The sequence below is a fragment of the Ursus arctos genome, chromosome X (genome assembly GCF_023065955.2).
Source record: "Ursus arctos isolate Adak ecotype North America chromosome X, UrsArc2.0, whole genome shotgun sequence".
NCBI classification, from domain to species: domain Eukaryota; kingdom Metazoa; phylum Chordata; class Mammalia; order Carnivora; family Ursidae; genus Ursus; species Ursus arctos.
In genome coordinates, this window is record NC_079873.1 from 49,382,573 (window position 1) to 49,526,751 (window position 144,179).

At 41.7% G+C, this 144,179-nt stretch overlaps 2 protein-coding genes across 7 annotated transcripts; both read right to left on the reverse strand.

Annotated features, from left to right (window-relative positions):
* Positions 1–32,464: 32,464 nt before the first annotated feature.
* Positions 32,465–52,482, reverse strand: AMER1 (APC membrane recruitment protein 1). Its single transcript, XM_026490260.4, has 2 exons — positions 52,266–52,482; positions 32,465–40,627 (listed from the first exon to the last, which is right to left on the reverse strand). Exon 2 carries the CDS (start codon positions 40,526–40,528, stop codon positions 37,130–37,132), a length of 3,399 nt encoding a protein of 1,132 aa, XP_026346045.1. The 5' UTR covers positions 40,529–40,627; positions 52,266–52,482; the 3' UTR covers positions 32,465–37,129.
* Positions 52,483–60,155: 7,673 nt separating this feature from the next.
* ASB12 (ankyrin repeat and SOCS box containing 12) lies at positions 60,156–89,145 on the reverse strand. Of its 6 annotated transcripts, XM_044380713.3 has the most exons (5): positions 88,976–89,138; positions 74,792–74,843; positions 71,120–71,969; positions 68,929–68,960; positions 60,156–63,294 (listed from the first exon to the last, which is right to left on the reverse strand). In XM_044380713.3, exons 3-4 carry the CDS (start codon positions 71,943–71,945, stop codon positions 68,947–68,949), a joined length of 840 nt encoding a protein of 279 aa, XP_044236648.1. In that variant the 5' UTR covers positions 71,946–71,969; positions 74,792–74,843; positions 88,976–89,138; the 3' UTR covers positions 60,156–63,294; positions 68,929–68,946. The 6 variants fall into 6 exon arrangements, with proteins under 6 accessions (XP_044236648.1, XP_048069722.1, XP_044236649.1 ...); XM_048213765.2 differs by lacking the exon at positions 74,792–74,843 and having other exon boundaries at positions 88,976–89,145; XM_044380714.3 differs by lacking the exon at positions 68,929–68,960 and having other exon boundaries at positions 88,976–89,127.
* Between the last annotated feature and the right edge of the window lie 55,034 nt (positions 89,146–144,179).

A 144,179-nucleotide genomic window follows, 5' to 3' on the forward strand; every position in this document is an offset into this window, starting at 1 on the left:
GTCTGTTCATACCTTCTGCCCACTGCTTGATTTGATTATTTGTTTCTTGAGTATTGAGTTTGAGGAGTTCTTTCTAGAACTTGGATATGAGCCTTTTATCTGTAGTGTCTTCTCCAATTCCATGGGTTGCCTCTTTGTTTTGTTTTGTTTTGTTTTGAATGTTTCCTTGGCTGTGCAGAAGCTTTTTATCTAGCTGAAGTCCCAAAAGTTCATCTTTTCTTTAGTTTCCCTTGCCTTTGGAAACAGATCATGAAAGAAGTTGCTGTGGCCGATGTCAAAGAGGTTGCAGCCTATGTTCTCCTCTAGGATTTTGATGGATTCCCATCTCACATCGAGGTCTTTCATCCATTTGGAGTTTATTTTTGTGTATGGGGTGAGAGAGTGGTCAAATTTCAATCTTCTGTATATGCTGTCCAATTTTCCCAGCACCATTTATTGAAGAGACGTTCTGTTTGTAGAGATCCAGATGTATCTTCTTATGTCTCAGGCTGATTTCGTGGGTGTTCAGGATAGTCTGGTAGATATCCAGCTCAATGTAGGGGACTGGTTGAAATAGGGTACCCTAGTACTCCACCATCTTTCCCTGCCCCTTCACTAGCCCTGTTTCTGATAAGACATTTGAAAATATCTTCTCCCATTCCATAGGTTCCCTTTTAGTTTTATTGACTGTTTCCTTGGCCCTGAAAAAGCTTTTTTTTTTTTTTATTTTGAAGTCCCAATAGTTCATTTTTGCTTTTGTTTTCCTTGCCTTTGGAGATGTGTTTAGCAAGAAGTTGGTGTGTCCAAGGTCGAAGATGTTGCCTGTATCCTTTCGTCTCACATTTAGCTATTCCATCTATTGTGAGTTTATTTATTTTTATTTTTTATTTATTTTTTTAAAGATTTTATTTATTTTTTGTGTCAGAGAGAGAGAGAGAGAGAGAAAGAGCACAAGCAGGGGAGTGGCAGGCAGAGGGAGAAGCAGGCTCCTTGCTGAGTAGGGAGCCTGACACAGGGTTTGATCCCAGGACCCTGGGATCATGACCCGAACCAAAGGCAGATACTTAACTGGCTGAGCCACCCACGTGCCCCATATTGTGAGTTTATTTTTGTGTATGGTGTAAGAAAGTGGCCCGGTTTCATCCTTCTGCACATAGATGTCCAATTTTCCCAACACCATTTGTTGAAGAAGTGGTCTTTTTTCCATTGGATATTCTTTCTTACTTGTCAAGGATTAGTTTACCATACAGTTGAGGGTCCATTTCTGGTTTCTAAATTATGTTCTCTTGACCTATGTGTTTGTTTTTGTGCCAGTACCATGCTTCCTTGATGATAAAAGCTTTGTAATGCAACTTGAACTCTGGGATTGTGATGCTGTCAGCTTTGATTTTCTTTTTCAACATTCCTTTGGCTAATTGGGGTCTTCTGTTTTCATAGAAATTTTAGGATTGTTTGCTCCAGCTCTGTGAAAAATATCAATCGTTTTGATAAGGTTTGCATTAAATGTGTAGTTTGCTTTGGGTAGCATAGACATTTTCATAGTATATGTTCTTCCAATCCATGAGCATGGATTTTTTCCATTTCTTTGTGTCTTCCTCAATTTCTTTCATAAGTGTTCTATAGTATTCAGAGCACAGATCCTTTACCTTACAAGAGTCTCATTTTAGACCTAAAGACATCTGAAGATTGAAACTGAAGAAATGGAGAATTATCTCTCATGCTAATGGACCTCAGGGAAAAAAAAACTGAGTATCAATTTTTATATCAAACTATATTTTAAAGCAAGGACTATAACAAGAGATGGAAAAGGACATTATATCATAATTAAGAGGTCTGTCCACCAAGAAGATCTAACAATTGTAAATATCTATGCCCCCAACTTGGGACCATCCAAATATATAAATCAATTAACAAACTTAAGGAAACTCATTAACAATAATATTATAATACTAGGGGATTTTAACACCCCAGTTTTAACAACAGAAGGTCTTATGATCTCATGGTCTCAGCTGAAAACAACAAGGAAACAAGCTATTTGAATGACACCCTAGACAAGATGGACTTAACAGATATATTCAGAACACTTCATCCTAAAGCAGCAGAATACACACTCTTTTCAAAAGCACATGGAATATGCTCCAGAGTAGATCACATATTGGGTCACAAATAAGCCCTCAAAAGTACAGAATGATTAACATCATATCATGTATATGTTCAGGCCAAAACATTATGAAACATGAAATTAACCACAAGAAAAAATTTTAGAAATACTAAAAATACATGGATGTTAACAAACATCCTGTGAAGGAATGAATGGGTTAACAAGGAAATTAAAGAAGACATTTAAAAAAGTATACTGAAGCAAATGAAAATGAAAACATGACACTCCAATACTTTTGGATACAACAGAGGCAGTCGTAAGTGGGAAGTATGTTGTAACACAGGCCTATCTCAACAAGTAAGAAAATTCTCAAATATACAAGTTAACCTTAAGACTAAAAGAACTAGGAAAGTAACAGCAAATAAAGCCTAAAGCCAGAAGAAGAATAGAAATAGTAAAGATTAGAGCAGAAATAAACGACATAAAAATGAAACAAGCACTAGAATGAATTAATGAAACCCAAGAGCTGATTCTGCAAAAGAATTACTAAAATTGATAAACCCCTAGCCAAAGTTATGAAAAAGGAAAAAGAAGGAACCAAAATAGTTAAATCAGAAATAAAAGTGGATCATTCACAACCAACACCACAGAAAGACAAACAATTATAAGAGAACACTATAAACAATTCATACCAATAAATTGGGCAAACTGGAAGAAATGAGTAAATTCCTAAAACCTACAGAATACCAAAACAGAAACAGGTGGAAATAGTAAATTTGAACAGACCTATAATGAGCAAATAAATTGAATCAGTAATCTAAACTCTCTCAATAAACAAAAGTCTACTGTCAGATACCCAGGGGAACACTACCAAGCATTTAAAGAAGAGTTCATGATTATTATCCTCCAAATGTTCCAAAAAATAGAAATAGAAGGAAATTTTCTGAATTCATTTGATGAAGGCAGCATTACCATGATTCTAAAACCAGACAAAGACCCCACTAAAAAGGAGAATGACAGGCCAAAAACCGTGATGAACATGGATGCAAAAATTATGAATAAAATACTAGAAAATCCAACTCAACAGTACATTAAAAGAATTATTCAACACAGCCAAGTGGAAGTTCTTCCTGGGCTGCAGGACTGATTCAATATTTGCAAACAGATCAACATGATACACCACATTAATAAAAGAAATGTTAAAAAACTATATGTGTCCCTCAATGGATGCAGACAAAGCATTTGACAAAATACAGCATCATTTCCTGATGAAATCCCTCGACAATGTGGGGATAAATGGAATATTTTTCAACATCATAAAAGCCATGTACAAAAGACCCACAGATAATAACATTCTCAATGGGGAAAAACTGAGAGCTCCTATGGTCAGGAACAATACAAGGATTTCCACTCTAACCATTACTATTTTACATAATACTTGAAGTCTTAGTTTCAGAAATCAGACAATAAAAAGAAATAAGTCTTCCAAATTGGCAGGGAAGAAGTCAAACTTTCATTCTTCCCAGATGACATGGCACTCTAAGTATAAAACCCAAAAGTCTCCACCAATTAATTGCTAGATCTGATACATGAATTTAGCAATGTTGCAGGATATAAAATCAATGTGCAGAAATCTGTTGCATTTCTATACACCAATAATGAAACAGCAAAAAAAAAAAAAGACATTAAGGATACCATCCCACTTACAAGGGAACCAAAAACCATGATAACTAGGAGTATACCTAGGATAACAAAAGAGGTAAAAGATCTGTATTCTGAAAAAAGGAACATTTATGAATGAAAAATAGAACATTTATGAAAGAAATTGAAGAGGATACAATGAAATGGAAAAGGATTCCATGCTCATGAATTGGAAGAAAAAACATTGTGTAAAATGTCTATACTACCCAAAGCAATCTACACATTTAATACAATCCTTATTAAAATACCACCAGCATTTTTCACAGAACAAGAACAAACAATCTTAAAACTTGTATGGAACCACAAAAGACCCCAAATAACCAAAGCAATCCTGAAAAAGAAAAACAAAATTGGAGACATCAAAATTCGAGATTTCAAGCTATATTACAAAACTCTAGTCATAAAGACAGTATGGTACTGGCACAAAAACAGACACATAGATCAGTGGAACAGAATAAAGACTCCAGAAATGGAGCCTCAACTCTATGATCAACTAATCTTTGACAAAGCAGTAAAGAATATTCAATGGAAAAAAGACCATCTCTTCAACAAAAGATGTTACGAATACTCGACAGCCACATGCAGAAACATGAAACTGGACCACGTTCTTACACCCCCCCCACACACACACCTCAAAAAGGATGAAAGACCTAAATGTGAGACAGGATACCATCAAAATACTAGAGGAGAACACAGGGAGAACCTTCTTTGACCTCTGCCATAGCGACTACTTATTAGAAATGTTGTTGGAGGCAAGGGAAACAAAAGCAAATATAAATTATTGGGACTTCAAGATTAAAAGCTTCTGTACAGTGAAGGAAACAATAAATGAAACCAAAAGGCAAACTATGGAATGGGAGAAGATATTTGCAAATGACATATGATAAGGGATTAGTTAGTATCCATAATCTGTAATGAACTTATCTAGCTCAACTCTCAAAAAAACCCCAAAATAATCCAGTTAATAAATGAGCAGAAGACATGAATAGACATTTCTCCGAAGAAGACATCCAGATGGCTAACAGACACATGGAAGGATGCTCAACATCACTCATCATTAGGGAAATACAAATCAAAACCATGATGAGGTACCACCTCACACCTGTCAAATGGCTAAAATTAACTATACAATAATCAACAGGTGTTGGTGAGGATATGGAGAAAGGGGAACCCTCTTTCAATGTTGGTGGAAATGCAAACCAGTGCAGTCACTCTGGAGAACAGTTTGGAGGTTCCTCAACAGTTAAAAATAGAATCACCCTACAGTCCAGAAATTTCATTACTAGGTATTTACTGAAATAATACAAAAATATATATTCAATATATATGCACTCCGATATTTATGACAGCATGATCAACAATAGCCAAACCATGGAGAGAGCCCAAATGTCCATCGATTAATGAATGGATAAAGAAGAGCTGATATAGAGAGATAAGGCAAGATGGAGGAAGAGTAGGGGACCTCATTTTATCCTGTCTCTTGAATTCAGCTGGATACCTATCAAACCATTCTGAACACCCATGAATTCAGCCTGAGATGTAAGAAAATATATATGGAACTCTACCAGTAGAAAAGTGACCACTTTTTGCAAGCTAGGAAGTATGGAGTCATGAATCTGCAAGGAGATATTGGAAGATAAACAGAGGGGAGAGGAAGCCTCCATAAGCTGGCTACTGGAAAGTGACATACCACCAGAGTGCAAAATTGGAACGCTTGGAAAACTGCTCAAGTGAGAGACATCTCTTTCAGAAAGGGAATCAGGGGATGAAAAAGGCAGAATTCAAGGTGGGTCACTGGTCTCAAGATTCCAGGAGACACAGAAAGAATGGGGGGTACCTGAACCAATAGAGTCCCAAGCAGTGGAGTGGAAAAACTTGTGATGGTCAGTGAGCCCATGAAGGACTCTCAGCTCAGATAATCATAAAGTGCCAGCGAGGCTGGTTGGGTGACTGCTCTTTGCCTGAGCACCCTGAAAAACACTGGAACATGTGGGCCAATTACCGTCCCTTTGAAGGGGTGAAACAACTGCACCCATGAGGAGGCAACAACTCTCAGGGCTGTGGCAGCCCAGGAAAGGATAGTAGGGTGGCACCGGTCCATGAACAGAGAACACTGGAGCAGGGTGTGTGCATGACCACACAACAGCTCGCTGTCACAAGGATACAAAGGGCAGTGACACTAGCAGGTCCCTGGGACTCCGGCTAGGAGGATTGCAGATCGCACCCCCAAAATTGGGAGAGTTTGGAAAACACAAAAGTGAAAATGGTTTATTACAGAGGGTTTATGGAAGAGGGGCCAACTCGCTCTCTCACTCTAGGCAAGATCCAGGCTCAGCAATTTTTTAAAGTTTTTTTTTTATTATGTTATGTTAGTCACCATATAGTACAGTGTTACTTTTTGATGTAGTGTTCCATGATTCATTGTTCACATATAACACCCAGTGCTAAATGCAATACGTGCTCTCCTTAAGACCCATCACTGGCCTATCCCAATCTCCCACCCCCCTCCCCTCTGAAGCCCTCAGTTTGTTTCCCAGAGTCCATAGTCTCTCGAGGTTCATGCCCTATTCTGTTTATGCCCACTTCATTCTTCCCTTCCTTCTCCTATCGATCTCCATGATATTTCTAATGTTACATTAATGAGTGAAACCATATGATAATAGTCTTTCTCTGACTGACTTATTTCACTAGGCATAATCTCCTCAAGACCCGTCCATGTGGCTGCAAATGGTGGGTAATCGTTCGTTTTGATGGCTGAGTAATATTCCATTGTATATATGCACCACTTATTCTTAATCCATTCACCTGTTGAAGGGCATCTGGCTCCTTCCACAATTTCACTATTGGGAACAATGCTGCTATGAACATTGGGATGCATATGGCCCTTATCTTCACTACATCTGTATCGTTGGGGTAAACACCCAGTAGTGAAATTCTTGAATCATAGGGTAGCTGTATTTTTAAATTTTTGAGGGACTTCCAGACAGTTTTACAAAGTGGCTGTACAAACTTGAATTCAGACCAACGGTGCAAGAGGGTTCCCCTTTCTCTACATCCTCTCCAACATTTGTTGTTTCTTGCCTTATCAATGTTTGCCATTCTAACTGTTGTTAGGTGGGATCTAATTGTGGTTTTGATTTGAATTTCCATGATGGCTAATGATTTTGAACACTTTTTCATGTGTCTGTTAGCCATTCATATGTCTTCATTGGGAAAGTGCCTGTTCATATCTTCTGCCCATTTTTTTTATTTGATTATTTGTTTCTCATGTATTGAGATGAAGAAGTTCTTTGTAGATATCGCATACTAGTTTTTTATCTGTAGTATCATTTGCAAATATATTCTCCCATTCTGTGGGCTGCATCTTACTATTTTTTACTGTTTCCTTGGCTGTGCAGAAGCTTTTGATCTTGATGAAGTCCCACAAGTTCATTTTTTCTTTTGTTTCTCTTGCCTTTGGAGATGTGTCATGAAAAAAGTTGCTGTGGCCAATGTCAAAGAAGTTGCAGCCTATGTTCTCCTCTAGGATTTTGATGGATTCCTGTCTCACATCAAGGTCTTTCATCCATTTGGAGTTTATCTTTGTGTATGATGTGAGAGAGTGGTCAAGTTTCATTCTTTTATATAGCTGTCCAATTTTCCCAGCACCATTTATTGAAGAGACTGTCTTTTTCCACTGGATGTTTTTTCCTGCTCTGTCAAAGACTAGTTGCCCAAAGAGCCAAGAGTCCATTTCTGGGTTCTCTATTCTGTGCCATTGGTCTATGTGTCTGTTTCTGTGCCACTACCATGCTGTTTTGTGATCACAGCTTTGTAGTATACCTTGAATTCTGGCCACATGATGCCCCAAGCTTTGTTTTTCCTTTTCAACAATTCCTTGGTGATTCGGGGCCTTTTCTGGTTCCACACAAATTTGAGGGCTGTTTATTCCAGTTCTTTGAAAAATATCATTGGTATTTCGTGGGGTTTTTTGTTTCTTTTTTGAAATTTTTTAAATTAAATTATTTTTATTATATTATGTTAGTCACCATACAGTACATCCCTGGTTTGAGATGTAAGGTTCAATGATTCATTAGTTGCAAATAAAACCCAGTGCACCATGCAATATGTGCCCTCTTTAATACCCATCACCAGCTTATCCCATTCCACCACACCCCTCCCCTCTGAAGCCCTCAGTTTGTTTCTCAGAGTCCATAGTCTCTCATGCGTTATTCCCCCTTCTGATTACCCCCCTTTCTTTACCCCTTTCTTCCCCTACCGATATTCCTAGTTCTTATGTTCCATAGATGAGAGAAATCATATGATAATTGTCTTTCTCTGCTTGACTTATTTCACTTACCATTATTTCCTCCAGTGCTGTCCATGTTGCAGGAAATGTTGAGAACTTGTTCTTTCTGATAGCTGAGTAATATTCCATTGTGTAAATAGACCGCATCTTCTTAATCCAGTCATCTGTTGAATGGAATCTCGGTTCCTTCCACGATTTAGCTATTGTGCACAATGGTGCTATGAACATTGGTGTGCATATGTCCCTTCTCTTCACTACATCTGTATCTTTCGGGTAAATACCCAGTAGTGCAATGGCTGGGTCATGGGGAAGCTCAATTTTAACATTTTAAGGGACCTCCACGCTGTCTTCAAGAGTGACTGTAACAACTTGCATTCCCACCAACAATGTAGGAGGGATCCCCTTTCTCCAAGTCCTCTCCAGCAATTGTTGTTTCTTGCCTTGTCTATTTTTGCCATTCTAACTGGAATAAGGTGGTTTCTCAGTGTGGTTTTGATTTGAATTTCCTTGATGGCTAATGATTTTGAACACTTTTTCATGTGTCTGCTAGCCATTTGTATGTCATCATTGGAAAAGTGTCTGTTTATATCTTCTGCCCATTTTATGATTTGTTTATTTGTTTCTCACGTACTGAGTTTTAGAAGGGCTTTGTAGATCTTGGATACCAGTCTCTTATCTGTAGCATCATTTGCAAATATATTCACCCCTTCTGTGGGCTGCCTCTTAGTTTTTTTTTTGACGGTTTCCTTGGCTGTGCAGAAGATTTTGATCTCGATGAAGTCCCACAAGTTCATTTTTTCTTTTGCTACTTTTGCCTTTGGAGATGTGTCGTGAAAAAGGTTGCTTTGCCCGATGTCGTAGAGGTTGCTGCCTATGTTCTCCTCTAGGATTTTGATGGATTCATGTCTCACATAGCGGTTTTTCATCCATGTGGAGTTGATCTTTGTGTATGGTGTGAGAGAGTGGTCAAGTTTCATTCTTTTGCATGTAGCCGGCCAATTTTCCCAGCACCATTTATTGAAGAGACTCTTTTTTCCACTGGATGTTTTATCCTGCTTTATCAAAGATTAGTTGCCTAAAGAGCTGAAGGTCCATTTCTGGGTTCTCTATTCTGTTCCATTGGTCTATGTATCTGTTTTTGTGCCAGTACCATGCTGTCTTTGTGATCACAGCTTTGTAGTACAGCTCAAAATCCGGCATTATGATGCCCTCAGCTTTGTTTTTGCTTTTCAACAGTTCCTTGGCGTTTCAGGGCATTTTCTGGTTCCACACAAATTTAAGGACTATTTGTTCCAGTTCTTTGAAAAATGTCATTGGTATTTTGATCCGGACAGTATTGAAAGTGTAGATTGCCTGGGTGGCATGGACATTTTAACTATGTAAATTCTTCCCATCCATGAGCATGGAATATTTTCCATCTTTTTGTGTCTTCGTCAGTGTCTTTCAAGAGTGATTTATAGTTTCTAGAATATAGATCCTTTACATCTCTGGTTAAGTTAATTCTAAGGTAACGTATGGTTTTTGGTGCTATTGTAAATGGGATGGATTCCCTAATTTCTCTTTCTGCAGTCTCATTATTCGTGTATAGAAATGCAACTGATTTCTGAGCATTGATTTTTTTATCCCACCACATTAATGAATTGCTCTATAATTTCTAATAGCTTGGGAGTGGACTCTTTTGGGTTTTCCATATAGAGTATCAAGTCATCTGCGAAGAGAGACAGTTTGACTTCTTCTTTGCCAATTTGGATACCTTTTATCCCTTTTTGTTGTCTGATTGCTGTTGCAAGGACATCTAGTACTATGTTGAATAATAGTCATGAGATTGGGCATCCTTATCATTTTCCTGATCTTAAGGGAAAGGCTTCCAGCTTTTCCCCATTGAGAATGATATTTGCTGTAGGATTTTCATAGATGGCTTTTATTAGTTTGAGGAATGTACCCTCTATCCCTACACTCTGAAGGGTTTTAATCAGGAAAGGATGCTGTATTTTGTCAAATGATTTTTCTGCATCTATTGAGAGAATCATATGGTTTTTGAATTTTTCTTTCTGGATAAAACCTATGACACTGATTGTTTTCTGAATGTTGAACTACCTTGCATCCCAGGGATGAATCCCACCTGGTCAAATGGATAATCCTTTTAATGTACTGTTGGATTCTATTAGCCAGGATCTTGTTGAACATTTTGGCATCCATATTCATTAGGGAAATCGGTCTGTAATTCTCCTTAATCATGGGGTCTTTGCCTGGTTTGGGGATCAAGGTAACATTGGCCTCATAGAATGAGTTTGGTAGCTTTCTTTCTGTTTCTATTTTTTGTAACAGCTTTAAGAGAATAGGTATTATTTCTTCTTTGAAAGTTTGGTAGAATTCCCCAGGAAAACCATCCGAGCCTGTAGTTTTGTTTTTGGAAGGCTGTTTATCCGTGATTCAATATCTTCATAATTAATTGGTCTGTTTAAAAAATCAATTTCTTCCTGTTTCAGTGTTGGTAGTTTATAGGTTTCCAGGATGGCCTCCATCTCTTCCAGATTGCTTAATTTATTGGCATAAAGCTGTTGATAAAAGTTTCTAATAATCCTTACAATTTCTTTGGTGTTGGTTTTGACCTCCCTTTTTCATTCATAATTTTGTTACTTTGGGTCCTTTCTCTATTCTTTTGGATAAGTCTTCCAGTGGTCTCTCAATTTTATTGATTCTCTCAAAGAACCAGCTTCTAGTTCTGTTGATCTGCTCTACTGTACTCCTGGTTTCTAATTCATTGATTTCTGCTCTAATCTTGGTCAACTGCTGCCCCGTGCGTGGATTAGGCCTGTCCCTCTTTTGCTTTTCCAGCTTCTTGAGGTGAGAATATAAAAACTGCATTTTAGATTTTTCTATTCTTTTGAGTGACGCTTGGATGGCTATGCATTTTCCCCTTAGGACTGCCTTTGCAGTATCCCATAGGTTTTGGACCATTGTGTTTTCATTCTCGTTGGTCCCCATAAATTGTTTAAAGAATTTTTTGATTTCCTGGTTTATCAATTCATTCCTGAGCAGGATGGTTGTTAGTCTCCAAGTATTTGAGTTTCTTCCAAATTTTTCCTTGTGGTTGAGTTCCAATTCCAGAGTGTTGTGGTCTGAGAATATGCAGGGAATAATTTCAGTCTTTTGGTATCGGATGAGACCTGTTTTGTGACCCAGGACATGGTATATTCTTGAGAATATTCCATGGGCATTAGAATAGAATGAGTATTCTTTGGTTCTGGGTATAGTGTTCTATATATATCTATGAGGTCCAATTCATCGAGTATGGCATTCAAATTTCTTGTTTCTTTGTTGATTTTCCCCATAGGTGATCTATCTATTGCAGAGAGTGGAGTGTTGAGGTCCAATACTATTAACATATTTTTATCTATATGTCTCTTTATTCTGGTTAAGAGTTGGTTTGTGTATCTTGCTGCTCCCCTGTTGGGGGCATATATATTGATAATTGTCATATCCACTTGTTGGATACATCCTTAAGAATAATATAGTGCCCTTCTGTGTCTCTAACTGTAGTCTTTGGTTTAAAATCCAGTCTGTCTGATATGAGAATTTCTACCCCAGCTTTCTTTTGAGGTCCATTGGCATGAAACATGGGATTCCATCCCTTTATACTTTCAGTCTGAATGTATCTTTAGGTTCAAAATGAGTCTCTTGTAGACAGCAAATGGATGGGTCATGTCTTTTTATTCAATCTGCAAACCTGTGGCACTTTATGGGAGCATTTAGGCCATTTACATTGAGACTGATTATTGAGAGATATGATTTTACTTATGCCATGTTGCCAGTAAAATCTTTGTTTCTATAGATTGTGACTTTCTGTTCTGTATCACTCTTGGGGCCTTTTTACCTTTATAGAACCCTCCTTAACATCTCCTGTAGGGCTGGTTTCATGGTTACAAAATTAGTCAATGACTGGTGATTCTGGAAAGCCTTTATTTCTCCATCAATTGTGAATGACAGCCTTGCTGGATAAAGGATCCTTGGCTGCATGTTTTTCTCTGAAAGAGCTTTAAAAATGCCCCCCCAACTCTTTCTCTCATTCCAGGTCTGTGTAGACAGGTCTGACGTAATTCCGATACCTTTGCCTTGGTATGTGAGAAATTTCTTTGCCCTGGCTGCTTTCAATACTGTATCCTTGGATCTAATATTTGCGAAATGCACTATGACGTGACGTGGCATAGGTTTGTCATGGTTGAGCTTGGGAGGGGTCCTCTCTGCCTCTTGGACATGAATGTTTGTTTCCCGCGCTAGATTAGGGAAGTTTTCAGCTACAATTTGTTCAAATATCTCTTCTAGACCTCTGTTTTTCTCCACCCCCTCGGGGATGCCAATAATTCTGACATTCGAACGTTTCATTGAGTCAGTAATCTCCCATAACCTACATTCATGAGAATGGATTTTTTTGAGTCCAGATTCTATTTTAGCTTTCTCTACTACTAACCCATCCTAAAATTCACTGATACGTTCTTCTGCCTCATTCACCCTGGCAATCAGAGCCTGTAGTTTTGCCTGCATTTGGCTCATAGAATTTTTAATTCCTGTCAGATTTGCTCTCATTTCTGTCCTTAGGGATTCTATATTCTCAGTAACCTTTTCTTTAATACTTTTTTCCAGTCTACACATCATCTTGACCATTGTTACTCTGAATTCCATTTCTGATAATTTGGTTACATCCATATCCATTAGTTCCGTGGCAGAGGCCACAGACTCATTGTCTTTTCTTTCCTGGGGGTGGATTTCTACTTCTCATCATTCTGATGAGGAGAGGTTGCGGGGTTATCCAGAGCCCAAATTATTGACTGGGACCCAGGCCATGCGCCCCTGTTTTATAGGGATCTTAGGAATGTGGGCTTCTTGAGTTTTCAACCTGCCTTCTGGGGGAGGGGCCTGCCGCGCCAATACTCAGGCAACCCCATTTGTGTAGAGTGTCCATGTCCTCTGCGAGGGGGGATAGGGATGGGCACACTGTGAGTCGGTATTTCCAGGCTTTTGTTCTCTGGTGGCTTTCCCTGGCGGTTTGCTCTGCCTCTTCTGAGAGTCAGAGCATCAGTGGCCAATCTCAGCTTCTGTCTCAGAACAAAGGGACCGTGGACCGTTCTCCACTATTGTTCTGGCCACTTTAACTCTGTTTCTGTTGGTGCTGCTCAACCCTGCAGTGTCCTGGGTTGTGCGCCCCACACCCGCTCTCTCAGTGCTCACTTCCAGTGCCGGCATGTCTCTGTCCTTTGTTTTTCTAACACCACCAGCCGCCAGCCGCCCCGCGTGCTCTGGAGCTCCCGGTCTCAGTCTGGTTCCAGTGAGCACACCAGAGCTCCGTTTCACTCACGTCACGTGCATTCCCCGGTTCACAGTCTCAGTCTGCTGTCTCACGGGTGCCGGTCAGCAAGTCCACCTGCTCTTCCGTGCAGGTGGCTACTGCTTCCCAGAGTCCAAACACGGTGGCTCCCTCTGCCTTCAGTTTATCTTCCAATATCTGTGGGCAGTTTCACGGCTCCCTGCTTCGTACCTCAATACTCCGTGCTGGAGATGTTCATTTGTAGAGATCCAGATGTATCTTCCTGCGTCTCATGCTGATTCCGTGTATGTTCAGGCTGGTCTGGTACCTATCCAACTCGACTCAGGGGATTGGCTGAAAAAGCGGTCCCATACTCCTCCTCCATCTTAACTCGACTCTTAGTTTTTCTCAGTATTTATGCTCCTTAAGCACCGAGCCAAAATCTTCATCATTAGATATGATTAAATCATTATGGTGTCTTAATTCTGAAATAAAAATCCGGATGAGTCACTTTGCTTCTTATCCACAGAAAGGACAGCCAAGTTCTTCCTCCATGGACGGTGGATGGTGGATGTCCGAGTTAGTGCTGCCTAACTCACTGTCTGTCATTGGTATTTTCATTGGGATGGAATTGAAAGTGTAGATTGCTCTGGATAGCATAGACATTTTAACTATGTTTATTCTTCTGATCCATGAGCATGTAATATTTTTCCGTCTTGTGTCTTCTTCAATATCTTTCAAGAGTGATCTGTAGTTTCTAGAATATAGATAGATCCTTTACCTCCCTGGTTAAGTTAATTCAGAGATAACGTATGATTTTTTGTGCTATTGTAAATGGAATGGATTCCCTAAGTTCTCTTTCTTCAGTCTCATTATTCGTGTATAGAAATGCAACTGATTTCTGAGCATTGATTTTGTATCCCGCCACATTACTGAATTGCTCTATAACTTCTAATAGTTTGGGGGTGGATTCTTTTGGGTTTTCCATACAGAGTATCATGTCATCTGTGAAGAGAGACAGTTTGACTTCTTTTTTGCCAATTTGGATAACTTTTATCCCTTTTTGGTGTCTGATTGCTGTTGCAAGGATTTCAAACACTATGTTGAATAATAATGGTGACAGTGAGCATCCTTGTCATGTTCCTGATCTTAAGGGAAAGGCTTTCAGCTTTTCCCCATTGAGAAAGATATTTGCTGTAGGCTTTTCATAGATGTTTTTTATGAAATTGAGGATTGTACCCTCTATCCCTACATTCTTAAGGGTTTTAAACAGGAAAGAATGCTGTATTTTGTCAAATGGTCTTTCTGCATCTATTGAGAGGATCATATGTTTCTTGACTCTTTTCTTGTTGAAATGATCTATCACACTGATCGATTTGTGAATGTTGAACCACACTTGCATCCCAGGGATGAATCCCACTTGCTCAGGTTGGATAATCCTTTTAATATACTATTGGATCGTATTAGCTAGGATCTGGTTGAGAATTTTGGTGTCCATATTCATTAGGGAAATTGGTCTGTAATTTCCTTTTTGCTGGGGTCTTTGCCTGGTTTGGGGATCAAGGTAATACTGGCCTCATAGAATGAGTTTGGTAGTTTTCTTTCTGTTTCTATTTTTTTTTGAAACAGCTTCAGGAGAATAGGTATTATTTCTTCTTTCAATGTTTGGTAGAATTCCCCCACGGAATGTGTGAGGCCCTGGACTCTTGTTTTTGGCAAGACTTTTGATCACTGCTTCAATCCCTTCATAATTAATTGGTCTGTTTAAGTAATCAATTTCTGCCTGTGTCAGTCTTTGTAGTTTATAGGTTTCCAGGAAGGCATCCATTTCTTTCAGGTTATTTAATTTATTGGCATAAAGCTGTTAATAAAAGTTTCTAATGATCCTTCCTATTTCATTGGTGCTGGTTGTGATCTCTCCCCTTCCATTCATAATTTTATTAATTTGCGGACTTTCTCTATTTTTTTTCATAAGTCTGGCCAGTGCCTTATTGACCTTATTTATTCTTTCAAAGAACCAGCTTCTAGTTCTGTTGATCTGCTCTACTGTGCTCCTGGTTTCTAATTCATTGATCTCTGCTCTAATCTTGATCAACTGCCTTCTCGTGCATGGGTTAGGCCTGTTTTTCTGTTCCAGCTCCAGCTTCTTCAGGTGAGAATATAAAAACTGCATTTTAGATTTTTCTATTCTTCTGGGTGAGGCTTGGGTAGCTATGTATTTTCCCCTTAGGACTGCCTTTGCAGTGTCCCATAGGTTTTGGACCCATGTGTTTTCATTTCCGTTGGTCTTCAAAAATTGTTTAATCTCCTTTTTAATTCCCTGGTTTACCCAATCATTCTTGAGCAGGATGGTTCCTAGTTTCCAAGTGTTTGAGTTTCTTCCAAGTTTTTCCTTGTGATTCAGTTCTAGTTTCAAAGCATTGTGGTCTGAGAGTATGCAGGGAATAATCTCAGTTTTTTGGTCTCGGTTGAGACCTGTTTTGTGACCCAGTATATGATCTATTCTGCAGATAGTTACATGTGCATTTGAAAAGAATGAGTATTCTGTTCTTTGGGGTGTAGTGCTCTGTATATATCTATGAGATCCATCTTGTACAGTATGTCATTCAAAGTTCTTCTTTCTTTGTTGATTATCTGCTTAGGTGATCTGTCTGGTGCTGAGAGCAGAGTGTTGAGGTCCCCTACTACTAACATATTTTTATCTATATGTCTCTTTATTCTGGTTAAGAGTTGGCTTGTGTATCTATCTGCTCCCCTGTTGGGGGCATAGATATTTCTATTTGTCATATCCATTTGTTGGATACATCCTTTAGGAATCATATAGTGTCCTTCTGTATCTCTAACTACAGTCTTTAGCTTAAAATCTAATGTCTGATATGAGAATTGCTACCCCAGCTTTCTTTTGAGGTTCATTGGCATGAAAAATGGTTTTCCATCCTTAACTTTCAGTCTGGATGAATCTTTAGGTTCAAGATGAGTGTCTTGTAGACGGAAAATTGATGGGTCATGTCCTTTTATCCAATCTGCAACCCTGTGGTGTTTTATGGGAGCATTTAAGCCATTCACATTGAAAGTGATTATTGAGAGATATGATTTTAATGTCATCATGTTGCCTGTGAAGTCCTTGTTTATGTAGATTGTAAATTTCTGTTCTTTATTACCTTTGGGGCCTTTTTATTTTTATAGAACCCCCCCTTAATATCTCTTTTAGGGCTGGCTTGGTGGTGGACACAAATTCCTTCAGTTTCTGCCAGTCTTGGAAGGTCCTTTTTTCTCCATCAGTTCTTAATGACAGTCTTGCTGGATAAAGGATCCTTGGCTGCATGTTCTTCTCAGATAGAGCTTTGAAAATACCCTGCCAATCCTTCCTGGCCTCCCAGGTCTCTGTAGATAGGTCTGAAGTTATTTTTTATATTTTTCCCTTGTAAGTAAGGCTTTTCTTCATCCTGGGCACTTTCAGTACTGTATCCTTGCATCTAATATTTGTGAATTTCACTATGACTTGACGTGGTGTAGGTCTGTTCTCATTGATCTTGGAAGGTGTCCAAGATCGTGTCCTCTTGGACATGAATGCTTGCTTCCTTTGCCAGATTAGGGAAGTTCTCAGCTATAATTTGTTCAAATATCTCTTCTAGATCTCTCTTTCTCCACTCCCTCGGGGATGCCAATGATTCTGATATTGGAACATTTCATTGAGTCAGTAATCTCCGGTAATCTACATTCTTGAGATTGGATTTTTTTGCGCCAAGTTTCCGTTTTAACTTTCTCTTCTACCATGCCATCTTCTAATTCACTAATTCGTTCTTCTGACTCATTTACCTTGGCTGTCAGAGCATCAAGTTTAGACTGCATTTGTCTCATAGCATTTTTAATTTCTGCCAGATTTGCTCTCATTTCTGCCCTTAGAGATTCTATATTCCTGTTAATAATTTCGTTAATATTTTCTTTCAAGCCGACACATCATCTTGACCATTGTTACTCTGAACTCCATTTCTGACAATTTAGTTATATCCATATCCATCAGTTCTGTGGCAGAGGCCACAGACTCTGTATCTTTTATTTTTGGGGGGAGATTTCTCCTCCTCATCATTCTGATGAGGAGAGGTTGTGGGGATGCCCAGAGCCCAAATTATTGACCAGGACACAGGCAGTATTTCCTTCTTTTATAGGGACCTTAGGCATGTGAGCTTCTTGATCTTTCAGCCTGCCTTCTGGCGGAGGGGCCTACTGTGCTGATACTCAGGCAACCCTTTTGGGGTAAAGTTGCCCTGTCCCCTGCGAGGAGGGGATAGGGATGGGCATGATGTGAACCGGTATTTCCAGGCTTTTGTTCTCTGGTAGCTTTCCTTGGCGGTTTTCTGTGACTCTTCTGAGAGTCAGAGCAGCAGTGCCGTATCCTAGCCTCTGTCTCAGAACAGAGAGATTGCAGTCCGCTCTCCACTGAGCTCTCCTGGCCTCGTTAACTCTGTCTCTGTCAGTGCTGCTAAAAACCCTGTATCATCCCGGGTTGTGCACCCCACAGCCACTCTCCCAGCCCTTGTTTCCAGGGCCAGCACGTCTCTGTCCTTTGTTCTTCGAACACTACTAGCCACTCCTGTTTCCTGTGCATGCTCCTGAGCTCCCTATTTTCAGTGTGGTTTGCACTTGCTCCAGAGTACCAGTTTTTTTTTAATGTTTTTTTATTATATTATGTTAGTCACCATACAGTACATCCTGGTTTTTTATGTAAACTTCGATGATTCATTAGTTGCATATAACACCCAGTGCACCATGCAATACGTGCCCCCCTTACTACCCATCACCAGCCTATCCCATTCCCCCACCCCCCTCCCCTCTGAAGCCAGAGTACCAGTTTTCTGTCTGGTTGCGCACGCTCTCCCTAGCTCCCAGTATCAGTCCAGTTCCAGTGAGCACTCCAGAGCTTTGGTTTTCAGTCTGGTCATGCACGCACCTGACTCTTGGTTTCAGTCTATTTCGAGTGTGCACTCTGGAGCTCTGGTTTTCAGTTTGGACATTTGTGCACTTCTGAGCTCCTGGTTTCAGTCTGCTTTCTCATGGGTGCCTGTCCGTGAGTCTGGGCTGCTCCCCAGTGCAGGTGCCTACTACTTCTCAGCTCCCGAGCACGGTGCTCCCTCCCCCTTCCGTTTATCTTCTGATATCTGTGTGTGGATTCTTGGATCCCTGCTTTGTACCTCAATACTCAGTGCTGGAGATGTTCATTTGTAGAGATCCAGGTGTATCTTCCTGCGTCTCAGGCTGATTTCATGGGTTTTCAGGCTGGTCTGGTAGATATCCAGCTCGACTCAGGGAACCAGCTGAAAAAGGGGTCCCCTACTCCTCTGCCATCTTTTTCCCCCTCTCTATTTTTTTAATTTAAATTCAATTTAGTTAGGGGCTCCTGGGTGGCTCAGTCATTAAGCGTCTGCCTTCAGCTCAGGGCATGATCCCCGTGTTTTGGGATCGAGCCCCACATCAGGCTCCTCTGCTGGGAGCCTGCTTCTTCCTCTCCCACTCCCCCTGCTTGTGTTCCCTCTTTCACTGCCTGTCTCTCTCTCTCTGTGTCAAATAAATAAATAAATAAATAAAATCTTTTAAAAAAATTCAATTTAGTTAACATATAGTGCATTATAGTTTCAGGAATACCATTTAGTGATTCATCAGTTGCATGTAACAGCCAATGTGTAGGCTGTTATTTTTTAAGGTTACTGAGTAATGAGAGTAGAGGCAAAAACTAGGAAAAATTAAACTACTACAAAGCTCACTATTCTTAATGAGATTTAGTTGTATTGTTTGAATAAACACTACCTAGGTTGCTGAAAGTGTTTGATTAACTTCTTGTGTTCTGAAAAAAAGTTGATTCTGACAAATTTTAGCAGGCTTTACATTACCTTTATGGAGGGACAAATTTTTCTAGGTCCTTACTGCCCACCCTTTTAAATGACATTATCCTATACAATTACCCTTTAAATTAGTTAAATGAAGAAAAATAAATAAATATGTAATTTTGGTCTCTATTGTCATTACCAACATAATTACATATATTGGAGCTGTTAATTTTTTAATAATAATAGTTTTTATTATATTGTTAGTCACCATACAGTACAGCCTTAGTTTTTGATGTAAAGTTCCATGATTCATTAGTTGTGTATAACACCCAGCGCACCATGCAATACGTGCCCTCCTTACTACCCATCAGAGCTGTTAATTTTTTCATGTGGATTCTAATTGGTATCTGGTGTCACTTTTTTTTTTTTTCAGCCTGAAGAACTTCCTTTAGTATTTCTTGTAAGGGATGTCTTCAAGCAATAAATTATCTCGGTTTTTGTTTATCTGGGAATGTCTTAATTTCTCTTTCATTTTTGAAGGATAACTTTACCATATATACAATCTTATTTGACAGTTGATTTTCTTTATTTATTGAAGTCTAATTAACATACAGTGTTATATTGGTTCCAGGTTTATGACATATTAATTCAACAACTCTATTCACTATTTTCTTTCTGCATTTTTTTAAAAGATTTTATTTATTTATTTGACAGAGATAGAGAAAGCCAGTGAGAGAGGGAACACAAGCAGGGGGAGTGAGAGAGGAAGAAACAGGCTCATAGCCGAGGAGCCTGATGTGGGGCTCGATCCCGTAATGCCGGATCACGCCCTGAGCCGAAGGCAGACACTTTAACCACTGTGCCACCCAGGCGCCCCTCTTTCTGCATTTTGACTATGTTATCCCACTGCTTCTATTGTTTCTCAGGAGAAATTAGCTGTTAACCTTCTGATTTGCTTATACGTGATGAGTCATTTTTCTTTTGCTCTTTCAAGAGTCTTTCTTTGTCTTTATTTTTGGAAGTCTGATTATAGTATGTTTAGACTTTTTAAAAACTTAGTGTAGATGAAATTCATTGATCATCTTGGATGTACAGGTTAATGTTTTTATCAAAATTGGGACAATTTCAGCTATTGTTTTTTTCAAATATTCTTTCTTTTCCTTTTTTTTTTTCTCTTTGCTTTCTGGGACTCCAATTTTGTGTACCCTTGATGGTGTTCCACACGCCTCTTTATTCTTCATTCTTTTTTCTTCCTGTTCCTTAGACCAGACAATCCCAATTGACCTATCTTCAAGTTTATTCTCTATTCTGCCAGTTCTAATCTTCCACTGAGCACCACCAATCAATTTTTCATTTCAGTTATATAACTTTTCAACTCCAGAATTTTTATTTGATTCTTTATTAAACTTCCATTCTCTTTATCAATAGTCTCTATTTAGTGAGACATTTTTCTAATGCATTTCCTTAATTCTTTGAACATATTTAAAATAGCTTATTTTGACTCTTTGCCCAATAGGTCCGAAGTTCTTCCTCAGGGACAATTTCTATTGAACACTTTTTTTCCTGTGTATAGATGATACTTGATTTGTTTGTTGTTGATGTTGTTGTTGTTTTTGCATGTGTCATTTTTTTTGTTGAAAAAATGGACTTTAAATTAATACAATGTGGCAACTCTGGAAATCAGATTTTTTTTTCTTCTCCAGGGTTTGTTGTTGTTGTTGTTGTTGTAGTTGTTGCTGTTTTTAGTGGCTTTTCTCAACTAACTTCTTTGACATATGTGGCCATTGAAATCTCTGCATGAATAGCTTAATGGTCAGCTAATTGTTAAATAGAGATTTCCTTAAATGCCTGGGACTAATTTGTTTTCCGGCTGTTGCCAAGGGTCTCAGTGTATATGTTGGAGGGAGCCATCAACACTTAGGCGGGCAGTTTTCAATTGTGCCTTAGTTTTCATGTTCAGCTCGTGAAAATTTTCAAAGTCAGCCAGAAGTGAGAGATTAGGGCATTTTAATGTCTTTCTGTTCAAATAAAGAATACAGCATAAATAAATGAACACATAAAACAAACAAAATCAATAGATGAAATCAACAAAACAAAAAGGTTGTTCCTTGAAAAGTTCAAGAAAATTGGCAAACCTTTACCACAAGTGACTAAGAAAAAGAGAAAACTCAAATTACTAAAATTATGAATAAAAGATGAGACATTAATATCAACTTTACAGAAATAAAAATAATTATAAGGGATTACTATGAACAATTGTAAGCCAAAAAATTAGATAACCTAGATGAAAAAGACAAATTTCTATGAAGACACAAAGTACTGAAAATGACTCAAGAAAAAATAGAAAATAGACATGTAAAGAGATTGAATTAATAATCTAAAATCTTATTACAAAGAAAAGCCTAGAATGATATGACTTTCTTAATGAATTCTACAAAAGTTTAAAGAAGAATTAACATCAGTCCTTCAAAAGATCTTCCAAAAAATGGAAGGGGACACTCCCCAACTCATTTTATGAAGCCAATATTACTATGATACAAAATTTAGATAAAGACGTCTCAAGAAAATAAAAATATGAATGAATGTCTCTTATGAAAATAAACACAAAAATTCTCATCAAAATACAAACAATCAAAATTTAGAAGCTTATAAAAAGGTTTAGACATCTTGACAAAAGTGGAATTTATTCTAGAAATGAGAGGTTAGCTTAACATACAAAAATCCGTCAATGCAATACACTATATAATAAAGGACAAAAGCCATCAAATGATCATCTCAATAGACACAGAAAAGAATTTGACAAAATCCAATACTCTTTCATGACAAAAACATTCAACAAATTAAGAATAGAAAGAGACTTTCTCAACCTGATAAAGGGTATCTAGCAAAAACCCAGCTAGCATCATACTCAATGGTCTGCTGAGGAAACAGCTAAAACATCTAGTATATAGAGTGGCGAGAACTGGGACTAAGAAAAGGTTGGAACCATAAGATAGAAGGCTTTGAATGCCAGGTTGGGAAAGTTAGTCTTGATTTCATAGACAATAGTGACTTCACAAGAGGCATAGCCTGAGCAGTTGGGTAATTTCTAAAGAACATTCTGGTGGCTTCAGCTGAGAGTGGAGGCATGGAGTTCAGTGGAGGTTAGAGATAAAGGCCTGATCTAGGACCATGGCAGCTGAGATGGATAGGAGGAGATGGATTCAAGAGATATTAAAGAGATAGAATCAACAAAATTTGGTAACTGATTAGATATAGATTCTGAGCAGGAGTAAAGAGTCAATGACAACTCCATTTAGGAGTCTGGCTGGCTGGTAATGCGATTAACTAAAATGTTGAATTCTTCTGGCTTTACAAAATGGAAAAAAAGGCAGTACAGCATCCTCTGCATACAAATCTTTTTTTTTTTTTTAAGATTTTATTTATTTATTTGACAGAGATAGAGACAGCCAGCGAGAGAGGGAACACAATCAGGGGGAGTGGGAGAGGAAGAAGCAGGCTCACAGAGGAGGAGCCCGATGTGGGGCTCGATCCCATAACGCCGGGACCACGCCCTGAGCCGAAGGCAGACGCTTAACCGCTGTGCCACCCAGGCGCCCTGCATACAAATCTTTTGAGACATGAATACTATTATTCTTTTGAGAGGCAAATTTATTTTCTCAAGGCAAAATTCCTTCCACCTTTCCTCAGAGATTTTATTTCCAACTGTTATAATCATTTTCTTTTGCTCTCTTCTGGATATTTTCTAATTTCTCTCACTTTCAGAATGCAAAACACAAACAGAATGGTGAGGATGGAGTTGTTGGGTTTGCAAATGAAAAGATTACTCCAGACATATTAGTAGGAGAAAGGAGAGGATGTGGGGACCAGATGCTCTAGTGGTGAAAGGTCCAGAGCCAAGCTCTGCCTCCACGTTTATTGTGAACATTATCAATCCATCAAGGGAAGAAGAAAAACAAAAAGGAGTGCAAAGCTTTAATAATCAGGACAGTAACATAGTGAGTATCCTGTGATTAGAACAAGCTATGCCCATGACATATGTGCAGGCAGGAAGTACATGAGGACCAGAGATAAATGTTTCTCCTAAAGCATCTACTCTACTTGTGCATTAAGCCACAACAAGGATCCGGCTCTTTTCAGCCCAGAAACTGCAAAGGAGGCCCAGTTTTCTGGACACTCCTTTGCTTTTCAATTAGTCTCACCCAGGGAGGCATACATTTATTAAATCTTATCTAGCCAGGCATTATGAATTCCCACAAGAGTGGTGAGAAAGAGAGCCAGAGTGAAGGAAAGAGAAAGCGTATGTTCAGACGATGAGGCCACAGCATAAGGAAATGGCCTGAATTTTAACCTTTAACTCTGAGAAGACAATGAGATGGAAGACCTGTGGCTATCTTACCCCATCTGTACTATGGTTCTCATGTCAGAGTTTTCTCTATTTTGACAAGGAATCAGAGGCAATAAAGTGGTTTTGGAGCCTTTATGGTTAAGAAAAAGACCCAGTAGTTTTGGGGCCTAACTCTAGCTCAGTCTCAGATCATCTAGGGGGTCTTGGGAAATCCTTTTCCATTCCAGGTACTCTTTCCTGCCACAGATGACATTCCATTAGTTTGAACCATATGAAATTGTTAATACTTGGCTATTTTGACTGGTGCAAATGGCAATACCACATGGTTCAACTTAGTACTTTTATCTATTATAATCATGTGTTTGCTTACTTAACACATTTCCATAGTGTGTATGCATGTGCACACACACACACACACACACACACACACCTGTCAGATTGGCAGCTTCTTTATGGCTGAAACAGTTCTAGATATCTGAAAAAAAAAAAGGCCAAGATCTGTAGTGTTTGCTGATTTTCCATGGTGGGAATTACTCTCACCATTGCCAGTTTTGTCTACTAATATGATGTCACTGAATGTGGAGTTGAAAAGAGATGTGCACAATTGGCTCTTGAAAGCTGGCACAAGCTGGCGCTAGCAAGCCACTGCTTATCTCTACATCCCCTATAGCACTAAATGCAGAATCTCAGATTTAACATGAGGGCAGTAATTGTTTGTCAATTTGAAGGTACAACCTCCTTCTGAAGAATCCAAGGTGTACAGAGAATGGCAGTAATAATGACAACCATTTTGCCACCTTCTTTTACAGTTTTCCAAATATTTTTTATATCCATTTCACAGAAGTGATACAGGGCAGGAATTCATATTCTTACCCAATGGATGAAGAAGATGAGGCCCAGAGAATTGAGGGGAGTGCACAAGGTCACACAGTCAGCAGCAGGCCAAAATAAGAAAGGCAGGTTTCTGATATAACTCTCAGGAGGGCAGGCAGACACTCTGGACTGGACTACTGCTGGACTCTACTCACTGAACCTCAGGTCCACTTTGAGCTATAGAGAAGATACTCCCTGATTCTTGAGCCAGGGGATGGGAGACTATAGACCATTTTTATCAGCCGCCCACAATTACTCTGAATAATTGTTGCTGCCATGAACATAACCAGATAAGGAGGAAGCCACATGAAGCCATCTGTACCCTGTATGGTCCTCTGCCAAAGCCAAGAACATGCTCGCCTTGGTATTAAGAAAGAGAGAGAGAGACAAAGACAGAGAAAGAGAAGAAGAGAGAGAGAGAGGCCAACAGACAGAAAGAGATCAAAAGATTGATAGAGACTGAGAGAGAAACTGAGATTGATGAGTTGGGAGAATTAAGAGTGAATTCCTTTAAGTATGACAATTTTTAAAAATCCCAAAACACATACACACGTCAAAAATAAAACCAAAATCACTGTGTCTAATGACTGGGTTGTCACAGTGTAGAGTCTTGCTGCTGGCAAGTACAAATGGCTTTTCACAGGGCCCTGGCAGACAACCAGTACCAAAGCATTTGAATAATACTACCACCTTGCATTTCTATAGCTTTTACAACTTTTAAAAAGTACTCTCACATCTAGTATTTACTGAATTTTCTAGTAGGAAAAATGAAGATGGTCTCCATTGGAGCACAGGATTGGTGGGAGGGAGGATGAGTAGGTATTACTGGTCCCAATTAGCAGGTGAGAAAACATGCTCAGGGCTGGGGACATACCAATCCATGTTCTCAAAACTTGCCTGTTACACACTGGCTGCTCCCAGCACAGGCCAGCCCCAAGCATTTTTTCAACTTGCAGGTGAGCAGAGTCCCTCTTCAGCCAAGCCTACCACTAAGCCCAGCCCCAGAGGTAACATTTTAATATCCTAAAAATGCTTGGCTTTAAGGCTGGGCTATCCTGAAAGCATCCCTCAAGATGGGGACTCTGAGGAACGAATTTGATGAGTCCTCTTTTTGTAACTTGTATGCAGATAAATCTTACCAGCACAAAAAGATGCTGGAAACTCACAAAAGCCCAGCCAAGTGCCAAGGACCAGCCACTGTTTTCTCCTTTCCACTCATTTGTTTGATCCCACTGTTCCTCAGTTTCCTCCCCACTTTGTACTTGGGCTACTCATAGCACTTTAGGCTCCTTACTTGGATGATGGTTTTACTCCTGATTATGCATCTCAGACCTTAAGACGCTTGTCCAGGTACAGACTGATACAGGTATCCTGTTTCCAGGTGTTTCCAATTTCTGATAAAAGAAACACTTGCCACCCATTCTCTTTGAAGTCTCCTTTTCCACCTCTTCTTGAGGTGAAACATTGGACCATGAGCCTGGATGCTGACAACTTTGGCTGTCCTGGAATCCTTGTGTGCAACCACTAACAAGCAATCACATAGGTCAATGGGAAAAGCATGATGGGGCCTGTATTCTTACTTCCCCGGTTGCTGAGGTCTCTACCCAGGGAGACCAAGCTGACTGGATTCTCTCCCACTATAGTGTCCACACCTACTAAGAATCCAAAGTGAGGCTGCCTATATGCCAGGGATACAAGGCACAATGACAGCTAAGATTGTCCATCATCTGCATAGGCCGGACACTGGACAGAGAGGCATTATACATATCACTGCTAATTTCCACAAAGTACAAATTATTTCTCTCATTTTACAGATGAAGATACTGAGCCTTAGAGAACACCTCACTTATCCAAGGTCACATCACTGATAGGTCTGGAGCCAGGAATAGGGCCCAGACCTGGTTGACTTCAAAACTCATAATACCACTCAGCCTCTAACAGATTTCCAAGGGCAATGAATGACAAAGGGCCTGCTAATTTGCCCAAAGTGTTCACACTTGGCAAGTTAAAATGAATGGAATTACCTGCTCTATGGTGGTAACTTTTTAATCTCTGTTAAATATTTTATTCCTAAAATACTTTCAGTGTTAAGAGGTTATTAGAGGACATCAATGAAGGCAATGGCTCCACACCCCTCTGCCTAGGTTAGGCCACTCTTGAGAGATTGTGTTGTTCTGGGACCCACACTTGAAGAGGGCCACAAACACTGAAGTGTGTCCAGGAGGGAGTGAGAAGGCTGGGGAGGGGGCTGAGACCCAGGACACATGAGGAAAGTTGGAAGGACCTGGACCTGCTTAGCCTGGAATTGGTGGACTTTGGGTGACATAAGACAGGTCATGTCATTCTCTGCTTCCATCTAATTCAGGACAAGAGATAAAGTCTTTATGATAGTCTACAAGGCCCTTTCCTGTCTTCCCAACCCCAACATTACCTCTGTGACCTCATCTCCCATGATGTTCTCCTCACTAATTCCATTTTATCCACTCTGAACTCCTGGTTATTCCTGGTATACATTATCTGCTCTTGCCTCAGGACCTTATTTATCTCCTCTCTCAAATGTAACCTGCTCAGTGAGTCCTCTCTTGACCATTCTATTTTAAATTGCAACCTCCTGTCTTTCCCCCTCTGTTTCTCTCAGTTATACCTATCACCATCCGACATACTATATGTTTTGTTTATTTATTTTGTTTTTTGACTACCCACCCTCTTGCAAAATGAGTATGTCCCATAAGGACAGGGGTTTTATCTTTCTTGTTCACTGCTGCACACTCAGCACCTAGAACAGAACCTGGAATATAATAGATATTCAGTGTTTGTTGAACCAAAGAACACAATCTTTGCCTTTACATCTGGAAGTGTTGTTATAAGACAGAGTAGACAGCAGAAAGGATCCATGTGGTTCCAAGGAACTAAGCTAGGTCAACAGCAGCTTAAAGAACTTCTTAGTGGACGGTTACATACAAAAGAATGAAACTTGACCACTTTCTTACACCATACATAAAAATAAACTCAAAATGGATTAAATACGTAAATGTGAGACCTGAAACCACAAAAATCCTCAAAAAGAACATAGGCAGTAATTTCTCTAACATTGGCCATAGCAATATTTCTCTAGATATATCTCTTAAGGCAAGGGAAACAAAAAGTAAACTATCGGGACTGTCAAAATAAAAACCTTTGCACAGTGAAGGAAACCATCAACAAAACAAAAGGCAATCTACTGAATGGGAGAGGATATTTCCAAATGATACATCTGATAAGGGGTTAATACCCCCAAATATAAAGAACTTTCACAACTCAACACCAAAAATGAATGAATGAATGAATGAATGAATGAATCCAATTAAAAAATGGGCAGAGGACATGAATAGGCTTTTTTTTCCCCAAAGAAGACACACAGATGGCTAACAGATACATGAAAAGATGTTCAACATCACTCATCATCAGGGAAATGCAAACAAAACACAATGAGATATCACCTCACACCTGTCATAATGGCTTAAATCAACAACACAAGAAATAACAAGTGTTGACAAGGATATGGAGGGGAAAAAAACCTCTCATGCACTGTTGGTGGGAATATAAATTGGTACAGCCACTGTGGAAACAGTATAGAGGTTCCTGAAAAATTAAAAATAGAAAAACCATATGATCCAGTAATTGCACTGCTAAGTATTTACCAAAAGAAAATGAAAACACTAATTTGAAAAGTTTTATGCACCTCCATGTTTATTGCAGTTTTACAATAACCAAGATAAGGAAGTAACTTATGTGTCACTGATAGATAAATGGATAAAGATGTAGTGTATATATACAATGAGATATTATGCAACCACAAAAAGGGATGAGTTCTTGCCATTTGTGACAACATGGATGGACCTAGACGGTATAATGTTAAGTGAAATAAGTCAGACTGAGTAAGACAAATACCATATGATTTTACTTAAATGTAGAATCTAAAAAAAAAATTCAAAACAAATTAGTTAAGAAACAAAAAACAGAATCAGACATGTAAATATAGAGAAAAAACTGGTAGTTGCAAGAGGGAAAGGGGGTAGGAGAATGGGTAAAATGGGTGAAGAGGAGTGGGAGGATTCCAGTATGGAATAAATGAGGCATGGGAATAAAAGTACAGCATAGGGAATATAGTCAATGATATTGTGGTAGTGTGGTATGGCAACAGATGGTAGTTACACTTTTGGTGAGCATAGCATAACATATAAAGATGTTGGATTGCTATGTGTACTCCTGAAACCAATGTAACATTGTGGGTCAACTATAATCAAATAAAGAAAAATTAATTTTAAAAAGAAGGCACATCTTGGGCATTAAAACTGCCCCAGGAATCTATGCCTGTGGAGGTGAGCAGGAAAAGGACAGATGGTGTAGGAAGAATTTAAGCATCAAAAGGGGAAGGGTAAGAAAAGGACTGCAGCTTGAGATTCTATGTTCTCCAGGCTCCTCATCTACAGATGAATAAACTGAGGCTCTGAGACATCATCCAAATTTCCATCAGTTGTAGACAAAGCAGGGACTAATATGGTGTCCTGAATTTTAGGACAATGAATTTTTTTTCAATAAGGCAGTATTTTGTGATTTCTAGGAATATTCACATTTGTTTGTGTCTGTTGTCCTTCTATGTACTCACTTCCCATTCCCCCTCTCCTTGGAGGTAACCAGGCCCTTGACAGACCTCTTGCAAGAGCGACTTCACAGTGTAGAAAGCAGAAGCAGCCTGAATCAACCAAATCGATCATTCTCTTATGAAAGCTTGAAAATCCCATTGATTATATACTGTCATAAAGGAAGAGGCACTGGAAAGCCCAAAGAGAAAAAAAAATAAGAGAGATCCTTATCTCTCCCAGCCCCACCTAGAAAAGAAGAGTTCCTGATTCTGAGGCAGTAGGAACTCAAGCACTGCTTGAGTGCAGATCCTTAAAGATGGGGAGGAGATGGAAAATGAGGGTGTCAGTGGTGATTGGAATAGGTTAAAGATTAGTTGCCCTTGCCCTAATTTCTGAGAACCACAGTGTCCCCCGAATTCCTGTGCCACCCTTGAAGGGGCCCCCAGTCATGACTGACATGGAATTTTTTGCTTCCCTATTAGGATGGGGAGTTTGAAGTCATAATTTAGTTACAAAACAAAACAAAGGACTACCCACATCTGAGTTTGTGGACAGAGATAGATGCCCATTACATTTTTGTTTACTTGAAGAACATAACATTAATTTTAATCATGGCATTTGTGACCAGGCAGAGGATCCACTTCCTGTTAGCAGTGGGTGCTGCATAGGAGCCCTTAGGAAACCTCGTTAGATGCTCCATGTACTGGGAGAGCAACATGAAAAATGTGCTCAGGCATCCAGAGAGAGAAAGTGGAAAAGCAGGAACGAAACTGAAGGAGCAGAGGAGAGCAGCCTTCAAGAGCCCATCAGACAGCAGTTATTCTCAGAGAATAAGGCTTTTTCCCACTGTGGCTATTAAGTGATTTACAATTAAGTACCTCTTCATGAGGCAGTGCTCCAATTGATGGTCTGAGTGGTGGGAGGCCCGTTCTCCAGGCATCTAAGTGCTCATGTTTATTGACTCACTCTGCTATTCATCATGTTTCCCAGGCCACTTATTAGCAGGTTTAAGTGGGCCTACCTTTCTGGGAACAATTCCCAGAGATCCAAGGATGAGGGGTAGGAGTGGGGGAAGGGAGTCCCTCCCTGGGCTGGCAAGGGCCTCTTCTCTGGGCTTGGAGCTGGGAGACTGGGCTGGGCCCAGTGTAATAAGGAGGCAGCCAGAGTTCCCTTTTAGTTTGAGGATGCTCTCAATTAGGGCCTGCTGCTGGGGTCATTGCTCAATTCACCCTTAGCATCCCTAATGTGCAACTAACCAGAAGCTTCACTACAAGCCTGATAGAAAAATGCAGGAGATTTGGAGTCCACTTATTTGTTTGTGTGAACTTTGGCAAGGGTCTTAATTTTTCTGAGGCTCAGTTTTCTCATCTTAAAATGTACATAACAATAGTGTTAACCTCATAGAGTTAAGGTAAGGATTACACAAGATAATGTGGTTAAAGTGTCTAGTGCATGCACATATCAATGATATTATTCATTCAAGGATTGAGGAATTATTAGTAGTAATCTTTCTCTTATACCACATCTTCCACCCCTACCTGCCCACTCTCTTTCTCACCTTGACTTACAGTCAATGTTCTGAATTACCACAAGCAAGTCATTTCACTTTTATATGACTCCTTTCCCACCTCTGTAAAGTGGGGATGAGATCATCTGCTCTACCCACCTGCTTCAGGGGACTTTTAAAAGATAATGGAGATGGAAGGAGATTGCAGACTAGAAAGTGCTCCGTCGGGTCGCTTGCTTTTATTGGCCAGGTCTGGATCTCAGAAGCCATGCAGCCCAGCTAAAGTGTAGAAATTATCCAGAGAAAGAACATGGTCAGTAAGGCTCAGAGCCCAGTGAGGGTAGGGGCAGTGGGGAGCTAGTAACTTACCCACAGCATCCTTCAAAAGATTTGTACAAAGGTATCTTACCTGTTGTGTTCACATCTGTTCTAAACAGATACTGGGAACAAAGGCACAACCCCAGTCCTTAAGCAGACCAGAGAACAGCACTGGAGCTGACCAAGGTGGTTTCCTTGGTGATCTAAGGAAGGTCTTAGGATGTTTCCTCTTCCACCAACATCCCCTTCCAGTATTACAAAGGACTCCCCAGGGGGTCACAGTGAAAGCAGCCAGCCATCAGTCACAGCAGAACAGGAGGAGCTCTTACCATTCATCTTTCCAGCAGGTACAATGCACAAGTTATGTGGGATCCACACCACAGAAAAGAACTCCACCACAGGCCAACTGAGTCAGAAAGGGGTGGGGAGTGCTGGATTTAGGCAGTTGAAAAAGTTCCATGGGTTACTCTGTGGTAGCCCAGTCTTCTGACTTGCATATGGAAACTAGTCTAGTCAAATCTATGCCCAATGCACCCATATATTATTGATGGAGAAACTGAAACTTAGAAGAAGGGATTTTCCCAAGCCCAATTGATTAATGAGGGTTAAAAATTAGGGCAGAAATCTAGGCCTCCCATACCACACAACCCCTTGAATTTTCAATGGATGTAATAAGACCTTCCTAGAAGGTCTTGCTCCAAAGGCCTTCTGAGCAACCATGACTCTCTTCCTTCTATGAGCAGTACCGGGCAGACAATTCAACATCTATGAATTATTAACTCCCCTCCCAGGAGCTTCTCTCTTCTCTCTCTCTCGTTTTTTGTTTTTTTTGTTGTTGTTGTTGTTGTTTTGTTTTTTTTGTTTTTTGTTTTTTTTGCTTTGCTTGATTCATGAGGTACTGGGGGCCACCAAACTTCTTTGCTAATCTGGGAAGGGACCCCAGGGAGTTTTCCTATGTGTCTGTGGCAGCATTATCTACAGTCTATAGCTGTTTCAAACAGCTACAATTTCAGGCCTTCTGGCTTGGGCATGGCAACTGGGAAGAACTCAAGGGAACTCACTAGCAGGTGTTTTAAGTCCTTGCTGATTATCAGGAGCCAGGGGTAAAACACATGCTTCCCCCTCAACCCCACAGCTGAATAGGTGTAACAGACAGCTGCCCAGGAAACATCTCTGCCCGTAAACCTGGGTGAAGAATGTCATTCCTGCAGCTTGGCTGGAGAGTCCCACCATTAGTATTATCCTTTAGATGGAGCCATCAGTAGGAGGTCCATAACTCTGCCCCCTGGCTGGTGAGGATGCCAGCACACTTGCACGAACTGAGGCTAATTTTAGAAGGCTAACCAGCCCCTGGCAGTTCTCAAAATGTGAAAAGTGTGATGGAGAGTTTACCAACACAGCATCAGACAGATCCAGGGCAAGATTTGGATGAAGAACTGAAGTTTCCTCTACTTTACTTTCAGCTCTGGCTCTGTTTCCCCAATGAATGACCCCCACCCCCACCCCTGCCAATCTCCTTGCTTTCTCCATTTCCCTTCAAGGGCAAACCGTGGGTCACAGGCATGCTGCTGTGGAACAAACCACAAGAATGCACTTTTGTGACGGGGGGAGAGGTCCTTCTTGAACCCAGTTTATTAGCATTCAGCAAAAGAAATATATGTTGTAACAAATAGGCAGTGCATCAAGTTATCCAGGTGTCAGTGAGAGCTAGAATTGGAGAGGTCATAATCCAGACAATTATGTGATGACTCAGAGATAAGGAAGGGGAAGCTAGGGCACATCCCAGGACCATGCTCCCCATTTTACACTGGGAGAGAAAAAACTCTTACAGCTGGGGTGAGTATGTGCTGCAGTTACCAATTTCTTCCCTCTGTTCCTCCAGCCATTTTATTTAATATGATCTAAATATACATTCCTGGTTTCTTCTCCACCCGCCCCCATATACAGCAGGGAAAATAAGCACCAATAGTAATAAGAATAATAATTAAAGCCCTGCCTCTTAGTAGGCCCAACCCTCACACATATACATGCCATGTGGATTTTCTTCTTTGGAGTGACTGTAGGACAGAAAATTGGGAATCAGGCCAGCAAGCCATTACCGTGAGAGTCACTGGTCCCCCCATAATACCATTTGTATGTGAACGGGAGCAGAACAAGGAAGGGGAAATCGTGGTAGGGGGAGAGATACCCCCAAAGCAGCAAGAGGGGTCAAGGAGTTCTCCAACATCTCTTCTGGGCAAATGTCAACTGAGTTCTTGGAAAGGCCCATGCAAGGGTTTCCCCAATGAGATGGCCAATTAATTCATGGTGGTTGAAGCATCACTGCTATCTGTCTCCTCAGCGTCTTAGTAGAAAAGGGCATGATAGAAACTCCATGTCCTCCCCCACTGGGTGGAGAGTGTCCCCAAAATGCTCCCTTGGAGAAACTCAACATGACAAATAGCACAACATGGGGACTCATTTCAAAATGAAAGCACAAAACATAAAAAGGACAGAGAGAAAGAGGAGAGATGGGTACTTCCAGAAGGTCTACACGTAGGGAAGGGGCAAGGCCCAAAAGAAAAAGTAAAGCCATAAACAACATGCTATCTACCAGGTTCTCTATGCCTGAATCACCTGGCATTTGTCATAGTACCTGGGCATCTTTTGCTGTCCCTATCATGGAGGGAAGGGATGAACAGTGAGATACATTGGGATGAGGAGAGGGGAAAGAGGGAGGACCCTAGGCGGTTGAGATGGCAGCCCTCTGCACAAGCAGCAGCAATTTTTGTGTCAACTTTGTTTTGTTTAAAACTGTAAACAGCACCACTTAAAAATAAAATATATCAGAAAAGAACAATTGATAAACATTGTTTTCCATGAATATAAAATGCAAACAATACAAAAATAGAAAATTGACTTTTGATAGATATATATATATATGTATATATATATTAAAAACAACTTGGATGTAACATACACGTGGGTAAACTTGAAGTCTCCCTGCTAAATCCCCCATGCCTCCCTCTAGCAATTGGGCCCAGGGGCCGAGGGTGGGTGGGGTGGTGGCACTGGCAAGGGTGGGAAAGTTGCTGGCAACAGGATGAGAGGAACACACCCTGGGTGTAGAAAGCTACTTCCCTGCTTGGTACAGCATTGAGAAGGAAGAGACTAGTGTTGACCAAAGCCTTTGGCCCAGGAGGCTTATGGACATGTGCCCAAGCTGAGTGCCCCAAAGCAGGGCTTCCTTGAAGCTGCTAAAGCACTGAGAAACTGGCAGCCCTGAAAGAAGCCTGCTAGTTGGCCTTCTCTATCCACAGTCACTGGATCCCCAAAGACTGGTCTCATCTGAGAATTCCCAGGATCAGAGCTGTCTGGCACTATATAAGCCTGCTGGGTAGAAAGATGACAGCAGACATCTCTTCTCAAGTTGTATCTTCCTTTGAAATCACATCCAGAAGCATTATCCCAGGACCTCACAATGTAGACATGGTGTTCATCTTGTCACAGCCTAAGATATGTGGGCTTGACATCAACACCTTTAGTAGTCCAGGGAATATCTGGTGCCAGCCAAGCAAGCACTGGCTATCTTTGGGGAGAGGCCTGGAGGTTTGTTGGCTCTCCCAGTGTCAGCCTGTGCTACCATCAACCACATGTCCCCAGCTAGATCTTCCTTCCTCTTCTAGGCTGCAGCTGGGATTTGGCCATGAACTGCTTGGATATAGAGTGAGAGTCAAAGGAGCCTGCTTCTATAGCCATGCACCCTGACTGTCCCACTTCTGGTGGTAAGGATCCTGTCCTTGGGCTGGCAAGGATATTGAAAGAACTTGCAGGCAGCAATATTGTACAAACCATGAGATGTTGCTCAGTTCTAGGCCCTACTTTGTATTTGACCTTCCAAAGCCCAGCAAAGTGTGTCAGGATGATCGATGACTATTCCCCTCAGAGGCGTATTCCTCTCAGCACCTCTCTTACTGCCCTCTTCTCACTGACAGCAGGTTTCTGCCCTTGGCCAAAGTCTAACCATCTACTTTTTCTCTTCTTAGATAGGCTGGAGGCCCAGCAGGCTCTGGAAGCTGGTGATGGCTGTACTACCTGCTGTGGCTGGCACAGTTTACATACAGATAGGAGCTTGAACTGCCCTGAAGGACAAGCAGAGAGAGAGGAGGCAAGTAGTCGGGTTTCCCTTGTTGTAAAGGCATTCGGTGTTTACTTCCTGCCAAACAGCCAGGCCTATTTCAGCCCCACCCTCCTAGGGCAGCTTTGGTAAGAGGCCAGATGGTTGGAATTTGGGCATTTCTCTCCAGCAATACTGTGCTTGGGGTGAGGAGAGCCTTCCTCATGCTTTCTTTCTTCAACTCCATGACTTATGTATTTCTTCACAATGCAGACAGAGTTAGCCTGGAGAGTTTGTCTGGTTCCCTTGAACAGCGGTGTTAGTGCCACACAAAGTCATGTGGTACTTCCAGGGGTGAAGCTTTTATCAGACAGGTTTGCTCTTTGTGGGAAGAAGCACTACCAACCCCAATCTGAGAAATAGTGATGAAAACCAGCACAAATACATTCCCTGATCAAGGGGAAGTTTGCCATAAAGTTTGCCCCCTTGACTCAGGGGGCCAATAGCCTCTGTCCCCAAGAGCCCTGCTGACCTCTTCTCTTAATAGGCATGGAGATAAGTGGGGTAAGGGACAGGGGCAGGGAGGCAAGGATTATAATTTGGGTCAAAACATCCAGGCAAAAAATGTTCCATATTATATTTCCAATAAAGAAATTAAAAAGGAACCCTCTCTTATTGGTGATTGAGAGGTTGAGCCAGGTTAGATTAGCCTGTTGCAATGTCTTCCTCACAACAACTCTTCTTCACCAGTATTTCCAAGCTAGTTTAACATGAAAACTGTGGATGGAAAAGTGAGTGTACCATTCACTCCATAAAGGGCTGCAACTGCCATGCAAATCAGAATCCTGCAGCTTGGCAGAGTAAGGGCAGGTCACAGTCTTTCCTCTCAAGAAGGGTGGTCTTTTTGGATGCTAAGGACTTGGCTAATTAGATGAAAGCTCTTTAGAGAACCAGAACAGCAGCCTAGATGCCTTTGGTATTCTGTCTTTTGGGAGTGCTAGCCTGGTGCCTCTGGAGCCTCTTTATAGCACCCAAATGAAGGGGTGGGCAAGGATTAAGGGAATTTTTTGCTTTGGGGGGAGAAACAATTTTCTCTTCTAAGAAGCTGGGTTACCTTGAGCTCTGCAATGTCTAAAATTCTCTCCTGCCAGCAGGGACAAATGGACCTCCCTCTCCTATCCTTCCCCTGCAACCCGCAAAAACCCTGACCCCCTATAGCCAAGCCTAATTTAGGCCGCTTCTCTTCCTGTATCTCAATTAAAAGAATATGTTTCTTGTGATGAGATTATGAAATTCTTTTGGAGTAAAACAAAAATTCAAAAGTGTCTGTAACTCAGACATCACAAGATTAAGAGAGGAAGAAGGAAAAAAATCCTATCATTCCACAACTCCAGCCTTATGGCAGTATCTACAATAGAACACTATTTTGTCTTCTGTTTGCAACTGAATGAATCTGATCACTCCAGTAAGGGGACAGCATTTTTGTCTTTAACCCAAGCTATGGCAGACCAGGTTAAAAGGCCCCCATCTGGTTATAATGCCAAAGTCCACAGCAATAGGCAGTGAGACACATGCTACTCGATCCTCTCTAAGGACAGCTAGCTGGGGTGGATAGATTATAATCATCTGATGTAATGGTGACAGCTATGCCAAGAGTGAAGGGAGTGGGGGTGGGGAGAATCTGTACCATTATTTCACATTGTTAACAGCAAACAAGCCCCTGTCCTCAAGTGGGAAGCAGTGCAGACCTGGCTGTTCATCAGTGGTTCCTCATTCACTGTATGTAGGGGGGTGGCAGGGGTGTTAAGGGTTCAGCCTGTGTCAAGGATGCATGCTATATATATAATCACTAACTGGGCAACTGGAATAGGCACAAAATTACAGCATCCCAAACCCTGTATGGGTAGCAAGAAACCCCAAAATGAAAAGTTGGAGCAACAGAGCAGCAGCAGCCTCCTGGGGCAGATGTACTCAAGCCGAATGTGACCACAGATTGGCAGATGAGGGAAGTGGGAAAACAAAGGCAAAAACTCATAGAAGCTTTCCTTGGTCAAAAGGATTTTCAAGTTAAATAGCAACCCCCATCCCCCCACCCCTCTGCCCAACCCCTGATCCCCATTCACATGCTCAGGCCCCATGCCCCCACTCCAGAATAGATGATGACTATTCAGCTAGCTTTCCATTCACAGCAGTGGAGGAGTAACTGGTGGGGAGGAGGAGAGAGGCACCTTGCTCAGCCATCTCCTTTGACATGTCAAGGCTGGAAGCCCTGTAGTGAATGGGTTGAGGCTGTTGGGGCTCAGGCTGGACCCTGGGCAGCTGAGGGATGCCATGAGTGATGCCCACAGGCTTGGCCTGGGACAGAGGACTGGGGCTGAAGCCTCCAGAACTGGAGGAGCAACTGGGCTCATCAATGGGCAGCAGCATATCTTGAGGCTTGGCCCTCACATTCTGAGAGGCCTGTGGCTGCAGGTTATAACAAGGGACCATGGGCAGGGGTAGGTGTGAAGGCCGAGATAGCTGAGGCCTAGATATCCCAGGTGCCCTTGGCTCTGGCCCTGGTACTGACAGCAACATTGATATGGCCACAGGAGGTATGCAACAGGCTGTCTGCCCATATGGAGACTGGCCAGAAGACGCATCCAACTGGCTGGGACTTATCCAGGCAGGGCCTGGCCCCACTGGGAGAGGACAGGGAGCCCAGGCAGGCCAGTCATAGGCCCCTGGTGGTTCAGTATAAAGGGACAAAGGACTGTCTCGGCCCCATTCTTCCTCCTCCTCTTCTTCTTCATTTGAATCTTCCTGCTGAGCCTGAAGCTCATCAGACACCATGTATCCCTGGGGAAGGTGGGAATTGGAGAGCTCCAGTTCCAAGGTTTCAGTCGTGTCCAGGGATCGACTCCTCCTATTGAGGCCCATAGCAGCAGGTGGAGGCCGAGGGTGCATGCCAGGCAGTCCCAAGTAGCGAGGGAGACTGCTCACACCCCAGGGCAGACCTTGGTAGAATCGGCTGTGGTAGTTGTTGAAAGTGTGTTTCTGGTAGTAGCCCAGCTCAAAAGCTTCCAAGGATGCTGCAAGGTCTTCGTCATTGTGGAACTCAGGATTCTCTTCACACTTGCCTTCCCCATCCCGTTCCACATCAGCGATATCAAAGGTCACCATAGGGGGCAGTTCAGGGAGGTTTTGAGTGAAAGACGAGTCAGAGTCAGAGCTGCCGGACATGCTGGAGAAGAGGTTCCCGCTGCTGGTGAACTCCACAAGGGCCTGTGAGAAACTCACAGTGGCATTCCCTTCCTTCTCAACCTCCTCTTCCTCTGGCTCCTCAGGGGGTGAATAAGTAGGGTAGGCCCTCCTTGGAGATCCTCCAAAGTTTGCTTCTTGCATGTCTGGCTCAAACATAGCATCACTTTGGAAGAGCTGCATCAGACAGGTACTTTGATCTTTCTTAGAGCAGATTCCCTCAAAACGCTTCTCCAGAGGACGGAAGTCCCTCCAGTCTGGCTCACTGCTTGCAGTGGCAGGGAAAGCTGAGGTGGTTCCCCGGTGGGAAGTCTGAGAGGTCCCTGACACCCCTGTTACCAAGCCCATCACTGATGGGCCTAACGGCCTCATCTGATATTCCGTGATGGGCTTCTCCTGCCAGTCCTGAACCTCTCGGACTTGAGCCTCTTGAGCATGGGCCTCTCGGGCCTGGGCTTCCCTGGCATAGGCCTCTTGGGCTTGGGCCTCTCTGACATGAGCTTCTCGGGCATGGGTCTCCCTGGCATGAGTTTCTTGGGCATAGGCCTCCCTGGTGTAAGCCTCTCGGGCACGTGCTTCCTGCGCCTCTTGGGCCTCAAGCTGCTCTCGCCGAAGCTCCCAATACAACAACTGTTTCTGGATGGTCACTAGCCGTTCTTCCTCTGTCTCCATTGCCCCAGGTGGCCGAGAGGAAGAAAAGGGCTCAAAGTTCAAGAAGGGGTCAAATATCACAGAGCTGCGACCATGGAGGTCATAAAGACAGTCATCTACAGGTGGGGATGTCTCAAGACTATCATCTGGCTCATAGAACTCATACAGGGCATCTCCGCTGTAGCTGTCTCGGGGCAGACAATTTCTGTGGACAAGCCCCAAGGCCTCACCTGAATCATCCTCAAATCCAGGTGTTGTGGAGTCATAATAACCCTCATCACTATTGGGGGCAGACTCTTGCTGGTCGCTCTGAGGAGTCAAAAGGTCCCCAGGGGTTAAGCCAGGATAAGATCGAACTGAGTCAAGGAGCATGTAGCCATGGTGGCCTGGGGATGTGATGGGATGGTAGCCCAAATTCAGATTGGACCTTGGGTACATGTGGGCACTTGCCCACAGATAGTCTAAGTCATAATCTTCCTCCTTGACACCGTCTTCTTCCTCCTCTAATTCCACCTCCTCATCCTCCTCCTCTTCCTCCTCCTCCTCATCCGGCAAGGCCATTTCTTCCCCACCTCCTTGGTAGGTCACCAGGCAGGAACTTCTCTTGGTCCCATCTCGATTGGCCCTCTGGCCTCCAGAGGCCATGCTGTCTGTCATACTGTCCATGTCCTGCTCTGCTATGATGTCACCACAACCTGTTAGTGAGTCAAAACTTTTCAGGGATGTGACATCCCCAAACAAGAGGCTTAGCTGGTCCCCAACAGGGCCATTTGGTGGATTTACCTCTTCTGCCACCACCTTCTGCCCTGTTTCTGGACTGTGGGGTTCCTCTGGGCCACTGACTTCAGAGGCAGGCTTGGGTTGCAGAAGTGCTGAGGCATAGGCCTCCTTGGGTTTTTCTGGATCTTTAAAGCCTGTCTTCTCAGTGACTGCTGGAGAAGACTCTGGTACTAAAGAAACTTTTGGTCCAGGAGCATCTTGGGATTTGGCATTTTCCTTTCTGGGGGCTTGGAGGATATCCTCAGTATGGGGCAGAATGGCTGAGCTCACACGTTCATGAGGCCTGGCTCTGGTCCCTTCAGGCCCCTTGGCCCCTAGCTCACTTTGTTCAGCCCTAGAGACCTTGCTTTTCCGGTGACGGCGGATACTGCTGAAAAAGCCTTTCAGGCCTTTCTTTGGCTTGGGTGCAGAGGGAGCCTTCACAGCCCCAGCTTTCTCTGTGGCTCCAGCCACAGATGTCTTGCATCTGGAGCCTGTCTCTAAAACCCCATGGGCACTCTGGGAACTGGGAAGTTGGCAGGGTGATTCAGGCAAGGGTAAGGCAAAGCTGGTTCCTTCACTGACAATGTCTTCAGGGCCACAGGCTGCTTCAGTCAGGCCATCATGAGTCTTGCTCTTGCTAAGACCCTTCTTGGAGATGCATTTCCCAGAACCTTTGCTTCGCCCCCCTCCAAAGAAACTAGGCAGGGTACAGATGCCCTTCTTGCCACCAAAAAGTTTCATGGCAGTTTTCCTCAGCCTACCTGGGCCAGATGAGGATGGCTCTGACACTGGCCCTTCTGTTATCTCAGCTGCCTTGTTCTTGGCTCCTTTCTCTGCCCCTGGGTCCTGGGTGTCTATAGAGGTTACTGCTCCCTTGCCCTGAGAAGCTTCATCCTTTCCAGTCTCCATGGTGATAGGGACAACTCAGGTATGTTCAGCTGAAAAAGCAGCCTTCTGCCTTCCAAGCACTGTTATAACATCATCAGTCAGGAAGCATCCCAGTTGGGTCTAGAGAAGATGAGAAAAACAAAGATAGAGAGAGTGTACTGGTAAGCTAGCAGCCAGGCTGGGTTTGTTTTCACAGGTGTCTGTTATTTCAGGCTTGAGTGGAACCAGAAAGAAAGTAAAAGAAAATGTAGGGAAAACCTTAATGCATTCCATATGGTTGGCTTGCTGGGCCAGCCTTCTCTGGGCCCCAAGGCAACAAAGTCCTGCATTGAACAACAGACAGCAATCACCCCAGCCCCTCACTGGGTTACTCCCTTTAGGCCACCCTAGGCTCTGAACACTGGCCAAGGGGAACTGTAGATGTAGGAAATGCCCAGTTGTCCTACTGACTGCAGGAGGAATTATCAAAGGGGTAAGGGAGGGGGAGGCAGGAAAGGCAGCAGGGAGGTCAGCTCCGATGACACAGAATTTTTGAAAACCATCTGGCAAAACAGCCCATTGAGTCCTCACTGGGCTCTGCAAGATCCAGGCCTCAATTTCACATTAGTTGGGGTTCTCACTGACATTTTTCCTGGGGCTAGAAAGAAAAGTAGACCTGAAGCTTCACCTCTTCCCCACAGCCTCCCTAGATTGCCTACATGTGCATGCTCAGACCTTCAGAAGCCCAGAATAGGAGCCTCACAGATCCACATTCCAGAGCTGCAATCCAGAATCTGCTAAAAGCACATGGTGGCCTTCGGGCAAGGCACTCTCTAGACTTCAGTATCCTTGGTTCAAGAGGCCTAGCAATACTTCCCCCTCATAGTGGTTATGTGAGGTCTAGGTCAGACTCTATTGACTCTTCTGCTGGGAAAAAAATTTAATGTGGCTCTTGGCAACTGGAACCCCCATGTTCCACTTTAGAACCATGAGGCAAATTATTTCTTCTCCACTCCCCTCATTATTTTGACCCCCATGTAGCTCCCTATCTAGAAAGGGAACTCCTTGAAGGCATAACTCCACATGATTCATGTTCCTGGCCTAGAAGTTATCTCAACAGTTATTAAATAAATAAACCTGGTACAAAGCACACCTTTCTGGTCTAGGCTCCCAATCCTCTAAACATTCAAATGCTACAGAGATGGAATAAAAATTACTATCCACCACCTACCCCAACACATGTCCTCCACCCCAAATCTGATACATTCATTCTACTGACCCCAGCTGGTTGACAGATGGATTGGTGACCAGCCTGCTAAAACCTAATGACCTATCCCTGGAAAGTTCCTCACCACTGTGTCCCCTCTCTGCAGGGTAGCCACCAGCAGACAGGGAGCTAGGGTAAAGAAAGGAGGTAAAACAACTGCTGGGAGCCAGAAAGAGACAGGGAAGGCTTGCTGGTGTCTCTGGAGTAGTTTGCCAGCACATCAACCCTATAATTGGTTACAACAGTAATAAGACTCACATATTCACCTGCAGTGGAAGATTATGGATCAGCACTGGGGGTGTAGAGAGACTGGCAGCTAACTAGCCCCTGACCTAATTGGAGGAACCCTCCTGGAGCCCCTGATCCTGTCCTGCAAACATTAATTTTGTGCCTTGTGCCTTGCTTAGCTTCACACTTGAATCATCAGTGTGACCAGGCTTCCATCAGGAGCACTCTGCATAACTGAATATTAAAGTTGGAGCAAGATAATGGCTGGTTATCCAGAAAATAAAAGAGAAAAGATATCTGATCCCTTCTCTGCAGAGATGTGTAATGTTATTTGCTCAGGTAATTTTTTTTCCTGGATGACATATTTTTACATGATATTGCTCCAGCTCAGCTCCTCCTTTGTTTTATGAAACAAACCTCTCCTGAACATTTGGTAAGTGATAGACTTTGAATTCAGTTCTACAAGGTAGGCCAAGAAGGGGGAACCCCTAGCTAGTACTTTTGGGGGAGTTCTTAGGCTAATAGGGAAAGGGTCCTATATGTAGGACACAACATAATAAAAGTCTTAAAGAAGAGCCATCATCTTAAGATGCATGTTGGAATATCCTTTTTCATACCTTGTTATCATATCCCAGGATAAATCTGAAAAGCAGAAAGACACCCCCTAGGTTCAGAGAAGCTGCCTTGAGAAGGCACTCAATCTGGGCCTTGTCATACAGGAGTGAGTAGAAATCGCAATGATTTAGGGTAAGAGATGAGTGAGACTAGTATGTATGGCTGGGCATCAGGAAGACCAAGGGCCAAGTGAAAAACCTTACGGGCCTAAACATCCTTGTGGATAGAAGGCTGAATTTCCCTGCTGGGCTTAGGGATGGAGTTCCTGTGAACAGAGGGATTAGGCAAATTGAATCTTAAAGAGAGTTGCTTTCCAGAACCTCGATGCCCTCCCTAGAGGGCAGTTTCTGTGGGCCTTCTCTTACCCTTGCTCTTGTGCTCAAGAGCACAAGGGTGCTTTTACCCACTAGGGTAAAAGCCAGCCCACTACTTTCTGCATTGTCCCCTTCCCTGCCACAGGAATCTTCAGTGTGTTGTGGAAGGAGCCATAAGCTGCAGGGCTGGGTTCCAGGCCATTCCAGGGGACCCTGAACAGGCCAAGGCACCCTTCTGAGGCTTGAGCACTTATGAAATGGGAGATCACTAGAGTGGTGTGACAATTAGATGAGATAATGGACACCAAACACACTTCGTAAACTGTAAAGTGCAGTGCAAAAGGGAAAGGTTAACATTATTGTTATTATTACCACCTTCCAAGTCAGATCCCAGTTTCTTAGGAAGTAGTAGGCCATGTGTAAAAGGCCACTTGTTTGGGAAAGGCATTCACTGTGGGAAGCCTGCGGGACCAGCTGCCTTGGCCATGCTGAGGAAGAGCCAGGTGTAAGGGGATTTTAAAAACAGGAGTGTGGATTTATACAAAGTCCTCTGCTAAGGGCAGTTTAAAAAGCATGTGTGTGGTGGGAGTGGGTGAACTAGGCAGGGGTATCTCTGGGACTGGGATCCTCTCCCTACAACTTCAGGCCCTCCTCCTAACTAGGACCAGGGTCATCTTTGCTGGCAAGGACCAGCCTTGAAACTGTGTTGTCTCCCATTTCCCTACCTTGTCCTTCCCAGGGCCATGCACCTCCCCACAGCCACCCATAATGTCTATGCTTATGTCTCCCCAAGACAGTAGAACAAGAGGTAGAAGGGATCACCCATAGCTGGTATCCCCAGCCCTACCTAGCTACCTCTAGCCCAGATCCCTTCTCCACATTCCTTGCTACCTTACTTGGTCCCAGTGTTGTCCTTCACCAATGGGCTATGTGCCTTTATTTGGGACCATAGAATTGACTGGCCAGGAGAGTGAAGTGGGGTAGAAGGCAAAGGGGACTGCAAGGGACAGACCCTATAACCCTTTCAGGTTGGAGCTGACTTCCCTTATGGTCCCTGCCAAGGAAGTGGTCCTGCCAAATGCAGGGCCCCTCAACCCTTGGGTTTCTCAACTTGTGTGGCTAAGTTTCTCGTGGACTGGTGGGTAAGGGAACACTCTAAGGCTACTCTGTGGCCCCTGGCAGGGGCTGTTTATTGCAGCTACTGCTATCATGGCAGGGAGTGGGATGTGGCCATCTTTGCTCCCAGGACCAGCCTCAGGCCATGCTGGGACCAGTGGAAGGCTGGCTTCAGGGCAGAGCTTTTTTTCCCCTCCCTTCCTCTCAAAACACAAGCAGGAGACCAGCCACAAACTTGCCCCAGGAACCCTTCTTAGGAGGAAACAGCTGCAGCCAGAGCCTTACATATTTTGCTCCCAGCTCAGCTTCCTGGGGCTAGCTCAGCCAACGTAGAGTTCAGGGAAGAAGTATATGGATTCATGCAGTAGCTCCAGAGGCCTGACCTTAACCAATCACAGTTCCCTAGACCTCTACCAAGCAGTTTTCCTGGGGGTAAGCCTACTCTGGGCCCATCTTGCCCTTGTGTATGGGGGCATGGTAACTAAGGAAGCAGTGGTGAGGATAGAGAGCCCTTCCCGCAACAAGAGTCAGACCATTCTGCACTATAATCAGCTCTGCCTACCTGGGGGAAATCTAGCAAGTTCCCTCAGTTTCCTCAATTGGAAAATGAGGCTATTAAGAGTGTTTACCTCTTAAAACTATTGTAAGGAACAAAACAAATGTATATCTGTATACCAAATAAAATTCATTATATAGCAGAGGCTCAAACACATAGCAACTAATTTTTTAAAATATTTTCTTTAAACTATACTTGGACAATTTCCAGCAGCAAAACCCCTTGGTTTCTGTAAGTCACCAAAACTCCTTGGGCCTCAGTTGCCCCAAATGGTAAATGTAGTTATCTCACAGCAGGCTGCTCTTTTAGCCAACCTTTGATATTCAGGGACCTAAAATGTTGCCTCCAGTCAGCTACTGGCTAGTAGTTCCAGATTATCTGGGAATTTCAACTAGCCAGGTTCTGTAGCCTAGGCCAGAAAGATCAACAATTCAAATTCAGCTAAATGTACCAACATCAAAGGAAATGCAAATCAACAGGCACCTTTCACCCAATGGGGCACTTACCAGTTTACAAAGCACTCCCCACTCCCTTACCTCCCATTTGCCATTCCCAGCAATCCATTAATCAGTCCTGGTGGGAGATGCTAACTCCTCATCACCTTGTCACAAAAAAGGACTATCTAGACTTGGGAAAAGGCTTACCTAAGTTCACACAGTGGGATGGAGACAAAGCCACACCAGCCCCCAGGCTGCTGGAGTCCCCATTCCAATGCCATTTTGCTGCACAGGGCTAGCTCCCAATAGAAGGAGGAAGACTGAGAGCAAGGACTGTACAGTTTCCCCTCACACCTGAAAGCCATCATCTCCCCCTCCCCTTGCACCCCTCCTAGCCCAGCTGAGCTTTCTCTGAAGCACTTCCATTCCTCACTTGGCTGCCACTGTTTTGGCCCCACCTAGCACATTCCAGAAAGCGTGCTGACTTCAGAATACAAGGGCTGCCAACCCAGACTGTGGCTGCTCTTCTCATCAGCAATTCCACCACCACCACTCCCAAGCTGTGGAACACATTCCTTTACTCTCCTTTTCCTTGGGAGATAAGTTTGAGGGGGTAAAAAAGGTTCAAACAGAAACTTGCCACTGGGGACAAAGATGCAGAATTTGAGCTATTATTTAAAGAAAATGACCTATGAGATGATGTGGAACCGGAATCACCCATTTCTAAAGCCCACAGCCAATGTCCACTCTCAAAATCATTTGTTCAGGGCCTGAAGGGCTGCCTCACTTGGCATCCTTTTGTGAAGCTATACAGACTGCTGGCAGAGCTATATCCAAGCTACCCCTGCAACCACATGTCCCCTAACTTGCAGCCTTACTATTAAGGAGCACCTCCTCTCAAGTGGGTATCTCATAACCTCTAGATGCAGCACAGACCCCAAAATGGGCCTTCTTGCTTGGTTCCCATTTGCCCACCACCAGCCGCTCAAATGAGTTAACATACTCAGCCAAGGGTAATTCATTCTGGCAGGCCTTGGTCTATCTGTTCATCTCTCTCAAATGGACCCTCCTTCATCTTATAGTCACTACATCTAGCACAGAGCAGGAGCGCAAACAACATTGGCTCAACTGAAATCTAACTCAGCTGGAGTTTGTCAGCCCAGAACTAAAATGCCAGTTTCATCCCTTACAAGTGGTGGGGTTTGAGAAATTGGCCTAACTTCTCTGAGACTCGAACACCTTATCTAGAAAATGTAGAAATCCAATCATGCAGGATCACTACAAGAATTTGAGATGATAAATGGAAAGGGTAAATTGCTCTCTAGTTACTGAGCAGAAGTTCAATAAAAGACCCTTGTGATGGGGCCTCTTGCAGCCACCTTCTCTACTCTAGCTCCTCAGCTGCCAGCCCATGTTCTCTGAAGATGATACAAGCCTCTTAGCTGAGCTGCCTCTGGTCCTTACCTGCCACAACACTGAAATCCCACCCTTTCCCTCCCCTTCTTCCATCTCCTCCACACCTTTGCCAGATTCATTTTTACAACCCTGATTTCAGTGCATCACTCTTCTACTTACCAAATTATTACACACCGCCTACAAGATCAGGGTCAAACCCCTTTCACTGACCTTCAAGACTCACTCTCCCTGCATGCCCTTTGCAGGTTTCCTAGCCTCACTTGTCTATCCTTTAGCCCCAAATACATAGGGTCTTCTCCAGTGTAGTAGGTATGGTCACCCAGACATCACTTCTTCCTAGAAACTGGCTTTCCTGGTGAGCCTTTTTGATGCCCCACTTTCTCCTCAGGCTGCTGAGGTTCCCTGCCCAGCTTGCCTGGAATGATGGGGGCTCTGGGAGCCAAGCCATCTATTTGCTACTCCCCTCTCAGGCTCCCAAACCTCCTTAGAGAAGAACATATCTGAGGTGGGTGCCATGCCTGCTTAGGAAGGCTTCTATGATGTCAGTACTAACCCAGCAAGTGTGACAACAAAGACCCCCCACCCAGTTCAGGTGAAGAATAAGAGGAGCCAACTCCATGGAAACAGAGGTGACAAGGCAGCCAAGGAAAGCCTGAAGAGGAACAGCTGGGCCAATGAACAATGGAGACCCTGAACTTTCCCAGGTATCCACTTCCCTATATATACCATAGCCTATGTAAGAGACCAGGTAACGAAACCGAGGCTTGGGAGGGGATCAGAATCAGTGTATCAGTGTACTTAGAGGGAGAAACCTTGAACTGAGGGGCAAGAGCTTTATGTTCCTGTGTAACCTTGAGCAAATTCCTTCCCTTTTCAGAGCCTCAGTTTCCCCATCTAGAAATGGAAGAATGAACTAGGGGTCTGCTTGCTCCAGGCTGTGTGAGAAGCTAGGAGAAGGGTAGTACTGTGTCCAGTTTTCTAGTGGCTGCAGAAAGAGGAGGTATGGTGGGGGCATGTAATTTTGGGGGTCCCAGGCTTTAGTGGAAGGCCTGCATGCCTAACTGGTTAGGCTAAGTCCACCACTGCACTACAGTCCAGCCTCACTTCTCATGCCTCCCTCTACAGAACCCAGCTCAACACTTTATTTTTTTCAAAATGCACTAGGCCTGGCCTGCAAATATTTCCTATATGCCCAGAGGGAAGGGGGAACAGAACAGGTCCGGTCCAGCCTGCTCTTCCCTGAGTAGCCCCCAGCAGGGAGAGTTGAGGAGCACTGGCTGGAAAAGTTGGGTTAGTATTGCTTGTAAGCCCAGCAGGGAAAACAAAAACAAAAACAAAAACAAACAAACAAAACAAAAAACCTGCAGGAGAGGGGCGCCTGGGTAGCACAGTCGTTAAGCATCTGGATCAAGTCCCACATCAATCAAGTCCCACATCGGCCTCCTAGGCTGGGAGCCTGCTTCTTCCTCTCCCTCTCTCCTGCTGTGTTCCCTCTCTTGCTGGCTGTCTCTCTGTCACATAAATAAATAAAATCTTTAAAAAAAAAAACCTGCAGGAGATGAAAGCACTGAAGGCTCTGCAACAAGAACTGCAGATCAAAAGGTCCCAAATGCCCCTGTAGCACCAGTATGCCTGCCTCTGCTGCCACCAAGCCCCCTCACATTATTTTCTTCATTGTCCATAATTATCCCCTAATCCCAAAAGGGGAGGCGTGGAGAAGCAATGTGCCCTCACTCAGCTGGCACCTGCACCTTCTCAGTGGTTCTGGTTTCCCTAACTTTCTTCCTGGAGATACACTTACACATGCACAAGTTTGAAAAATAAGACCAAGGAGAGGAGATGAAAAACCCTGTAATTATTTAATTCAGAGAACAGAAATTGGGAGTGGGAGAGATGGTTTAACGCCCATGAAATCTCCAATGGTTTGTTAAGCAGGAGCAACAATAGCTAGCTGCCCCCAACCTTACTGCCAAATACTCACACACACACACACACACACACACACACACATACAAACACAAGCACACAAACACATGCACTCATGCATGCACAAACACGTGCATGCACACAAGGTTTATGTATAGCATGTATAGCAAGGTTTATGTATAGCAAGGTTTATGTATACCAGAGGCTCAGATTAGCCCTAAGAACTTCCTGGCAGTGTGAGATGTGTGACCAACGAATGAGTGATACAGGGAGGAAATGCCCCCTCTGGAGGATTTACCTTTATCACCTAGTTTCTCAGCCTGGATTGATTCAAGGCAGGGAATACTGGAATAACACTGGGCATGCCCTCTTCTAGCCTCAAGAAGCCTATCTGTAAGTGAGGGGGCTGGAAGCCCCTTTTTCCTCTTTGGTTCTACAAACAAGCCAGTGACCTGCCAGACTTGCTGTTATTTATTTCCTTATTCCCCTGGACAAGCGGAACAGGGTTGTCCCCATGCCTCATACACATACTTTCAGAGAGTGTAAATGCAACAGTTCTTGAGGAATTTTTAACACTTCCACTATACTAAGAGAAAATCATTGGACTTCCAACTTCTTCCAACTACCTCCCCTCCTTCTGAAACTTTCAGCCCCCCCCCCAACAGGCTGCAGACCAAGACCAAGAAGGAAAATAGACATGAAAGGGAGGTAGAGTTCTTTAGATGGGGCCCCCAAGCAAAACCCAGCAACCTTCTCACTCTTGAGGAGTGGATGAGGTGAGATTAGAGGTTAGTTAATAAGATTTGTATTGAACAAAGGCCACTGGAGACAGTGGGATACAGTGTAAGAGCCCTTGCGCAGGAGGCAACAACCTATCCCTAAATGGAGTGTGACCTTAAGGAAGTCCCTGTTGCTTTCCAGGACTCAGTTTTCCCATCTTGTAAGCACAGGAGTCCAAACTGCTGTTCCCTGAAGGCCTGTCCAGTTGGAAGGATGGGGATCAGCAGAAGCCTGGGCTTCTAGGCACTCTCCTTCAACTTCACCCCCTGCAAGGCTTAAAGGAAGCCAACATGGTACAACTTCCCCCCTAGAGATAGCTGCCCCTTGGTTCTATGTCCAGATCCAAAGGTGACCTCTTAGAGTCCCAATTTAGAGCATGCTTCCAATCTCTAAGACCTCTTTCTAAAATCCCATTTTATTATGGCATATTTGCACACACACATAGAAGTATCAAAACCTCCCAATTTTCCATTCTTCAATGGGCCTTTCTCCCATTCTCCCAAGATCAGATGCCCATTCCATAGCCTGGCATTTAGGAATCCCCACCCCTGGGCACCAACCTCCTCTCTACCTTAAATCTAACAATCTCAACCAGAAAAGACTAAGTCACATCTCTCAACCTGGCTGGCAACCACCCCCTCCCATTCCTAATTTTGTTTATACCACTACTTTGCCTAGCCAAACCCCTCTACTTTCTGGAAGCTTCCAGGGCGATCACCCTGCATATACAGATTTCTCCTCTCTCTCCACAGTAGTTTGTCTCTAGGCTCATGAATTAGCAACCAAAGATACATGTAGTCTGGGATCTGGGCAATACAGATCTTGAGCTTGTTGTTGAAAGGAGACATCATGATTTTTTTTCTTGTAGTTGCAACCCATTGCCCTTATCCATTCTTATTAGGCATACTCAATAAATATCTGAGCCTTGAGTATCATTTCTCTAATCACTTTCATATGGATCAGGACAAGTGCAACTTGGAGAGGTAAAGGTCTTCTTGAAAGCTCCACAAGACAGCAAGTCTTTCTAGAGCATTCATGAACTACTATGCATTCCTAGGCTTTGAAGGGGTTGTGGCTGAGTTCAAGGTTCTATTTACCCCTCTGATGGGTTCTGAGAGAACCCAGACATCCATGATATTAGAGAGACAAAGTAGAGGCAGGGAAACTTAATTATAGTTTGCCTCCTATTATAATTTAAGCCCCCAAATGGCCAAGGGACGCAGGCAAGCCTGGAGGAGTTCTGAAAAAGAAGAGGTCATTATGGGTTGCAAGAGACAGGCAGAAAAGACACCTAGCAGAAGGTGGGCCCAGAGGTGGGGCCTGAGAGGGAAAAGAATTTGGGCAGTGCAGGGTGAGTGGGTTTGGGTGTGAGGAAGGGAGTTATATGGGGAAGATACATTAGATGGCTGCTGGTTTGAGGCAGGGCAGAGAGGAGGTCCAGCCCTGAGCTGGAGATATCCAGCTGCAAATAGAGGGTTGGTTTCCTTTGGTGCCTGCTCGAAGTGGCAAGAAGTGACTATAGTATATTATCTGCAGTCCTGGCTGGTGTCACAAAGGTCCCCAGCTAGCCTTCCCCCAAGTGAGGGATTTACTCCTCTCAAATACCCAGGTTTTGCAGCCCACAGGGTTCTCCACCCTCAGAGGCTGGTCAAAGGTCCAAGAGGAGCCTGCCAGGCCCCTTAGTCACTCCCTCTCTCCTGTTCTTTGAAAAGGCCTAGAGTTTATTGCCAGAGGCAAACCATGGTGCAGTGACTGAGCCATGGGTGGGGCCAATGAAGGGAGTTGCACTGTGGGGAATGGGCTCTGCTAAAATGCCCTCCGGTGGTGCAGGGAGTCCAATAGCACAGTGCCCTCCACCTAGCCCATATTCATGCCTATACAGCAGGCTGGCAGAGCCACAGAGGGAAATGTTTGTGTGTAGGAGGAGGCTCCCCTTGACCCTGAGGGCCATGACAGATGAGCCTGACTAAACCGAGGCTGGCTCTGCAGGGCCAGTCCAGCTGCTACCTGGGCACCTGGACTGTGGAGCACATTGAGGGCACAGCCCCTCTTTGCCAAGGAGCCTGGGCAAAGTCCTGCAGTCAGGTGGTCGCCAGTGTCAGAGGTGTCTGCAGTAGACAATGACAGCGGCTCAGCAGGCTGTGTATTTTAAGTAACTGCGAAGTTGGAGGGTTTGGCTGTCTTTCTAGCTCTCTCACGCAGACCCAGAGGGTGCGTTCTCTACTACAATAATTGCTCCCTTGGCCTCTAGCACAGAAATCCCCCCACCAACACGATGCTTATCGCTATTTTTAAACGGGAGGCAGGAGAGAAAAAAGCGACCAGTGCTCTCCGAGGGGAGAGGAGTCAAGGCGTGTGGGGACAAAGCGGCCTTGCAGATCTAACCCAAGGACTAGCTTGAGCTGCAGCTCTAACCTAAGGTCCAGCAAGAACTCCGCTGCCAGCCCTCCTGTCCGCGGGGGCGGGTGCCAGATGTTCCTGGAGGCCCAGGAGCAGGGGGTGCGGCTGGTTGGGGCCCGCAAGGCCGCCGTTCGTAAGTGGGCAGCCCACAGGCCCAACTCAGCTCCCTGGCAGACAGTGTGGATAGCCCAATCCACGCCAAAGCCAGTATCCATTGGGCCCAGGCCAGCGCGCTGACTCCGTCCGCAGAGAGGAGAAGGAGGCAGGGGATGCTCGGGAGGGAAGGGGAGACAGCTGGGCCGCTGGGGTGAGCAATACCCTAACACAGCTGTTCCAGTTAGTGTGCTACAACAAAGCTGCGGAGCTCCAGGCCTACAAATGCACCGCTGGGGGTGCTGGCTGGCGGTTCCTGTCCTGGGTCCGAGCGGTAGCACGTGCGGGCCCCATCCCCGCCTCCCCCGAGAGCCTGGAGGCATGGCCCAGGCTATCCTGCTTGCCTGCCCGCCCTCTGCACCCCCTCTAGCCCCGGTCGCCCGCGCCCAGGGGACTCTGCTTTGCCCCTCACCAGCCAGTCCTCAAGGCTGGTTCCTAGGGGTAACGGAGGGCGGCCCGGACGCCCACTGGCCCAGCCCTTGGAGCCCCTCTTCAGGCGGCCAGAGCGGAGCACGCGGGACTGCACCGGACGGCGGGCAGGCGGAGGCTCCTGGCTGCGCGCAACGCTTACCCGGCCCGGTCGAGTTTCCAGCCCGGTTATTGTCTGCTGTGCCGCCCTGGCCAGGGCTCGAGCCTAGGCTGCTGTGGCTGAGATCGCCGCCACTGCTCCTCCCGCCGCCGCCGCCGCCGCCGCCACGGCTCCAGTCACCTCCTGCACTGGGTCCCCTTCCCCAGCCTTGGGGCAGCTCCCCCATACCCCCTCCCCAAGGACTCCGCTGCCACAGGGTGGGGCATCCGCGCCCTGATTGGCAGGCATGTGGCCCAATCGCCGCGGTGGGAAGGCGTGTCCCAACCCGCCCACTGTTTTCCTTGGTGCATTGCCCTTTAAATGCAAATAAGCCCGGGCGTGGTGTTGGCAGGAGGCGGAGAGGATGAAGAACCCCTCGCTGGGACTCCCCATTCCCGCCCCCACACTGGGCGGATCGTGGCTTGGCTACCCAGTGAGCTCGCTGGGTCGGTCCCGCCCGGATGGGGCTCGCTGGAGCCCTGGAGTTCGGTTTCGGTTTTGCATACGCTCCCATTTCCGTGGACGCTGTGCGGTCGTGCTGAGGAGCCCTGGCCGCCACCCGGCAGTTTATTCCTGAGAGAGAGGCGGGGCGGAGAGGCTGGGGAACCTGGGGGACTGCAAAGCCCCTTGGCGCCTCGCCAGCCCCAACATTAGGTGTAGAGATAGGGCCCCTAGGCGCGCGACCCCAGGCCGAGCAGAGGGGGGACTTACCTGCCAGGAAAGCCAATTACAGCGTCCATGCCCCAGTTTTGGCCTCTCATGCACACCAGGGCCTTTAGGGACCACCTAGGTCAGTTTGCACCCGTTACCCAAGGGCCTGCTGTTGCTCAGAGAAGGGAAGGCACTTCTTTGAGGTCACCTAGCCTGCCAGGGACAGGGGCGCATTTGGAATTCGGAACCCCAGGCTCCTGTGCTAGGCTACTTTCACTTTTCTCTGGAGAGACCTGTTCCTGTAGTTTGACCCTCACGCATATTTCCAGCCTTTCATGGAACAAGATGGGATCTCCAAGGCCTCTAGAGGGCCCCTCAACCTTTTCATGGCAAACCAGGCTTTGTGCAGTTCCCTGTCCCTGAAAAGTCTAGAAATTGAGAGAAAAATCTTGTCTGGGCCCAGACTGGCGGTCAAAGCTGAGGGTGGAGTCAGGAGGCCTGTACCAGCCTTGCTGGCTTCTGTGTTTGGGATGTGGCAGGTGGCCAGCCTGAGCTTGGGTCTTAATTAGCCTGAGGGCAGTAAATGGCTGCCACTAGTAAAAGGACTAGTGAGCTGAGGCAATAAAGAATCCAGTTCTACCACTAGCTCAAGAATATCCAGAAGGCCCTACCCTAAAACTCTGTGAATGTCTGAAAAGGGTGGGGGGATTAAAGTTGAAGAGAGGGAAGAGATTAGAGAACATTGCCTGCCGTTTTTGCATTTCAGGAGGAGTATTCTCTCCAGCTCTATAGGGTCCTGTCTGCCTTGAAAAGATCCGGCTGCTAGAGTGTAAAGAGGAAGACTGTTGCCTCTGAATGTGTGGAGCACAGGAACTGACATGGTTGCTAGGGCTGGAATCTGACTCCAGCTCTACCTCAGATTTGCTGTATGAACTTGGCCAGTCCATTTTCCTCTCTGGGACAGTCTATCACCTCATCTCCACAAGCAGGGTATAAGATTGACCAAGCTCCTTGATCTCTTCCAACTCTGATAGTTGAACTCAATTCTTTCTATAATATTCCATGATGTTCTATGATCTTCCATGACATTCTTTTTTAATTTTTTTTTATTTTAATGTTTTTTTATTATATTATGTTAGTCACCATACAGTACATCCCTAGTTTCTCATGTAAAGTTCAGTGATTCATTAGTTGCATATAACACCCATCTCCAACAAAAATGAGCAACTTGAATGTCAGACCTCCTATTCTGGTCCTGGGTCTAGATAAATGGCAGGGAGTAGGGAGCCACTGGCTCATTGTGTGACTTTGTTGGGCAAATACCTTCTCCTCCCTAGCCTTAGTTTCCCCATTGGGGTGGCTGAACTATAATATTTCCCTGGAGCTGTGCTTTCCTGCTTTACAAAGTCCTGATTCTCATTTGTTGGACCTGATTTGGAGGTGTCTTTTTTCCAGCACCTCCTCCATAAGCTTCTGCAACTGCCTTGTGCCTCTGGTGGCCTGCCATTTGTTCATGTTTCACCTAGAACCCTGATTCTCTGAACTAGGCCAAATACTACAATTTGAAGAAGACAGTTTCCAAATCTGGAGCCCAGGGAAAAAGAGGGCCAGGGCAGTATCCACTGTGGGAATAGGGAGAGAGGAACTGTGCAAAGCAGTCAAGTGGTGGGCTTGAAATAATTGTGAGGCAAGGAGGTACCACGGTGCTACTCCCGTCACAGGAGCTAGTCCTCCATGTCCTCTTCCCAGCTGCCAAACATTCAGTCATACCAGTTAGCCTTGGGATGGACAGATATTGAACATTGGGCTGGATCCAAAAGATATAGGGTTTTAGAAAAACAAAAGTAGTCTTTGACATGCTAAAGAGGTCTCCCAGCTGTGTGCCCTTCTTCTTGGTCCTGATATTTCTAAGTCTTGGGATGACATTGTGTATATGTGCGTTAAGGAGGAAAGGGTGGTGGTGGGGTTACACAGATCCTGATTTGTATGGTCCACTCTTCTCCAGGGACAGTGTATGGAAAGACCAAGTGTAGGCATAAACTTGTACCTCAAAATGCCTTCTCAAAGAGGGAGCCCTTGAGGCCCCACTTCCATATGCTGACTGACACATGGTCAACCTGTTTGATCACTATAGGGGCTAGTCATGGGAGAGCAAGAATACTTTCTTAAGTCTTAGGTTTCTTCACCTACAAAATGGAGATAATACCTCTGCTGCTTGGTGTCATGTGGCTGCAGTGAAAAGCTTATGAGAACAGATGTGCAGGCTGTATGGAGGCAATTCCATAAACTCAGGTAGACAGACTGGTCCACATGAACACAGTGTTTCTTCTTTCTTTACTAAATGTTCCATGGGTACCTCCTCTATGCCAGGCCTGGTGATAGGTATTGGGAAGAGCAGGTACAGTGGTAACATTCTAGGAGTATGGGCACCCAGTGGAGTTCTGAAAGGAGCTGAAAGACTAGAAGTCTGGCAAAAGTCATCTGGAGCATTGTAGATGAAGAGCTTCCTTTTCCTCAGGGTGGGGAGGGGCATCAGAGAAAAGTTCACTGGAAGGATGACCCTGATGATTATGTCGAGTCAGAAAAGTAGGGAAAGGATTCCTGTCTGATCCAAAGCCCATCAGTGTGAGAGGGTGTAGTGGGTTGGGCAAGGGCCAGGATTCTGGACACCTGGGGCTGGTGTATATTGGTATAGGGCGAGAGAAAGTATTTGTATAAGGGGAGAGAAAGAACTAAAATTAGGGCTGAAAAAGATAGGTGTGGGGCCAAAGTGTATAAGAACATGACTTTCTGGCTAAAAGACTGAGGCTCAGCTAGCTAAGTTTGTCTTTCTCAGGAAAGCAAGCAGCATAGTGTAGTGACTTTGCTACCAGACTGCCTGAGCTGGGACGTTGGCCCCATCACTTAGGAGTGGTGTGACCTGAGCAAGTTATTCCACTTCTCTGTGTCTCACTTTTCTCTTCTGCAAAATGGGAATAATAATAGTACCCACGTCACAGAACTGGGGTAAGAATTAAGTATTTCATATGAGTATTTAACACAGAGCCTGATACACCCGAAGACCTCAATAAATGCTATCTAATTCTGCTATTATTATTATTGTTAGTCTCCTGATCCAATGTACAGATCTGCAGTTATAGAACTTATGACTTTGAAACCATTTTTGATGTAAACACACATGAGTTTATGACTTCTTATACACAAGTTTCTTTTTTTAAATTTTATTTATTTGAGAGAGAGAGAGAGCGTGTGCACTTGTGAGCAGGGGAGGGAGGGGCAGAGGGAGAGGGAGATGCAGACTCCACACTGAGCAGGGAACCCAACACAGGGCCCTATCCCAGGACACCGAGATTATGACCTGAGTCAAAAGCAGACGCCCAACCAACTGAGCCATGTAGATGCCCTCACAAGTTTCTTTTGATTGTACAGAGCCAGACCATGTTTCCCAGGGCAGAGGATCTCTGGACATCTTTGTATCCTTACACCCAACAGAGAGTTTAGCACAAACTTAATGCTCACCATATGTTTGTTGAACATAGTAAAATGAGGCATCTTCAGGTCTAATATTAAGCTTAGTTGCCAGCACCCACCAGAGTGATGTTGCCACTCTCTGAGCACCGTTGTGTCAGGCTCTGTATTTGGTGCCACACCCATAATGGTGAACTACCCACAGATTCTGGCCTTATGGCCGCCAGTGTAGTGGAGGAGGCATATAACCTATGAGGCCAATGCCCTGCAGTTTCTGACTTAGGCAAGTAAATAGATGGTGTTGTGATCCACTGAACTGAGAAATATTGGAACAGGATTAAGAAAAATGCAACAATGTGGATGGAACTACAGTGTATTATGCTAAGTGAAGTAAGTCAGAAAATGCAATGATTCTGTTAAGGACATTGTAAGTTTGACTTGTCTGAAATCCCACTTCCAGGGCGTTGTACTTGCTGTTCCCTCTGCCTACAGTGTTTTTCCTCTGAATACTGACATGGTCTGTGTCTCATTTACTTCAGATGTCTGCTCAAATGACACCTTTTTAGTGAGACCTTCCCTGGACACTTAAAATATAAAAAAGCACTGACACACACACACACACACACACACACACACAAAAAAAGCGATCCGCATTTCTACCCTCTTCACTCTCCAAGCCCTCAATTGGCCTTTTTTCTTACCCGTAACATACATCAGTCTTTTTTCCATTAGATATTTTTTCCTGATTTGTCCAAGGTTAGTTGACCGTAAAGTTGAGGGTCCATATCTGGGCTCTCTATTCTGTTCCACTGATCTATGTGTCTGTTTTTGTGCCAATACCATGCTGTCTTGGTGATCACAGCTTTGTAATATAGCTTGAATTCAGACAACGTGATGGCCCCAGCTTTGTTTTTCCTTGTCAACATTTCCTTGGTGATTCGGGGTCTTTTCTGGTTCCATAAAGAGCTTAGGATTGTTTGTTCAAGCCCTTTCAAAAATGCCATTGGTATTTTGATCAGGACGGTGTTGAAAGTATAGATTGCTCTGGGCAGCATAGACATTTTAACTATGTTTATTCTTCCAATCCATGAGCAAGGAATGTTTTTCCATATCTTTGCATCTTCCCCAATTTCTTTCGTAAGTGTTGTGTAGTTTCTAGAGTATAGATCTTTTACCTCTTTGGTTAGGTTTATTCCAAGGTATCTTATGGGTTTTGGTGCTATTGTACATGGAATTGATTCCCTAATTTCTCGTCCTACAGTTACATTCTTAGTGTATATGAAAGCAACTGATTTCTGTGCACTGATTTTGTATCCTGCCACATTACTGAATTGCAGTATGAGTTCTAGTAATTTGGGGGTGGAATCTTTTTGGTTTTCCACATAAAGGATCATGTCATCTGCAAAGAGAGAGAGTTTGACTTTTTCTTTGCCAATTTGAATACCTTTTATTTCTTTTTGTTATCTGATTGCTGATGCTAGGAATTCTAGTACTATGTTGAACTATAGTGGTGAGAGTGGGCATCCTTGTTGTGTTCCTGATCTTAAGGGGAAGTCTCGAAGCTGTTCCCCATTGAGAATGATATTCGCTGTGGGCTTTTCATAGATGGTTTTTATGAAATTGAAGAATGTACTCTCTATCTCTACGCTCTGAAGGGTTTTAATCAGGAAAGGATGCTGTATTTTGTCAAATGCTTTTTCTACATCAACTGAAAGGATTATATGGTTCTTGTCTCTTCTCTTATTAATGTGTTCTATCACATTGATTGATTTGTGAATGTTGAACCACCCTTGCACCCCAGGTTGTGATTCCACCTGCTTGTGATGGATAATCCTTTTAATGTACTGTTGGATCCTATCAGCTAAGATATTGTTGAGAATGTTGGCATCCATATTCATCTGGCATATTGTTCTGTAATTCTTTTTGATGGGGTCTTTGCCTGGTTTTGGGATCAAGGTAAGTCAAGCAGAGAAAGACAATTATCATATGGTTTCTCTCATCTATGGAACATAAGAACTAGGAAGATCGGTAGGAGAAGAAAGGGATAAAGAAAGGGGGAGTAATCAGAAGGGGGAATGAAGCATGAGAGACTGTGGACTCTGAGAAACAAACTGCGGGCTTGAGACGGGAGGGGGCTGGAGGAATGGGATAGGTTGGCGATGGGTGGTAAGGAGGGCACGTATTGCATGGTGCACTGGGTGTTATGTGCAACTAATGAATCATGGAACTTTACATCAAAAACCAGGGATGTACTGTATGGTGACTAACATAATATAATAAAAAATATTTTAAAAAAAGGTAATGCTGACCTCATAGAATGAGTTTGGAAGTTTTCCTTCTGTTTCTATTTTTTGAAACAGCTTCAGGAGATTAGATATTATTTCTTCTTTGAATGTTTGGTAGAATTCCCCAGGGAATCCATCAGGCCCTGGACTCTTGTTTTTTGGGAGATTTTTGACCATTGCTTCAATTTCAGCACTGGTTGTTGGTCTATTCAGATTGTCAATTTCTTCCTGTTTCTGTCTTGGTAGTTTATAGGTTCCCATGAAAGCGTCCATTTCTTCCAGGTTGCTTAATTTATTGTCATAGAGTTGTTGATAATAATTTCTAATAATTATTTCCATTTCTTGGTGTTAGTCATGATTTCTCCCCTTTCATTCATAGTTTTAATAATTTGGATCCTTTCTCTTTTCTTTTGGATAAGTCTGGCCAGTGGTTTATCAATCTTATTAATTCCTTCAAAGAACCAGATTCTAGTTTCATTGATCTGCTCTACTGTATTTCTGGTTTCTAATTCATTGATCTCTGCTCTCATCTTAATTATTTCTCTTCTCCTGCTTGGCTTAAGCTTCATTTGAGAAGATGTATGAATGGCTAACAGACACATGAAAAAATGTTCAACATCATTAGCCATCAGGGAAATTCAAAACAAAACCACATTGAGATACCACCTTGCACCAGTTAGAATGGCTAAAATTAACAGGGCAAGAAACAACAAATATTGGAGAGGAGGTGGAAAAAGGAGACACTCTTACACTGTTGGTGGGAATGCAAGTTGGTACAGCCACTCTGGAAAACAGTGTGGAGGTCCCTCAAAAAGTTAAAAATAGAGCTACTGCAGCAATTGCACTATTGGGTATTTACCCCAAAGATACAGATGTGAGTGGAGAGAAGGGCCATATGCACTCCAGTGTTCATAGCAGCATTGTCCACAATAGCCAAACCATGGAAGGAGCCAAGATGCCTTTCAGCAGATGAATGGATAAAGAAGATATGGTTCATATACACAATTAAATATTACTTAGCTATCAGAAAGGAAGAATATCCACCATTAACGACGTGGATAAACTGGAGGGGATTATGCTAAGGGAAGTAAGTCAAGCAGAGAAGGACAATTATCATATGGTTTCACTTATATGTGGAATATAAGGAATAGCATGAGGACATTAGGAAAAGGAAGGGAAAAATGAAAGGATGGAAATGAGAGAGGGAGATGAACCATGAGAGACTATGGACTCTGGGAAACAAACTGAGGGTTTCAGAGGGGAGGGGTGTGGGGGGATGGGTCATCCCAGTGATGGGTATTAAGGAGTGCATGTATTGGGAGGAGCATTGGGTATTATACACAATGAATCATGGAACACTAGAGAAAGAAAGAAAGAAAGAAAGAAAGAAAGAAAGAAAGAAAGAAAGAAAGAAAGAAAGAAAGAAAGAAAGAAATTTAAAAAAGAAATTAATTAAAAATTAAAATTAAAAAATATAACATGTCACCTCTTGGCATATGAATTTTTATTGTTGTTTATTTTTGTCAGTTTTCAAAAAATTTTTTTTCAGTAGGGAAAATGGCTAAGCTCTGATGCAGGCAGTTTATTAATAGGAAACCCAAATAATGAATCATTGAACACCATATCAGAAACTAACGATCTACATTATGGTGACTAACAACATAATAAAAAAATCATTTTTTTCTTTTTTCTAATTGAAATATAGTTGACATACAATATTACATTAATTTCAAGTGCACAACATAAGAATTTGACATTTATATACACGATCATCACAATAAATGATCATGATGGTAAATCTAGTTACTATCTGTCACCATACAAAATTATTACAATATTATTGACTATATTCCTTATTCTGTAAGTCATCCCCATGACTTAATTATTTTATAAATGGAATTTTGTACCTCTTAATCTCCTTCACCTATTTCTCTCATCCCCTAACCCTCCACCCTCTGGAAACCACAAGTTTTTCTCTATATTTATGAGTCTGTTTCTGTTTTGTGTTTATTCATGTGTTTTGTTTTTTTTAGATTTTATATAGAAGTGAAATCTTATGGTATTTGTCTTTGTCTGACTTTTTTTACTTAGCATAATACTCTGTAGGTCCATCCATGTTTTAAGAGTACATTTACACAATGAGCACTGAGTAATGTATAGAATTGTTGAATCATTATATTGTACACTTGAAACTAATATAACACTGTATGCTAATTATATTTTAATACAAAATTAACTTTAAAAAAGAATAAAAGGAATGAAAGTTATTGTCAATTTTTAATTTTCTGTTTCCCATCATAATAAGGAGATGAAGGCTGACAATGAGCAAAGTGTGTAAGTAAAATATTTAGTATATCAGATGGCAATAAATGTTATGGAGAAAAATAGAGCAAGAAAGAAGTACAGGAAGTATTTGTGGGAGGATGCTAGTTTAAAAAGGGCAGTTGGGATAGGCCTTACCAAAAAGGTGATATTCAAGCAAAGATCTGAGGAAACTGAGGGAGCAAACTGTAAGAATATCTAGAGAAAGAGCATTCCAGGCAAAAGGAACAGCAAGTAAAAAGACCCTGAGGTTAGAACATAACTGTAATATTAGAGGAACAAGGAAACCAATGCAGCTAAAACAGAGTAAGTGTGGGGGAAAGTGGTAGGAGAGGGGGTCAGAAAGCACCTGGGAAACAGATGGTTATGGATTTATGAGTCATTTTAAAGACTTTAGACTTTTCAGGATTTTGAGCTGAGGAGTGGCATGGTCTTAGTGAAATGTTTAAAGAGCTGTAACAGCAAGGGAGGAAGTGGTAAGGTGAAGAAGGAAGCTCCTACAGTGATGTAGGTGAGAGGCAATGGTGGCTCAGACCAGGGTGGAGGCAGTGAAATGATAAGTGGTTAAATTTTGGATGTATTTGGAATATAGAACAGACTAGACTTGGTGATGGCACCTTAGATGAAGGGTGTAAGAGAAGGAGAGGAGTAAGAAACAGGAGCCCACAAAGCCTTGAGAGGGTGGGATTGACAAACTGAGACCAGAGCCAGGAGAGCTGTGTCTCTCAGAAGCCAAGGAAGACATGGGGATTTTATAAAAATGGTATTACTGAGTGTATGTGTCAGATGCTGTACAGAAATCCAGCAAGATAAAGGTAGAAAAGATGACCTTGAATATTTATCTGGAAAGTCACTGATGTTGTGGGCAAGGCCATTGTGGAGCAAGGGTGAGGGTGTACACCAGACTACAGTGGAGTGTTAAGAGAATGGTCTGCAAGGAAAGGGAGGATGCATATAGCCTTCTTGTTCTGGAAGTTTGGCTTCTATTGAGATGGTGGCTAAAGGGAACACTGGATTCAGATTTGTTTTTACAAGATGGAAGGATGTGAGTTTACTTATATGATTAGGGGAAAAATCAATCAAGTTCAAGATACAAGAGACAGGATAATTGATGGGTGGGAGGCCCTGGATAGAGGTGGGGGATGGGATCCAGAAGCCCCTAGAAATGAGTTGGCCTCGATGGGGAGGAGGGACTAAGATAAGAGGGAAGGATGGGTGAATGCAGTAGAGTTTATTGTAATGATAAGTTGAAGATGTCATGCCTAATGACCTCTAGGTGCCCTAGGAAGTGGGAGATAAAGTCCCCAAAGTAAGAGAAAAAGCAGTAGGTTCAAGGAAGCTTGTTAATATTGGACAAGATTTGAAATAGTTACAGCAGAGAATGGGCAAGTTGATAAAGGCCTAGCTGACTTGTCATCCAGGAATGTATTGTGATCTCATTCAGTTTCATGAGATCCTGCTTCCTATCTGTGTAAACTTGAGCAAGTTATTTACTATGCCTTGGTTTCTTCATCTATAAAGTGGACATGAGTAAAATAAGGTCATTGAATTAAATGAGTTAATCCATGCTTAGCAATTGCTGAGCACATTGCTTGGCACATAGTAAGTGTTCAATGTATATTAACTCTTTAGATTTCTATGATGATTACTTTTTATTTCTTCTGTGGTATTCATCAGCCCAGGCTAGGATAGGATGATGGCTTGATCCAAAGTTAGTTTGGTACTGGGTGAGAGATTGAAGTGGTTGAATGAACACAAAATCAAAGATGGACAGGGAAGGACATGAAGACAGGGGAGAGGGGCAAATGGAGAGAAAGTAGGAAATCGTGTGGTACCTGAAACTCAGGGCCTGGCACATATTAGGTCTCAATAAATCTTTATTGAGTGAAAGAATGGGTGAATCTCTGGGGTCAAACCATACTGTTCCAGGAATGTCACTTCTGGAAAAGCAGGCAGTTCTGATGAAATGAGGACCTGCATTTCCAGGTGAGGCTAAGGCAGTAGGGGTAAAATGGAGGTTATATGGTGTTGTAAGAGTCAAGGAGGTGAAGGAACTGCAGGTGACCAGACCCTGCCATCAGTCTAGTCTCTGCTTTTCTAGGAGGCAGCCTGTGCTAGGAGGAAACTGACAAAGTAGGAGCTATCAAATAGACTAGTGTCTGGAAGCTAATATCTTCTGTGACTATAGATGGACAGAGCTTAGAAGGTGCCAGGATGAAGCAGATGGTCATTCATCTTGCATCTTGGTCAAGCAGATTGCTTGACTATGGAAGAGCAGGATGTCCCCAGGTAGCTCAGGAACTATTCTAGAAGTAAATGAAGTGATGAGTACACAAATAATATGTAAGCAGTCAAATGCTCTGCACTTATAAGGGGATGGTTACATTAATGCTGCCAGACAAATCCAGGAATATATGGTCAATTAATTTATGACAAAGGAACCAAGTTATATAATGGGGAAAGGACAGTTTCTTTAATAAATGGTGTTGGGAAAACTGGACAGCCACATACAAAAGAGTGAAACTAGACCACTATCTTACATTACACACAAAAATTAATGCAATATGGATTAAAAACTTGAATATCAGACCTAAAACCATAAAAATCCTAGAGGAAAACATGGGCAGTAAGCTCCTTGACATAAGTCTTGGCAATGACTCTTTTGGATTTGACACCAAAAGCAAAGTCAACAATAAATAAATAAATAAATAAATAAATAAATAAATAGGACTTCAGCAAACAAAAAAGCTTCTGCACAGAAAAGGAAGACATCAACAAAATGAAAAGTCAGCCTACTGAATAGGAGAAAATATTTGTAAGTCATATAACTGATATATATATACAAAATATATACAAAATACATAAAGAAGTCATACAACTCAATAGCAAAAAAACAAAACAATCATTACAAAATGGGCAGAGTCTCATATGGTTTGTCTCCCTCTCTTATTTCTTCCCCTTGAGTTTTCCCTCCCTTCCCATATGAGACTCTTGACTCTGGGAAACAAACTGAGGGCTGCAGAAAAGGAGGTGGGTGGGGGAATGGGGTAACTCAGTGATGGGCATTAAGGAGGGCACGTCATGTGATGAGCACTGGGTGTTAGATGCAACTAATAATCATTGAACATTTTATTAAAAAAAACTAACGATGTACTAAACATTGGCTAATTGAATTAAAATTTAAAAAATGGGCAGAGGGTCTGAATAGACATTTTTTTCAAAGAAAACATACAGATGGCCGACAGGTACATGGAAAGGTGCTCAACATCATTAATCATCAGGGAAATCAAAATCAAAATCAAATTATACCTTGGCTAATTGAATTTAAAATAGAAAAAAAAAACAGAGAAAGAAAATTATCATATGGTTTCACTCATTTATGGAACATAAGAAATAGCAGGAAGATCTGTAGGAGAAGGAAGGGAAGAATGAAGGGGGTAAACAGAAAAGGGAATGAACCATGAGAGAGTGTGGACTCTGGGGAACAAACTGAGGGCTTCAGAGGGGAGGGGGTGGGGGATGGGGATAGGCCGGTGATGGGTATTAAGGAGGGCACATATTGAATGGTGCACTGGGTGTTATATGCAAATAAAGAATCATGGAACACTACATCAAAAACGAAGGATATACTGTTAGGTGACTAATATAACATAATAAAAATTATTATTAAAAAATAAATTAGAAAAAAACAAAATGAGATATCACCTCACAGCTAGTTAGAAGGGATATTATCAAAAACGGAAGAAATAACAAGTGTTGGTAAAGACATAGAGAAAAGGGAACACTTGTGCACTGTTGGTGAGTAAATTGCTGTAGCCACTATGTAAAATGGTATGGAATTTCCTCAAAAAATTAAAAATACAACTGCATATGATCCATAAATTGCAATTCTGAGAATCTAAAGAAAAAGAAAACACAAACTTCAGAAGATATATGCACCCCCATGTTCACTGCAGCATTATTTACAATAGTCAAGACATGGAAGCAACCTAAGTGTCTATTGATGGCTGAATAAAGAAAATGTGATATATATATATATATATATATATATATATATATATATATATATATATCTGAATTCAGGTATAAAGAAGAATGAAATCTTGTTATTTGCAGTAACATGGTTGGACCTTGAAGGCATTATGCTCAGTAAAATAAGTCAGACACAAAAAGACAAATATCATATGATCTCCCTTATATGTAGAAATTTTTTTAAATGAGCTTAGGTACAGAAGAAAGATTGGTCATTGCCAGAAATGGGAGGTAGGGCTTGGTTGAAATGGGTGAAACAATCAAAAGGTACAAACTTCCATTTATAAAATAAATAATTCATGGGGGATATAATGTACAGCATAGTGACTATAGTTAATAATACTGTATTGCATATTAGGACGTTGCTAAGAGAGTAGATCTTAGAAGTTCTTATCACAAGAAAAGCTGGCGGCATCGCAATGGAGGATTTCGAGCTGTACTACAAAGCTGTGGTCACAAAGACAACATGGTACTGGCACAAAAACAGACACATAGACCAATGGAACAGAATAGAGGACCCAGAAATAGACCTTCAGCTCTTTGGGCAACTAATCTTTGATAAAGCAGGAAAAAACATCTGGTGGAAAAAAGACAGTCTCTTCAATAAATGGTGCTGGGAAAATTGGACAGCTACATGCAAAAGAATGAATCTTGACCACTCTCTCACACCACACACAAAGATAAACTCCAAATGGATGAAAGACCTCGATGTGAGACAGGAATCCATCAGAATCCCAGAGGAGAACATAGGCAACAACCTCTACGACATCGGCCAAAGCAAACTTTTTCGTGACACATCTCCAAAGGCAAGAGAAACAAAAGATAAAATGAACTTATGGGACTTCATCAAGATAAAAAGCTTCTGCACAGCCAAGGAAACATTAAAAAAAACTAAGAGGCAGCCTATGGAATGGGAGAATATATTTGCAAATGACACTACAGATAAAAGACTGGTATCCAAGATCTACAAAGAACTTCTCAAACTCAATACACGAGAAACAAATAAACAAATAAAAAAATGGGCAAAAGATATGAACAGACACTTTTCCAATGAAGACATACAAATGGCTAACAGACACATGAAAAAATGTTCAAAATCAATAGCCATCAGGGAAATTCAAATCCAAACCACACTGAGATACCACCTTATGCCAGTTAGAATGGCAAAAATAGACAAGGCAAGAAACAACAATTGTTGGAGAGGATGTGGAGAAAGGGGAACCCTCCTACATTGTTGGTGGGAATGCAAGTTGGTCCAGCCACTCTGGAAAACAGTGTGGAGGTCCCTTAAAAAGTTAAAAATTGAGCTACCCTATGACCCAGCCATTGCACTACTGGGTGTTTACCCCCAAGATATAGACGTAGTGAAGAGAAGGGCCATATGCACACCAATGTTCATAGCAGCATTGTCCACAATAGCTAAATCGTTGAAGGAGCCGAGATGCCCTTCAACAGATGACTGGATTAAGAAGTTGTGGTCCATATATACAATGGAATATTACTCAGCTATCAGAAGGAATGAGTTTTCAACATTTGCTGCAACATGGATGGCACCGGAGGAAATAATGCTAAGTGAAATAAGTCAAGCAGAGAAAGACAATTATCATATGGTTTCTCTCATCTATGGAACATAAGAACTAGGAAGATCGGTAGAGAATAAAGGGATATAGAAAGGGGGTTAATCAGAAGGGGGAATGAATCCTGAGAGACTATGGACTCTGAGAAACAAACTGAGGGCTTCAGAGGAGAGGGGGGGTGGGGGAATGGGATAGGCTGGTGATGGGTAGTAAAGGAGGGCACGTATTGCATTGTGCCCTGGGTGTTATGCGCAACTAATGAATCATCGAACTTTACATCAGAAACCAGGGATGTGCTGTATGGCGACTAACATAATATAATAAAAAAACATTAAAAAAAAGAAAAGAAAAAAGTTTTAATAAAATCTGTGACACACATACACACAAAAAAGGAAATGTTTTGTAACTATGTATGGTTATGGATGTTAACTAGACATTGTGGTGATCATTCCATAATATACACCAATATTGAAGGAATGTTGTACATCTGCAACTAATAAAATGTTGTGTGTCATTATATCTCAATTTAAAAAATAATGATGCCAGATTTTCCCTGGGAAATCAGGAAACATGTTCTCCATATATTCAACAAGTCATTCCTATGACTGTGCATACCCCATTCTAAAAATTGATATCTTTAAGTTCAAAATACCAGAATATTCAGGGCCCTCTCCAGTATAGTCCCCAGCCTAACTCTTGTTCAAATACATTGAACTTGAACCAAACTAAACTGGTTAGCCAAGCAACTGGCCTCATTTTTCCTACTTCTGTGTCTTTGCTCACAGAGTTCCCTCCTCTCATACCTTTTTTCCCTCTCTACTGATTAAAACTTTTTCCACCATTCAACGCCAAGATCAAGTACAACCTCTTCCATCAGACTTTTCCTGTTAGCAACTGAGGGGGATCTCTCTGGTGTCTGAAGTTCAGTGGGCCATTTTGCACTTTGGATCTAGTCTTTAAGGTCCACCTTTCTGAATAAAGCAAAAGAATTTTCACATTGCAGGAGAGAACACAAACTGATCAGTGGCATGTGCAGAGCTGAGCCAGACCCAGATTCATGACAATGCCAGGAAGGAAGGGAGGAAAAGAGGGAGAGGGAGGCAAGGAGGGAAAGAAATGGAGGTTAGGAGGAGTCAGGGAGAGAGAGGGAGAGAAGGAGGGAAGGAAGTGGTCTAGCTCACCTGAAAGGGTTAAGATATGGTTTCCTGGAAACTGGTGGTTATAGTCAGGGGAAGTGGGAGTGTGGTGGTGGGGAGACTGAGTTATCACCTGGGGCCAATGCCAACAAGAAACTAAAGGCCAAGGGGGGGGGATATCACTTCAGGAATAGACACATCATCTCTGCCTCTTCCTCCTCCTCATGACTCCTAGTGAATGTTGCCTCAGAAGATTTGTCATCAGAATTTGAGATGACCCATTCCAACCCCTGGCCTATTGTTCAAATGGGAATGGTCAGGCCTGGGGAGGGGAAGAAACTAAGGCACCAAGCCATGAGATTGTCTCTGCTCACCAGCAACACAGGTAACTGGAAAAATAACAGCTAGGGGTAGTCTGGAGAGAATTTGGTATGCTCTTACATCCTTCTCAAATGCAATTCCTTTTAAAATGCCCAGAGTTATTTAGTCAAAATTATAAAGATGGCAAGTATAATGGTGGTTGCCAGAGGAGGATGGAAGGGGAGAATGGGGAACTATTGTTTAATAAGTATAGAGTTTCAGGGGTGCCTAGGTGGCACAGTCGGTTAAGTGTCTGACTCTTAATTTCAGCTCCGGTCATGATCTCGGGGTCCTGGGATCAAGCCCCACGTCCAGCTCTGCACACAGCACAGAGTCTGCTTGATATTCTCCTTCACCCTCTACCCCTCCCCCCACTCTCTTAAAAAAATAAATAAATCTTTAAAAAAAATAAAAAAATAAAATAAAATACCCAGAGTATCTACATGCTTTCATGGGTCAGCCAGAGAATCTGTGTCCCAGATGCCACAGGAGAGGCCACCCTGGCCAGGCCCCATTTGAAGGGTGTAGTTTCTCAGGGGCCTATAGCAGATGAAGCTGCTGAAGTTGACTCCAAATCCCCAAGGGCCCTAAGGAGATGGGGGACAGAGCCAAGCATGGGGTCCTGGACAGTTCATTCCTCAGGAGCCCAGATTGAAAGAAAGGTAAAACAGAGCTAGGGCTGTCTTCCCTGAAACCCCCTCTCTGTGCTTATAGCTAAGTCCTTCTGTTCTTTTGTTCCTTGTAGATAAATGGTTGCATTACTCTTCAAAACAGGAATGAAAGTCTGGAAGCTGAGTGGAATAGGACTATGGAGATAGATGTTCAATTTTCTTACCTTCCTTCCTGAAGTCTCTCAGGCACTAGATGCTAGGGAGAGTGGGGGAGATAAGGAGGGGAGAGGCAAGTCAGCTCAAGACCTTATTCCCTACCTCCATTTCCTCATAATAGGAGATCATGATGTAGAAGGACTGTCAAGGCAGCTCCTAGGAAAAGCTCTAAACATCTAAAGGTTATCTGGGCTCTCCTCCTCCACTCCTTCATCTTGTGTCTCTTTCACTGTTTACCGACATCCCCACCCACAGCTATGCAGGAGAAATACAAGAAGGTACTGTAGAATGCTAGATATGAATTTGGGTGGTTATCTGTGCTGGCTTAGAGCACGTTTGCCTCCTTCTCCTGCTCTTCTCCACATCATGGGGGTACTGACCACTGTAAGATGCATTTCCCAGGTCCCCTCATCAATCATCTGGCTAGGTTCAATGAGACACTGGGTGAGAGATTAGAAAAAATGGAGAAACCGTGTTTAGCCTCTGCCTTTTGTGTCTCTGGTGGTTTCTCTGCAGTGTCTCTTCTGTGGCTCTCAATGTCAATATACTTCCAATTCTACTACTGTGCGATCCCAGCTCCTGGCTCAGATCATACCACTTTTTCCCACTGTCCCTCCCTTCTTCACCTTCCTTTGCTCTGCCCTATGCGGCAAGGGGGCTGACCCCTGTAGGCTGTGTTTCCCAAGCTCTCATATTAGTTGACTTCTAGTTTTCCCCAATGAGAGTTGACATTGGAGGCAGACTGAAGGGCAGCAATGAGTAAAAGGGGAGGGTATTTCTTTCTTCTAGTTTGTACAGTGTCTTTCTTCTACGGTTCTAAGCACTTGTGGACAAGTCTACGATTCTGCTTTCCATCAGGTGACCCCTGTCCCTGAACTCTGACCATAACTCCTCCCTCAACTCTTCAGAGTATGGATGGTGTTGGCATCCTGCTGTAACTAATCTCTGGGTTAGCTTCCTGTCCTGCTTGTCTTCTCAACCTATCCTCTATGTAACATATTTCCTATCTGCATTAAATTCTCTGCTATAAATATTTGGTAGTTTTTTTTCCCAGTTAGATCTTGACTATAAACTGGACTAGTGGGAATGCAGTCTATGATTCAAGGTGAATGAATGGGAGGATCCTTAGTTACTTGACTCAAAGGAATAGGGGGTTGGGTGACAGCCCCAGAAAGGGTGCCTTGTAGCAGCCAGAGAAGTGAATGGAGGTACAAGGTTGGGCAAACAGATGCTACCCTTCCATCCTCTTGGATTCTTCAGGACCTTGCTTCTAAGCAAAACACAGCTCTAAATTTTCTTGAGAATCTTGAAGGAGGTGGAGCTATTGGGTTACTTTTTTTTCCTCTTTCAATGGCCAGGACTCCTATGCCTGCCAAATGACAGATAATTACCATCCTTCCCCTTGGCCAACCAAACCCCTTTACCCAGTGAACCCCCATACCCCCACACATATAGTAGTCATAGAAGCCTCCAGGATTTATTTTGATGAGGATTTTATTGTGGAGGATAATACAAGAGAGCAGCCACCAGGATTTATTTTGATGAGGATCATATTGTGGAGGATAATATAGGAGAGCAGCTCTGGGTGAATAGGTGGAGCTGTAGTTTCCTCCAGCTACCTGGATCCCCAGGTGTTTTTGTAGGCATTGTGTGTTTCTGGTAAGGCTGCAAGATTACAGTTGGTGTTTGAGATAACTAATCAACACAGGGGGAATATCCAGTTGGTCGATGGCTTGTGGTTGGCTGGCCTGGCCCAGAGCTCTGCGGATAACTAAACGGGCCTGTGATAGTAATGACCGTGGAGTGGCTACAGTGAGGAGAAACAGGTCATAAGAAGCAATTCCTAGTGTAATTCTCCCACCCAAGCCTGCATCCACCCTGCCCTGGCTCCTGCAGCCCTAATTGCTTTCTCCCTTCTAAGAAATTCCCCCCACTCTGTCCTCAATGCATGGTGCCAATAGGATCACACTGAGGCCTAGATAGGGCGTGCTCAAGGACACAAAACAGTCATTAGCAGAGCCAGAACCAGAAATGCTGCTAGTACTACCCCCCACCTTATCTTAGTGAACCCTTCCCTAATAAGGAATCTGTAACTTCTCCACTGGGGTCCTAGGAGAGGGAAGAAGGTGGTAGTTTCTCCAACTCATCCTAGAAGGATAGGCTTGGAGGGTGCATGGAGCTGAGCTACTTGAAACTCACCTCGGGCCTGTAGCAGCAATGCAGTGCCTTTATCATCTTGCAAGTTCAGGTCTAGGGAGAGAGATGGAAGGTAGATGTTAGCACCAAAATCAATTAACAGTTGGATGTACTCTGGTTCACAATTATGGTGGAGACAGATTTCGAGGAGGGTGCGGGGCTGTGGGACACGAGCCAATAGGTGCTGGTCAGTACAGTTGTAGTTAGGGTCTGCCCCATGCAGCAAAAGCAGGCGAAAACAGTCAAGGTGCCCATAGACTGCAGCCAAATAGAGGGGGCCAGAACATGAAGTTATGTTTGATGCCCAGACTGGTAGTTTAGCCTTGACATTGGCCTCTGCACCATGGACCAGGAGTTCCTGAAGGATGGCAGCAGCACCATCACGGGCAGCTGTGAGTACGGGAGAACAGTTGTTGTAGATGCTACCACCAGGACAGGCACCAGCTTCCAAAAGCACACGCACACAGTCCAGATGGCCATGACTGACAGCAGTAAAAAGTGGTGTCTGTGCCTTGACATCCAAACTGTCAACATCAGCACCATGTGCCAGGAGGACCTGCAAACAGCTGAGGTGGCCATAAGAAGCAGCCAAGCGCAAGGGTGTCCCAGGAACACCCCAGCCACTTCTACTGTTGATGAAACGCTTGTAACGCTCCTGGCACAAAAGCTGGTCCAAGGTATAGGAGTCGTTGTCATATACTGCTTGATTGAGAGCCTGCTTCTCCCCCATGTCGGTGTCCTCCTCCTCCTTGTCGGGCTGCAGGAGGGAGAAAATCTTGGTGATGTCCATGAGGTTCATCTTGATTGATTGGAGCAGAACTATTCTCATTATGAGCAGGAGGATATGCTAGGTCTGTGGGTGAAAAATATTGGGGGGAGACTGAAGGTCCACATCAAAAACCTGGATGCCAGCCCTTGCCCCCACCCTTCACCATCAGGCTCTTCATTCATGGGCCCCCTTCTTCCAATTCCTACTCCATCTTATTTTAGGTCTCAGAGATGCCTTCTATTTTTTTATAATAATTTTTATTATGTTATGTTAGTCACCATACAGTACATCCTTAGTTTTGATGTAGTGTTCCATGATTCATTATTTGCATATAACACCCAGTGCTCCATGCAATATGTGCCCTCCTTAATACCCATCACCAGCTTATCCCAATCTCCTACCCCCCTCCCCTCTGAAGCCCTCAGTTTGTTTCCCAGAGTCCATAGTCTCAGAGATGACTTTTAAAACAGATCAGGCCATTTCACAGCTTGGTGCCTTTGCATATGCTGTTCTTTTTTTTTTTTAATTTTAATTCCAGTATAGTGAACATTCAGTATAATGTTAGTTTCAGGTGTACAATATAGTGATTCAACACTTCCATACAGCACCCAGTGCTCATCACAACAAGTGTCCTCCTTAATCCCCATCACCTATTTCACCCCATCACCCATCTCCCCACCTACCTCCCCTCTGGTGACCATCAGTTTGTTCTCTGTAGTTAAGAGTCTGTTTCTTGGTTTGTTTCTCTCTCTCTTTTTTTTCTTCTGCTCATTTGTTTTAGTTCTTAAATTCCACATAAGAGTGAGATTATGTAGTATTTGTCTTTCTCTGACTGACTTATCTCACTCAGCATTATACTCTGTAGCTCCAGCCATGTCATTGCAAATGGCAAGATTTCATTCTTTTTTATGGATGAATAATATTCCATGGTGCATATATACCACATCTTCTTTATCCATTCATCTATGGATGGACACTTGAGCTGCTTCCATTATTAAGGGCCATATGCACCCCAATGTTCATAGCAGCAATGTCCACAATAGCTAAATCGTGGAAGGAGCCGAGATGCCCTGCAACAGATGACTGGATTAAGAAGTTGTGGTCCATATATACAATGGAATATTACTCAGCAATCAGAAAGAATGAGTTCTCAACATTTGCTACAACATGGATGGCACTGGAGGAGATAATGCTAAGTGAAATAAGTAAAGCAGAGAAAGACAACTATCATATGATTTCTCTCATCTATGGAACATAAGAACTAGAATGATCAGTAGGGGAAGAAAGGGATAAAGAAAGGGGGGGTAATCAGAAGGGGGAATGAAACATGAGAGACTATGGACTATGAGAAACAAACTGAGGGCTACAGAGGGGAGGGGGGTGGGGGAATGGGATAGGCTGGTGATGGGTAGTAAGGAGGGCACATATTGCATGGTGCACTGGGTGTTATACACAACTAATGAATCATCGAGCCTTACATCGAAAACCGGAGATGTACTGTATGGTGACTAACATAATATAATAAAAAATCATTATAAAAAAAAAGAAATTTAAAACTAGACCTACCCTACAATCCAGTAATCGCACTACTGGGTATTTACACAAAAAATACAAAAACACTAATTCAGAGGGATCCATGCACCCCTGTGTTTATAGCAGCATTATTTACAATAACTAAATAATGCATATGCTGTTCTGATTGACCTTCAAATTCCTACTTCTGGGAAGCCTTCCCTAGTCTTCTCCTCTTGCTCAGGAATTCCAAAGGATCACAACTAGACTTTAGCTATGAACTTTCACACTACATTTGCACTTATCTGTGCTTCAGTGTGTAAACTCCAAGATAAGGAATGCTGTATCCATCTTATATTCCTCCACTCCCGGTAGGACCGATATCATGACTGGGGATTTGGTAGAGGCATTTTCCTTAGTTCAGAATGTGTGGACTAATGAGATGGCTCTGGTCTGGCAGTTGCTAGGCCAGCAGAATGTTGTTCTGTGGTGTCAAGTTGTCATCCCTAAGCATTCTGACATTAGTCTCATGGGGCAGGCCCTCAATTCCACCTGTCAGCCTTTTAGATGAAGTTCAACCTCCTCACAGTCCTTTATATGTGATCTTCCCTCAGACTCAGGCCCCATGCTTCAGGCAACAGAGCTACACAGGAAATGGATGTTGAAAGACATTTGCTGATTAAATAAAGAGGTGACATTACAAAGAACACTTCAAGTAAAATGAAATCAAAGATATGGCTGGAAATAGTAATTTTCAGGGCAAGTCCTCTTTGGTGGACAACTGGTTTACCCCCAGGACCACTTCAATACAGAAGTCCCTTTGATTCCCAGCATCTCCTTGGATCCCATGGATTCCCCATCCCTTTGGGTCAAACCTTTTCCCATCATCTCTGCCCCACCAAGCTTAGAGCCTTGCCTCATCCCTCAACTCTTCTCTCACCATTATCCTCAGGCCTTATAAAATTAGCCACGGCCCAATAACTGACTTAACCCCTTGACATTACCTGTCTTGTTCCTAGTGCTCCAAAGCCAAAGTCACCCACCTCAGTTTGTAATGTCATCAGGGCAAGCTCATAGGTTTTTCAGAGCTCAAGTCTCCCTACTCTCCCATACCCTGCAGCCACGGTCTCAGGGCCACACACCTCCTTTTATTCACTGTCTATCTCCACCCCTCTTTGTTAGCCTGGGACCTCAGGTACATACCTCATAGGAAAAAAAAAAAACCTGTGAGGTGGGTGGGTGGGGTCTCCCCCAACTTTAGGCCCCTCCTCACCCACTAGCATCAACTCCATATATGGTCTTATTATTTATTCATTTGAGGTATGCAATAATAAGTAGAGGATTTTAGAAATCAGACAGACCTTAGTTTGCAACTCAGCACCCCCAGTTCCTACCTGAGAAGACTTGGGAAAATCTCTTCCCTTCTTTTAGACTCAGTTTCTTCATCTACAAGACAGAAATGATAGTCCCTGCTTCATGGGGCTGTTCAGAGGAAAAAAGCTACCATATATTAGGTCTTTAAAAGGTGAGTTTCCTCTCTCTGCCCCTTTAACCTCCTCAATGGCTCCTTCCCCTCAACCATCTTAGGAAACAAAACACTTCTATGGTCCTTTGTCACACTCTAGTCACATTTCTCTTCATCTCTCTTTTTTCCTCTGAACATATCCAAAAAGTTGTCTACCATCTATTTCCCTATCTCCCATTCATTTCTTCACCCTCTGCAGTCTGACTCCACTCTTCCTCAGTCACACACTGAGATAGTTCTTTAAAAAGTCATCCTTGTGGTTAAATCTGCTGGCTGATTCTCAGATCTTTCCTTCTGTAACCTTCCTGGTACATCTGTCCCCACTGACCACTTTCTCCTACATACTCTGCCCTTGGTTTCCTGACCAGCACACTCTCCTGATTTTTCTCCCCGGCGTTCTACCCTGAAATAGTTATGCTCCCCTTTGTTGTCTTCTTGATCCTCTTTTTTCCAGTCCCTGAGCTGCAGTTCTCACGTTAATTCTGATGATTTCAAGTTTATCACTCCAAGCTGCCCAGCTCTCTTTTCAGCAAAAAGGATGTATTCACTGAGTTTCTTCAGGTACTTCAAAGTCAGTAGTATCACACCACCACTAAAATCACCATCATCACCAAACTTGATCCATATGTGTTTCTCACTATCCACCTGGTCAACCAAACCAGAAACCCAAGACTCATGTCGGTCCTCTTATCTCTCTGTCCCACTTTCATCCAATTGTTCATCAAATCCTATGGATTTTACTCCCTAGAGACCTCTACAGACCACCTCCTTCAGACTTATCCCCATTGCCAGTGCTTTACCTAAGCTGCTATCATTCTTTCTGTTGACTGTTGTAGTAGTCTCCTAGCTGTCTCAGTATTTTTTCCACATCATAGATAAAGCGATCATTTAAAAATGCAAATATGGTCTGTGTCAATCCCCTGTTTTAAATCCCTTAATGGTTCCACTTTTTTTCAGAGTATAGCCCAGATACTTTAACCAGGCTCACAGGTCCTTTATGAGCAAATCTTGGCCAACATCTCCAGGCTCACTTCCTGCTACCCCTCTGCTTATACCCCATGATCCAGCAATAAGGGAAAAGAAATAGCTCTCTATATACATCATGCTTCTTTCTGTCACATGCACTTCCTTCTGATGACTCAGTTTCTCCAGAGTCCATACTCTTATATAACTGTAGCAGTCATGACACTGTATTATAACTCCTTTATATGGGTCTGTTTTACACCCACTGCAGAACAAGAAGCCATATAAAGTAGTGGTAAGACATGGTCTTGAATTCTGCTTCAATTCCAGCTCCATTACTTAGTAGCTGTATAACCTAGAGCAGATCACCTAATCTCTCTGTGCCTACCTCATCTGTAAAGAGAGGATGACAGTAGTACATGTTTCAGAGGGTTATTGTTAGGATTAAATGAGTGAATACGTAAATTAATAATTAAATAAGTTAAGTGTTTAGAATAGCACCTGAATGTAGTAGTCAGTAACTCAGTAATTGTAGTACCAAGCGATTATTATTACCTAGGTCTCCAATTTCTATTATTGCCCCCTTACTTTAAGTCCTATAACCTCAGAGCTGGAATGCATCAAATAAATTATTTAATTCCCTTAATTTATAGAGAGAAAACAAAAAGCTCAGAGGAGAGCAGGGATTTTTTTCTAAGGTCACATGGCTGCTATTGTCAATTGTCTCATTAGCAAGAACCCAGAACACACCTATAATCTTGTGCTTTTCAAACTATTTCACGTAGTGGGACAGGTAATATCATCCTCATTTTGTGGATGAAGAAAACTGAAGTCTGAGAAGGAAAGGATTTGGCAGGTGCCTTACATCAAGGAAATAGCAGAGCCAGAAATAGACACATGTTAACCTACGGCCTATCCTGTTCATTCTATTGCAACTTGAAAAACAAACACATCCCTCTTTCCCCTATTTTAAGTAGACTTACATTGCAGCTCCCAGAATCCTCAGGTTTGAGAATCATGCTGAATTCAAGGGATTTCAGTCATGGAAGATTTCTTTACAGATCATTTTCTGACAGCCAATGTGGATTCTCTTACTATTTGGTGGTGGACAGGTTGGTTCCAGGGAGATGAAGAGGGCAAGGAGTATGGAAGGAAATGCAAAAGCTCTCACAAAGGTCATACCAGGAGCCCATGGCAGGGCCCAACTAATGAGCCTCCATGGGGAGATCAAGTCATGGACCCCAGCTGGCTTGGGCACTTGAGTGAACTGTGTCTTATTAGATAGAATAAGAAAGTCTAATTAGTCTATTGTCTAACTTCACCTTGCTGTGGTTATTAAGCTAAGAGTTATTATGTGACCGTTCTATGCAAGGATCTCCTTTCAGATCCCCAAAGGGCAGGGGTTTTAAACCTTTTTTTTTGTGACGTTGACCTCTATGGCAATTTGGTTAATCCTCTTGTCCTCTCTCAGAATGGTTTTCAATACATAAAATAAAACAAATAAGATTAAAGGAAACCAATTATATTGAAATACAGGTATTTTTTAAACTGCCTGATATGGTAATAAATGTTCTTTATTATTCCCTGCATATTCTCAGACCACAATGCTTTGAAATTGGAACTCAATCACAAGGAAAAATTTGGAAAAAACTCAAACACTTGGAAACTAAGAACCATCCTGCTCAAGAATGATTTGATAAACCAGGAAATAAAAAATCAATTTAAACAATTTATGGAGACCAAAGAGAATGAAAACTCATTGGTCCAAAACCTATGAGACACTGCAAAGGCAGTCCTAAGGGGAAAATACATAGCCATCCAAGCTTCACTCAAAAGAATAGAAAAACCTAAAATGCAGTTTTTATATTCTCACCTCAAGAAGCTGGAGCTGGAACAGAAGAATAGACCTAACCCATGCACAAGAAGGCAGTTGATCAAGGTTAGAGCAGAGATCAATGAATAAGAAACCAGGAGCGCAGTAGAGCAGATTAACAGAACTAGAAGCTGGTTCTTTGAAAGAATAAATAAGATCGATAAGCCACTGGCAAGTATTATTCAAAAGAATAGAGAAAGGACCCAAACTAATAAAATTATGAATGAAAGGGGAGAGATCATAACCAACACCAATGAAATTGGAAGGATCATTAGAAAATTTTATAAACAGCTTTATGCCAATGTACATGCCAATATACCTGATGGCTCAGTAGTTAAGTGTCTGACTTTGTCTTAGGGCATGATCCCAGACTCCTGGGATCAAGCCCCACATCAGGCTCCTCCACTGGGAGCCTGCTTCTTCCTCTCCCTCTCCCCCTACTTATGTTCCCTCTCTCACTGGCTCTCTCTGTCTCTGTCAAATAAATAAATAAAATCTTAAGAAAAAAAGCTTTATGCCAAAAATTAAACAAATGGGAAGAAATGGATGCCTTCCAGGAAACCTATAAACTACCAATACTGAAACAGGAAGAAATTGATTATTTAAGCAGACCAATTAATTATGAAGAGATTGAAGCAGTGATCAAAAACATCCCCAAAAACAAGAGTCCAGGGCCTGATGAATTCCCTGGGGAATTCTACCAAACATTCAAAGAAGAAATAATACCTATTCTTCTGAAGCTGTTTCAAAAAATAGAAACAGAAGGAGAACTACCAAATTCATTCTATGAGGCCAGTATTACCTTGATCCCCAAACCAGGCAAAGACCCCATCAAAAAGGAGAATTACAGACCGATATCCCTGATGAATATGGACGCCAAAATTCTCAACAAGATCCTAGCTAATAGGATCCAACAGTACATTAAAAGGATTATCCATCATGACCAAGTGGGATTCATCCCTGGGATGCAAGGGTGGTTCAACATTCACAAATCGATCAGTGTGATAGATCATATGAAAAAGAAAAGAGTCAAGAACCATATGATCCTCTCAATTGATGCAGAAAAATCACTTTACAAAATACAGCATCCTTTCCTGATTAAAACCCTTCAGAGTGTAGGGATAGAGGGCACATTCTTCAATATCATAAAAACCATCTATGAAAAGCGAATATCATTCTCAATTGGGAAAAGCTGAAAGCCTTTCCCTTAAGATAAGGAACAATACAAGGATGCCCACTCTCTCCATTATTATTCAACATAGTACTAGAAGTCCTTGCAACAGCAATCAGACAACAAAAAGGGATAAAATGTATCCAAATTGGCAAAGAAGAAGTCAAACTGTCTCTGTTCACAGATGACATGATAATCCATATGGAAAACTCAAAAGTCTCCACCCCTAATCTACTAGAACTTACAGAGCAACTCAGTAATGTGGTGGAATACAAAATCAATGCTCAGAAATCAGTTGCATTTCTATGCATGAACAATGAGACTGAAGGAAGAGAAATTAGGGAATCCATTCCATTTACCATAGCACCAAAAATCATACGTTATCTCATAATTAACTTAACCAGAGACGTAAAGGATCTATATTCTAGAAACTACAAATCACTCTTGAAAGATATAGGCAAAAGAATGAAACTTGACCACTCTCTCACCCCATACACAAAGATAAACTCCAAATGGATGAAAGACCTCAATGTGAGACAGGAATCCATCAAAATCCTAGAGGAGAACATAGGCTGCAACCACTTTGACCTCGGTCACAGCAACTTTTTTTCATGACACATCTCCAAAGGCAAGAGAAATAAAAGCAAAAATGAACTTGTGGGACTTCATCAAGTTCAAAATCTACAAAGAACTTCTCAAACTCAATACACGAGAAGCAATTAAACAAATCATAAAATGGGCAGAAGATATGAACAGACACTTTTCCAATGAAGACATACAAATGGCTAACACACACATGAAAAAATGTTCAAAATCATTAGCCATCAGGGAAATTCAAATCAAAACCACACTCTGAGATACCACCTTATGCCAGTTAGAATGGCTAAAATTGACAAGGCAAGAAACAACAATTGTTGGAGAGGATGTGGAGAAAGGGGGTCCCTCCTACATTGTTGGTGGGAATGCAAGTTGGTCCAGCCACTCTGGAAAACAGTGTGGAGGTCCCTTAAAAAGTTAAAAATTGAGCTACCCTATGACCCAGCCATTGCACTACTGGGTGTTTACCCCCAAGATACAGACGTAGTGAAGAGAAGGGCCATATGCACCCCAATGTTCATAGCAGCAAAGTCCACAATAGCTAAATCGTGGAAGGAGCCGAGATGCCCTTCTACAGATGACTGGATCAAGAAGATGTGGTCCATATATACAATGGAATATTACTCAGCTATCAGAAAGAACGAGTTCTCAACATTTTCTGCAACATGGACGGCACTGGAGGAAATAATGCTAAGTCAAATAAGTCAAGCAGAGAAAGACAATTATCATATGATTTCTCTCATCTATGGAACATAAGAACTACGAAGATTGGTAGAGAGGAAAAGGATATAGAAAGGGGGTTAATCAGAAGGGGGAATGAAGCCTGAGAGGCTATGCACTCTGAGAAACAAACTGAGGGCTTCAGAGGGGAGGGGGGTGGGGGAATGGGATTGGCTGGTGATGGGTAGTTAGGAGGGCACATATTGCATACTGCACTGGGTGTTATACGCAACTAATGAATCATCGAACTTTATGTCAGAAACCAGGGATATACTGTATGGTGACTAACATAATATAATAAAAATATATTATTATTTAAATAAAAAGATCAAAAGCTCCTGTACAGCAAAGGAAACAGTCAAAAAAAGTAAGAAGCAGTCCGCGGAATGGGAGAAGATATTTGCAAATGACACTACAGATAAAAGACTAGTATCCAAGATTGGAGGAGGAGAGGAGTTAAGATGGCGGAGGAGTAGGGGACCCCTTTTTCAGCCGGTCCCCTGAGTCGAGCTGGATAGGTACCAGACCAGCCTAAATAACCACGGAATCAGCCTGAGACGCAGGATGATGCATCTGGATCTCTACAAATGAACATCTCCAGCACTGAGTATTGAGGTACCAAGAGGGGAGCTGTAAACCCTGCACGGATATCGGAAGATAAACGGAAGGGGGAGGGAGCCGCCGCGTTTGGGCGCCGGGAAGCGGCAGCCACCTGCATGGGGGAGTGGGCAGACACACAGAGGGCACCCGTGAGAGAGCGGACTGAGACCGGTGAGCCGTGAACGCGCGCGCCACCAGGCATCTCCCGGAACACCGGAATCCCGGTGTGCTCACGGGATCCAGACTGAGACCGGGAACTCCCGGACCGCGCGCGGGGCGGCTGGCGGCTGGCGGGCCACCTGCACGGGGGAGCGGGCGGACTCGCGGTCGGCACCCGCGAAACAGCAGACTGAGACCCTGAACCGGGTGCGCGCGCCACCAGGCTTCTCACGGAACTCCGGAATCGAGGTGTGCTCACCGGGCATAGACTGAGACCGGGAGACCCGGGAGCTCGCGGGGTGGCCGGTGGCTGGCGGCATTAGAAACACAAAGGACAGAGACGCGCCAGCCCTGGAAGAGAGGGCAGGGTCGCCGAGTTGGTGCGCACATCCCGGGACGCCGCAGGGTTGAGCAGCACCAACAGTAACAGAGTTAAAGTGGCCAGAATATCAGTGGAGAACGGGCCGCAATCCCTCTGTTCTGCGACAATGCAGCCTCTGCTGCTCTGACCCTCAGAAGAGGCATAGCCGGCCGCCAGGGAAAGCCGCCAGAGAACAAAAGCCTGGAAATACCGGCTCAGAGAGTGCCCATCCCCATCCTCCCTCGCAGGGGACACGGAGACTCTAACCAAACAGGGCTGCCTGAGTATCGGCGCGGCAGGCCCCTCCCCCAGAACACAGAAGGCAGGCTGAAAAATCAAGAAGCCCACAACCGGAGGCGCCTGGGTGGCGCAGTCATTGAGCTCCTGTCTCCGGCTTAGGGCGTGATCCCGGCGTTCCGGAAAGGAGTCCCTCATCCGGCTCCTCCGCTGGGAGCCTGCTTCTTCCTCTCTCACTCCCCTGCTTCTGTTTCGTTCTTGCTGACTGTCTGTCTCCCTCTCTCAGATAAGTAAATAAATAAAATCTTTAAAGAAGAAGCCCACATCTCTAAGATCCCTATAAAACAAGGGGCACGGCCTGGGACCCAGTCAATAATTTTGGGCTCTGGAAACCCCGCAACCTCTCTTCATCAGAATGACAAGAAGGAGAAGCCCCCCCCAGCAAAGAAAAGACAGTGAGTCAGTGGCCTCTGCCACAGAAGTAACGGATATGGATGTAACCAAATGATCAGAAATGGAATTCAGAGTAACAATGGTCAAGATAATGAGTAGACTTGAAAAAAGTATTCAGGAAAATATTACTGAGAATATACAATCCCTAAGGGCGGAAATGAGAGTGAATTTGACAGAAATTAAAAATTCTATGAGCCAAATGCAGGCAAAACTAGAGGCTCTGACGGCCAGGGTCACGGAAGCGGAGGAAAGGGTTAGTGAATTGGAGGATGGGTTAATAGAGGAAAAAATAAAAATAGAAGATGGTCTTAAAAAAATCCACGCCCATGAATGTTGGCTACGGGAGATTACTGACTCAACGAAACGATCCAATGTTAGAATCATCGGCATCCCCGAGGGGGTGGAGAAAAACAGAGGTCTAGAAGAGATATTTGAACAAATTGTAGCTGAAAACTTCCCTAATCTAGAAAGGGAAACAAAAATTCGTGTCCAAGAGGCAGAGAGGACCCCTCCCAAGCTCAACCATGACAGACCTACACCACGTCACGTCATAGTGCAACTCGCAAATATGAGATCCAAGGATACAGTATTGAAAGCGGCCAGGGCAAAGAAATTTCTCACGTACCAAGGCAAAGGCATCAGAATTACATCAGACCTGTCTACACAGACCTGGAATGAGAGAAAGGGTTGGGGGAGCATTTTTAAAGCTCTTTCAGAGAAAAACATGCAGCCAAGGATCCTTTATCCAGCAAGGCTGTCATTCAGAATTGATGGAGAAATAAAGACATTTCAGAATCGACAGTCACTAGCTAATTTCGTAACCACGAAACCAGCCCTACAGGAGGTATTACGGGGGGTTCTATAAAAGTAAAAAGGCCCCAAGAGTGATACAAAACAGAAAGTCACAGCCAATACAAACAAAGACTTTACTGACAACATGGCAGAATTAAAAGCATATCTCTCAGTACTCAGCCTGAACATTAATGGTTTAAATTCTGGTTTCAAACGCCACAGGGTTGCAGATTGGATAAAAAGAAATGACCCATCCATTTGCTGTCTACAAGAGACTCATTTCGAACCCAAAGATGCATTCAGACTGAGAGTAAGGGGATGGAGTACCATCTTTCACGCAAATGGACCTCAAAAGAAAGCTGGGGTAGCAATTCTCATATCAGATAAATTGGATTTTAAACTACAGACTATAGTTAGAGATGCAGAAGGGCACTATATTATTCTTAAAGGAAGTATTCAACAAGTGGATATGACAATTATAAATATATATGCCCCCAACAGGGGAGCAGCAAGATACACAAGCCAACTCTTAACCAGAATAAAGAGACATATAGATAAAAATACATTAATAGTAGGGGACCTCAACACTCCACTCTCAGAAATAGACAGAACACCCTGGCAAAAACTAAGCAAAGAATCAAAGGCTTTGAATGCCATACTCGACGAGTTGGACCTCTTAGATATATATAGAACACTACACCCCAGAACCAAAGAATACTCATTCTATTCTAATGCCCATGGAACATTTTCAAGAATAGACCATGTTCTGGGACACAAAACAGGTCTCAGCTGATACCAAAAGATTGAAATTATCCCCTGCATATTCTCAGACCACAACGCTCTGAAATTGGAACTCAACCACAAGGAAAAATTTGGAAGAAACTCAAACACTTGGAGACTAAGAACCATCCTGCTCAGGAATGACTCGATAAACCAGGAAATCAAAAATCAAATTAAACAATTTATGGAGACCAATGAGAATGAAAATACAACAGTCCAAAACCTATGGGATACTGCAAAGGCAGTCCTAAGGGGGAAATACATAGCCATCCAAGCCTCACTCAAAAGAATAGAAACATCTAAAATGCAGTTTTTATATTCTCACCTCAAGAAGCTGGAACAGCAACAGAGGGACAGGCCTAATCCACGCACAAGGAAGCAGTTGACCAAAATTAAAGCTGAAATCAATCAAGCAGAAACCAGAAGTACAGTATAGCAGATCAACAGGACTAGAAGCTGGTTCTTGGAGAGAATCAATAAAATTGACAGACCACTGGCAAGACTTATCCAAAAGAAAAGAGAAAGGACCCAGATTATTAAAATTATGAATGAAAAAGGAGAGGTCACGACGAACACCATTGAAATTGGAAGGATTATTAGAAATTTTTATCAACAGCTATATGCCAATAAACTAAGCAATCTGGAAGAGATGGAATCCTTCCTGGAAACCTATAAACTACCAAGATTGAAACAGGAAGAAATTGATTTCTTAAACAGGCCAATTAATTATGAAGAAATTGAGTCAGTGATAAACAACCTTCCAAATAACAAAACTCCAGGCCCGGACGGTTTTCCTGGGGAATTCTACCAAACATTCAAAGAAGAAATAATACCTATTCTCCTAAAGCTATTTCAAAAAATAGAAACAGAAGGAAAGCTACCAAACTCATTCTATGAGGCCAATATTACCTTGATCCCCAAACCAGGCAAAGACCCCCTCAAAAAGGAGAATTACAGACCGATTTCCCTAATGAATATGGACGCCAAAATCCTCAACAAGATACTTGCTAATAGAATCCAACAGTTCATTAAAAGGATTATCCACCACGATCAAGTGGGATTCATACCTGGGATGCAAGCGTGGTTCAATATTCGCAAATCAATCAGCGTGATACATCATATCAACAAGAAAAGACTCAAGAACCATATGATCCTCTCAATCGATGCCGAAAAAGCATTTGACAAAATACAGCATCCTTTCCTGATTAAAACCCTTCAGAGTGTAGGAATAGAAGGTACATTTCTCAATCTCATAAAAGCCATCTATGAAAAGCCTACTGCAAATATTATTCTCAATGGGGAAAAGCTGGAAGCCTTTCCCTTAAGATCAGGAACACGACAAGGATGCCCACTCTCGCCACTATTATTCAACATAGTACTAGAAGTCCTTGCAACAGCAATCAGACAACAAAAAGGGATCAAAGGTATTCAAATCGGCAAAGAAGAAGTCAAAATGTCTCTCTTCGCAGACGACATGATACTCTATATGGAAAACCCAAAAGAAGCCACTCCCAAACTATTAGAAGTTATAGAGCAATTCAGTAACGTGGCGGGATACAAAATCAATGCTCAGAAATCAGTTGCATTTCTGTACACGAATAACGAGAACGAAGAAAGAGAAATCAGGGAATCCATCCCATTTACAATAGCACCAAAAACCATATGTTACCTTGGAATTAACTTAACCAGAGACGTAAAGGACCTTTATTCTAGAAACTATAAATCACTCTTAAAAGACATTGAGGAAGACATAAAAAGATGGAAAGATATTCCATGCTCATGGATCGGAAGAATTAACATAGTTAAAATGTCCATGCTACCCAGAGCAATCTACACTTTCAATGCTATCCCGATCAAAATACCGAGAATGTTTTTCAAAGAACTGGAACAAATAGTCCTTAAATTTGTATGGAACCAGAAAAGACCCCGAATCTCCAAGGAACTGTTGAAAAGGAAAAACAAAGCTGGGGGCATCACAATGCCGGATTTCGAGCTGTACTACAAAGCTGTGATCACAAAGACAGCATGGTACTGGCACAAAAACAGACACATAGACCAATGGAACAGAATGGAGAGCCCAGAAATGGACCCTCGGCTCTTTGGGCAACTAATATTTGATAAAGCAGGAAAAAACATCCGGTGGGAAAAAGACAGTCTCTTCAATAAATGGTGCTGGGAAAATTGGACAGCTACATGCAAAAGAATGAAACTTGACCACTATCTCACACCATACACAAAAATAAACTCCAAATGGATGAAAGACCTCGATGTGAGACAGGAATCCATCAAAATTCTAGAGGAGAACATAGGCAACAACCTCTACGACATCGGCCAAAGCAACCTTGTTCATGACACATCCCCAAAGGCAAGAGAAACAAAAGATAAAATGAATTTATGGGACTTCATCAAGATTAAAAGTTTCTGCACATCCAAGGAAACAGTCAGAAAAACTAAGAGGCAGCCCACGGAATGGGAGAATATATTTGCAAATGACACTACAGATAAAGGACTGGTATCCAAGATCTACAAAGAACTTCTCAAACTCAATACACGAGAAACAAATAAACAAATCAAAAAATGGGCAGAAGATATGAACAGACACTTTTCCAATGAAGACATACAAATGGCTAACAGACACATGAAAAAATGTTCAAACTCATTAGCCATCAAGGAAATTCAAATCAAAACCACACTGAGATACCACCTTACGCCAGTTAGAATGGCAAAAATAGACAAGGCAAGAAACAACAATTGTTGGAGAGGATGTGGAGAAAGGGGATCCCTCCTACATTGTTGGTGGGAATGCAAGTTGGTACAGCCACTCTGGAAAACCGTGTGGAGGTCCCTTAAAAAGTTAAAAATTGAGCTAGCCTATGATCCAGCCATTGCACTACTGGGTGTTTACCCCAAAGATACAGACGTAGTGAAGAGAAGGGCCATATGCACCCCAATGTTCATAGCAGCAATGTCCACAATAGCTAAATCGTGGAAGGAGCCGAGATGCCCTGCAACAGATGACTGGATTAAGAAGTTGTGGTCCATATATACAATGGAATATTACTCAGCAATCAGAAAGAATGAGTTCTCAACATTTGCTACAACATGGACGGCACTGGAGGAGATAATGCTTAGTGAAATAAGTCAAGCAGAGAAAGACAACTATCATATGATTTCTCTCATCTATGGAACATAAGAACTAGAATGATCAGTAGGGGAAGAAAGGGATAAAGAAAGGGAGGGTAATCAGAAGGGGGAATGAAACATGAGAGACTATGGACTATGAGAAACAAACTGAGGGCTACAGAGGGGAGGGGGGTGGGGGAATGGGATAGACCGGTGATGGGTAGTAAGGAGGGCACATATTGCATGGTGCACTGGGTGTTATACACAACTAATGAATCATCGAGCCTTACATCGAAAACCGGAGATGTACTGTATGGTGACTAACATAATATAATAAAAAATCATTATTAATAAAAAAAAAAAAGAAAAAAAAAAGAAAAAAAATAAAGTTTTATTGGAATATAAAAAAAAAAAGACTAGTATCCAAGATCTACAAAGAACTCAAATTCAATACATGAGAAACAAATAATCAAATAAAAAAATGGGCAGAAGATATGAACAGACACTTTTCCAATGAAGACATACAAATGGCTAACACACACATGAAAAAATGTTCAAAATCATTAGCCATCCGGGAAATTCAAATCAAAACCATACTGAGATACCACATTACACCAGTTAGAATGGCAAAAATTGACAAGGCAGGAATGAACAAATGTTGGAGAGGACATGGAAAAAGGGGATCCCTCTTATAATGTTGGTGGGAATGCAAGTTGGTACAGCCACTCTGGAAAACAGTGTGGAGGTGTCTTAAAAAGTTAAAAATTGAGCTACCCTATGATCCAGCAATTGCACTACTGGGTATTTACGCCAAAGATACATATGTAGTGAAGAGAAGGGCCATATGCACCCCAATGTTCATAGCAGCATTGTCCACAAAAGCTGAATTGTTGAAGAAGCCGAGATGCCCTTCAACAGATGACTGGATTAAGAAGATGTAGTCCATTTATAGAATCGAATACTACTCAGCCAATAGAAGGAATGATTACACAACATTAGCAGCAACATGGGCAGGAGTGGAGGAGTTTATGCTAAGTGAAGTAAGTGAGGCAGAGAAAGACAATTATCATATGGTTTCACTCATTTGGGGAACATAAGAAATAGGAAGATCTGTAGGAGAAGGTAGGGAAGAATGAAGGGGGGGTAAACAGAAGTGGGAATGAACCATGAGAGACTGTGGACTCTGGGAAAGAAACTGAGGGCTTCAGAGGGGAGGGCGGTGGGGGATTGGGATAGGCCGGTGATGGGTATTAAGGAAGGCACATATTGCATGGTGCACTGGGTGTTACATGCAAATAATGAATCATGGAACATTGCATCTAAAACTGGGGATGTACTGTATGGTGACTAATATAACATATAAAAATTATTAAAAAATAAATAAATAAATAAATAAAATAAAATAAAATAAAAATGGAGCAACATGTGTAAAAATAAAGGAAACAATGGATATACTGTATGGTGACTAACATAACATAATAAAAAATTATTATTAAAAAACCACATTAAATACCAAGGTCTATTAATAATTTTATGTGATGATGAGCATAAGTGACATTTCCAGATCTGGTCCACAAGGGTAATATGATATGAAATATGGTTTCTTCTGGTGATCAAGTTATAGGAACTGGTAATACTACTGCCATTTGCTGTTTGAAAGGAAATCGTAAATTTCAGTTAGAGATTCAAGGTAAAAAGAGGTAGCTGTTTGCTTCATCCATGTTTTTGTACCCTTTGAATTCTATCTAACGCCCTCTTTTGGGTCTATGAATACACTTTTAGAACTACAGGGTAGTGGTTGGTTTCAGTGGGCCCTGGAACAGTCCTCTAGGCATTAGTAGACTATTTTTAAGCTTTACCTTCCTCCCCACAACCTGAAGAGCTCTGCCCTTCTGCCCTTGAGTCCATCCAGATGCACCACACAGCACAGACAAATAACACACATCTACACAAAGACAAATCTTTACCTTCCCTATATTGTATAACCACAATTTCCCTTAAGAAGTAGGTCCATTCGGTTGGGACAGAAATAGCAGGAAGCTATCATCATAACCCTCCTTCCCTGTTTAGGCAGATTTCTCTACCAATTTCCCAAGCACCCCCAGAAACCAGATCCAGCAAGAAAAACCTATGAAGGGTGGTGGTTACAGGTCCATGGGCCTGAAACCCTAAGGGATCATTCCTTCCTGGTAGCATCATTGAACTCTAGGCTCCAGATACTCACTGGGCTTCGGCCTGAGGCCAGGCTGCCTGGGGTCGCTGCCAGCTGCTGCCCCTCTGTGAAGCACTGGGCTGTGGTGGCCCCTCTACAGGGAACCCCTATTTGCCCTGAGGCCTAAGCAGGCAGGGTCCTTGATTTCCACTGTTTACAACACTGCCTAAAGGCTAGGGATCAGGTCCAGGGGCTAATTTTAGGCTATCCTCCACCCGCCTAGTGCCTTTCTGGGAGCCATCCCAGCAAAAGGAGGGGAGGGCCATTTGCAGGGAAGTTCTGGAAGGCCTGACTGACAAATAGACAGGTGCTTGCTGAAGCTGGGGCTCAGGCTTCCGCTTACCCCTCCTTACTATTGAAACAGGAAACACAGCCAGGCTTCTGCACTGTAGGTGTACCCACCTGTCCACCAAAGGGCCTGAGAAGGCCCACCCTCCTCTACTACATCTCCCTCTGGGCCAGGGACTCTTTTTCCCCCCCTCCCTAACTTAGCCTCTCTGAATTTCTTTTTTCCATTCTTGAAGGTCCAGTAACACATCACTCTTCCCTCACACCACCCTGCCTCCACTCCCAAGAGTGAGGAGGACAGTGAGAAGCAGAGACTCCCATACTGGAACATGTATCAGTAAAGTTTAAGAAGTTTTTTTTTTAAAGTTTGAGAAGGCCCTGCTCATTTATAAGTTCTCCCCAATATAGTAGCCTCCATTCTGCCTAAAGAAAATGCCCACAACCTCTCCCACTCTTCTCATACTTAAGGCATCAACCCAAATATGTCCAGCATTGGAAACTTTGTCAAAAGCTCAGTTCTTAAGGGTATCATCTTATCTCCCTGGTTGTCTTTAAATGAAGGCAGTCATGGGGAGATACTTTTAGAAATAGTCATATTATCTGTTTTAGGTGTCACTCAAATAGAATCTGGGAGCCAACTCCCTCTTCCCTCTGTTAAAAAAAATGCCAGCCTATGGGGCGCCTGGGTGGCACAGCAGTTAAGTGTCTGCCTTTGGCTCAGGGCATGATCCCGGTGTTCTGGGATCGAGCCCCACATCAGGCTCTTCCGCTATGAGCCTGCTTCTTCCTCTCCCACTCCCCCTGCTTGTGTTCCCTCTGTCGCTGGCTGTCTCTATCTCTATTGAATAAATAAATAAAATCTTTAAAAAAAAATGCCAGCCTAGTGTTTGGTATACAAACTATACCACAAACAATCTGATCATGTCTAAGAAACTTTTTATGGGGAAATTGTCAAGTAGCTGCTATACAAAAAGTTCTAGATGCAGGAAGAACACACAGAAAAGACAGACATGGTGTCCCTGAAGGAGCTCACAGTTTATCAGGAAAATCAGATATGGAAACAACTAAATTTCATATAATGCAAAAATGTCAGAACTAAAAGCTGGCTATGGTTATCCTGCATCCATCCCATCTTGCAAATTAGTCCAGGGGGTTACTGCAGGGTTCTGCATCCCTACATGCTCCCACAAACAATAATAACTTGAATTTTCCTGCAAAGATATTCCAGTCTTCACAGAACACTGATTCCAAGACATCAGAGTCCTTCTACTTCCTTTCCAATCAACAAGGAAGGTAGGGTTTAAACTGGGGAACAAAAAACAACAACCCAAAAACAAAAAGTCAGTGAGGGGACCAGAGATGTGTTGAGATAAAGCACTAGTAACCCAGTTTCACATGATTACTTTGGTGTTAGAATATCCACATTAAAATTTCCACATTTCTGAGAGATGTTCAATTATTTCTGCTTAAATGCTTCCAATGATAGGTCACTCTTTACATCCAGAAGCAGCAAATCTCATTACTGGGCAGCTCAGCTAGGCTTTCTTTCTGCTAAACTTATATCTGCATCTATAAAGCACCTCTGAGGTTGACTGCTGATCCTATCTTTGCTCACCCTTAGAATCTCAGAGAGCACGGTCACTTCCTTTGCCTCCAAACAGCTCTTTAGGTATCTGAACTCAGGTGTCCTATCCTTTATGTCACCTTATCTCAGGGAAAATAGCCCAACTCTTTTAACTATTTCTTTCAAGCTGGTGTTTACCCAGTCCCTTCCTAAGCCTTGTCTACCACACTTATGAAGTGGTCATGCAGCCTCCTTACACATTGACAACACCAAGAAATTCACAGGATGTCAGATGACTTCTTAGGAAAGTGTAAGTGTACCAGTGTGATCAATGACTCTGAAGATCAGAAGCATCAAAAAGTGTATCTGCTTCAGCTTACTTTGAGCCAGTGGCCCATAGCTCTGAGGCCTTGAGAAAACCTTATTAGTAGCCAATAAATAAGCTACAGATGAAAGAGGGGAAAATATTAGTAGGAATTTTTTATAGTAGTAATTTTTATTGAGATAATTATATAATCACATGCAGTTGTAAAAATTATACAAAGATCTCCTGTACACTTTACTGTTTTCCCCAATGGTAACATTTTGCAAGACTATAGTACAACATCACAAGTAGGATATTGACATTGATACAATTCACATAATTTTTAAAAAGATTTTATTTATTTGTTTGACAGAGAGAAAGACAGCGAGAGAGGGAACACAAGCAGGGGGAGTGGGACAGGAAGAAGCAGGCTCCCAGCAGAGGAGCCTGATGTGGGGCTTGATCCCAGAACCCTGGGATCACGCCCTGAGCTGAAGGCAGATGCTTAATGACTGAGCCACCCAGGCGCCCCACAATCCACATAACTTGTTCAGATTTTACTTGTAGTCATTTGTGTACATGTGTGTATTTACTGTTATACAATTTTATCACATATGTAAATTCTTGTGTATACTACCACAGACAATAGACAGAATAGTTCTGTCACAATACGGATACTTTATGTTGCCTATTTTTTTCATGTTGCCTTTTTATAGCCATATCCACTTCCTTCCCAGTCTACCCACTTTGGTCCTTAACCCCTGGCAACCTCCAATCTGTTCTCCATTTATATAATTTTGTCATTTCAAAATTATATAAATGAAACCATACCTTTTGGAATTCACTTTTTTTTTCACCTAGCATGCCTTTGAGATTCATCCAAGTTGCTACATGTACCAAGTTTGTTTTTGTTACTGAGTGAAATTTTGTGGTATGTATGTTTGTTTAACTATCGACCTGGTAAAAAACATCTAGGTTGTATGTAGTATTTGACTATTAAGAATAAAGCTTCTGGGGCGCCTGGGTGGCGCAGTCGTTAAGCGTCTGCCTTCGGCTCAGGGCATGATCCCAGTGTTCTGGGATTGAGCCCCACATCAGGCTCCTCTGCTGGAAGCCTGCTTCTTCCTCTCCCACTCCCCCTGCTTGTGTTCCCTCTCTCGCTGGCTGTCTCTCTCTCTGTCAAATAAATAAATAAAATCTTTAAAAAAAAAGAATAAAGCTTCTATGAACTCCTGTATACAGGTCTTCATCACAATAGTTATACCATAGGCTTCATTATTGGGAAGAGTGATTACTCTCACTTTACTCTTCCATGACAAAATTATTTTAGCTATGCTAGGTCCTGTGAATTGTATATACATTTTAGAATAAGCTTGTCTATATCTACAAAAACCTTGCTGAGATTTTAGTAAAAACTTTGTTAAATCTATATATCAATTTGGGGAGAATTGGCCTCTTTATTTACCATGTTGTCTTCTAACCCATGCACATAGGATATTTTTACATTTATTTAAGTTTTTAATTTCTTTCATCAGCATTTTGTAGTTTTCAGCATATAGATCATGTACGTATTTTAAGTGTGTACCAAAGTATTTCAGTTTCTTCAGAGCAATTGTAAAAGGTATCAGGTTTTGATTTTGGTTTCTATGTGTTCATTTTTAGTATGTAGAATGTGATTTTTTTCTTGTATGTTGATCTTATATCCTGCCACAGTGCTGAACTCACTAGTTCCAGGACTGTTTTTGTTTTTTGTAAATTCTTTGGGAATTTTCTACATAGTCAATCATGTCATCTGCAAATAGGCGCAGCTTTATTTCTTCCTTTCCGATCTGTATGCCTTATTTCCCTTCCTTGAGTTACTGTAGTGGCTAGAACTCCCAGAACTATGTTCAATAAGAGTGGTGAGAGTGAACATCTTTGCCTTTTCCCAGTCTTGAGGGAAAGCATTTAGCTTTTCACCATACAGTTAACCATGATGTTAACTGTAGGTTTTTCATAGATGTCCTTTGTCTGGGATCACGAAGTTCCCTTCTATTCATAGTTGCTTAGAGTTTATTATCAGGAATGGATCTTGGATTTTGTTCAATGCTTTTTCCACATTAATTGATGTGATCATATGATTTTTCTACTTTAACCTGTTCTTATGGTAGATTATGTTCATTGATTTTCTGATATTGAACCAGCCTTTCATCCTTGGAATAAACTTGACTTGGTAATGGTATACAATTATTTTTATGCATTGTGGGTTTAGATTTGTTAATATTTTTGTGAGGAATTTTGCATGTAGATTGAGGAGAAATATTGGTTTGTAGATTTCCTTTATTCTTCTATCTTATTTTGGTACCAGGGTAACACTGGCCTCATAAAATGAGTTGGGAAGTATTCTCCCCTGTTCTATTTCTGGATGAGAGTGTATAAATTTATAAGATTGGTGTTAGTTATTTAAATGTTTGGTAGAATTCTCCAGTGAAGCCATCTGGGCCTGAATATTTCTTTCTTGGAAGCTTTTACATAATGAAGAGTATTTCTTTAATGGATGCAGAACTATTCATATCTATTTCATCTTTATTGAAGTTTTAGTAGTTTGCTTTTGAAGAATTGGTCAATTTCTTCTAAATTGTATTTATGGGTGTAAAGTTGTTCATGTTCTTTAAAAAAGATTTTATTTATTTGACAGACGGAGAGAAAGTGCACAAGCAGGGAGAGAGGAAGGGGGGAGGGAGAGACAGAATCCCTGCTGAGCAGGGAGCTCCACGTGGGGCTTGATCCCAGGACCCCAAGATCATGACCTAAGCTGAAGGCAGACGCTTAACCAAGTGAGCCAACCAGGTGCCCTGATGAATTTATTTTTGTGTATGGTGTAAGAAAATAGTCTAGTTTCATTCTTCTGCATGTTACTGTCCAGATTTCCTAACACCATTTGTTGAAGAGACTCTTTTTTTTTTTCCATTGGCTATTCTTTCCTGCAGTGTTGAATATTAGTTGACTGTATAGTTATGGAGCCATTTCTGGGTTCTCTAGTCTGTTCCATTGGTATATGTGTCTATTTTTGTGCCAGTACCATACTGTCTCGATGACTACAGCTTTGTAATATAGCTTGAAGTCCAGAATTGTGATCAGTTTTGTTTTTCTTTTTCAGGATTGTTTTGGCTATTTGAGGTCTTTTGTGATTCCATACAAGTTTTAGGATTGTTTATTCTACCTCTGTGAAAATGCTGCTGGTATTTTGATAAGGATTGCATTAAATGTGTACATTGCTTTGGGTAGTATAGCCATTTTAATAATGCTTGTTCCTTCAATGCATGAGCATGGAATGCTTTTCCACTTCTTTGTGTCCTCTTCAATTTCTTTTGGAAGTGTTCTATAGTTTTCAGAGTACAGATCTTTTACCTCTTTGGTCAGGTTTATTCCTAGGTATCTTATTGTTTTTGGTGAAATTGCAAACAGGATCAATTCCTTGATTTCTTTTTCTGCTCTTTGTTTTTTTTTAAGATTTTATTTATTCATTTGACTGAGATAGAGACAGCCAGCGAGAGAGGGAACACAAGCAGGGGGAGTGGGAGAGGAAGAAACAGGCTCCCAGCGGAGGAGCCTGATGTGGGGCTCGATCCCAGAACACTGGGATCACGCCCTGAGCCAAAGGCAGACGCTTCACGACTGAGCCACCCAGGTGCCCCTGCTCTTTCTTTTTGGTGTATAGTAATGTCAGATTTCTGGGAGTCTGGGTGGCTCAGTTGGTTAAGCATTTGACTCTTGATTTCAACTAAGGCCATAATCTCAAGGACATGAGATTGAGGCCTGCATCAGTCTTTTGGCTTTTCTACATAAGTTATCATGTCATCTGCAAATAGTGAAACTTTGACTTCTTCCTTGCCAATTTGGATAACTTTTGTTTTTATTGTCTGATTGCTGAGGCTAAAACTTTCAGTACTATGTTAAATACTAATGATGAGAGTGGACATTCCTGTCTTGTTCCTGACTGTAGGGGAAAGACTCTCAGTTTTTCCCCATTGAGGATGATATTGGCTGTGGGTCTTTCATATATTGTCTTTAGGATATTGAAGTATGTTTCACCCATCCCTACTTTGTTGAGGGTTTGTATCAAGAAAGGATGCTGTATTTTGTCAAATGCTTTTTTTGCATCTATTAAGAGGGCCATATGATTCTTATCCTTTCTTTTATTAATGTGGTGTATCACATTGATTGATTTGTGGATGTTGAACCACAACAGCAGCCCAGAAATAAATCTCACTTGGTTGTGATGAATAATGCTATTAATGTACTGTTGAATTCGATTTGCTAGTGTTTTATTGAGCTATTTTGCATCCATGTCATCAGGGGTATGAGCTTGTAATTCTCCTTTTTTGTTTTTTGCAAGAAATAAGTTTTTATTGTTTATTTATAAGCCACTCAATCTGTTACAGCAGCTTTTTTTTTATTTTAATAATGATTTTTTATTATATTATGTTAGTCACCATACAGTACATCCCCGGTTTTCGATGTAAGGCTCGATGATTCATTAGTTGTGTATAACACCCAGTGCACCATGCAATATGTGCCCTCCTTACTACCCATCACCGGTCTATCCCATTCCCCGACCCCCCTCCCCTCTGTAGCCCTCAGTTTGTTTCTCATAGTCCATAGTCTCTCATGTTTCATTCCCCCTTCTGATTACCCCCCCTTTCTTTATCCCTTTCTTCCCCTACTGATCATTCTAGTTCTTATGTTCCATAGATAAGAGAAATCATATGATAGTTGTCTTTCTCTGCTTGACTTATTTCACTAAGCATTATCTCCTCCAGTGCCGTCCATGTTGTAGCAAATGTTGAGAACTCATTCTTTCTGATTGCTGAGTAATATTCCATTGTATATATGGACCACAACTTCTTAATCCAGTCATCTGTTGCAGGGCATCTCGGCTCCTTCCACGATTTAGCTATTGTGGACATTGCTGCTATGAACATTGGGGTGCATATGGCCCTTCTCTTCACTACGTCTGTATCTTTGGGGTAAACACCCAGTAGTGCAATGGCTGGATCATAGGCTAGCTCAATTTTTAACTTTTTAAGGGACCTCCACACTGTTTTCCAGAGTGGCTGTACCAACTTGCATTCCCACCAACAATGTAGGAGGGATCCCCTTTCTCCACATCCTCTCCAACAATTGTTGTCTCTTGCCTTGTCTATTTTTGCCATTCTAACTGGCGTAAGGTGGTATCTCAGTGTGGTTTTGATTTGAATTTCCTTGATGGCTAATGAGTTTGAACATTTTTTCATGTGTCTGTTAGCCATTTGTATGTCTTCATTGGAAAAGTGTCTGTTCATATCTTCTGCCCATTTTTTGATTTGTTTATTTGTTTCTCGTGTATTGAGTTTGAGAAGTTCTTTGTAGATCTTGGATACCAGTCCTTTATCTGTAGTGTCATTTGCAAATATATTCTCCCATTCCGTGGGCTGCCTCTTAGTTTTTCTGACTGTTTCCTTGGATGTGCAGAAACTTTTAATCTTGATGAAGTCCCATAAATTCATTTTATCTTTTGTTTCTCTTGCCTTTGGGGATGTGTCATGAACAAGGTTGCTTTGGCCGATGTCGTAGAGGTTGTTGCCTATGTTCTCCTCTAGAATTTTGATGGATTCCTGTCTCACATCGAGGTCTTTCATCCATTTGGAGTTTATTTTTGTGTATGGTGTGAGATAGTGGTCAAGTTTCATTCTTTTGCATGTAGCTGTCCAATTTTCCCAGCACCATTTATTGAAGAGATTGTCTTTTTCCCACCGGATGTTTTTTCCTGCGTTATCAAATATTAGTTGCCCAAAGAGCTGAGGGTCCATTTCTGGGCTCTCTATTCTGTTCCATTGGTCTATGTGTCTGTTTTTGTGCCAGTACCATGCTGTCTTTGTGATCACAGCTTTGTAGTACAGCTCGAAATCTGGCATTGTGATGCCCCCAGCTTTGTTTTTCCTTTTCAACAGTTCCTTGGAGATTCGGGGTCTTTTCTGGTTCCATACAAATTTAAGGACTATTTGTTCCAGTTCTTTGAAAAATGTTCTCGGTATTTTGATCGGGATAGCATTGAAAGTGTAGATTGCTCTGGGTAGCATGGACATTTTAACTATGTTAATTCTTCCGATCCATGAGCATGGAATATCTTTCCATCTTTTTATGTCTTCCTCCATGTCTTTTAAGAGTGATTTATAGTTTCTAGAATAAAGGTCCTTTACGTCTCTGGTTAAGTTAATTCCAAGGTAACGTATGGTTTTTGGTGCTATTGTAAATGGGATGGATTCCCTGATTTCTCTTTCTTCGTTCTCGTTATTCGTGTACAGAAATGCAACTGATTTCTGAGCATTGATTTTGTATCCCGCCACGTTACTGAATTGCTCTATAACTTCTAATAGTTTGGGAGTGGCTTCTTTTGGGTTTTCCATATAGAGTATCATGTCGTCTGCGAAGAGAGACATTTTGACTTCTTCTTTGCCGATTTGAATACCTTTGATCCCCTTTTGTTGTCTGATTGCTGTTGCAAGGACTTCTAGTACTATGTTGAATAATAGTGGCGAGAGTGGGCATCCTTGTCGTGTTCCTGATCTTAAGGGAAAGGCTTCCAGCTTTTCCCCATTGAGAATAATATTTGCAGTAGGCTTTTCATAGATGGCTTTTATGAGATTGAGAAATGTACCTTCTATTCCTACACTCTGAAGGGTTTTAATCAGGAAAGGATGCTGTATTTTGTCAAATGCTTTTTCGGCATCGATTGAGAGGATCATATGGTTCTTGAGTCTTTTCTTGTTGATATGATGTATCACGCTGATTGATTTGCGAATATTGAACCACGCTTGCATCCCAGGTATGAATCCCACTTGATCGTGGTGGATAATCCTTTTAATGAACTGTTGGATTCTATTAGCAAGTATCTTGTTGAGGATTTTGGCGTCCATATTCATTAGGGAAATCGGTCTGTAATTCTCCTTTTTGAGGGGGTCTTTGCCTGGTTTGGGGATCAAGGTAATATTGGCCTCATAGAATGAGTTTGGTAGCTTTCCTTCTGTTTCTATTTTTTGAAATAGCTTTAGGAGAATAGGTATTATTTCTTCTTTGAATGTTTGGTAGAATTCCCCAGGAAAACCGTCCGGGCCTGGAGTTTTGTTATTTGGAAGGTTGTTTATCACTGACTCAATTTCTTCATAATTAATTGGCCTGTTTAAGAAATCAATTTCTTCCTGTTTCAATCTTGGTAGTTTATAGGTTTCCAGGAAGGATTCCATCTCTTCCAGATTGCTTAGTTTATTGGCATATAGCTGTTGATAAAAATTTCTAATAATCCTTCCAATTTCAATGGTGTTCGTCATGACCTCTCCTTTTTCATTCATAATTTTAATAATCTGGGTCCTTTCTCTTTTCTTTTGGATAAGTCTTGCCAGTGGTCTGTCAATTTTATTGATTCTCTCCAAGAACCAGCTTCTAGTCCTGTTGATCTGCTCTACTGTACTTCTGGTTTCTGCTTGATTGATTTCAGCTCTAAGTTTGGTCAACTGCTTCCTTGTGCGTGGATTAGGCCTGTCCCTCTGTTGCTGTTCCAGCTTCTTGAGGTGAGAATATAAAAACTGCATTTTAGATGTTTCTATTCTTTTGAGTGAGGCTTGGATGGCTATGTATTTCCCCCTTAGGACTGCCTTTGCAGTATCCCATAGGTTTTGGACTGTTGTATTTTCATTCTCATTGGTCTCCATAAATTGTTTAATTTGATTTTTGATTTCCTGGTTTATCGAGTCATTCCTGAGCAGGATGGTTCTTAGTCTCCAAGTGTTTGAGTTTCTTCCAAATTTTTCCTTGTGGTTGAGTTCCAATTTCAGAGCGTTGTGGTCTGAGAATATGCAGGGGATAATTTCAATCTTTTGGTATCGGCTGAGACCTGTTTTGTGTCCCAGAACATGGTCTATTCTTGAAAATGTTCCATGGGCATTAGAATAGAATGAGTATTCTTTGGTTCTGGGGTGTAGTGTTCTATATATATCTAAGAGGTCCAACTCGTCGAGTATGGCATTCAAAGCCTTTGATTCTTTGCTTAGTTTTTGCCAGGGTGTTCTGTCTATTTCTGAGAGTGGAGTGTTGAGGTCCCCTACTATTAATGTATTTTTATCTATATGTCTCTTTATTCTGCTTAAGAGTTGGCTTGTGTATCTTGCTGCTCCCCTGTTGGGGGCATATATATTTATAATTGTCATATCCACTTGTTGAATACTTCCTTTAAGAATAATATAGTGCCCTTCTGCATCTCTAACTATAGTCTGTAGTTTAAAATCCAATTTATCTGATATGAGAATTGCTACCCCAGCTTTCTTTTGAGGTCCATTTGCGTGAAAGATGGTACTCCATCCCCTTACTCTCAGTCTGAATGCATCTTTGGGTTCGAAATGAGTCTCTTGTAGACAGCAAATGGATGGGTCATTTCTTTTTATCCAATCTGCAACCCTGTGGCGTTTGCAGCCAGAATTTAAACCATTAATGTTCAGGCTGAGTACTGAGAGATATGCTTTTAATTCTGCCATGTTGTCAGTAAAGTCTTTGTTTGTATTGGCTGTGACTTTCTGTTTTGTATCACTCTTGGGGCCTTTTTCTTTTATAGAACCCCCCGTAATACCTCCTGTAGGGCTGGTTTCGTGGTTACGAAATTGGCTAGTGACTGTCGATTCTGAAATGTCTTTATTTCTCCATCAATTCTGAATGACAGCCTTGCTGGATAAAGGATCCTTGGCTGCATGTTTTTCTCTGAAAGAGCTTTAAAAATGCTCCCCCAACCCTTTCTCTCATTCCAGGTCTGTGTAGACAGGTCTGATGTAATTCTGATGCCTTTGCCTTGGTACGTGAGAAATTTCTTTGCCCTGGCCGCTTTCAATACTGTATCCTTGGATCTCATATTTGCGAGTTGCACTATGACGTGACGTGGTGTAGGTCTGTCATGGTTGAGCTTGGGAGGGGTCCTCTCTGCCTCTTGGACACGAATTTTTGTTTCCCTTGCTAGATTAGGGAAGTTTTCAGCTACAATTTGTTCAAATATCTCTTCTAGACCTCTGTTTTTCTCCACCCTCTCGGGGATGCCGATGATTCTAACATTGGATCGTTTCGTTGAGTCAGTAATCTCCCGTAGCCAACATTCATGGGCGTGGATTTTTTTAAGACCATCTTCTATTTTTATTTTTTCCTCTATTAACCCATCCTCCAATTCACTAACCCTTTCCTCCGCTTCCGTGACCCTGGCCGTCAGAGCCTCTAGTTTTGCCTGCATTTGGCTCATAGAATTTTTAATTTCTGTCAAATTCGCTCTCATTTCCGCCCTTAGGGATTCTATATTCTCAGTAATATTTTCCTGAATACTTTTCTCAAGTCTACTCATTATCTTGACCATTGTTACTCTGAATTCCATTTCTGATCATTTGGTTACATCCATATCTGTTACTTCTGTGTCAGAGGCCACTGACTCACTGTCTTTTCTTTGCTGGGGGGGGCTTCTCCTTCTTGTCATTCTGATGAAGAGAGGTTGCGGGGTTTCCAGAGCCCAAAATTATTGACTGGGTCCCAGGCCGTGCCCCTTGTTTTATAGGGATCTTAGAGATGTGGGCTTCTTCTTTAAAGATTTTATTTATTTACTTATCTGAGAGAGGGAGACATACAGTCAGCAAGAACGAAACAGAAGCAGGGGAGTGAGAGAGGAAGAAGCAGGCTCCCAGCGGAGGAGCCCGATGAGGGACTCCTTTCCGGAACGCTGGGATCACGCCCTAAGCCGGAGACAGGAGCTCAATGACTGCGCCACCCAGGCGCCCGGGTTGTGGGCTTCTTGATTTTTCAGCCTGCCTTCTGTGTTCTGGGGGAGGGGCCTGCCGCGCCAATACTCAGGCAGCCCTGTTTGGTTAGAGTCTCCGTGTCCCCTGCGAGGGAGGTTGGGGATGGGCACTCTCTGAGCCGGTATTTCCAGGCTTTTGTTCTCTGGCGGCTTTCCCTGGCGGCCGGCTATGCCTCTTCTGAGGGTCAGAGCAGCAGAGGCTGCATTGTCGCAGAACAGAGGGATTGCGGCCCGTTCTCCACTGATGTTCTGGCCACTTTAACTCTATTACTGTTGGTGCTGCTCAACCCTGCAGCGTCCTGGGATGTGCGCCCCACACCCGGCGTCCCTGCCCTCACTTCCAGGGCCGGCACGTCTCTGTCCTTTGTGTTTCTAATGCCGCCAGCCACCGGCCGCCCCGCAGGCTCCCCGGTCTCCCGGTCTCAGTCTATGCCCGGTGAGCACACCTCGATTCCGGAGTTTCGTGAGAAGCCTGGTGGCGCGCGCACCCGGTTCAGGGTCTCAGTCTGCTGTTTCGCGGGTGCCGACCGCGAGTCCGCCCGCTCCCCCGTGCAGGTGGCCCGCCAGCCGCCCCGCGCGCGCTCCGGGAGTTCCCGGTCTCAGTCTGGATCCCCTGAGCACACCGGGATTCCGGTGTTCCGGCAGATGCCTGGTGGCGCGCGCGTTCATGGCTCACCGGTCTCAGTCCGCTCTCTCGCGGGTGCCCTCTGTGAGTCCGCCCACTCCCCCCTGCAGGTGGCTGCCGCTTCCCGGCGCCCAAACGCGGCGGCTCCCTCCCCCTTCCGTTTATCTTCCGATATCCATGCACGGTTTACAGCTTCCCTCTTCGTACCTCAATACTCAGCGCTGGAGATGTTCGTTTGTAGAGATCCAGATGCATCATCCTGCGTCTCAGGCTGATTCCGTGGTTATTTAGGCTGGTCTGGTACCTCTGTAATTCTCCTTTTTAGTGGGTTCATTGTCTGGGTTTGGAATCAAGGTAATGCCTCATAGAATGAGTTTGGAACTTTTCCTTCCAGTTCTTTTTCTTTCCTTTTTTTTCTTTCTTTCTTTTTTTTTTCTTTTCACTAGTAAATTCTACCAAACATTTATTTTTTATTTTTTTATAATAATTTTTATTATGTTATGTTAGTCACCATACAGCATATCCCTAGTTTTTGATGTAATGTTCCATGATTCATTATTTGCTTATAACACCCAGTGCACCATGCAATATGTGCCCTTCTTAATACCCATCACCCCCCTCCCCTCTGAAGTCCTGTTTGTTGAACAGTTTTAGAACAGACATTAATTCTTTAAATGTTTAGTAGAATTCCCCTGGGAAGCTATCCAGCCCTGGACTCTTGTTTGTTGGGAGATTTTTTTATTACTGATTCAATTTCTTTGCTGACTATGGGTCTGTTCAAATTTTCTATTTCATACGGTTTCAGTTTTGGTAATTTATATGTGTCCAGGAATTTATCCATTTCTTCCAGATTGCCCAATTTGCTGGCATGTAATTTTTTCATAATGTTCTGTTATAATTGTATTTCTTTGGTGTTGGTTGTGATCTCTGCTCTCTCATCTGTGATTTTATTTATTTGTTCCTCTCTCTTTTCTTTTTAATAAGTCTGGCCAGGGGTTTATCAATTTTAGTAATTCTTTCAAAGAACAAGCTTCTAGTTTCATTGATCTGTTCTATATTTTTTGTTTCTATATCATTTATTTTTGTTCTAATCTTTATTATTTCCCTTCTTCTGCTGAGTTTAGGCTTCATTTGCTGTTCTTTCCTAGCTACTTTAGGTGTAAGATTAGGCTGTGTGTTTGAAATTTTTCTTTTTTCTTTCTTCTTGAGGTAGGCCTGTATTGCTATATACTTCACTCTTACGACTACTTTTGCTGCATCCTAAAGGTTTTGGATGTTGTGTTTTCATTTTCCTTTGCTTCTATGTATTTTTTATTTCTTCTTTAATTTCTTTGTTATCCCATTCTTTCTTTAGTAGAATGTTCCTTAATCTCCAGGTATTTGTGGTCTTACCAAATTTTCTCTTCCAGTTGACCTCAAGTTCCATAGCATTGTGATCTCAAAATATGCATTATAGGAGCTCAATCTTTTTGTATCAGTTGAGACCTGATTTGTGACCCAGTTCTTGATCTATTCTGGATAATGCTCCAGGTGTACTTGAAAAGAATGTGTATTCTGCTGCTTTAGGGTTAAATGTTCTGAATTATGTTCTGTTAAATCCATCTGGCACAGTGTGTCATTCAAAGCCCTTGTTTTCTTGTTGATTTTCTGCTTAGGTGATCTGTCCATTGCTGTGAGTGTGGTGTTAAAGTCCCCTACTATTATTGTATTATTATCAGTGAGTTTCTGTATGTTTATTATTAAGTGATTTGTATATTTGGGGTCTCCCAAATTGGGGACATAAGGATTTACAACTGTTAGATCTTGTCGGATAGACCCTTTTATTATTATATAGTGCCCTTCCTCATCTCTTGTTACAGTCTTTGGTTTAAAATCTAGCTTGTCTGATATAAGGTAGCTAGTCTGGCTTTCCTTTGATGTCCATTAGCATGATAGATAGTTCTCCATCCCCTCACTTTCAATATGCAGGTGTCTTCAGGTCTAAAATGAGTCCCTTGTAAGCAGCGTATAGATGGTGCCTGTTTTTTTAATCCATTCCGGTACCTTGTGTCTTTACATTCAAAGTGATTGTTGAAAGATATGAATTTAGTTCCATTGTATTACATGTTAAGTCGGTGTTTCTGGAGATTTTCTCTGTTCCTTTATAGTCTTTATTGCTTTTGATCTTTCTTTCTTACTCAAAGAGCCCCCTTTAATATTTCTTGCAGAGCTGGTTTAGTGATTTAAATGAACTCCTTTAGTTTTTGTTTGTCTGGGAAACTCTTTATCTCTCCTTCCATTCTGAATGACAGCCTTGCTGGATAAAGTATTCTTGGCTGCATATTTTTCCCATTCACCGTATTGAATATATCATGCCACTCTCTTCTGGCCTGCCAAGTTCTTGTGGAGAGATCTGCTGCTACCTTTATTTGTCTTCCCTTGTAAGTTAGGGACTTCTTTTCCCCAAATCCTTTCTGGATTCTTTCTTTATCTCTTTATTTTGCAAATTTTACTATGATGCCTTGGTGTGGGCCAGCTTTTATTGAATTTGATGGGAGTTTTCTGTGCCTCTTGGATTTTGATGTCTGTTTCCTTCCCCAGATTATGGAAATTTTCAGTGATAATTTGCTCAAATAAATCTTGTGCCCTCTTTTCCTTCTCTTCTGGGACTCTAGGATATGAATGTTACTATGCTCTAAGGACTCTCTGAGTTCTCTAAGTCTACATTCATGATGCAATACCTTTCTTTCCCTCTTTTGAGCTTCATTTTTTGCCATAATTTTATCTTCTATATCACTTATTTGTTCGTTTGCTTCTTCTATCCTTCTGGTCATTACATCCTTTCAGTTTTGCCTCTAAGTTACTGAATTTTTTTTTTTTGGCCTGATTAGTTTTTAGGTCTTTTATATCTGAGGTATGGGACTCCCTGGTGTCTTCTATGCTTTTCTCAATCCCAGATAGTATCCTTATGATTGTTGTTTTAGATTCTGGGTCAGGCATATTACTTATATCTGTTTCCATTATATCCCTGGCCATGACCTTTTCTTGCTCTTTCTTTTGGGATGAATTCTTCTGTCTTGGCATTTGTTTAAGGTCTCTGTCTTCTTTTGTGTGTTAGGAAAGCCTGTTATGTTTCCCACTCCTGAGAGTAATGGCTTTATGAAGAAGTAGTCATATACTACCGAGGGCCTGGAGCTTCAGGAAGTATCTCTGGTGTATGCTGTGTGTACTCTGCTGTTCTGCTGTGGCTGCTCTTTCCCTTAGCCTGCAGTGGGGAGTGTTGGAACCTTATCCAGTGTGTGGTGAGTTTCAACTGGGTGTGCTTTGGTCTGCTTGTTAATAGAGGCCTGATCCTATTCCCACTAGAGCTGAAGCTTTGCAGCTTTCTGTGGTAAGTGGGCTTGGTACATGTGGGGGGTTTGTGCTGGTCATGTGGGGGGGGGGTTCCTGCTGCTGCTCTGACTCTCAGACATACTTGCCCTACTAAAAAAAGCACCTGCAGAGTGCAGCTACACCAAATGTAGCTTGGTGTAAGCAGTTTTAGCCTCCACTGTGGGTGCTCACTGAAATCTGTCTACACCAATTGGCAGGAGATAAAAAATGGGGTCAGCCCACTCTCTCTTCCCCGGAGAGGGGAGTTCACACCCACTGTTGTCCTGAAGCCCTCATGGAGGAATGAACAATCCCCCCTCATGTGTCCCTGCCATCCCTCAGATCACGGACTTCACCCTGTCTGTGTTTTGGCCATCTGCCCATGCAGTGGTGCAATGCTCCCAGCTTTTATCTCAGGCATGCTGGCTTCATTTCAAAACTACAAATTTCAGGGCCTGGTACAGCATGGATCCACACTGATCATCGGAGGGAGGGTCTCTCCAGGCTGTGGGTGGTGCTGTTTTGTCCCAGAAGACCAGTCCTATGAATATGCAAGGGTTTGGAGTTTATGTTAAAGCACAGCAAAAAGCTGGTATCCAGGTTAGCTGCCCTCAGCAGGTGCCTCTCCCCCTATGTTAATGAAAAGGGCAGTGCAATGGCACCTGCTGTCTCTTTTGTTCCCTGAAGTGGCAGTGCTACCTCTCCTAAATGCACTCACAGAAGGGGAACTATCTCTCCCAGTGTGACCCAGAGGATCCTCAGACCATGCTTTCTGCTCCCGGGCCTTTGCCCTCTTTCTCCACAGGAGTACCACTAGACCCTAGGCTCCACCATGGCAATGGCACTAACTTCTTAAACTTCAGACTTCGAGCTCCTTTGCTTATAAAAACTTACAATAATCAGTCCCTCTTGTTTTCCCCGTCAGTTGTTTTGGGGAAGTGTTTATCGTGTGTAATCCCCTGTGCATTGAGCTCTCTCTCTCTCTCTCTCTCTCCTCTCTTCATGATCAGGGCTCCCTCCCCTCTGCAGCACTCGTGGTTCTTTTCTCCCACAAATCATGTCTCCACACCTTCTTTTCTCCCTCTAGTAGTGCAGTTTGTTCTTTCAGTCCTCAGATTGATTTCTTCAGTGTTCAGAATGATTTGATATTTATCTAGCTGTGTTCAAGGAAGGGGGCAAGCATAGGGTCACCCTACTACTCCACCATCTTTTTTTTTTTTTTTTTTTTTTGGTTTTTTTTTTTTTTTTTTTATTAATAATGATTTTTTATTATATTATGTTAGTCACCATACAGTACATCCCCGGTTTTCGATGTAAGGCTCGATGATTCATTAGTTGTGTATAACACCCAGTGCACCATGCAATATGTGCCCTCCTTACTACCCATCACCGGTCTATCCCATTCCCCCACCCCCCACCCCTCTGTAGCCCTCAGTTTGTTTCTCATAGTCCATAGTCTCTCATGTTTCATTCCCCCTTCTGATTACCCCCCCTTTCTTTATCCCTTTCTTCCCCTACTGATCATTCTAGTTCTTATGTTCCATAGATGAGAGAAATCATATGATAGTTGTCTTTCTCTGCTTGACTTATTTCGCTAAGCATTATCTCCTCCAGTGCCGTCCATGTTGTAGCAAATGTTGAGAACTCGTTCTTTCTGATTGCTGAGTAATATTCCATTGTATATATGGACCACAGCTTCTTAATCCAGTCATCTGTTGCAGGGCATCTCGGCTCCTTCCACGATTTAGCTATTGTGGACATTGCTGCTATGAACATTGGGGTGCATATGGCCCTTCTCTTCACTACGTCTGTATCTTTGGGGTAAACACCCAGTAGTGCAATGGCTGGATCATAGGGTAGCTCAATTTTTAACTTTTTAAGGGACCTCCACACGGTTTTCCAGAGTGGCTGTACCAACTTGCATTCCCACCAACAATGTAGGAGGGATCCCCTTTCTCCACATCCTCTCCAACAATTGTTGTTTCTTGCCTTGTCTATTTTTGCCATTCTAACTGGCGTAAGGTGGTATCTCAGTGTGGTTTTGATTTGAATTTCCTTGATGGCTAATGATTTTGAACATTTTTTCATGTGTCTGTTAGCCATTTGTATGTCTTCATTGGAAAAGTGTCTGTTCATATCTTCTGCCCATTTTTTGATTTGTTTATTTGTTTCTCGTGTATTGAGTTTGAGAAGTTCTTTGTAGATCTTGGATACCAGTCCTTTATCTGTAGTGTCATTTGCAAATATAATCTCCCATTCCGTGGGCTGCCTCTTAGTTTTTCTGACTGTTTCCTTGGATGTGCAGAAACTTTTAATCTTGATGAAATCCCATAAATTCATTTTATCTTTTGTTTCTTTTGCCTTTGGGGATGTGTCATGAAAAAGGTTGCTTTGGCTGATGTCGTAGAGGTTGCTGCCTATGTTCTCCTCTAGAATTTTGATGGATTCCTGTCTCACATCGAGGTCTTTCATCCATTTGGAGTTTATTTTTGTGTATGGTGTGAGATAGTGGTCAAGTTTCATTCTTTTGCACGTAGCTGTCCAATTTTCCCAGCACCATTTATTGAAGAGACTGTCTTTTTCCCACCGGATGTTTTTTCCTGCTTTATCAAATATTAGTTGCCCAAAGAGCTGAGGGTCCATTTCTGGGCTCTCTATTCTGTTCCATTGGTCTATGTGTCTGTTTTTGTGCCAGTACCATGCTGTCTTTGTGATCACAGCTTTGTAGTACAGCTCGAAATCCGGCATTGTGATGCCCCCAGCTTTGTTTTTCCTTTTCAACAGTTCCTTGGAGATTCGGGGTCTTTTCTGGTTCCATACAAATTTAAGGACTATTTGTTCCAGTTCTTTGAAAAATGTTCTCGGTATTTTGATCGGGATAGCATTGAAAGTGTAGATTGCTCTGGGTAGCATGGACATTTTAACTATGTTAATTCTTCCGATCCATGAGCATGGAATATCTTTCCATCTTTTTATGTCTTCCTCCATGTCTTTTAAGAGTGATTTATAGTTTCTAGAATAAAGGTCCTTTACGTCTCTGGTTAAGTTAATTCCAAGGTAACGTATGGTTTTTGGTGCTATTGTAAATGGGATGGATTCCCTGATTTCTCTTTCTTCGTTCTCGTTATTCGTGTACAGAAATGCAACTGATTTCTGAGCATTGATTTTGTATCCCGCCACGTTACTGAATTGCTCTATAACTTCTAATAGTTTGGGAGTGGCTTCCTTTGGGTTTTCCATATAGAGTATCATGTCGTCTGCGAAGAGAGACATTTTGACTTCTTCTTTGCCGATTTGAATACCTTTGATCCCTTTTTGTTGTCTGATTGCTGTTGCAAGGACTTCTAGTACTATGTTGAATAATAGTGGCGAGAGTGGGCATCCTTGTCGTGTTCCTGATCTTAAGGGAAAGGCTTCCAGCTTTTCCCCATTGAGAATAATATTTGCAGTAGGCTTTTCATAGATGGCTTTTATGAGATTGAGAAATGTACCTTCTATTCCTACACTCTGAAGGGTTTTAATCAGGAAAGGATGCTGTATTTTGTCAAATGCTTTTTCGGCATCGATTGAGAGGATCATATGGTTCTTGAGTCTTTTCTTGTTGATATGATGTATCACGCTGATTGATTTGCGAATATTGAACCACGCTTGCATCCCAGGTATGAATCCCACTTGATCGTGGTGGATAATCCTTTTAATGAACTGTTGGATTCTATTAGCAAGTATCTTGTTGAGGATTTTGGCGTCCATATTCATTAGGGAAATCGGTCTGTAATTCTCCTTTTTGAGGGGGTCTTTGCCTGGTTTGGGGATCAAGGTAATATTGGCCTCATAGAATGAGTTTGGTAGCTTTCCTTCTGTTTCTATTTTTTGAAATAGCTTTAGGAGAATAGGTATTATTTCTTCTTTGAATGTTTGGTAGAATTCCCCAGGAAAACCGTCCGGGCCTGGAGTTTTGTTATTTGGAAGGTTGTTTATCACTGACTCAATTTCTTCATAATTAATTGGCCTGTTTAAGAAATCAATTTCTTCCTTTTTCAATCTTGGTAGTTTATAGGTTTCCAGGAAGGATTCCATCTCTTCCAGATTGCTTAGTTTATTGGCATATAGCTGTTGATAAAAATTTCTAATAATCCTTCCAATTTCAGTGGTGTTCGTCGTGACCTCTCCTTTTTCATTCATAATTTTAATAATCTGGGTCCTTTCTCTTTTCTTTTGGATAAGTCTTGCCAGTGGTCTGTCAATTTTATTGATTCTCTCCAAGAACCAGCTTCTAGTCCTGTTGATCTGCTCTATTGTACTTCTGGTTTCTGCTTGATTGATTTCAGCTTTAATTTTGGTCAACTGCTTCCTCGTGCGTGGATTAGGCCTGTCCCTCTGTTGCTGTTCCAGCTTCTTGAGGTGAGAATATAAAAACTGCATTTTAGATTTTTCTATTCTTTTGAGTGAGGCTTGGATGGCTATGTATTTCCCCCTTAGGACTGCCTTTGCAGTATCCCATAGGTTTTGGACTGTTGTATTTTCATTCTCATTGGTCTCCATAAATTGTTTAATTTGATTTTTGATTTCCTGGTTTATCAAGTCATTCCTGAGCAGGATGGTTCTTAGTCTCCAAGTGTTTGAGTTTCTTCCAAATTTTTCCTTGTGGTTGAGTTCCAATTTCAGAGCGTTGTGGTCTGAGAATATGCAGGGGATAATTTCAATCTTTTGGTATCGGCTGAGACCTGTTTTGTGTCCCAGAACATGGTCTATTCTTGAAAATGTTCCATGGGCATTAGAATAGAATGAGTATTCTTTGGTTCTGGGGTGTAGTGTTCTATATATATCTAAGAGGTCCAACTCGTCGAGTATGGCATTCAAAGCCTTTGATTCTTTGCTTAGTTTTTGCCAGGGTGTTCTGTCTATTTATGAGAGTGGAGTGTTGAGGTCCCCTACTATTAATGTATTTTTATCTATATGTCTCTTTATTCTGGTTAAGAGTTGCCTTGTGTATCTTGCTGCTCCCCTGTTGGGGGCATATATATTTATAATTGTCATATCCACTTGTTGAATACTTCCTTTAAGAATAATATAGTGCCCTTCTGCATCTCTAACTATAGTCTGTAGTTTAAAATCCAATTTATCTGATATGAGAATTGCTACCCCAGCTTTCTTTTGAGGTCCATTTGCGTGAAAGATGGTACTCCATCCCCTTACTCTCAGTCTGAATGCATCTTTGGGTTCGAAATGAGTCTCTTGTAGACAGCAAATGGATGGGTCATTTCTTTTTATCCAATCTGCAACCCTGTGGCGTTTGAAACCAGAATTTAAACCATTAATGTTCAGGCTGAGTACTGAGAGATATGCTTTTAATTCTGCCATGTTGTCAGTAAAGTCTTTGTTTGTATTGGCTGTGACTTTCTGTTTTGTATCACTCTTGGGGCCTTTTTACTTTTATAGAACCCCCCGTAATACCTCCTGTAGGGCTGGTTTCGTGGTTACGAAATTGGCTAGTGACTGTCGATTCTGAAATGTCTTTATTTCTCCATCAATTCTGAATGACAGCCTTGCTGGATAAAGGATCCTTGGCTGCATGTTTTTCTCTGAAAGAGCTTTAAAAATGCTCCCCCAACCCTTTCTCTCATTCCAGGTCTGTGTAGACAGGTCTGATGTAATTCTGATGCCTTTGCCTTGGTACGTGAGAAATTTCTTTGCCCTGGCCGCTTTCAATACTGTATCCTTGGATCTCATATTTGCGAGTTGCACTATGACGTGACGTGGTGTAGGTCTGTCATGGTTGAGCTTGGGAGGGGTCCTCTCTGCCTCTTGGACACGAATTTTTGTTTCCCTTGCTAGATTAGGGAAGTTTTCAGCTACAATTTGTTCAAATATCTCTTCTAGACCTCTGTTTTTCTCCACCCCCTCGGGGATGCCGATGATTCTAACATTGGATCGTTTCGTTGAGTCAGTAATCTCCCGTAGCCAACATTCGTGGGCGTGGATTTTTTTAAGACCATCTTCTATTTTTAATTTTTCCTCTATTAACCCATCCTCCAATTCACTAACCCTTTCCTCCGCTTCCGTGACCCTGGCCGTCAGAGCCTCTAGTTTTGCCTGCATTTGGCTCATAGAATTTTTAATTTCTGTCAAATTCGCTCTCATTTCCGCCCTTAGGGATTGTATATTCTCAGTAATATTTTCCTGAATACTTTTTTCAAGTCTACTCATTATCTTGACCATTGTTACTCTGAATTCCATTTCTGATAATTTGGTTACATCCATATCCGTTACTTCTGTGGCAGAGGCCCCTGACTCACTGTCCTTTCTTTGCTGGGGGGGGCTTCTCCTTCTTGTCATTCTGATGAAGAGAGGTTGCGGGGTTTCCAGAGCCCAAAATTATTGACTGGGTCCCAGGCCGTGCCCCTTGTTTTATAGGGATCTTAGAGATGTGGGCTTCTTCTTTAAAGATTTTATTTATTTACTTATCTGAGAGAGGGAGACAGACAGCAAGAACGAAACAGAAGCAGGGGAGTGAGAGAGGAAGAAGCAGGCTCCCAGCGGAGGAGCCCGATGAGGGACTCCTTTCCGGAATGCTGGGATCACGCCCTAAGCTGAAGGCAGGCGCTCAATGACTGCGCCACCCAGGCGCCTGGGTTGTGGGCTTCTTGATTTTTCAGCCTGCCTTCTGTGTTCTGGGGGAGGGGCCTGCCGCGCCGATACTCAGGCAACCCTGTTTGGGTAGAGTCTCCGTGCCCCTGCGAGGGAGGATGGGGATGGGCACTCTCTGAGCCGGTATTTCCAGGCTTTTGTTCTCTGGCGGCTTTCCCTGACGGCCGGCTATGCCTCTTCTGAGGGTCAGAGCAGCAGAGGCTGCATTGTCACAGAACAGAGGGATTGCGGCCCGTTCTCCACTGATGTTCTGGCCACTTTAACTCTGTTACTGTTGGTGCTGCTCAACCCTGCGGCGTCCCGGGATGTGCGCACCAACTCGGCGACCCTGCCCTCACTTCCAGGGCCGGCGCGTCTCTGTCCTTTGTGTTTCTAATGCCGCCAGCCACCGGCCGCCCCGTCTCTGTCCTTTGTGTTTCTAATGCCGCCAGCCACCGGCCGCCCCGCGCGCTCCCGGGTCTCCCGGTCTCAGTCTGGATCCGGTGAGCACACCTCGATTCCGGAGTTTCGTGAGAAGCCTGGTGGCGCGCGCACCCGGTTCAGGGTCTCAGTCTGCTGTTTCGCGGGTGCCGACCGCGAGTCCGCCCGCTCCCCCGTGCAGGTGGCCCGCCAGCCGCCAGCCGCCCCGCGCGCGCTCCGGGAGTTCCCGGTCTCAGTCTGGATCCCGTGAGCACACCGGGATTCCGGTGTTCCGGGAGATGCCTGGTGGCGCGCGCGTTCACGGCTCACCGGTCTCAGTCCGCTCTCTCGCGGGTACCCTCTGTGTGTCTTCCCGCTCCCCCGTGCAGGTGGCTGCCGCTTCCCGGCGCCCAAACACGGCGGCTCCCTCCCCCTTCCGTTTATCTTCCGATATCCGTGCACGGTTTACAGCTCCCCTCTTGGTACCTCAATACTCAGCGCTGGAGATGTTCATTTGTAGAGATCCAGATGCATCATCCTCCGTCTCAGGCTGATTCCGTGGTTATTTAGGCTGGTCTGGTACCTATCCAGCTCGACTCAGGGGACCGGCTGAAAAAGGGGTCCCCTACTCCTCCGCCATCTTAACTCCCTCCCTACTACTCCACCATCTTAACCTCAACCTTCCAGGAGCTTGGAGTTTAGAGTAAAGCACAACAAAAAAGCCTGGGTCCAAGTTAGCTGCCCTCAGCAGGTGTCTCTCTCCCTATGCTTAAGGGGCAGGTGATTGTAATGATGCCTGCAGGCTCTTTTGTCCCCTGAGAGGCAATGTCACCTCTGCCAGATGCACTCCAAGAAGGAGGAACAATGTCTCCAGGTGTATCTCAAGGAATCCTCAGATTGTGCCTTCTGCTCCAGGGCCCTCCTCCATAGGAGCTCTACAGTGCTCACCGGCCTCAACATCAGCTATAGCTTGGACTTCTAAAACTCATCTTTGAGCTCTGCTGGTTGTAAAAACTCATGATAATCAGCCCCTCTCTTTTTCCCAGTCAGTGATTTTGGGGAAGTGTTTTCTTTGTGCATCCCCTGTGCACTGCTGGTTCTCCCACATCTCTCTGTGATTAGGGCTCCCTTCCCTCCGCAGCCCCCTGCAATCCTCTTCTCCCCCAAATCATGTCTCTGCACCTCCTATCTTCCATTATGTGGCCTCTTCTCTCCCTCTAGTTGTGCAGTTTGTTCTCAGTCCTCTGATTGATTTCTTGAATGGTCACATGATTTGACATTTATTTATCTGTGTTTGAGGGATGAGGAAAACATAGGGTCCTCCTACTGCTGCACCATCTTAACTCCCACCTGAAAGCTATTATTTCTTCAAATAAATTTTAGCACTACTGTTGGGAATTATTGGACCGTATATATGAAGGTATGCTTATCATTATGCCACATGGTTTCTTATAACTGTAGCTTTCTATAAGTTTTGAAATCAGGAGTGTGAGATTTCCAGTTTTGTTTTTCTTTTTCAAGATGGTTCTGTCCAGTGAAGAATTCTTGAAATTCCATATGAATTTTTGGATGGACTTTTTTTCTCTTTCTGCAAAAAATTCCTCTGGACTTTTTATTTTAAAATTTTTTAAAAATATTATTATTATTTTTATTATGATATGTTATTCACCATAGAGTACATCAGTAGTTTTTGATGTAATGTTCCATGATTTATTGTTTGCATATAACACCCAGTGCTCAATGCAATACATGCCCTCCTTAATACCCATCACTGGGCTAGCCCATCACCCCACCCGCCTCCTCCCTAAAACCCTCATTTGTGTCCCAAAGTCCATAGTCTCTCGTGGTTCATTTCCCACTCTCTTTACTACCCTTCATTTTTCCATGCCTTCTCCTACCAACCTCCATGCTATTCCTTATGCTCCACAAATGAGTGAAAACATATGATAATTGTCTTTCGCTGCTTGACATATTTCACTTAGCACAATCTCCTCCAGTCCCATCCATGCTGACGCAAATGTTGGGTAATCATTCTTTCAGATGGTTAAGTAATATTCCATTGTATATATGGACAACATCTTTATCCATTCTTCTGTTGAAGGGCATCTTGGCTCCTTATACACTTTAGATATTGTGGAAAATGCTGCTATGAACAATGGGGTGCATATGGCTCTTCTTTTCACTACATCTGTATCTTTGGGGGTAAATACCCAGTAGTGCAATTGTTGGATCATAGGGTAGCACTATTTTTAACTTTTTTTAAATGTATTTTTTTATTATATTATGTTAATCACCATACAGTACATCCCTGGTTTCATTTTTTTAAATTTTATTTTTAATTTTTTATAGTAATATTTGGTATTATATTATGTTAGTCACCATACAGTACATCCCTGGTTTTTGATGTAAAGTTCCATGATTCATTAGTTGTGTATAACACCCAGTGCACCATGCAATACGTGCCCTCCTTTACTACCCATCACCAGCCTATTCCATTCCCCCACCCCTCTCCCCTATGAACCCTCAGATTCTTTCTCAGAGTCCATAATCTCTCATGCTTCATGCCCCCTTCTGATTACCCCCCCTTTCTTCTCTACCGATCTCCCTAGTTCTTATGTTCCATAGATGAGAGAAACCATATGATAATTGTCTTTCTCTGCTAGACTTATTTCACTTAGCATTATCTCCTCCACTGCCATCCATGTTGCAGCAAATGTTGAGAACTCATTCTTTCTGATAGCTGAGTAATATTCAATTGTATATATGGACCACAACTTCTTAATCCAGTCATCTGTTGAAGGGCATCTCAGTTCCTTCCACAATTTAGCTATTGTGGAGAATGCTGCTATGAACATTGGGGTGCAAATGGCCCTTCTCATCACTACATCTGTATCTTTGGGGTAAATATCCAGTAGTGCAATGTCTGGGTCATAGGGTAGCTCAATTTTTAACTTTTTAAGGGACCTCCACACTGTTTTCCAGAGTGGCTATACCAACTTGCATTCCCATCAACAATGTAGGAGGGATCCCCTTTCTCCACATCCTCTCCAACAATTATTGTTTCTAGCCTTGTCAATTTTTGCCATTCTAACTGGCTTAAGGTGGTATCTCAGTGTGGTTTTAATTTGAATTTCCCTAATGGCTAATGATTTTGAACATTTTTTTCATGTGTCTGTTAGCCATTTGTATGTCATCATTGGAAAAGTGTCTGTTCATATCTTCTGCCATTTTATGATTTGTTCACTTGTTTCTCAAGTATTGAGTATGAGAAGTTCTTTGTAGATCTTGGATACCAGTCTTTTATGTGTAGCATCATTTGTAAATATATTCTCCCATTCTGTGGGCTGCCTCTTAGCTTTTTTGACTGTTTCCTTGGCTGTGCAGAAGCTTTTTATCGTGATGTAGTCCCACAAGTTCATTTTATCTTTTGTTTTTCTTGCCCTTGGAGATGTGTCATGAAAAAAGTTGCTTTGGCCGATGTCGTAGAGATTGCTGCCTATGTTGTCCTCTAGAATTTTGATGGATTCCTGTCTCACATTGAGGTTTTTCATCCATTTGGAGTTTATCTTTGTGTATGGTGTGAGAGAGTGGTCAAGTTTCATTCTTTTGCATGTAGCTGTCCAATTTTCCCAGCACCATTTGGTGAAGAGACTGTCTTTTTTCCACCGGGTGTTCTCTTCCTGCTTTATCAAATATTAGTTGCCCAAAGAGCTGAGGTTCCATTTCTGGGTTTTCTATTCTGTTCCATTGGTCTATTTTTCTGTTTTTGTGCCAGTAACATGCTGCCTTTTGATCACAGCTTTATAGTACAGCTCGAAATCCGGCATTGTGATGCCCCCAGCTTTGTTTTTTCTTTTCAACAGTTCCTTGGCGATTCTGGGCCTTTTCTGGTTCCATACTAATTTAAGGACTATTTGTACCAATTCTTTGAAAAATGTCATTGGTATTTTGATCTGGATACCATTGAAAGTGTAAATTACTCTGGTTAGCATGGATAATTTAACTATGTTAATTCTTTCCATCCATGAGCATGGAATATTTTCCATCTTTTTCTGTCTTCATCAATGTCTTTCAAGAGTGATTTATAGTTTCTAGAATATAGATCCTTTATGTCTCTGGTTAAGTTAATCCCAAGGTAATGTATGGTTTTTGGTGCTATTGTAAATGGGATGTATTCCCTAATTTCTCTTTCTTCAGTCTCATTATTCGTGTATAGAAATGTAACTGGGGGAGTTAAGATGGCGGAGGAGTAGGAGACACCGTTTTCAGCCAGTTCTCCGAGTCGAGCTGGATAGGTACCAGACCAGCCTAAACAACCACGGAACCAGCCTGAGACGCAGGAAGACGCATCTGGATCTCTACAAATGAACATCTCCGGCGCTGAGTATTGAGGTACGAAGCGGGGAGTCATGAAACTGTGCACAGATATCGGAAGATAAACGGAAGGGGGAGGGAGCCGCTGTGTTCGGGTGCCGGGAAGTGATAGCCACTTGCACGGGAGAGCGGGCAGGGCTCGCGGATGGCACCCGCAAAACAGCAGACTGAGACCGTGAGCCGGGTGCGCGCCACCAGGCATCTCGCGGAACACCGGAATCCCGGTGCGCTCACTGGATCCAGACTGAGACCGGGAGATCCGGGAGCGTGCGCGGGGCGGCAGGCGGCGTTAGAAACACAAAGGACAGAGATGCGCCGGCCCTGGAAGTGAGGGCTGGGACCGGGTGTGGGGTGCACATCCCGGGACGCTGCAGGGTTGAGCAGCACCAACAGAAACAGAGTTAAAGTGGCCAGAACATTAGTAGAGAACAGGCCGCAATCCCTCTGTTCTGTGACAGAGGCTGAAATTTGGCCGCTGCTGCTCTGACTCTCAGAAGAGGCACAGCAAACCGCCAGGGAAAGCCGCCAGAGAACAAAAGCCTGGAAATACCGGCTCAGGAAGTGCCCATCCCCATCCCCCCTCGCAGGGGAGGCCGAGACTCTACCCAAACATGGCTGCCTGAGTATCGGCGCGGCAGGGCCCTCCCCCAGAAGGCAGGCTGAAAAATCAAGAAGCCCACAACCCGGGCGCCTGGGTGGCGCAGTCATTGAGCGCCTGCCTTCGGCTTAGGGCGTGATCCCGGCGCTCCGGAAAGGAGTCCCTCATCGGGCTCCTCCGCTGGGAGCCTGCTTCTTCCTCTCCCACTCCCCTGCTTCTGTTCCCTCTATCGCTGGTTGGCTGCCACATAAATAAATAAATAAAATCTTTAAAGAAGAAGCCCACATCCCTAAGATCCCTATAAAACAAGGGGCACGGCCTGGGACCCAGTCAATAATTTGGGCTCTGGAAACCCCGCAACCTCTCTTCATCAGAATGACAAGAAGGAGAAGCCCCCCCCCCCGGCAAAGAAAAGACAGTGATTCTGTGGCCTCTGCCACAGAAATAATGGATATGGATGTAACCAAATTATCAGAAATGGAATTCAGAGTAACGATGGTCAAAATGATGAGTAGAATTGAAAAAACTATTAACGAAAAGGTTACTGAGAATATAGAATCCCTAAGGACAGAAATGAGAGCGAACCTGACAGAAATTAAAAATTCTATGAGCCAAATGCAGGCAAAACTAGAGGCTCTGACGGCCAGGGTCGCAGAAGCAGAGGAACGGGTTAGTGAATTGGAGGATGGGTTAATAGAGGAAAAAATGAAAATAGAAGAAGGTCTTAAAAAAATCCACGCCCACGAATGTAGGTTACGGGAGATTACTGACTCAATGAAACGATCCAATGTTAGAATCATCGGCATCCCCGAGGGGGTGGAGAAAAACAGAGGTCTAGAAGAGATATTTGAACAAATTGTAGCTGAAAACTTCCCTAATCTAGAAAGGGAAACAAACATTCGTGTCCAAGAGGCAGAGAGGACCCCTCCCAAGCTCAACCATGACAAACCTACGCCACGTCACGTCATAGTGCAATTCGCAAATATTAGATGCAAGGATACAGTATTGAAAGTGGCCAGGGCAAAGAAATTTCTCACGTACCAAGGCAAAAGCATCAGAATAACGTCAGACCTGTCTACACAGACCTGGAATGAGAGAAAGGGTTGGGGGAGCATTTTTAAAGCTCTTTCAGAGAAAAACATGCAGCCAAGGATCCTTTATCCAGCAAGGCTGTCATTCAGAATTGATGGAGAAATAAAGACATTTCAGAATCGCCAGTCACTAACCAATTTTGTAACCACGAAACCAGCCCTACAGGAGGTATTACGGGGGGTTCTATAAAAGTAAAAAGGCCCCAAGAGTGATACAGAACAGAAAGTCACAGCCAATACAAACAAAGACTTTACTGGCAACATGGCAACATTAAAATCATATCTCTCAGTAATCAGTCTTAATGTAAATGGTTTGAACCATCCCATAAAACGCCACAGGGTTGCAGATTGGATAAAAAGAAATGACCCATCCATTTGCTGTCTACAAGAGCCTCATTTCAAACCCAAAGATGCATTCAGACTGAGAGTAAGGGGATGGAGTACCATCTTTCACGCAAATGGACCTCAAAAGAAAGCTGGGGTAGCAATTCTCATATCAGATAAATTGGATTTTAAACTACAGACTATAGTTAGAGATGCAGAAGGGCACTATATTATTCTTAAAGGAAGTATTCAACAAGTGGATATGACAATTATAAATATATATGCCCCCAACAGGGGAGCAGCAAGATACACAAGCCAACTCTTAACCAGAATAAAGAGACATATAGATAAAAATACATTAATAGTAGGGGACCTCAACACTCCACTCTCAGAAATAGACAGAACACCCTGGCAAAAACTAAGCAAAGAATCAAAGGCTTTGAATGCCATACTCAATGACTTGGACCTCATAGATATATATAGAACACTACACCCCAGAACCAAAGAATACTCATTCTATTCTAATGCCCATGGAACATTTTCAAGAATAGACCATGTTCTGGGACACAAAACAGGTCTCAGCTGATACCAAAAGATTGAAATTATCCCCTGCATATTCTCAGACCACAACGCTCTGAAATTGGAACTCAACCACAAGGAAAAATTTGGAAGAAACTCAAACACTTGGAGACTAAGAACCATCCTGCTCAGGAATGACTCGATAAACCAGGAAATCAAAAATCAAATTAAACAATTTATGGAGACCAATGAGAATGAAAATACAACAGTCCAAAACCTATGGGATACTGCAAAGGCAGTCCTAAGGGGGAAATACATAGCCATCCAAGCCTCACTCAAAAGAATAGAAACATCTAAAATGCAGTTTTTATATTCTCACCTCAAGAAGCTGGAACAGCAACAGAGGGACAGGCCTAATCCACGCACGAGGAAGCAGTTGACCAAAATTAGAGCTGAAATCAATCAAGCAGAAACCAGAAGTACAGTAGAGCAGATCAACAGGACTAGGAGCTGGTTCTTTGAGAGAATCAATAAAATTGACAGACCATTGGCAAGACTTATCCAAACGAAAAGAGAAAGGACCCAGATTATTAAAATTATGAATGAAAAAGGAGAGGTCACGACGAGCACCTTTGAAATTGGAAGGATTATTAGAAATTTTTATCAACAGCTATATGCCAATAAACTAAGCAATCTGGAAGAGATGGAATCCTTCCTGGAAACCTATAAACTACCAAGATTGAAACAGGAAGAAATTGATTCCTTAAACAGGCCAATTAATTATGAAGAAATTGAGTCAGTGATAAACAACCTTCCAAATAACAAAACTCCAGGCCCGGACGGTTTTCCTGGGGAATTCTACCAAACATTCAAAGAAGAAATAATACCTATTCTCCTAAAGCTATTCCAAAAAATAGAAACAGAAGGAAAGCTACCAAACTCATTCTATGAGGCCAATATTACCTTGATCCCCAAACCAGGCAAAGACCCCCTCAAAAAGGAGAATTACAGACCGATTTCCCTAATGAATATGGACGCCAAAATCCTCAACAAGATACTTGCTAATAGAATCCAACAGTACATTAAAAGGATTATCCATCACGATCAAGTGGGATTCATACCTGGGATGCAAGCGTGGTTCAATATTCGCAAATCAATCAGCGTGATACATCATATCAACAAGAAAAGACTCAGGAACCATATGATCCTCTCAATCGATGCCGAAAAAGCATTTGACAAAATACAGCATCCTTTCCTGATTAAAACCCTTCAGAGTGTAGGAATAGAAGGTACATTTCTCAATCTCATAAAAGCCATCTATGAAAAGCCTACTGTAAATATTATTCTCAATGGGGAAAAGCTGGAAGCCTTTCCCTTAAGATCAGGAACTCGACAAGGATGCCCACTCTCGCCACTATTATTCAACATAGTACTAGAAGTCCTTGCAACAGCAATCAGACGACAAAAAGGGATCAAAGGTATTCAAATAGGCAAAGAAGAAGTCAAAATGTCTCTCTTTGCAGATGACATGATACTCTATATGGAAAACCCAAAAGAAGCCACTCCCAAACTATTAGAAGTTATAGAGCAATTCAGTAACGTGGCAGGATACAAAATCAATGCTCAGAAATCAGTTGCATTTCTGTGCACGAATAACGAGAACGAAGAAAGAGAAATCAGGGAATCCATCCCATTTACAATAGCACCAAAAACCATACGTTACCTTGGAATTAACTCAGCCAGAGACGTAAAGGACCTATATTCTAGAAACTATAAATCACTCTTGAAAGACATTGAGGAAGACATAAAAAGATGGAAAGATATTCCATGCTCATGGATCGGAAGAATTAACATAGTTAAAATGTCCATGCTACCCAGAGCAATCTACACTTTCAATGCTATCCTGATCAAAATACCAAGGACATTTTTCAAAGAACTGGAACAAACAGTCCTTAAATTTGTATGGAACCAGAAAAGGCCCCGAATCTCCAAGGAACTGTTGAAAAGGAAAAACAAAGCTGGGGGCATCACAATGCCGGATTTCGAGCTGTACTACAAAGCTGTGATCACAAAGACAGCATGGTACTGGCACAAAAACAGACACATAGACGAATGGAACAGAATAGAGAGCCCAGAAATGGACCCTCGGCTCTTTGGGCAACTAATATTTGATAACGCAGGAAAAAACATCCGGTGGGAAAAAGACAGTCTCTTCAATAAATGGTGCTGGGAAAATTGGACTGCTACATGCAAGAGAATGAAACTTGACCACTATCTCACACCATACACAAAAATAAACTCCAAATGGATGAAAGACCTCGATGTGAGACAGGAATCCATCAAAATTCTAGAGGAGAACATAGGCAGCAACCTCTACGACATCGGCCAAAGCAACCTTGTTCATGACACATCCCCAAAGGCAAGAGAAACAAAAGATAAAATGAATTTATGGGACTTCATCAAGATTAAAAGTTTCTGCACATCCAAGGAAACAGTCAGAAAAACTAAGAGGCAGCCCACGGAATGGGAGAAGATATTTGCAAATGACACTACAGATAAAGGACTGGTATCCAAGATCTACAAAGAACTTCTCAAACTCAATACACAAGAAACAAATAAACAAATCAAAAAATGGGCAGAAGATATGAACAGACACTTTTCCAATGAAGACATACAAATGGCTAACAGACACATGAAAAAATGTACAAAATCATTAGCCATCAAGGAAATTCAAATCAAAACCACACTGAGATACCACCTTACGCCAGTTAGAATGGCAAAAATAGACAAGGCAAGAAACAATTGTTGGAGAGGATGTGGAGAAAGGGGATCCCTCCTACACTGTTGGTGGGAATGCAAGTTGGTACAGCCACTCTGGAAAACAGTGTGGAGGTCCCTTAAAAAGTTAAAAATTGAGCTACCCTATGATCCAGCCATTGCACTACTGGGTATTTACCCCAAAGATACAGACGTAGTGAAGAGAAGGGCCATATGCACCCCAATGTTCATAGCAGCAATGTCCACAATAGCTAAATTGTGGAAGGAGCCGAGATGCCCTTCAACAGATGACTGGATTAAGAAGTTGTGGTCCATATATACAATGGAATATTACTCAGCTATCAGAAAGAACGAGTTCTCAACATTTGCTACAACATGGACAGCACTGGAGGAGATAATGCTAAGTGAAATAAGTGAAGCAGAGAAAGACAACTATCATATGATTTCTCTCATCTATGGAACATAAGAACTAGGATGATCGGTAGGGGAAGAAAGGGATAAAGAAAGGGGGGGTAATCAGAAGGGGGAATGAAACATGAGAGACTATGGACTATGAGAAACAAACTGAGGACTTCAGAGGGGTGGGGGGTGGGGGAATGGGATAGACCCGTGATGGGTAGTAAGGAGGGCACGTATTGCATGGTGCACTGGGTGTTATACACAACTAATGAATCATCGAGCCTTACATCGGAAACCGGGGATGTACTGTATGGTGACTAACATAATATAATAAAAAATCATTAAAAAAAAAAGAAATGTAACTGATTTCTGAGCATTGATTTTGAATCCCACCACATTACTGAATTGCTCTATAACTTCTAATAGTTTGGGAGTGGACTTTATTGGGTTTTCCATATAGAGTATCATGTCATCTGACTTTGACGATTTGGATACATTTTATCCCTTTTTGTTGTCTGATTGCTGTTGCAAGGACTTCTAATACTATGTTGAATGATAATGGTGAGAGTTGGCATCCTTGTCGTGTTCCTGATCTTAAGGGAAAGGCTTCCAGTTTTTCCCCATTGAGAATGATATTTGCTGTAGGCTTTTCATAGATGGTTGTTATGAGATTGAGGAATGTACCCTCTATCCCTACACTCTGAAGTGTTTATTCAGGAAAGGATGCTGTATTTTGACAAATGCTTTTTCTGCATCTATTGAGAGAATCATGATTTTTGAATTTTTCTTTCTGGATAAAATCTAAGACACTGATCGATTTGCGAATGTTGAACCACCCCTTCATGTCATGATGGATAATCGTTTTAATGTGTTGTTGGATTCTATTAGCCAGGATCTTGTTGAAAATTTTGGAATCCATATTCATTAGGGAAATTGGTCTGTAATTCTCCTTTTTGATGGGGTCTTTGCCTGGTTTGGGGATCAAGGTAACTAACTCAATCTCTTCATAATTAACTGGCCTCTTTAAAAAATCAATTTCTTCCTGTTTCAGTCTTCGTAGTTTATAGGTTTCCAGGAAGGCCTCCATCTCTTCCAGATTGCTTCATTTATTGGTATAAAGCTGTTGATAAAATTTTCTAATTACCCTTCCAATTTCATTGCTGTTGGTTGTGACCTCTCCTTTTTCATTCATAATTTTATTAATTTGGGTCCTTTCTCTATTCTTTTGGATAAGTCTTGCCAGTGGTCTCTCAATTTTATTGATTCTCTCAAAGAACCAGCTTCTAGTTTTGTTGATCTGCTCTACTGTACTCCTGGTTTCTAATTCATTGATTTCTGCTCTAATCTTGGTCAACTGCCGCCTCGTGAATGGATTAGGTCTGTCCCTCTGCTGCTTTTCCAGCTTGTTGAGGTGAGAATATAAAAACTGAATTTTATACTTTTCTATTCTTTGGAGTGAGGCTTGGATGGCTATGTATTTCCCGCTTAAGAGTGCCTTTGCAATATCCCATAGGTTTTGGACCATTGTGTTTTCATTCTCGTTGGTCTCCATAAATTGTTTAAATTGATTTTTTATTTCCTGGATTATCAAGTCATTCCTGAGCAGGATGGTTCTTAGTCTCCAAGTGTTTGAGTTTCTTCCAAATTTTTCCTTGTGGTTGAGTTCCTATTTCAGAGTGTTTTGGTCTGAGAATATGCAGGGGATAATTTCAGTCTTTTGGTATCAGTTAAGACCTGTTTTGTGTCCCAGAACATGGTTTATTCTTGAGAATGATCCATGGGCATAAGAATAGAATGAGTATTCTTTGGTTCTGGGGTGTAGTGTTCTATATATATCTATGAGGTCCAACTCATCGAGTATGGCATTCAAAGCCCTTGTTTCTTTGTCGGTTTTTTGCATGGGTGTTCCTTCTATTTCTGATAGTTAAGTTTTGAGGTCCCCTACTATTAACGTATTTTTATCCATATGTCTCTTTATTTTATTTAAGAGTTGGCTTGTGTATCTTGCTGCTCCCCTGCTGGGGGCATATATATTTATAATTGTCATATCCTTTAAGAATAATATAGTGCCCTTATGTGTCTCTAACTATAGTCTTTAGTTTAAATTCCAATCTGTCTGATATGAGAATTGCTACCCCAGCTTTCTTTTGAGGTCCATTGGCATGAAAGATGGTATTCCATCCCTTTACTTTCAGTCTGAATGTATCTTTAGGTTCAAAATGTGTCTCTTGTAGACAGCAAATGGTTGGGTCATGTCTTTTTATCCAATCTGCAAACCTATGGCTTGATGGGAGCATTTAGGCCATTTACATTGATACTGATTATTGACAGATATGATTTTAATGATGCCATGTTGCCTCTAACGTCTTTGTTTCTATCATTTGTGACTTTCTGTTCTGTATCACTCTTGGGACCTTTTTACCTTTATAGAACCCCCCTTAACATCTCCTGTAGGGCTGGTTCTGTGGTTATGAAATTGGTCAATAACTGGTGATTCTGGAAGGTCTTTATTTCTCCATTAATTCTGAATGACAGCCTTGCTCGATAAAGGATACTTGGCTGCATGTTTTTCTCTGAAAGAGCTTTAAAAATGTCCCTCCCCAACACTTTCTCTCATTCCAGGTCTGTGTCAACAGGTCTGATGTAATTCTGATAACTTTGCCTTGGTATGTGAGAAATTTCTTTGCCCTGGCAGCTTTCAATACTGTATCCTTGGATCTAATATTTGCGAATTGTACTATGTTGTGACGTGGCATAGGTTTGTCATAGTTGAGCTTGGGAGGGGTCCTCTCTGCCTCTTGGACATGAATGTTTGTTTCCCGTGCTAGATTAGGGAAGTTTTCAGCTACAATTTGTTCAAGTATCTCTTCTAGACCTCTGCTTTTCTCCACCCCCTCGGGGATGCCGATGATTCTGACATTAGAACGTTTCACTGAGTCAATAATCTCCCGTAACCTACATTCCTGAGCATGGATTTTTTTGAGTCCAGATTCTATTATACCTTTTTCTTCTACTAACCCATCCTCCAATTCGCTGATATGTTCTTTTCCTTCATTCGCCCTGGCCGTCAGAGCCTCTAATTTTGACTGCATTTGGCTTATAGAATTTTTAATTTCTGTCAGATTTGCTCTCATTTCTGCCCTTAGAGATTCTATATTCTCGTTAACATTTCTGTTAATACTTTTTTCAAGTCTACACATCATCTTGACCATTGTTACTCTGAATTCCATTTCTGATACTTTGGTTATATCCATATCCATTAGTTCTGTGGCAGAGGCCACAGACTCATTGTCTTTTCTTTCCTGGGGGAGATTTCTCCTTCTCGTCATTCTGATGAGGAGAGGTTGTGGGGTTGTCCAGAGCCCAAGTTATTGACCGGGACCCAGACTGTGCACCCTTGTTTTATAGGGATCTTAGGGATGTGGACTTCTTGATTTTTCAACCTGCCTTCTTGGGGAGGGGCTTGCCGTGCCGATACTCAGGCCACCCTGTTTGGGTAGAGTTTCCGTGTCCCCTGCAAGGGGGGATGTGGATGGGCACACTGTTAGCAGGTATTTCCAGGCTTTTGTTCTCTGGCGGCTTTCCCTGGCGGTTTGCTGTGCCTCTTCTGAGTGTCAGAGCAGCAGTGGCCGAATCTCAGCCTCTGTCTCAGAAAAGAGGGATCGTGGACCATTCTCCACTGATGTTCTGGCTACTTTAACTCTGTTTCTGTTGGTGCTGCTCAACCCTGCAGCATCCTGGGATGTGTGCCCCACACCCGGCGTCCCAGCCCTCACTTCCAGGGCCAGCACGTCTCTGTCCTTTGTGTTTCTAACACCGCCAGCCACCAGCCGCCAGCTGCCCCCATGCGCTCTGAAGCTTCTGGTCTCAGTATGGTTCCAGTGAGTCCACTGGAGATCTGTTTCAGTCTGGCGGCACGCATTCCCCGGCTCATGGTCTCAGTCCGCTCTCTCGCGGGTGCCGTCCATGAGTCTGCCCGCTCCCCCGTGCAGGTGGCTACTGCTTCCCGGGCCCGAACATGGCGGCTCCCTCCCCTTCCGTTTATCTTCCTATATCTGTGCGTGGTTTCATGGCTTCCCGCTTTGTACCTCAATACTCAGTGCTGGAGATGTTCATTTGTAGAGATCCCAATGTATCTTCCTGCATCTCATGCCTATTCCGTGGATGTTCTGGCTGCTCAGGTACCTATTCAACTCAATTCAGGGGACCGGCTGAAAAAGGGGTCCTCTACTCCTCTGCTATCTTAACTCCCCCTATCTATTTTTAACTTTTTGAGTGACCTCCACACTGTTTTCCAAAGTGGCTATACCAACTTGCATTCCCACCAACAGTGTAAGAGGGATCACCTTTCTCCACTTCCCCTCCAAAATTGGTTGTTTCTTGCCTTGTCAATTTTTGCCATTCTAACTGGTGTAAGGTGGTATCTCAATGTTGTTTTGATTTGAATTTCCCTGATGGCTAATGATGTTGAACATTTTTTCATGTGTCTGTTACGCATTGGTATGTTTTCATTTGGAAAATGTCTGTTCATCTCTTCTGCCCATTTTTGGTTTGATTATTTGTTTCTCATGTATTGAGTTTGAGAAGTGCTTTATAGATCATGGATACCAGCATGTTATCCACAGTGTCATTTGTAAATATCTTCTCCCATTCCGTGAGTTGCCTCTTTGCTTTGTTGACTGATGCCTTTGCTGTGCGGAAGCTTTTTATCTTGATGGAGTCCCACAAGTTCATTTTTTGTTTTGTTTCCCTTGCCTTTGGAGACATTTCATGAAAGAAGTTTCTGTGGCTGATGTTGAAGAGCTTACACCCTATATTTTCCTCTATGATTTTGATGGATACCTGTCTCATATCGAGGTCTTTCATCCATTTGAAGTTTATCTTTGTGAATGGTGTGAGAGTGTGGTCAAGTTTTTATTCTTCTGTATATAGCTGTCCAATTTTCTCAGCACTATTTATTGAAGGTTTTTTCCTGCTTTGTCAAAGATTAGTTGACCATAGAGTTGAGGGTCCATTTTTGGAGTCTGTTTTCTGTTCCATTGGTATGTGTCTGTTTTTATGCCAGTACCATTCTGTCTTTTTGATCACAGCTTCATAGTATAGCTTGATATCAAGGAAATAGAAACAATCATTAGAAACTCTTATCAACAACTATACGCCAATAAATTAAGCAACCTGGAAGAAGTGGATACCTTCCTGGAAACTTATAAACTACCAAGATGAAAGAGGAAGAAATTGACAATCTGAATAGACCAATTAACAGTGAAGAGATTGAAGCAGTGATCAAAAAATCTCCCGAAAAACAAGAGTCCAGGGCCTGATGAATTCCCTGGGGAATTCTACCAAACATTCAAAGAAGATATAGTACTTATTCTCCTGATGCTGCTTCAAAAAGTAGAAATAGAAGGAAAACTACCTAACTCATTCTATGAGGCAAGCATTACCTTGATCGCCAAACCAGGCAAAGACCCCATCAAAAAGGAGAATTACAGACTGATATCCCTGTTGAATATGGATGCCAAAATTCTCAACAAGATCTTAGCTCCTAGGATCCAACAGTACAAGGAAAGGATTATCCATCATGACCAAGTGTGATTCATCCCTGGGATGCAAGGCTGGTTCAACATTCGCAGATCAATCAGTGTGATAGATCATATCAACAAGAAAAGAGTCAAGAATCATATCACCCCCTCAATTGATGCAGAAAAAGCATTGACAAAATATAGCATCCTTTCCTGTTTAAAACCCTTCAGAGTGTAGGGATAGAGAGCACTTTCCTCAATTTCATAAAAAACATCTATGAAAAGCCCACAGAGAATATCATTCTCAATGGGGAAAAGCTGAAAGCCTTTCCCTTAAGATCAGGAACATGACAAGGATGTCCACTCTCACTATTATTGCTCAACCTAGTACTAGAAGTCCTAGGAACAACAGTTAGACAACAAAGAATAAAATGTATTCAAATTGTCAAAGAAGTATTCAAACACACTCTCTTTGTAGATGACATGATACTCTATATGGAAAACCCAAAAGATTCCACCCCCAAATTACTAGAACTCATACAGCAATTCAGTAATGTGGCAGGATACAAAATCAATGCTCAGAATTCAGTTGCATTTCTATAAACTAATAATGTAACTGTAGAAAGAGAAATTAGGGAATCAATTCCATTTACAATAGCACCAAAAACCATAAGGTATCTCAGAATAATCTAACCAGAGAGGTAAAGGATGTAAACTCTAGCGACTACAGAACACTGATGAAAGACATTGAAGAAGACACAAAAAAATGGAAAAACATTCCATGCTCATGGGTTGGAAGAATGAACATAGTTAAAATGTCTATGCTACCCAGAGCAATCTATACTTTCACTGCCATCCTGATCAAAATACAAATGACATTTTTCAAAGAGCTGGAACAAACAATCCTAAAATTTATGTAAAATCAGAAAAGACCCTGAATCACCAAGGAAATGTTGAAAAAGAAAAACAAAGGTGGGGGCATTGTTGCCTGATTTCAAGCTATCCTCTGTAATTTTGATGGGAGTTGCCTTGAATCTGTGGATTACTTTGGACAGTACTAACATTTAGTACAATTAATTTTTCCAGTCCTTGAATATAAATGTCTTTCCATTTGTGTCTAATTTCTTTCAACAACCTTTTGTAGTTTTCAGTGTACTTCTCTTTGCCCTCCTTTATTAAAATATTCCTGGTTATTTTATTATTATATGTGGTCTTATAAATGGAATTGCTTTTTAAAATTTCTCTTCTAATTGTTTATTATTAGCAGATAGAAATGCAACTGATTTTTGTATTCTGCAACTTCACTGAGTTCACCTAATAGTTCTAACACTTTTATATTTTATCTATTATTTTAAGATTTATTTATTTGAAAGAGAGAGAAAGAGAGACAGAGAGAGAGAATGAATAGGGGGGAGGAACAGAGGGAGAGGAAGAAGCAGACTTCCTACTGAGCAGGGACCCTGATGCAGGGCTAGATCCCAGGACCCTGAGATCATGACCTGAGCCAAAGGCAGACGCTTAACACACTGAGCCACACAGGTGACCCTATATTTTATATCTTTATGTCTTTAAACATAGATAACTGATAATTTTAACTCTTCCTTTCCAATTTGGATCCCTTTTATTTCTTTTCTCTTGTTTAATTGTTCTGGCTAGGACTTCCAGTATTATATTGAATAGAAATGGCATAAGCAAACATTATTGGCTTGTTTCTTTTTTAGAGGAAAAGTTTTCACTGTTCAGTATGATGCTAGATGTGGATTTTTTCCAAATGCTTTTTCTTCATAAATTGAAATATACTTTTGTACATGTAATTTTTCTTTCATTCTGTTAATGTGTTATATTATATTGATTGATTTTAGTATGTTGAACCATTCTTGCATTCCAGGACTATATCCCACTTGGTTGTGGTACATAATTCTTTTAATGTGCTGTTGAATTCTTTTTGCTTGTATTTTGTTTAGGACATTTGCTTCAATATTCAAAAGGGATATTGGTCTGTACTTTTCTTTTCTTTTTTTAATAATAATTTTTTATTATGTTATGTTAGTCACTGTACAGTACATCCTTAGTTTTTGATGTAGTGTTCCATGATTCATTATTTGTGTATAACACCCAGTGCTCCATGAAATAAGTGCCCTCCTTAATACCCATTACTGGCCTATTCCAATCCCCCACCCCTCTCCCCTCTGAAGCCCTCAGTTTGGTCTGTACTTTTCTTTTCTCGAAGTGTCTTTGTCTGGCTTTAGTATCAAGGTAATCCTGACCTCATAGAGGTAGTAAGTGTTCCTTTCATTTCAAGTTTTTGGACTAATATTTTTTAAAACATTGAATTAATTCCCCCTTAAATGTTTGTTGGAATCCACCAATGATGCCATTTGGTAGTGGATTTTCTTTGTTGGGAGGTTTTTGATTACTGATTGAATACCCTTATGAGGTATAATTCTATTCAAACTTTTATGTCTTCATGATTCATTCTTGTGTGTTTTTATGAATTTGATTTCATCTAAGTTATCCAAGTTCTTGTTATAGAAATATTCATAGTATTCTTTCCCTCTTTTTTCATAGTATTCTTTTATAAGCCTTCTTAATTCTGTAAAATTATTAGTCCACTCTTCTTTCTAATTAGTGCTATTTGAGTCTTCTCTTCTTTTTCTTAGTAAATCTAAAGAAAGTTGTGCGAGTTTTGTTAATCTTTTCATAGAACCAACTTTTGGTTTTGTTGATTTCCCTTATTATTTTTCTATTTTATTTATCGAAGCTCCAATTTTTAATATTTTCATACTTCTGATACCTTTGGGTTATTAGTTTTTCTGGTAAATTGACCATTTAAAAAATTATATAGTATTCTTTTTTGCCCCTTTTAACAGTTTTTTACTCTGTCTACTTTGTTATTAGTTTTTCACTTTGTCTCTTTTGTTTACTATTTGCATCTTTTTCCATCCTTTTTTGACCTAAACATGTACCTAGATCTAAGTTGAGTCTGGTTGACAGCATACAGTTAGATTCTGTTGTTTTTTATTTTTTTAAACATATTCTGCCAACTTATGTCTTTATTTGGGATTTTAATTCACTTACAATTAAAGTAATTATTGTTGGTGAAAAACGTACTATGGCAATTTTGTTGTTTCCTGTGTTTATAGTTTTATTGTCCCTCATTTTCTCCACTACTACCTTCATTTGTGTTTAGTTGATTTTTTGTAGTTACATATTTCGTTTCTCTTCTCATTGGCTTTGGTATATTTTCCATGCATATTTTCTTTGTGATTATTTACCATAAAGATTACATAAAAAATCTTAATGTTATAATAATCAATTTCAAATTGATACCAATTTAACCTCAATTGTATATAAAAACTACTCTTTACAGCTCTTCCTCCCTTAGTTTATATTAGTGATGTCACAAAGTACATCTTTATATAAGATGTACCCATTGACATATACATATAATTATTTTTAAGTATTTGTCTTTTAAATCATGTGGAAAACAACAAGTTGAGTCACAAACCAAAATTACGAGAGTACTGTTTTTTTTTAATTTGTCAATACATTTACCTTTCATGGAGAACTTTATTTTTTGTATGACTTTAAGTTTCTCTCTAGCATCTCTTCGTTTCAGTGTGAAGAACTCTGTTTCTTGTAGGGAAGGTCTTGTAGTAAAGAATGAGTGCTTATAAATGCCATAATTCCCTTAGGAGTCACTCTTCCCAGCTTTTGGGGGCCTTAGCTTTTATATTGTATCCTTCTACCAGTATTTTCTTATCCCCATTGTCTGTGGCTCTGTAAAAGCCACAGAGCAATGTTCATTGCTTCCCATAGTTTTTCCTAGCCTGAGATCTGAGTTCCATGTTGAACAACAGAGACCAATCCTCCAGGCAACTCCCAGATAGGTTACAACGTTGAAAAAATAGGTCCACTCTGATCTCTGGTTTAAGTGAGTAACTTTCCTTCAAACCACCCTAGCCTGGGAGGGAGTGGTTCAAGGGTGAGTAAAAATGACACAAAATAGCTTTTTGAGTGTGGTTTTTCCTTGATTGGGCATACGGTTGGGAGCTGTAGATATTTGTCTGACTTCCAGAACTCTTATAAAGTCATTTATTCAGTCTCTAGTTGTTTTTTTAAAATGTTTCTATGGGGAAATGTAGGTTTGGAACATCCTAGTCCACCATCTTGCTTAAACTTTTATTTCCTTCACTTTTGAATAATAATTCACTGATACAGAACTTTAGATTGGTGGTTTTCTTCTTTCAATACCTTATACATTTATGCTTCTTGCGCTTGCATTGTTTTAAAAAGAACTTTGATATAATTATTATCCATGATCTGTTATAGGTATTTTTTTTCTTCACCCTCTGGTTCAAGATTTTCTCTTTGATTTTATGCATTCTATTTATTTATTTTTTAACTTCCAATCTGAACTGCATTCTGCCATATTTTATTCTGATTTCTTTTTTTTATTATGTTATGTTAGCCACCATACAATACTTAATTAGTTTTTGATGTAGTGTTCCATGATTCATTGATTTTATGCATTTTAGATATGATATGCCTAGGTATAGATTTTTCTAGCACTTAATCATAGCATTCTCTGAGTTTTCTAGATCTGTGGTTTGGTGTCTATCATTAATTATAGGAAATTCTCAGTCATTATTGCTTCAAATATTGCTTCTTTCTTTCTCTCTTTCTTTCATTTCTGTTATTCTGCTTATACCTATGTTATGGCTTTTGTGATTGTCCCACAGTTCTTGGTCATTTTGTTATGTACTTTTAATTTTTTGTCTCTTTGCATTTCAGTTTTGGAGAGTTCTACTGATGTTTCTTCTGCTCATTGGGTCTCTCCTTGGCTGTATCCAGTCTAGTCCAGCACACCAAAGGCATTCTTCATTTTTACCACATTATATTTCATTTCTATCATTTCTTTTGCACCCTTCTTTAGAGTTTACATTACCCATCTGTTCTTGCATGTTGTCTGTTTTTTTTCATTAGCACCCTTAGTATGTTAATCATAGTTCTTTTAAATTCCAAGTCTAACAATTCCAACATCTCTGCCATATCCAGGTCTAGTTCTGATGCTTGTTTTGTCTCTTCAAACTGTTGTTTCTTAGTATGCATTTCAAATTTTTGTTGAAAGACAGAGATGATATCCTGGGTAAAGGGAAAAGGCAAATAGTTCTTTAGTGTGAGGTTTTATATTTATCTTTCTCGGGGTTAGGCTATGTTACTATTTCCAGTAACTATAAGTGTCAGTGGGTACAATTTCCTCTGATGTTCTTGTTTTTGTCTTTTCTGTTGTTATTTGGGTTTTTCTGGAAACTTCTGAAGTAAAGTCTGTGATGTTTGGTTCTTTCAACTGTATTACCATTATTATACAGGGGTCTGACTGATGTGGTGATATGATATGGGGGAGGGGGTACAGAGAGTGTTCTATTATCCTATGATTAGGTCTCTGTGTTTTAAGGTGCTTCTGCTTGATGGCTATGACTTTTAGAAGTGCTTCTAATTTTTCTCCCCATCCCCACCAGTTGAGACAGGAAGGCTAGAGGGGACTGGAGTTGGGTGTTTCCTTTCTCCCAGCTTAGATAGGCTCTGGTAAAATCCTAGTCAAATAGATTCTGGTGAACAATTCTTTTGAGGGCAGGCCTTCTTAAAAAGAACAAAATGCTCTGGGTGTGTTTCAAAATGACTACTTTCCCCTTACCCCTGCAGGAAGCATGAGGGGATTTTCCTCCATTATCTCCTGTGAGAAGCTGGTAGGACTCCCGGAGGTTAAACATAGAACTGTGGAGTTACTCCTAAGATTGGGTACACTTGGAGTTGTTTTTTTTTCCCTTAACTCTTAAACTTGTGCACACAGAGTCTCCAGTAATTCTTCTATTAAATTTTAAGTTTTCCTACCTGGTATTGGGGATCATGAAGGTTTTTGCTCATGGGTTTCTGCTCTGATAAACTGATTCCTCTGTATCTGACTGTTTCTCCAATTTTGGGGGAAGTACTTTGCCCTGTGATCACAATTCTCTGATGGATCTTAAACAAAAGCTGTGGATTTTCAATTTGTTCAGCTCTTTTCTTGTTTATTGGATGGAGGTGATGAGTTACAAGCTCCTTATATGCTGGAACAGACACAAAAATTCCTTCAGTGTGTTTAAAATTTTTTTTTATTATGTTATGTTAGTCACCATACAGTACATCATTAGTTTTTGAGTGGTGTTCCATGATTCATTGTTTGTGTATAACACCCAGTGCCCTATGCAATACATGCCCACCTTAATACCCATCACCGGCCTATCCTAATCCCCCACCCCCCTCCCATCTGAAGCCCTCAGTTTGTTTCCCAGAGTCCATACTTTCTCGTGGTTCATTCCCTCTTCTGTTTAGCCACCATTCCTTCTTCCCTTCCTTCTCCTACCGATCTCCCTGCTAGTCCCTATGTTCCACAAATGAGTGAAACTATATGATAATTGTCTTTCTCTGCTTGACTTATTTGACTTAGCACAATCTCCTCCAGTCCCGTCCATGTTGCTGCAAATGTTGGGTAATCATTCTTTTCTGATGGATGAGTAATATTCCATTGTATATATGGACCACATCTTCTTTATACATTTGTCTGTTGAAGGGCATCTTGACTCCTTCCACGGTTGAGCTATTGTGGACTATGCTGCTATGAACATTAGACTGCATATGGTCTTTCTCTTCACTACGTCTGTATCTTTGGGGTAAATACTCAGTAGTAGAAATGCTGGGTTATAGGGTAGCTCTATTTTTAACATTTTGAGGGACCTCCATGCTGTTTTCCAAAGTGGCTGTACCAACTTGTAATCCCACCAACAGTGTAAGAGGGTTCCCTTTCTCCACATCCTCTCCAACATTTGTTTTCTTTTGGGGGGGAGGTTTCATTTATGTATTTATTTTTCTTCATTTTTTTGTGTTTTAATTTTATTTAAATTCCATTTAGTTAACCTACAGTGCACTGGGTGTTATACGCAAGTAATGAATCATGGAACTTTACATAAAAAACTAGGGATGTACTGCATGGTGACTAACATAATATAATAAAAAAACCCCTACAGTGTAATATTCATTTCACATGTACAATATGGTAATTGAACACTTCATATAACATGTGGTGTTCATCACATGTCCCCTCCTTAATCCCCATCACCTATTTCCTCCATCCCCCTACCACCTCCTCTCTGGTGACCATCAGTGTGTCTCTGTAGTTAAGAGTATGTTTCTTGGTTTGTCTCTCATTTTTTTTCCTTTTTGCTCATTTGTTTTGTTTCTTAAATTGCACATATGAGTGAAATCATACAGTGTTTTTCTTTTTTTAATTTTTTAAAACTCTTTATTATGTTATGTTATTCACCATTAGTTTTTGATGAAATATTCCATGATTCATTGTTGGCATATAACACCCAGTGCCCCATGCAATATGTGCTCTCCTTAATACCGTTCACCAGGATAGCCCATCCCCCGATCCCTTTCCCCTCTAAAACCATCAGTCTGTTTCCTGGAGTCCATAGTCTCATGTAGTTCATTTCCCCCTCTGTTTACCCCCCTTCATTTTTCCATTACTTCTCCTACCAATCTCCCTGGTATTCCTTATGTTCCACAAATGAGTTAAACCATATGATAATTGTCTTTCTCTGCTTGACTTATTTCACTTAGCATAACCTCCTTCAGTCCCATCCATGTAGATGCAATGTTGGGTAATCATTCCTTCTGATGGCTGAGTTATTCCACTGTACATATGGACCACATCTTCTTTATCCATTCATCTGTTGAAGGGCATCTCAGCTCCTTCCACTGTTTGGCCGTTGTGGAATGCTGCTATGAACATTGGGGTGCATATGGCCCTTCTCTTCATTATGTCTGTATCTTTGGGGTAAATATCCAGTAGTGTAATTGCAGGGTCATAGGGTAGCTCTATTTTTAATTTTTTAAGGAACCTCCACACTGTTTTCCAACGTGAGTGTGTACTAACTCGCATTCCCACCAACAGTGTAAGAGGGTTCCCCTTTCTCCACATCCTCTCTAACACCTGTTGTTTCTTGCCTTGTCAATTTTTGCCATTCTAACTGGCGTAAGGTGGTATCTCAATGTAGTTTTGATTTGAATTTCCCTGATGGCTAATGATTTTGAACATTTTTTCATGGACCCTCAACTTTATGGTCAACCAATCTTTGACAAAGCAGAAAAAAACATCCAGTGGAAAAAAGACAATCTCTTCAATAAATGGTGCTAGGAAAATTGGACAGCTATATACAGAAGAATGAAACTTGACCACTCTCTCACACCATACACAAAGATAAACTCCAAATGGATGAAAGACCTCGATGTGAGACAGGAATCCATCAAAATCATAGAGGGTAACATAGGCTGTAACCTCTTCGACATCAGCCACAGCAACTTCTTTCATGACATGTCTCAAAAGGCAAGGGGAACAAAAGAAAAATGAATTTTTGGGACCTCATCAAGATAAAAAGTTTCTGCACAGCAAAAGAAACAGTCAACAAAACAAAGAGGCAACCCACAGAATGGGAGAAGACATTTTCAAATGAAACTACAGATAAAAGGCTGGTATCCAAGATCTACAAAGAACTTCTCAAACTCAATACATGAGAAACAAATAATCAAATCAAAAAAAAAAATGGGCAGAAGATATGAACAGACACTTTTCCAATAAAAACATACAAATGGCTAACCTTCAGTGTGTTTTAAACTGTCCTTTGAGATTTCCTGTTTGTGCCATGGATTATTTAGAGCGTGTTTATTAATATCAGTGTTTAGAGATTTTTACTGTTATTTTTCTATTGTTGATTTCTAGTTTCATTACACTGTAGTCAGAACACACACTCTGTATGATTTCAATTCTTTTAAGTTTGTTGAGCTTGTTTTATGGTCCAGGATCCATTCTTTTTTTTGATATATGTTCTGTCGGAGCTTGAAAAGAGTATGTATTCTACTGTTATTCAAGGGAGTGCTCAATATATGTCAATCAGATCTTGTTGGTTGGTTGGATTTTTCGGTACTATATTCTTGCTGATTTTTTGTCTAGTAGTTTTATCAGTTGCTGAAAGGCGGAACTGCAGTCCCCAACTATTATTTTGGATTTATTACTCCTTTCATGTCTATCAGTTCTTATTTTATGTAGTTTGAGTTTTGTTTGTTTGGTTTGTACACATTTAGGGTAATTATGTCTTTCTGATGGATTAATCCTATAGTCATTGTATTATTTCCCTCTTTTTAGTAATTTTCTTTGCTGTAAAGTATAATTCATTAAACGTTAATATAGCCAATGCATTTTTGCCATCCTTTGTTTTTTCAATTTACCTATGTTGAATTTGAAGTGTTTCTTAATATGTATGGTTGCATTTTTAATTCCATTCTTCTGATCTCTGTCTTTTGATTGATATGCTTAGACCATTAACATTTGAGGTAATTGTTGAAATGTTAGGTTTAAGTTGGCCATTTTATTATTTCTCTGTGTTTCCTTTGGTTCTTATTCATGGCTCCCTATGGGTTACTTGGACATTTTTAAGACTCCATCTTGATTTATTTATAGTGTTTCCAAGCGTATCTTTTTATATAATTTTGTAGTGGTTGCTCTGGGTATTAAAATATACCTATGTGACTTATCACAGCCTTATCACATTTTACCACTTCTGTGAAGTATGAAAACTTTACTTCCATTTAGGTTCTTTACCATCCTACTTTTTAAACAGTATTGTTGTATCAGATGGTGTTACAATTTTTCTTTCAACTGTCAAATATAATTTATTAAAGTCATAAGAATAGTCTATTGTAGGTACCCATATTTTTGCTATTGTTCATTCTTTCTTCCTGATGCTCCAATATTTATTGTTTCTTTTCTTTGAGGAAATTTATTTAGCCAGTCTTTAAAAGTAGGTCTGCAAGCAACTAAAAATACTTTGTTTTCCTTTATCTTTTTCTTACACATTCCTGAAAGACAGTTTCACTGACTTTGGAATCTGCAGTTCACAGTATTTTCCTTCATCAGTTGAAAAACATCGTTTTTCTGGCTTCCACAGATTTATATGAAAAATTCACACTCATTTGAATTGATATTCTCCTATAAAAATCCTATAGATAATGTGCCACTTCTCTCTGGCTGTTTTCAATATGTTTTCTGTGTCCTTATTTTTCAGAAGTTTAATTCAGATGTTCCCTGGCATGAATTTAATTGGGTTTATTTTCTTTGGGTTTTGTTCAGCTTCTTAAATCTGTGGGATTGCATCTTTTTCTAAATTTGGGATGTTTGTGGTCATTATTTATCAAAATATTCTTTTAGCCCTATTTTATCTTTTCTTATCAGAGACATGAATGATTTTTTTTTTAATTGTTACACAGGTCCCTGAGGCTCTGGTCATTTTTTAAAGTTAATTTTCTCTGTTTTTCAGATTTGTTAAATTTTATTGTTCTGTCCTTAAATTCATGTTTTTGCTTTTCTGTTTCTGATACTGTGTTTTTTAGTTGTATAATTTACATTTGGTTCTCTTTTTAAATAACATCTATTTCTTTATTGAGACTTTTATTTCTTCATTTGTCTTAAAATAATTTTAATTGCCTTTTCAGTAGTTTATATTATGTCAGTTTTATTTTTTTATTTTTATTATGTTCAGTTAGCCAGCAAATAGTACATCACAAGTCTTTGTTGTAGTGTTCAATGATTCATTAGTTGCATACAACACCCAATGCTCATCACAACACATGCTCTCCTTAAAACGCATCACCCAGTTACCCCATCCCTCAACCCCCCTCCCTTCTGTAACTCTCAGTTTGTTTCCCGGATTCCAGAGTCTCTCATGGTTTGTCTCCCTCTTTGATTTCTTCCCATTCAGTTTTTCCTCTCTTCCCCTATGGTCCTCCACTCTATTCTTTATGTTCCACATATAAGTAAAACCATATGATAATTGTCTTTATCTGATTAACTTATTTCACTTAGCATAATCTCCTCCAGGTGCATCCATGTTGATGCAAACTGTGGGTATTCATCTGTTCTGATGGCTAAGTAATATTCCATTGCATATATGTACCACATTTTCTTTATTCATTTGTCTGTTGAAGTGCATCTTGGCTCCTTCCACTGTTTGGTTATGGTGGACATTGCTGCTATGAACATTTGGGTGCATGTGCCACTTCCTTTTATTACATCTGTATCTTTGGTGTAAATACCTAGTAGTGCAATCACTGGGTTGTAGTGTAGCTCTATTTTTAACTTCTTGAGGAACCTCCATACTGTTTTCCAGAGTGGCTGTACCAGCTTGCATTCCCACCAACAGTGTAAGAGGGGTACCCTTTCTCCACAACCTCACCAACACTTGTTTCCTGTCTTGTTAATTTTGGCCATTCTAACTGGTGTATGGTGGTATCTCATTGTATGGAACCAGAAAAGACCCCGAATTGCCAGGGGAATGTTGAAAAAGAAAACCAAAGCTAGGGTCATCAATGTCTGACTTCAACTTATATTACAAAGCTGTAGTCATCAAGACAGTATGGTATTAGCACAAAAACAGACACATAGATCAATGGAACAGAATAGAGATCCCCAAAATGGACCCTTAACTCTATGGTCAACTAATCTTCAACAAAGCAGGAAAGAACATCCAACGGAAAAAAGACAGTCTCTTCAATAAATGGTGTTGGGAAAACTGGACAACCTCATGCAGAACAATGAAACCAGACCATTTTCTTACACTATACACAAAGATAAACTCAAAATGGATGAAAGACCTAAATGTGAGATAGGAATCCATCAAAATCCTAGAGAAGAAAATAGGCAGTTACCTCTTTGACATTGGCCACAGCAACTTTTTTCAAGACACTTCTCCAAAGGCAAGGGAAACAAAAGCAAAAGTGAACTTTCAGTTCTTCATCAAGATAAAAAGTTCTTGCACAGCAAAGGAAACAGTCAACAAAACAGTCCACAAAGATGCAATCCATGGAATGGGAGAAGATATTTGCAAGTGACTTATCAGATAAAGGGCTGGTATCCAAGACATATAACAAACTTATCAAACTCAACACCAAAAAAACAAATAATCCAGTGAAGAAATGGACAGAACACATGAACAGATACTTTTCCAAAGAAAACATAAAAATGGCTAGAAGACACATGAAAAAATGCTCAACATCACTAGCCATCAGGGAAATATAAATCAAAACCATAATGAGATACCATATTATGGCATTTTAAATTCCTTGTTTAGATAATTTCAATATTTGATTCATGTTGATGTTGATGTGTACTGATTGTCTTTTCTTATTCAGATTGTGACTTTCCTGGCTCTTGGTATTTTGTGTAACTTTCTAATGTATCCCAGATACTTTGTTTAGTATTTTAGGAGAATTTGGTTTCTATTTAAATCTTCTGTTTTGGGGAGGGAAGATGGCGGGAGAGTAAGGAACCGCCATTTCATCTGGTCCCTTTAATTCAGTCAGATATCTATCAAATCATTCTTAACACCTGTGAATTCAACCTGAGATCTAAGACAAGAATTGCTGCAATTCTACAAAAAGAAAAGTGACCAATTTTTGCATATGTCATGGAAAGCTGTCAGGAAACAAAATCCACAGAGAGCAATTTGAAGCAGCTTACACTGAGCCTGACACCCTGGCAAAGGGCAGTGCAACTCTGCTGCAGCAAAGGTACCTGAGAATCAATGCAACAGGCCCCTCCTCCAGAAGACCAGCAGGAACATCCTATGAATACCAAGTTTATGGATCACACATAACTGAAAAATCCTATGCTAGGGGATAATAGTATACACAATTCAAGGTTTCTTCTCATGATTCTTTGGTCTTTAAGCTTAAAATTTTCTTTTTTCTTTTTTTTTCAAATTGTTTATTTTATCAACTCTTTTTTTAAATCTTTTATTTTCATTTTTACATTTATATTTATAGATCTATTCTTCATTTTTGGTTTCCTTTCAGTGTATTCAATTTAATTTTTGTACATTCAATTTTTGTACATATATATATAATTTTGTACATATATGTTTTTCTTTCTTTAGAATTTCAGCATCTAGTGTTTTTTATATTATATCCTCTCTTCTCCCTCTCCCCTTTCTTTTCCTTTTTTGGTTTCTGATCTCTTCAGTCGTGGTTGATATTTCTGATTTTGTTCTCTCATTCATCTATTCTTCTCTGGACAAAATGACTAGAAGGAGGGTATCACAACAAAACAAAGAACAAGAGGTAAACCTATATGTCATAGATTTAATTGACATGGATATAGGTAAAATGTCAGACCTAGAATTCAGAATAATGATTATAAAGTTACTAGTTGGACTTGAAAAAAGCAGAAAAGACACTAGAGAATCTGTTAATGCAGAAATAAAATATAATCAGGCCAAAATTAAAAATTATTTAACTGAGATGTATTCTAAAATGGAAGCTGTAAAGGCTAGGCAAATGACACAGAATGGAGAGTCAGTGACATAGAAGAAAAAATAATAGAAAGGTAGGAAGCTGGGGAAAAGAGAGGAAAACAAATAATAGACCATGATGGGAGGCTTCAAGAAATGAGCAACACCACAAAAAGAAACAATACTAGAATTATTGGGGTCCAGATGAAGAAGAAAGAGAGACTGCAACAGAAGGTATATTTGAGCAAATCATAGCTGAGAGCTTCCCTAATCTGGGGGAGGAAACATGCATTCAAGTCCAGGAGGCACAGAGAACCTCCCTCAAAATAAATAAAAATAGATCAACACCCCAACATATAATAGTGAAGCTTACGAATTTCAGAGATAAACAGAAAATCCTGAAAGCAGCTAGAGAAAAGAGCTCCTTAACCTACAAGGGTAGAAATATTAGACTGGCAGAAGACCTATCCAATAAGACTTGGCAGGCCAGAATGGGCTGGTATGATATATTCAGGGTACTAAATGAGAGAAACATGCACCCAAGAATACCTCATCCAGCAAGGTTGCCATTCAGAATGGAAGGAAAAATAAAAAGAATGGAAGGAGAAATAAAAATTTTCCAGGACAGATTGAAATGAAAGAATTTGTGATCACTAAAGCAGCCCTGCAAGAAATATTCAAGGGGATCTTGTAAGCAAAGTGAGAGCCCAAAAGTAACATAGATCAGAAAGGAACAGAGACAATATACAGAAAAGTGACTTTACAAGTAATACAATGGCACTAAATTTATATCTTTCAGTAGTTACTCTGAATGTAAATGGGCTAAATACTCCAATCAAAAGACACAGGGTATCAAATAGGATTCAAAAACAAGACCCATCCATACGCTGTGTACAAGAGACTCAACTTAGACTCAAAGACACCTCTAGATTGAAAGTGAGGGGGTGGAGAACCATTTACTATGCTAATGGATATCCAAAGAAAGCTGAGGTATCAATCCTTATAAATTAGATTTTAAATGAAAGACTGTAGTAAGAGATGAAGAGGGACACTTTATCAAACTGAAAGGGTCTATCCAAAAAGAAGTTCTATTAATTATAAATATTTATGCTCCTAACTTGGGAGCAGTCAATTATATTAATCAAGTAATAACCAAATTGAAGAAACACATAATAATACAATAATGGTAGGGGACTTCAACACCCCCCACACAGCAAAGAACAGATCATCTAAGCAGAAGATTGACAAGGAAACAAAGACTTTGAATGGCATATTGGATCAGATGGACTTCACAGATATATACAGAGCATTCCATCCTAAAGCAACAGAATACACATTCTTCTCGGGTGCACTTGGAACATACTCCAGAATAGATCACCTACCTGGTCACAAATCAGGTCTCAATAGGTATCAAAAGATTGGGATTATTCCCTGCATATTTTCAGACCACAATGTTTTGAAACTTGAACTTAACCACAAGAGGCAAATTAGAAGGAATTCAAACACTCGGAGGTTAAAGAGCATCCTACTGAGGAATGAATGGGTCAACTGTGAAATTAAAGAATTAATAAAATTTATGGAAACATATGGAAATGAAAATACAACAGTTCAAAATCTTTGGGATGCAACAAAAGCAGTCCTAAGAGGGAAGTACATAGCAATACAAGTCTTTCTAAAGAAATTATAAAAGTCTCAAATACAAAAGCTAACTTTACACCTAACAGAGCTGGAGAAAGAACAGCAAATAAAGCCTAAATGCAAGAGAAGAAGAGAAATAATACAGATTAGGGCAGAAGCTTTGAAATAGAAACCAAAAGAATAGTAGAACAGATCAATGAAACTGGAAGCTGGTTTTCTGAAAGAATTAATATGATTGATAAACTCCTAGCCAGACTTGTCAAAAATTAAAGAGAAAGGACCAAATTAATAAAACCATGAATGAAAGAGGAGAGATCACGACCAACACCAAGGAAATACAAACAATTTTAAGAACATATTATGAGCAAATATATGTCAAAAATTAGACAATCTGGAAGAAATTGATGCATTCCTAGAAACTTATAAACTGCCAAAACTGAAACAGGAAGAAATAGAAAACCTTAAAAAACCAGCAAGGAAATTGAAGCAGTAATCAAAAATCTCCCAAGAAACAAGAGTCCAGGGCCAGATGGCTTTCCAGAGGAATGCTACCAAACATTTAAAGAAGGAATAATACCAATTCTTCTGAAGCTGATTCAAAAAATATAAATAGAAGAAAAACTTCCAAACTCATTTTGTGATGCCAGCAGTATCTTGAGCCCCAAACCAGACAAAGACCTCACCAAAAAAGAGAACTACAGATCAATATTCCTGATGAATATGGATGCCAAAATTCTCACAAAGAATAGGATCTGGCAGTACACTAAAAAGATTATTCACCATGACCAAGTGGGATTTATTCCTGGGATGCAAGCATGGCTCAACAGCTGCAAATCAATCAACGTGATACATCATTTTAATAAAAGAAAGGATACGAACTGTATGATCTTCTCAAATGATGCAGAAAAATCATTGACAAAATACAGCATCCTTTCCTGATTAAAACTCTCCACAGTGTAGGGATAGAGGGAACATACCTCAATATCATAAAAGCCATCTATGAAAAGCCCACAGCAAATATCATTCTCAAAAGGGAAAAACTGAGAGCTTTTCTGCTAAGGTCAGGAAAATGACAGGGATGCCCACTCTCACCACTGTTGTTCAACATAGTAGTAGAGGTCTTAGCCTCAGCAACCAGACAACAAAAAGAAAAATAAATAAAAGGCATTCAAATTGACAAAAAGAAGTCAAATTCTCACTCTTCCCAGATGACGTGATGCCTTATGTCCCAAAAGACTCCACCACAAAACCACTAGAACTCATACAGCAATTTCAGCAACGTGGCAGGATACAAAATAGAAATCAGTTTCATTTCTGTGCACTAACAATTAGGCAGAAGAAAGGGAAATCAAGGAATCAATCCCATTTACAGTTGCACCAAAACCCATAAGATATCTAGGAATAAACCTAACTGAAGAAGTAAATAATCTGTACTCTAAAAACTATAGAACGCTTATGAAAGAAATTGAGGAAGACACAAAGAGATGGAAAAACATTCCATGTTCATGGATTTTCCAGAAGAATAAATACTGTGAAAATGTCTAAGCTTCCCAGAGCAATCTACACAT

Coding starts and splice junctions, on each gene's coding strand:
- AMER1 (XM_026490260.4), bottom strand. CDS start 40,528: ATGGAGACTGGAAAGGATGAAGCTTCTCAGGGCAAGGGAGCAGTAACC.
- ASB12 (XM_048213763.2), bottom strand. CDS start 71,945: ATGAGAATAGTTCTGCTCCAATCAATCAAGATGAACCTCATGGACATC. Junction 70,728..71,119: donor ATTGCTGCTACAGGCCCGAG/GTGAGTTTCAAG, acceptor TCCTCACTGTAG/CCACTCCACGGTCATTACTA.